A 144,179-nucleotide genomic window follows, 5' to 3' on the forward strand; every position below is an offset into this window, starting at 1 on the left:
GAATGCAATGACTTGTAATGTTTAAACTTTGAACATTTCCAATTTTAAGACTAAAGAAAATGTTAACGCATTTTAAATTCGATTGCAGCAACGTCTCAAAAAAGTTGGAATGGTGTTAACAAAGGTAATCAGAACCAAAAAGGAAACAGCTGGAAGAATATTCACAAGGTTAATTGGCAACAAGTCCCTAACATGATTGGGCTTAAAAAGAGCAAGAAAGTTTCTCAAAAGTACAGATGGGCAGACACCCATCATTCCACCGAAAATGGATCTACAAATTATGGAAAAGCTTCAGAATAATGCTCAACAAAAAAAAGTGGCGAGTTTGAACATCTCATCATCTATACGACATATCATCCAAAGATTCAGAGAATCTGGGGAAATCTCTGTGAGCAAGGAGATGCAAAATGGATCTTTGGGCCCTCGAGCCCCAGTACATAAAAACAAGCATGAGTGTGTCATGGAAATCGGTGCGTTTCAGGAAATCCTCCAGAAACTATGAGGGAAGTGGGAGGACAGGGGTAAAGACAGTTCATTGTGCCACCAAAAAAGAAGTTTCGAGCTTTACCGTGAAGAAAAAGAAGCCATATGTGAATATGATCCCACCGCTATCTTCCGTGGACTGTTCCTCATTTGAAATGGATGTGTGACAAAGTAGAAAACTGTTCTGTGGTCAGAAAAACAAAACAAAACCCCCAAACAAGCCAAAATGTCAAATTCTTACAATTCATGGATGCTGCACCTTCTTGAGTGAAGATGAGGGACGAGGGTTCTCAGCTCTTGGTCCAAGAGAGGATGGGGTGCATATATTAGTGTCTATGGAATTGGCAGCTTACACATCTTGCGAGACACAAACACTGCTGTACATTTTACAGAAACATATGCTCTCATCTAGGTGTCTTTTTCAGGGAGAGGCTTTTATACTTCATGAAGTTAATGATAAACCACATACTGCACCTTTATTACAACAGCATGACTTCACATAGAGGAGTCTGGGTATCTGCAGTCCAGACCTTTCATCAGCTGAACAAAATCTGAAACCATCATGAAACCAAATATTTGACGCAGCGACCGAGGACTGTCAGACAAGAATAGGACACCATTCCTCTCTCAAAGGTCAGCTGGTCTCCAGTTCCCAGATGTTTGCCGATCACTAAAAGAAGCTAGGATGCTACACAGTTATAAACATGTGACCTGTTGTTATTCCCATTTTAAAGAGCATTCCAGCCTTTCTGGATCGGGGTTGTAATCGACAGGTAGATGATTATGAGCATGCACCGTTTTCAGTTTCTCACTCACAGATCCAAACAGCAAAATAGCAATACTGAAAATCCTCAGCTAGAGTATTTAATAACCAGCTGATGATGTCACAATTGCCATGTCCATCTGCTGCTGAGTTTTAAAAAAAATGGTCCTACCCAGCCCTCTGTGTTGTGATGCGGTGACTAAAATGCATGAACAAGTGCAAAATCAACAAAGAACGAAGATTTAGAGTATCTCTTATTTGAGATCTTTAATTCAGTTAGACGCCAACAGTACTGACTCAAAGGTAAACCTCCACATCCCAGTTCATAATTTTATTTCTCAGGTCTGTTGGTTACACAATGATCACACAATAGTGATTTCTCCCTTGCATCATATATATTTTTAATACTCCAGGCGTACTTATATTTACTATTTTTACAATATATTGCTATTTAATTCATTCATTCATGAATCCATCCACCCTCCCCATTCACATGCACACGCACAAACACTGTACAATATCGTTAATTTGTTTTGTCCCCCCCAAGATGATGTTCTGCCCACTGTTAGATGATTTATTCTAAAAACTAAGAAGGTGGCGTGCAGATGCAATACCGGAGGCGATAACCTTTATGTGTTCAGAGGACCTTGGTCCTGTTTCTCAGCAAGAAAATACAGAGAAGCAGATTCAAAGAGAGGGGGAATGATCCACTTAAACTAAATGTAAAAAAAGAAAAACTAAACAAACAAAATAAAAAAAACAACAACAAAAAATATTCTTCCCTCCTCTTCTTGTTACAGCGTCAGCATGTTTCACCTTTTCTGTCTGAGGGTAAAGAGTCCACAGTTTGGTTTCCTTCTGTTGGTTCCTCAGTGTGGTTCATACAGGAGTGACTATACAAGTAATGAGATTTACAGTACAGTACATACAAGCTGCATCCAGCATCATAAGCCCCCAATACTGCTGCCTCATCTGTAAATACAGCCTACTGGACCTGCTGCTGCTGCTTTGGCCTCAGTCAGTCTGTGCAGTAGTTCAGGCTTGCTTGGCCTAGTAAGTAATAATAGTTTTAGGAATCCAGTGATAGGACAGAAGGACGCCACCTTTGCAGTAAAGTGGCACAAATACAGCTGCGGGAGAAAACGAGACTGAAAAGTGCAAAGAGTCCAAACTTTTTGGTCGATAGTTATGGATGTTTTCATTGTATATTTTCGGTTGGCTTTGTTGGTCTAAGATTTTGAAGATCGGAGAAATCAGCAACCAGAGAAGCCAGGTTGGTAAGAGTTCAGGATAAGCTGGCCCAGACCGGGGCAGGGCGAGGCTGGGCCGGGTTGACCCGAGGCCTGCCACACTAGGTTAGGAAGAGCTCTGCACTGGGAGAGGAAAAGAAGAAGAAAAAAAAGAGAGAGAAGCTCATCCTGTGGCATCTACCTTCCAAAAATGCTCTCATACTCTAGCAGTATAAGCTCTACAATCTGGTTCTGATACACCATGTGGACCGCCATGTTCAGCGTCTCCGTTTCAGGCCGCAGCAGCGTGGGGCCGAATACGATGGCGACGCTCTGGGTCGTCATACGGTTCTCCTCGCCGTAGTCAATCACTCTGGAAAAAATAGATAAACCCATTGTCAGTTATTTACCGTGCAAGGTAATATGGAAGCCAAAGAGTGCTCAGTACTCATTTGTTAATTAACTGAGCAGTCATCAAGTAGATCAATCTTTTTTATTTTCTTCCATTATTTAACACCTTTGAGTTTGCTCATGTTGAGAATGAAGCCCTCTTATGATTGAATATGATTTTTTTTAATATTTAACTTTTGTTTTCCTAGGAGGGGAAAAATCAATCAGGGAAAAATCAATAACATGGTGTGCTGCTCTTACTTCCTGAGGTGTTTGAAGAGAGCCTGCATGGTGTCGTGGTTGGGTTTGGGCAGCTGTCTGACCAGCTCTTTGATCGACTGAACTCGATGCTTGTGGTCAGATATTTCTGCAGAACAAAAGACAAAATCCATCAAAGTCTGGATCCATCACAAAGTTACACCAGCTCACCAGTACAAAATCCAACATATCTTTACTTTCAGTGAGACAATGATGAGAAAAAGTGCACTTCGGTTCACTGACACTCATTTTTAAAGCGTTTTCAGAGAGAGGTTTGGTGACTGCAGCTGACCCTGCCTGTCTTTACAGACCCTTACAGTAAATACAGATGAGTCCCTGGATAAAAACCCAGGAGCTGTAGTCCTTGACTGAGTTTGGGTCTTTGCTGTTTGGGTGCTGTGAACCAGCTGTTTAAAAAGTTAACAGGATTCCACTTAAGGGATACTACAGTGACACTGCATTTATTTACAGATACAGAGACACATACTGATGGCGCTGACAAAGTCGTGGAAGAGACTGTAGGTGAAGAGGGGCTCCGGCAGCTCTCTGAAGAACATCTTCAGGGCTCCTGTGGTCACGTGGATGTCCTCCCACTTCCCGTCTGACAGATTCACCTTCTCATCTGGTGACAAACACATGTGAACACCACTTAAGTATCTTATTGAGAATAAAAGAAAGGAATTCAAGTCAAAATATCTTGTATAACACTGTATGTAAAATATTATGCTCATCTATGACCTGAATGAAGCAGTTTTAGCTTTCTCTTCCTTTCTGTTTAGCTTTTGTCTGGTTGGTTTGAGCAAAAGGTCAATGGAGCTTCTAGAGAGCTGTGTGCTTAGAACATCAACACCATAAAAATCATAGGGTTGAAAAAAAATGTGAAAATGAGCTCCGTTTGGCTCATAGGGATTACCAGATTACCTGTACTCCTAATGTAGAACTTTGACAATATTTAACATGACTTTAAAGAAATATTTACATTAAAAAGTGAGAATATTTAATGCTTTGTAAAGTGTTGTGCCATAAATAGGTGATGTATCACACATCAAATTGTGTTTTTAAAATCGTGTTAAAAGCTCTTTAACTGATTATTATTACAAAAAAGTACGTTTTGAATATTTTTCGTCTTTACTTTTCATTTTTACTCCATTATTCACTTCAGTGGTATCTCTGCAATTAAAGGCAGAGGCAGTTTCAAAGGGCACTTACCGTGATTGACAGCAAAGCGGAGTTTCTGTATGACTGCCAGGTTCCCGCTAACTCTGTACAGCCCGTCTACCGACAGACCTGCAGGGATCAACACCAGGTTATCAGTATCTGTAAATTAACCTTAAAGTCTGAGTAGCAGAAAAGCACAATCAGCTAAAAGGAGACCACAGTCGCACCTTATTTCAGTAGGCAGTAAACCTCACCTTTCTTTTATGACAGGGAAGAAAACAGAGAGTAGAATGATTTTCTCTTAACAGCAAAGTTACTCACCGTTATTCTCCACATTGTCAATGCACATTTTGACAAAGTTCGGCACCGTGGTGTTCTCCCTTTGACACAAACTGGAAAGAGCACAGCCAAACACCTGATCTGGAGACAGAAAATAAAGAACGGTCATAAAACAGACCAAACACACTAGTTTGCTTTCAGATCTCAACATTAGACCTCTGGTACTTCAGTGCTTTTAGTTTTTATTAGAGTTTAAGGTACAGAAGGCGAAAATGAATCATAAATTCCTGATTTATGTGTGAAAACTGGACTCTGATGTCTTAAGCCAAAAGTCTTAAAAGTAAAATAAATAACAAGAAACACACCAAAGCTCACGTGATGCATCCAAATGTACGGCTCTAACCTTAAACGGCAAGCGGTGGTTAAAAAAAAAGCACTGATGTGTGCTTCTTTACTGCTGTCATCACATTTCCAAACCTTTGCTGCTTGTAACATCTTTTCAACTTTCCACAGAAGAAATGAAACCGAAAACATTTCGAGTGTTGCTGTTGTTTCTTTGGCACCTTTAATGTATCCCTTGTCCTTGACGGTCTGAAGGGTGGGACGGCCGGTCAGGAGCTTCTTCAGCTTGTGCCTGGTCTTCTTGTGCTCGGCGGAGTCCATGCTGGTTGAGGGCTTCATGGCTGTGGAGGAGACACGAGACAGGACGGTGTTATCCACCATTCGTCTCAGCACGCTGATCGCCATGATGTTTTGGAGGAGTGAAACTGATAAGCTATTGTTTTATAGGGTAAGGAGGGCAGATGAGGTTGCTGAGGCCTTTGACCAAATAGGCTTGTTGTTGTACTTTGTGCTTTCACTCATGTATCCCTTCTGCTCTTTGTTAGAGGAGTCATGCACGTTAGTCATTTACTGCTACTGTAAATATTTGGCATGTGATGATTTGTGGCTACTTTCAGTCATTTTTAGTCACGTTTTATTTCTCGAATCACACCCTGAATGAATGAATCCCACCATTTAACAGCATGCACACCTTTGGCTTTCTTGGAGTCTCTGCGGTCTTTCTCTTTGTCATGTTTCTCCGCACCAGGCGACTCGGGCATGTCCGCCTCTATGGGGTCATCAGACTCACTGGCCTAATACACACAGAAAAAAAAATACACGCACAAGGAAATAAGATACAACCGCTTGTAAAAGTCTCAAAAGGTGCTCTTTGGCCTCTGGAAAGAAAACAATAAACTCTCTATCTTCTCGGTTTAATTTTCATGCTACTCTGCTTTTATGTAGCTTTGAAGTGTTTATTTCCATTACAGTTGCTGGTTGTAGGTTTTCCATAAATGTGAAATTGCGTTTCATTCAGACCATAAAGCCTATTGTTGGTTAACGTTTTCCCTCAGTGGGTAAAAATGAGCAGCTGCTGTTTAGTTTGTGCTCAGAGCAAAAAGGTAACTGCGACACAGCAGTCCTCTTTGTTTCTCTTATCAGACACCCGCACAATGTCAAACCCGGACGTATTCCTTCATGCTGAACCACAAATCATCTCACTGCAGATGATTTAAAATGGACTTTATTCTGTTTGAAACAGATGGAAACTATATTGACAGAGTGAAGGTGTTGCTGCTCACATGGTTGCTGATGGTGTCCTGCAGCGCCTTGAACCAATCGTTGACGACGCTGTCGTTTTCTGACTGGATCAGCAGGTCTGTTCCCTGACGAGTCTTCAGCTGCAGAGAGGCACAAATCGTTTTTCTCATAAACATTTTGAGTTTGTGAGTGCAGCACTGACTACTGATTAAAATCACAAAACATCCGAATCCACCAGAGCGATAGTTTATTCTCTAAACATTTTACAATAACTGCTGGATGTCCTGCATATAAGAAATTGTGAGACCCACCAGAGAAGCTTAAACCAGGAAAAACCTGTTATACTTCATAACTGAGAAATATTAACATCACTCAATGCTTTCTCCACCTGAATATGAAACATTTACTTCAATCAAGCAAGCCGTCATAATCTGCAGTAACATACATGTTACTGTTTCAGTAACTGGCTGTGTTTGTTTTGTCATTTATGTATTTAGATGCTTTAGCAACTCACTGGGGACAGCAGAGGAAAATCATAAAACAAATTATAGCCAAATCTTGCACATTTACATGGCACACCCAAGCACTAATGTTAAACAACATACACAATCGCTTTTTGATACAATAAACAGAAATAAAAGCTCAGGAGTAAGTGCTGGATTTTTTTGTTTGTGATGGCTTTTTGTTCCTTTCTCATGTTTTCAACGTTTGTTCATAAAGTAAAAAATGTGTTTATTTCATCTGTAAATAACGCTACTAACTTTCTCATGTTTAAAAGAAATTACAATTTCGATTTCAACGCTGTAGCTTTTTCAATAGTTGAAGTTCTTTAAAATGTTTGCACAGATGTATAATATGACAGAGGCGAACAAGAGATTTTGGTCTACAGGTAATAGATTTTATTTTGATTCTGAATAAAAAATGATATGTAAAAACAGTGACGCCTCATAAAAAGCGATAAAAGCAAAAGACTGGATGTTATTTAAGATCTCCCTCACCTCTATAACGTGCTTCTTGCTGGACTTGTCTTTGGAAGCCCAGTCCACTGAGCCGCCCTTCAGATCCACTGTGAACTCTGGTTTCGATTGACCGCCTCCAAACTGGACAGAGACAGAAAAACAATCATATTAACAAACAGAGGGCCTGCTTATATACAGGGGTCTCCTTTTTCTTTGATTGTTGAACCATGCAACAGCTCACATCAAAGAAAATAAAAAGTCAAATGATAACGGTGCGCACGTCAGTCAAGTTTCTGCCCAACTGTAAAATTTTCTTAGCTTTTAAAGTGTGAGGAAGAAAACAGAAGAATAGTTTCAGTCGAGGCCAAACACTTAATGGTGAATATGAATGGAGAGTTGTACTACTTGTATTTTCAGCTTTTTCCTTGCAAGTGTATTAGATGTGGTCGTCCTAGTTGCCTACTCAGTGCTCTGCTGCCTAATTTACTGCTGAAAACAAAGGCTTAAATATGCACTTCCCTTCAAAGGAAGACAAGAAATAACATTTAAAATGTCCAACTGCCTTTACGATAGAGTAAAGTGCCCATCACCACCTAAATCAGTACTAGGGACTCAATGTAATTGCACACACTTTGCTTCAGTATTTCCTTTTCTTGGCACACCAGGTGTCTTCACCCTTCAGCCAATTGGCTGACGAGACTGATGACTTTTTGATAGTAGAGTTTAAAAAAAAAAAAAAAATCTAAACAATAAGAAAAACAAACAAACAAAAAAAAAAACATGCATTTGATCCAAATTCACATGCATATAAAACGTAACTCCAGTGATTGATCTGTAGTCTTCCTGTGTGCTAAACAAAAACAAAAAAAATGACAAAATCCACCTGTAGCACTCGTTTCACATCAGGAGCTCATAAACCAAAGACAGTCCAGAAAAGATTGATTTGCACAAGTACATCTAAAACTCAAGGTAATCCTGCTTGTGTGAGAAATCAATAATTGTGATGCCCTGCAGATCTCCATCCCAGTTTTCCATTTCTAACCAAACAACTCTATGATTAAATTAAATCTACATCCTGTTTGTCAACCCAGAGATTAGCAAGTAATGACAGCAATATTGTCCCTTTTTTTGAGTCATGCCAGTGAATATTAGTCAGAGCATGACAGACAGCAGGAAGATGGCATGCAGAGAAGTAGGAAGAGTTGGAAGCACGCATAAGGAAGGAGGAAGAACATACAGAGGAGGCTCGGTTGAGCCTTGAGCAGCCAAAGGAGACATCAGGTTGTTTCTTAGCTGACGGCCTCCAGTTACTCAACAGTGACAGGAGCAATTCAGGGAAGTAGCCGCTCTGATAGTATGGCTGAACAGAGGGATGGAGGGAGGAATGAAAGAAAAGGATGATGGGAGGATGAGGCCAAAGGTAAAGAGATGGAGGCATGGAAAGAAAAGGACACATACAGAAGAGAGAATATTCAACTCCCCCTCAGTGACCTAACAAACAGCCTGAAAAATGTTGTGCAAATTTTGAAGAGATGGGGTTTATATAATAACCCCAGATGCAGGGGAATAAGTACAGAATACAGAGGCATGCTTAATTAATTCAGAAGTTTAACCTGTCACCGAGTTTCTTAACCACCAGCTAACTATATCCAACAGGTAAAGGAACAGTTAGCAGCCAGGCTGCCCTTGAGACTGAGATAACAGAAACCAGATAGTCATCCAATTCAAAAGCTTAAATGCACACAGTGTTTCTTAACACTCCTACATCTGCCCTTCAGATCAAAGGAACTGACCTGCACTATAAATAAGCAGAACGACCTTTCCACTGAGACTGACCTTTTTCAGGCCTCACTGAGTTAGTGAGACTTCACCAAAAGGAGAGGTTACCTCCAAAATATTCCCTAATGTATGAAGTTATGGACTGTGTTAACAAAGCTGCAATCAAAATTGAACTGTACATAATGAAAAGGATACTGCTGGGCATACATCTAATCATGAAAGTCGGTGTTCGATACAGGCTGTGTCAGAAGCGTAAGAAAGTGAACTCAGATGAAAAAGTCCCTGAAGGAGGTCTTTCAATACAACAGAGCAGCAGAGCCACATTAGTAACTCTTTTCAATGGCCTTTAATGTTCACAAAACAGTGTGTGGCTCTGTTTTGATACAAAACGACAGCTTTTAATGGCAGCAAGTTTCTATCACTCACCCAGCTAGTTCCACCTCCCTGTCCTTTGGCAAACAGGAGCGTTGAACCTTGGAGGACGGTCCAGGAAGAAGTCCAGTTCTTCCTGTAATGGATGTAAATAATAATAATAATAATAGTAACAAAAAAAACATACTTCATGTACTTAAAACAAGTGCTGAGATTAGAGACAACTACATCATGTACATGCAAGACAGAAAAGAATTGGAGAAACATTCACGGGATCGTTTCTATTGTTAATTTACTGAGAGTACTTAACTGCCTCCTTTTTTGTTTTTCAATCTTTTTGTCCTCCACTCATCCGACAGGGTAAAAGACGGACATAGTCACTTTAACATCACCCACAAGTTTATGAAGTCTAGTTTTAAAGTCTTAAGATAAGCATCGTTGCCATCAGCATCGCCGTCTTGCTTTTGAAGCGAATGTGATGAACAAGGGGTGGGTCTAACTGTGAAGCTCTGGCCAGTGACTTGCCCATCAGAAACCAAATAGTATAACCTGGATACATCCTTTCTGACCCTTAGAATGACCAGCATGTACCAAACAGACTTCAGTATGACCTGAGAGGAGTGACTGAGGACATTAACTCATCTGGAAAATGTTTACTGAGGTGAAATGTATGAGCCGATTTCTCGTATACTTCGATAGGATCTTAAGTCTTTTTGCAGCCTTTTATTAGCTATCCTCCTTGTGGCTAATAAAAAGAATGCAAGTTCAGGTTCTTCTACATTTGCTTCACTTTTCATAGAAAGAAGCTACGTCCATTTAATTTATTTTTTTTTCTAATGGCGTCTATAGCCTGTATTTCAACTGGTGTAACAAAATAATTTCCAAAATATTGGAAAAACAGTATCGTGTGTCATGCTGCATTGTTTGGAATTTATAAAGAAAAAAGTAATGACAGCATGCATCAATCTTTAAGTTTATCATTACAAAGAAACCCTAATGTGGTAAATAAAAGAAAAAAACAAAACATCTGCATGGGCTAAACACATTACATCAGCGTCGCATAGCAGGCTGTGATACTCATACTCATATGGGAAGAAGTTCAAAAAAGCTTCTAAGATAGACTACCATGCCCTGGATGACTCAGAACCTACACAGACAGGCTGTGAAATATTTGACAGTAAAGAGATGTCCTAGCAGCAGCATGGTGTCCAGAGACTACAGAACGTCAAACATTCAATAATGATGGGCAAAATACCTCTGCTGAGCAGGTAGGTCCTTTATTCAACTTCCTCTCACAAAAAGTGAGAGCAAAGGATACCGCTGACTGACATTACAGGGTTGGTAAATACTTTCAAGGGTTACCTAGGCAACTGGAGTCTGACCAACCATCAGCCACAAAGTACTACATAAGTTAATTGTTTCCAGTGTGGACCCTCTTTGAGAAAGCAATTAATTTGGACAAATTGTGGCCTATTTTTTAACAACACAATGATTCCTGGTGCAACTTACAGGGAAATGTGCAAAAAAGCTTTTATTATTATTTTTTAAATCATGAGGGGACTAGCCTAATAAGAGAGACCCTCTGCTGTGCTGATAATAATACTGAGAGAGTATTACTCACTGGGGTTGGATTTTCTCTATAGTTCGATTGTCCTATCATCCCCCTGCGGCACTGCTGCCATGGCGGCAGAGAAGGTTAACCTTCACCTAATAAGAGTAGTGATATCCAACCTCCATAATGCACAACGTGTAAGCGACAAACAGGAGCGCCGGGTGTTATGAAACATTTACACACTGACAATGTACAATGTTGACTGATTTGGCTGACCACGATTATTTGATGTAGTGGCAGAGATATCAGCTGAAGAGCTAAAATGGTGTTAAGTCACAACATTAGCTGATTCTGTAGTTTAGTTCTACTAAATAATTCAGTTTTTTTCACTGTGTAAAATATTTCACTTGTCTCTCCTACAGTCTTCATTGCACCATTATCACACACAGCAAAGTCGTTCACCAACAAAAATAAAGAAGACGAGTTAAACGAGTACCTCTGCAAATACATTGTCGCCTGAAGCTCCATTTAAAAAGCAAATAAATAAATCCAATAGTCATAAATAGGCATCGGCTTTTTCACACACACTAAAGGACTGAAAAGTCCAGGTACGAACCTGTAAGCCCACCTGAGCTACAGGGGTGGCTGTAGCTCAGGTGGGTCAGATCAGCCACTAACCAGAAGGTCGGTGGTTTGATCCCAGGCTGCTCCTTGCCTGCATGCTAAATATCCTTGGGCAAGATACTAACCCCATGTTGCAATCCATCGGAGTGTGAATGTGTATGAATGTTACTTAGAAAGCACCTAGAAAAATGTGCTGGTGTGAATGCACAAGTTGTGTAAAGCGCTTTGAGTAGAAAAGCACTATACAAGAACCATTTGTGTCACAAATGTTGGTTATATGTGGAGACATGACCTGAAACTATGGCGAGGCAGCTTCAGTTTATTTTTAATCTCATATATTGAAATTCTTTTATGGGTAATGGAGAAATTGACTGGCAAACTCATCAATCCCTTTAACCATAATATTAATCATCATGCTACTTACTACTACTTACCGCACTTTCTTGCTATTTTCAGTGATCTTTGTCACATTCAGAATTCCACATTTTTCAGATGGCTGCAGAGGGGGAAAAAAATTAATACACAGTTTTAACATTGATTAATTTTGATAATTCCCACAAAAAGAGACAGAGAGAGATGCTGTTTAATCTTGGTTGCTACTGCTGTATAAAAACACCACCGCCACCACCAAACATCCCACCACCAGAATAATAACAGCCTTTAGCTTGTAGGCAAAAAATCCAAAAATCTACTATACCACTTTTCTGAAAGGCAGAATTGAATGAATGAAAATGTATTAGAATAAACTAACGTTAAAACTACTTGTGCAACATTCAGACAAACACGGTGATTTTTGGTGAATTAACCAACTCAGGGAAACAATTTCTGACAATATAAAAACTTCTGTGTGCTTAACCAAGGCCAAGAAATGCTTTTATAATCCACAGTGCTGCTTATTAACAGGATTTCCTACACAGGTTTAAGGTATTTGTTCAATTGGACTTTAGTTTTCCTTCAGGATGTTGAGCTTCTTTTATTTAACTGGGACAAAGACCTGTGCAGGAAACCTGCCATACAACATGTGTCACCATCCAACAATCTGAGACCACGTTAAATCCCTGCAGGAGGTGAAGAAGGTGAGGTTAGTGGTGAGTACTAACAGAGGCGGGGGGCTTGGGAGACGAAGGGCAGGAGTCAGAGTCAGGAGAGGGGGGCTTGAGACCCAAAGGAGCGTCCTAGTCAGGAGACAGGGATGAAAAAAAGAAACAATGTCAAATGGGCTAACAAAAGAAGGTTAATGAGAATATGATGCAAGGTTAAGGAGACACGGACAACTGAAAGAGGGTGATGGTAATTAGCAGTGAGATTATAATGTGTGTCTAGTACCTGTGTGTTTTCCAGGAGACACAAAAGGATTATTAATTAAGATGTGGATGCAACTACAGTTTCTATGAGGTTTCATGCAGCTATAACTACTTCATGTTCAGGCTAATCAGTACATTTTAAAGACAATCATCCAACATTGCTGCAAAAGTCCAGTTTGTGATTAATGCAAATTATTTAAATTAAAAATAAAATCAACTGAGAGTTAGAAAGGAGGTTTAATAATCACTCCGGTTGTGCGATTACGGTCATGCAGGCTGAAGGAACAGACACTGACTTGGTGTTTGTATGGATGTGGGCGTGCAGAGCCTGTTCGGAAACGCCTGGTTTTTAACAGCCGCTGCAAAGCAATCAGTCTACAACTGAAAATCTTAACTCAACAAATATCTCGGTCTATTTTTAAATCCAGGTGCAGCAGGAAACCTTAAGGATAAGTAAGGTGCATGAGGCTAATAGTACAATTTGACAATTTGTTGTATAGGGGTGTCAGACCTTGTCAGCTGGGTCCTGGACGTGGGCGCTATGTCTCCACTTGGTCAGGACGATGGGCTCCACATTTCTTCTGTCTAGACTGCGGGTCTTTGGAGCATCCCCAGAGGGTTGGGGAGGGGAGTGGTTGTACTTCATTGAAGAAACAAAGAATTGCATGACTTCAGTATACCCATAAAACCATTTTTTCATTAACAAAAAAAAAAAAGCCCTTGCAATAATATATTAAATTATTAGGTGCAGTAGAGATGTCGCAAGTATTCTCTAGTTATCGCTTGTCGCATTGAAGTATGAAGCTTTACCGCCCCATCACATGTGGTCCATCCTGTGCGGTTGTGCAGCACGTACACTGTGCTCACCTGTACGACAGGTCAGTACGCCATTAATTCTCATCGCTCGACTGTTTTAGCGTCTCACCTTCGGCAGCTCCCATTCTGACCTGGAGCCGTCTGCACTGTAGTAATAAGGTCTTCCCTGGTCATCAACGTGCTTTAACCACTGAGCAGACACACCGGAGAAAAATCATTCAGTGGTTTGAATCCTAAAAATGTATTTTATTTATATATTAATTTTCAGCCTTCTTTTATATTGTCTTGATTAAGATTTTATTAATTTATTTTCTGAGTAGATTTGACCTAATTGGGTTTCCTTTTAGTTACACATAAAAGCCATTAAAACAAATTATGACAATAAGAAAATAATAGGTAAAAGTGTGTATAGTTTGGTGTCATCATAGTTTCCTTGTTAACAGGAAACATTTGTGCTGTGCCCCCCAAGCAGAACTTTCCAGCAAATCAAATCAAAACCTGCTCCCACGTGCAGTCCCAGAAACCCCCAGCAGTAAAGACAGATTGGAGCAGAGCAGCCGGTACCTTCTCGTTAGTATAGTCACTGACGTACAGCGTGTGACCGTACTCGTCCATCTCCTCCGACCAACCACGTGGCGGTGAGCCATATTGGCTGTCTGACTGGCTAGAGTAGGTAGAGTAGGTACTGAAGCAGGTGTCCTCCGATGACAGAGGCTGCAGTCGACCAATAGAAAGCGAGAGAAAGGGGAGGAAAGACGGCGAGAGCGAGAGAGGGGTGGTCTGCCATTTGTTTAAAAAGAGAAAGAGACAGGAGAGGGCAAATTTCACCACAGCGTTGGAGAGAAAAAAAGACAGTCATGCACCCAGAAACAATAAATCATCAGTAAAACACCCAACACCAGTTTGATTCAGTATAGAGACCCAGAAACGTCAACAGAGTGCTAAAAATGTTCTTGCTTGATTTTGGCCAGTGATGAAGGCAGCTCCCGCACTGTGGCACAGAACAGATGAGGGGACAGTGCCTGCTTTGGGCCTGAAGGTGGCAGTGTGGTGCAGTCATTTAATGAAACAGAGGCTGAGTCAGTATTAGAGATGACTCAGGGGTATGTGGTAAGTCACTAGCGCGTGTGTGTATGTGTGTGAGCTGATTATAAAAATAGTCATTCACTGTTGATCAGCTGTAGTCATCTCATTTGAACTGAAATACAGCATTGTGGACTTTTACTCATAGCTTTTCGAGGACAAATCATTCTGTTGTTGCGTCAGAAAGAAAACAAGAACTTTCATTATCTCCGAGATATATTCTGTCTGATAATCCAAATCTCCCAAAACAATCTGGCGGGGCTGAAAGAGCAATTCTGCAGTTGCCTCCGTCTGTCTACGCGTATAGCAATGTGAGTGAGAAGACAGCCACAATATGTGATGAAGTACTGCCACGGCATATTTGTTTTCAGTTTAATATTTGTCTCTGACTCATGCTTTGACGCTGGGTGAGTATATATGAACAACTTCTGTGTACAAGCGGGTTTATGTAACTGTGTGCTTGTGAGAACCAGTTTGACTTTGTCAACATTTTTGCAACATCAGGTGATTAATGGCTCACCTGTTCGAAGGTTTAACAGTAACATTTCCGAGTTCATGTTGTTATAAAAATTGATGCGATAACAATTGGGACTTAATTTAGATTAAAGGATTTAATAAAATATAAACTTTGTCAGAAGAGCTGTATAAAGGCTGGCTGCACCTGCTTTATTTTAATGCTTATTTAAAAGGGACAGTACATATTAATTATGCAGTGATTGATCAGAGGCTGACATGTATGGCAAAAAAAGGAAAAGGACCAGACCCTTTATGATCTCTACTTCTCAGATTCTTACAGCTGCATTTTTACCTGACTTGTAGACTGCTGTCTACTATGTTTCTGCTGATTTTCAAGATAAAAATACCTAAAATGAAAAAAGTATTTGATTTCTGTAATGTTTGTAACAGCTATCTAAAGCATTTTTACAGTACCAATGATGTGATGGGCAGTTTCACGTCACTTTATGTGCTCTTGCTGGGTGTTAAACAATTTGAACTTGCTCCAAACATTTTGATCATCTTACAGGCTTACTCATAGTCCAAGCAGCTGCTTATATTTCTATTTGTTACTGTTTACCAAAATATCTATGGTTACCAAAGTGTCATATATTGCATTTGCAAATCAGACTGGATTCAATGAAACTGCTGCACATTTCACAGCAACACAACTCATTATTAAAATGTATTGTTATCCATCATTTCACATATTAAGCATCTAAAATGATATATCAGTCTAATGTTATGTTTTCATATTTATTCACGAGGCTATGTCACTGCTTGTTAAAACTCAAAGTAATGCATCTTGATACTAGGGCACATGGCTCAGGAAAAGGCAACCCAAAAGTGTTGCCAATGCTCGCGATACTTCACTAACCTCCACTACGGTAAATTGCGTTTACCTCTGAGCTCTCTCCGGTGCTGTGGCTCTCTCCTTGCAAGTTTCTGGTGCTATTGTCCCTGGTTCGAGGTGGCTTCCAGGTCCTCTCCTGGGTGGCGCGATTGTAGTAGAAGTGCCTACCATTCTGGTCCTTATGGGTCTCCCAGTCTCCAACCACATGGAGCGGGGAGGCTGAGGGCAGAGGGGGCTGGGTAGACTGGGTGATCTTCAGTTCCTGGAGGTTGCTGTAGACGGGTGACTCGGGGCGGCCCTGGCCAGAAGACACAGTCTAAGGAAGGGAAAAAAGAAAGAGGGAACTGTGATTCATCTGTGACCGGATGTAAGTCTGTTACATAAAAGTTCCTGGACAGTAAGTGAAGGGGCATGATGTAAAATATTCACAGCTTTCAGGCTGTAAATCACCAGCTGCACGCACAAGCTGGTAGACATTTTCATTTGAAACATTTTAGAACGGCACATACATCAAACAGCTCACCCCCACACTCCATTCCTACAGAGTTTCAAATGAAGTCAGTCATTTAATCTTCACAGTAGGTTTGAGGTTTACTCTACTCTCTCAGCTGCACTGGAGCATTGAGTAACTGACTAAAGTCAGAGAGAAATTACAAGCTCTACTTCAAGGCTTTGTGAGCCGTGGAGGAGCAGATCATTGAATGAACTTGGAGAAGGACAAGGGAAGGAAGTTGCTGCTGTTATACAACCGGGAGTGGCAATAACCCATGTCAGGTAGAAAAGAGGAAGTTAAACTAGCTCAAGATGCATCCTAAACACTGGGATGAGAGTTTGTCCAACCTCATCTGAACAACTCTGAACACAGAAAAGGACTGTTACTGGTTACTGGCAAACCCTAATGTGTTGATTGACATTTTTACTTAAAAACTAACAGGATAACTGCTAACGATAAGAATTCCTTTTTAACTTGCATTGTCCCCCCGTACACATCATTCAGAAGAAGAACTTTCTGCAGACAGTGAAAAATGATACTGGCTGGACTGAGCTATTCAAGTTCACAAGGAAAATATGAGTTACGTTTCAGATCCTGTTTTAATTTCAACATGCAGCAATCTGGTCTTGATACTTAAACACTTACAAAAATGTTCCTGTATAACAAGCTGGAAAACCTGACCAACCATGACTCAAATGTTTTTAAGTGTGAGTCTGTAACCGTCACTTTAACCAGTGGCAAACATGATTACAAGTCTAACCTCCTAAGAACGTAAAATATGGTGATATTCAAGTGCCATGTGAACAAGAGAGCTCCTGTTCAGTCAAAGAAGAACATTTCTATTGCTGTGTAGTACAGCTCTGCTCTAATGACAGAGCATCCTTTAAAACCCAGATGAACCAGTGATCCAGTCAATGGGCTTCTTGTCATGATTATTTCATGTTGGCATTACAAAGAAGGAGCGCGGCTGCAGAGCAACAGGGCAGAGAGAGGCATGAATAATGCCAGTGCCCTGAGGCCTCCCAACGTTGGCTCTGTGATGTTTTTATTGCATGGGAATCAATGGGGATGAAATATGCAGGAGCCAAGCAAACAGCTGGAGGTACCAAGGAGAACTTGATATTCCGTAGAAGTGCTAGCTGTTCAATACAGTATCACAGGACCACAATATACATACTGTATCTTATTATATAATTAAAACAGTTTCATCCCTCTATTTGTGAAAACATTTCACAGAAGTCCAAACTTTCTTTAAAAGTTTCTGACCACGCGGGTTATCAAGCAAAGCTCTAGATTTCAAAGTTACAGCCAGCATTCAGTAGAAAGCTTCTGCAATGCTGAGCAAATTTCCACCCATTAATTAAAATGCACGACAAATTACCTCCAGTGGTTGACAAATAGTAAATACGTCATCCTCTTCATGGACTGAAATGGCTCGCGAAAAACGTTTCATCAAACGGATCACTGCCATCGTCCCTGTTTAGTATTTTGAGTGATTTGATTGAAGCTGTCAGTCTGCTTTACTGCATGCAGCGTGCAACACTGGTGACTGTTCTGTGGTCTTCCTGCATAATGCTGCACAAACATGTGATTTAGTGCATGGATCTGTCAAAGGGGAAGTCCTGGTAGTCAATCGACCGTTAAAAAGCCACAGAGGTGGTCGCCCACTTCAGTTTTGGCCACGAAAAACACAGTTTCCTCAAGGCTGCTCGGAAATTTAAGCTTAAGTGGAAAAAAAGACAACTCTGCGAATTCAACAAAGCAGTGTTGTTTTGTTTTTTTCTACTAGCAGTACAGCAACAAGCCACATGCGATCCATGCATGTAATGTAGGTAAAAAAAGGCTATTTTCCTTGATACACAGCAACTATCATGTCTCAGTGCCTTAAGTGCATTTACTTTGTTTCATTTGTTTAATTGAAGCTGGATCAAACGTTAGCTTCACTGCACTTTGGCAGGCCAGAGTCTTCTTTGTTGTTATAAGCTTTTGCAATCGAACGAAGGAGGATATTTAGATGATGGTGATTTTTGTCATTTCTGATTATATGTGATATACATCCACATCCTTTTACTGCTATTACCTTCATGTAAAGACTGCGGCACCCACGGTGTGGGACGGAGAGATTTCGCAGGTCTTTCCTCCCCACTGCTGTCAGACTCCATAATAAAGACTTTAACTGATCAAGCACACACATCCATACATATGCAATAATACTAAGTGCAATAATCCTTTCTGTCATCGTTGTATTTTTACTCAGTTGTATATAGTATTTGTATTCTATTTTTATCTTATTGTATATTTATTTTATTTTATTCTACTGTATATAGTATTTTATTTTATTCTATTCTGTACAGTTGTGTACTGTATTTATTCTTATTATATTCTAATTTTTGCCTCATAACTTTTGCACTGTCCACTTCCTGCTGTGACAAAACAAATTTCCCACGTGTGGGACTAATAAAGGTTATCTTATCTTATCTTATGTAAATGACAATATGCGTGTAACACTCTACATACTCCATCAAATCTGTGCAGGACAAGTAGACACTTTGTGTATTACTGCCAGACCAAAGGGTTGTATTTTTAAAAGAGATGAGAAGTTCTAATGAAACAGAAAACAAGAGTTTGTTTTTGTATCAATTCTGTAAAAACACAAGAATAAAAATCCCCTTCATGCCTGTACCAATCTGAGCATCTCAGGAGTACAGAAAAGAACAACATGCTTATCACCAAAGCTGTATATGCTCTATCAAATAGACCCCTATTATGTAACTAAAGTCTTTACTGCCAGGTTGGCTCATTAAAAATGCACAGGGAGTCTCTTAACTCTGTTAAAGCAGCAGTATATCCCTGAGCAGCTGGTGCTGGACATCTGGTGTTATCAGACTGACCAGCTAATCAATACGGAGCTCTGAAGCCACTGAACATTAAGAGGTTGACCTCTCAGTATGAGGAAGCTGCTCTCTTTGTCAGTACACTGTGCTTTAAGTACAGGTTGCAATGGAGTCAGGTGTCAGCACCTACGCACATTTTCTGCACAGGGATTCCTGCAGTGAAATATCCGAAATAAAGCACTCGCTGTGACATTTTTATGAAGCATAAAATTAGGTATTTATGAGTAACCCTAGTGTTTAAAGTGCCATCTTATAATACAGACAATAAGAGGAGAGCTTGTATAATGCATCCGATGCAGCTCAGTGGGTGAACAGCTGATTAAGTTTGCTTTGCCACAATAAATCTGAGCCACTTGCGAGTCAATGCCAGGAACACAGAAACCCTCTACAGTTTACAAGCTGGTAAAAGTGGAAACAAGTGTGGCCTTTGTAGTTATTGCAGGTGGGCTGTGAGAAGTATTTTAGAACAAATGATAAACATTTTTAATGTTTAATTCTTTAATTCTGTCTGAAATGCCCATGAACATTTAGGATTAAATAAATTAAAGTAAAACAAAAATAAGGAATCATGGGAAATCAAGCAGGCAAATTAAATTAAGAAGAAAGAACCCATTTTAGTGTGCAGCACTAAAGTTTGGAAATGCTACACTATCAGAAACATTTAACGATGTTTTATGTTCTTCCTTGTGGAGGAAAATCAAATATTTCCCAAAACAAATATTTCCAAATATGACAGTGGTCATTTTCAGAGACGGCACGAACAGAAATCATTAAGAAACCAAACTGTGAGAAGAAAGAGGGTGATCGTGGCTCAAGAGTTGGGAGTTCGCCTTGTAATCGGAAGGTTGCTGGTTCGAGCCCCGGCTTGGACAGTCTCGGTCGTTGTGTCCACCAGTAGGCAATGGGTAAAGTGCCTACTGGTGGTGGTCAGAGGGCCCGGTGGCGCCAGTGTCCGGCAACCACAGCACCTGGTGTACAGGCCACAGTCTGAGCCTGAGGGTTCACTACACAGCAGCAGCAGCAGCCAATTAACAGTTCTGATTGCAGCTCAGCATCTTAATTTCCTATTATAGGCCAGAGCACCGCTTAATGGGTGGGGAAACGAAAGGGACTGAGTGATGCTGCCAGTTCTAAATTTACAGTCTTATCAGCACAGCCTGCAGTCTGAATAATAACCACCCGGCCCAGTGTTATTCAGCTCAGAGATAAACCGCATCAGGACCAGGAAAAACAGAAGAACCTAAGACTCCGCTTCAGGCAGTGAATCCATCAGCGCTAACACTGGAGAGAACTGGCTGCAGATGCTGTTTATATTTAGACTCGTCTGAGAGATTCAGAGCAGTGTGTTCATTTTATGCAAAGTTATCCTGGTTCTCGTAAATATGGGGTCAACTGTAAAACTGCTCAGCTGCTTTTCAAAAACAAATGTCTGGTTTCTAGTCAAATCATTTCAGCAACACTCTGAAAACAGATCAATGTGCAACATTGTGATCATGACTACAAACTGATGATTACAGAGATTATATATATATATTAGGCCTGCACAATAAATCGAAAATTTATTGTCATCGCGATATCAACCTGTGCGATGGGCCCATCGCAAAAGACGGCGTAAACTGCGATAATTGGGTACCTTAAAATGTTTACACACGTGCTTTAAAGAATTTACCAATCAAAGAGACAAAGGTTAAGGTCGCACCGTCCTTTAGGTGGCAGCCTGACAACAAAGTTAAACCTAAAGAGACGTAGCAGTATTGCAGGAGGAATAGGAGGCAGAGGTGTCTGTCCACGTTTACCTCTTCTATTTGACACAGATGAACCTGCTCTACCACATACCTGCAGGGATATGGGCCATGCAAACACAAACACACACACAGGTACTTTGATGTGAATCAAGTGTGCGCGCTTGACTAGTGTGCACACATACAAGTGTGCACATGCACAATCATGCCCACAAAAACAAAAATAGACAGGCCGGCCCTTTCCCTCTTCTACTTCCTTGTCCATTCAGTTTTTTAGTTTCACTGGAGGGGTTTTTCACTGCAGTGCTTTACATGGTCATGTTCGGTGGTTACAGTGTATTGCATAATGTAGTTGGAAGGGTTTTATAACATTTCTTTTTGCACTAATGTAGCTGACGGAAGCAGAAAAACTCCCCATTTTTCTTCACATGTGGGATACAGGTTTCATGTTACAATGGAAAGTTCATGTTTTAATCATTTTTTTGATCCAAACAAAATTACCCAATTACTTTGGGATCAGTGTAGTTACTGGTATACTGGTAAACTTTAATTCATAGCTACATGTGACAGGTGAAACCAGCTAGGAAGCATGACAACACCTGATCGAAACAGGAAGAAAGGAGGCTATGTTAGAGCCGAGCTGATTACATCACAGATACTGCAACGCAGTGAGAACTTTACAGCACGAGCAGTGAACTAAACTTGACATTTTTTCTTCTGTAGGAAGAACACAGAGGGAAAGGAAAACAATAAAAAACACAGAGGGAAGGAGCTTGCAATCAAAAATAACATTTAATGTGTCTGGAAAAGTTACAAAGACACCCGGACAAACCCCATGATTGTAAAACACATGCTCATTGCAGCTTGATGCCTATTTCAGTGTAGTCTGAGGTAATCTCACCAAATATGACCCAACTGAATAATAAAGAACAGCAAACCATGGACAAACACACAGAAAGGCCTTGAAACACAGGCCCCACCCAAGATAGTTGCGCAACCCAAGAGAAGTGACATTCAACAGGAGAAAAGAGCAGACAATGCAGGGACAAAAAGAGAACAGCCTGAGGTGGGTTCAAGACCTGGGTGAACTCAAAATGCCTTCAGTATGTGGTACAGTTACAATGTTGTTTTTAATCACATGCCAAAAAAACAAAACAAAAAGAAAGTATAAATCTGTACTTTTCCAAGCATGCTACAGGATGTTCATTAATATTATTAAAGTCACTGATTTACAGTTATAACTTCAGATACATGTTCAGTTCCTACAAATGGTCAATCTTATCCTTTTCAACAATACTATCCTACACCTTATAAATATCACATTTACAAATCCATCTTTAACTTAAAAAGGCTTCTTGGTATTTTATTGCAGATAACTGAGCCGTCATCTATATGTCACATTGGTATAAGCAAGGATTGACAAACTTTTATGTACAGTCTCCAAACTCTTCTACCTAAGCTCAGTCTCCTGTCTTTTTCTCAGTGCCACCATCTCCAAGTACACATCATGGCTGGTCTCACCATCAGCTACATTAATAATGTAGGCTTAAAAAAAATTAACAAGTGAAAAATGCTTACTGCAGATTCTTTTATCTTGAGGTAACGTCTCCAAATGACTCATTTCAATTAATTTAACATGATAATAAGAGGGGGGGAAAAAGCTAATACTCACATTTACATAACTGAAACCAGTGAACCTGTGTAGTTTTAAGCATTTTTCCCCAGTGATGTGATTAATTACTAAAACAATGTCAACATTCTGAATCAATTAATTATTTTAAATTATTTATTTATTTTTAAATATGAGTCCCCACTGGGTTAGGTGCTGGATTTAAAAAATATTACAGGGAAATAAGTGGAAAAAATACCTTGTATAATTAATCAGTCAATTAAGGAAGGCCAACTACTTAAACACAGTCCAATGGATAAGGCTGAACGTTATCCAAATATTGATGCCAATCTTTTCCATAGGGAACTAGGGAAATCTCTACAAGCTGATAAACCAGAGAAATTGTGAACATGTTATTTATTTATTTTTTTTCCATCCAATGCAGTAAAGTTCTCACACACATTAATGAGATTCATAAACAGAGGAACAAGTGAGCAGAAACAGGCTTGGTGTTACTCAGGGTCATCTATTCACTCCATGGGCTTGCAGCTGTGCCCACATTAACACATGTGTTCTTCTAATAAAGTCTAAAAATACAATGGGTAATATTTGAAGAGGTGCCTTAGGATAAAGGATGTGGATAGTGTTGTTTTTAAGACTCTGCAGATGCCGATTAATCTTCTAATTTCATGTACCTGACTGGTCACAGCTGATGATGCTAATACTCCAGCACAGCGGTTGGCTGAGAGCTGGAGGGGTCCATTAAGGACAGCTGGCATGTATAAATATTATATATAAAGGTGTGTGTGTGTGTGTGTGTGTGTGTGTGTGTGTGTGTGTGTGTGTGTGTGTGTGTGTGTGTGTGTGTGTGTTTATGTAAGAGGGTAGCAGGCAAGGGGGCAGGTGTGGTCACTGCTCAGGACACATAATACAAATGGATGTGACTTCCAAAGATGTAGATGTAGCTTTCTCCTCCAATCCGGGCTCCAGCAGAGGATTTAATGTTGTTATCTAACACACAGACATCGAGCCAACCATCCTGTTGCCAGGTAGGAAACATTAGATATTTAAAGAGGGATTTTAAGAACAGCTAAGAGAAGTAGTGTTTGTTTAGCCTGGAAAGTGCATTTGTTATCTTGGTTTTGAAAATGTATCAAAAAAAGAAATCCTTTAGACAAAAAGCATAAAAGGGAAAAACCAGATTGAAAAGATGATGTTTTCACTTTCACCACAGAAAAGCAAGCCGTGGTTGAGATTATCCTATTCTGGGCCGCTTCATTGTATCTTAAATAGATAAATGGAGGACTGCATCATAGCAGGCTATCTAAATCACAACTGACTGATGCTGACATCTTGACGCCTGTTATCTCAATCCAGCTCTGTCAATCCAGCCAACACAGATGAGGAGGATGAAGATATGAAGCAAAGATACAGAGACTCTTCCTTATCTGTGCCGTCCTACTGCTCAGCTAATCCCAGTCACAATATCATTCCACAGGCTTAGAGACCAGTTCACTGAATCTGATTCTCAGCCACAATAAACAGAGCACGTTATGAACCTGAGTAGGTTTCCTAAGAACACTAAGCTTGTCCAGAGTCTTTACAAAGTTTTGACTTTTTCCATAAGATTTTGGATTACTGCAAAAAAATAAGGTTTGAGGTAAATAAAACTTTTTGATACATGTGCTGTACTGCAAGATAATCGCACACTGACGCCACTTTTATAACATGATAACATCAGGCTATCACAACTACTAACCGCCTGTGTTTTCTGTAAAGCCAAATATGCCCAACAACATCTTTAGCCTTAGCATTTTTTTTCAAACAATATTTGAAAATCTCTAAAACTTGAATCAACTGCAAATCTTACTCATATTACCACAGTAGGCAAACTAAAAGAGCCCAGATTGAGATGTGGGAACTCAAATCCAGGTGTTCACACTCAGGTCTGCTCCACTCTATTTAAACTACCCATTTAACTTAAGACGCTACAGCACAGTGGACTGGATCTACTTTTATCAATCTGTTTTGCATTTATAAATGAACACACTCTCAGGCCTGAAGCAACAGTTTCCTACTGTTTGGTGCTTTTAAAAAAACTTTATTAGCACAGCTGGGCATTAAATGCTTTGCTTAAAGACTCATTTAAGTGGTGATGCATGGTTCACGAAAGAGAGAGAGTTTCTGGCCTATTTTCAATAATTTTTTTAACCTCATTATCTTCTGGTTACAAGACCACTACTATTCCAGCTGGCCTTAAAAAGCTTCAGCCACAGAGTTGCCTTAAAAAGCTAAAAAGCAAACAAAGCAGTTATTATGAGTCATTTTTTAAGGAAAGATTCTTAATTAATTCAACAAATTTCTGCACTGTTCTCTATTATGTATGATTTACGTGTGAAATTCTGGTGACTTTATCTCAATAAGGTGGTTTCACACAGTGTGTCCCAGTGCCAACCCTTTCCTTCGAATAGCTTGTGTGATGCACAGCAGCAGGCTGCTGCTATGCTGAACAAATCACTCATGCGCCTTTAAATTAACCAAATTTCAACCCTGACAGTGAACTGTGAAAACTGCCCATGCAGACACTCTGAATGAGTCATGTCATCAGCATATATCAGTCAACTATAAATTGCAAATTTGAGCTTGTTTTGGGAATGTGTCCTTCCATGTAGATATGTGAGGTGTGGGTTTTAACTGGTTTTCACATAGCTTGTTGTTGGCAGTCAGTGTGTTTAAATGAACTTTAAACCTGCATTCCTGTTAATTGCTGCCAGGGGCTGACTCCCGTGATTGTGAAAAGACCACAGAAGGTCAATGGGAAAATAGCCCCAGCCCAGACTTCTGTTCCTGATGAACTTATGGGCTTAGTCACTCCTTTAGGGTCATAATGAATAAAACATTTTCCAAACGTATTGTTTAGGTAATTGTTTATGTTAGAAAGGAGGTTAATCAGGGGTATTTTCATTGGCTAATGACCTGTATGACATGACCATGAAACAAAGCAAACGGAGAATGTAACATCACATTTGCAGGGGGGAGATGAAATGAAAATCAAAAGAATCTATAGTATTTTTTTTAGTTAACATAGATAAAAAAAACCAAAACAAAAAAAACAAAAACATAACATCCCCCTCCCCCCAAAAAGAAACATATACATCTGCTGTATATGCCTCGCTCACCAAATCACAACTATTCATACAAGCACTTTTTTCTACAGTTTTCTCTATCTATAATTTACATTTATTCGTACTCCAATGACCACATGAGCTACAGCCCAACCATTATTGAGGAAATAGGACATACATATACACATACAAAGGCTACGATCATTACAGTAAGATGATGTAAACACGGCTTAGCTTTACTATGGGTTTCTTACACAAGCTGTACAGAACTATTAAAGATTCTTAGTTAAGCTCATTTGGGGGAAAAGTGCAGTTTTTCCTGCAGAAAATTAAACCCCTGAAAATTCTGCCTTTGTTGGTGCTATAATGGATCGTAAGTCAAAACCTTTATAATTTATTTCAGTGGTTTTCTGCCAAGATAGACTTTTTGTGGTTAACGTAACAAATGCAGAAATGTCAGGGACAATGCAGAAATGTCAGGGACAAAGCAAGCGGAGGTGGAGACAGCTACACTGACGAAAACATTTACTCGTCAATGCCAGCAGCAGAAAATGTCAACAGAGCTGCCCATACAGCATGCCAAACATTTCCTGCTGAACTGAAAATAGGAAAATGTGGTTTAAAGGGTTAGGGAGACAGTACAAGAGGACACCTGCAGCTTTGTGCACCTGTCTGATCCTTTCTCTCAGCTTTTTAGGCCTTTTTTGTAGAACCGTTTATCACCTGTGCAATAACTCAATTTATGGACCCCTCAGTCTTTTATCAAGCAAAAACTGACAAGCACATGCAGAATCAAGCTTCACTGTGTGTGTGTGTGTGTGTGTGTGTGTGTGATTTACACCATTATAAATGAGTGTTCCGCAGACGGAGATTATCATTTTCTCGTAGTCAAGATAAACGTCTGACGTGCCATCAGGCTGTTGAAAGCAAACGAAGTCTTTAATTCACTGTCAGATACTGTTTAACCTCAGTGTGGCTGCAGCAGAACTCTGAATTGATTTGTGAGTGATGAGGCAGATGGCTGTGCATGTGTGTGTGCACTGTTGTTGTAGTAATCCCTCGGCGACAGGCAGGACACGTTCGGTTTATTTCCCATTCAGCAGCAGAACATCAGAGAACATTAACGGGACACAGCCTGTTCTTCAACTAGAGTCCACTAAAACAACAATCACAACACATCTATCACAATTTGATCACATAAAACAACCAGTATGTAAACTATATAAACATATAATTCCCTTAAAATGCTCACAGTTAACCATGAATCAGACACGTTTCCAGCCTGGTACACTGTTCTAGTCGACATGGGTAATTCTCTGCTTTATGAAACTATGTGGGGTTAACACAGCCCAAAAGCCCATCCAAGAAATGTGTGCTTAGATCTTCTCAGCAGATTAAATTCTAGCACTATTTTATTTTTATGTTAGCAGTAATCAACAGGTATCTCTGTCCATGTGATATACAAATACCATCTATGGTTGCCTTTCACAAGCCAAGTCACCTAAGCTAGCTTTGTTTATAGCATTCCACCTTCTTATGCCAACACTGTAACATCTGGCTTTGTAAAACAAAGATAGTAAATGCCACACTTTCACTTGAAAGGTAAATATACCATCTGTAAACACAGGTGAAAGGTCAGTCTGAAAAACCTTACATTTTTCATTTCCAACTAACATAAATCACTTTAACTTTTTTTTGAACACCAAAACTTATTACAACCTTAAAAAAAGCTAAAAATAAAGAGACATAAAATTTGATAAACCACTGAATACTGTACAGCCACGCTGTACACATTTTGTCTGATCTTATTATTAGACAGACACAGCTTCACTGTTGTGCACTCTGACCCAGCTGGGCACACTAAAACATTAAAAAACAAATCCAGACAGGACTGGGTATTATTTCTTCAAACACTGACTGGGGTCCTTCAAGCAGTCCAAATGTGTTGGGTGTCCATTCACTGACATTGAATGAAGCTATGCATCCATTAACCCAGACAACAGTGACAGACCACAGCCATGAAGCACTTGATTCAGCAAGAGTGAAGATAAAGAGGCTTGGAGGGGAGCTGCAATTATCTAAGTAGACTTTATTCAGTCAAAGCTAAATGGCTGACAATAAACAGAAACAATACTGAATACTTACAAAGCTAACTGAAATAAAAGAAAAACATGCATGAAACAGTTAAAATGTCAGTTAAATTTACCAACACAGGAAGCCTGAGAACGCATCAATACATACATTTCTTTGAGACTATTATACTGATCCGTCAGTCAGTGGCCTTAAGCGTTGTTTGTCTTGTAATACAGAGTTGGAGTAATTTTTTTTTTTTTTTTTTTTTTTTTTAAATACGACACTTCCATATAAATATTCACATATCCATCCATACTGTTCATCCATACTAGGCTGCCTTCATTTACCACGCACATCCAGAGACACTTCACTGAATAACTCAGTGATCGAATCCTCTGATTAGTAAATGACCCACTCTACCTCCCGAGTCAAAGTTTTCCCAGAGGGCAGGAAGTCCTTCAACAATCTCACTGGGAATTCCTTGTTTCATGGGTAATGACTGCAATCCCTGTCACACATGGACTTCAATAGTTATCTACAGTTCACCAAATACTCAGTATTACATCATATCTATTATGAACTTCTTAAATTTTGTCCCAATGAATATTAAAAAAAACTGACCGTTAAACAAAAATAACAAATAACAATTAACTTAAAAAAAAACAAAAAAACCAATATATAATCCACTCACAAATGGGGTCCCCGGTTTTCTTATATTTCACAATGTTAATACAGCCTTATACGGCTTTAGCCTTCTATAACATACGTGTGATGCTAGACACTCTATGAAACCAAAATGTACATTAATAAAACCAGGCCATCTGAGATAGAAACAACACGGAGCTTTAAAATGTATAAGATTTTTAAAAAGAATAAAAGTGAACATTAAATAGTTCTATTTAGCTGATTGCAGGAAAGAGCCAAAAGTATTTGGATCTTTTTTTTTTTTACTATTGGTTTTATCATCTGATGGCAATCTATAGACTAAATGATACATGAAAACAGTCATCATGAGAATCAGCCACAATTAAAATAACAGCCTCTCTACTAGAATACAAAGGTTGAATCAGAACAGTTCTCTCATACTAAAAATATAAAAATCCGTCATTGGTAAAGACTTCCTGGAACAACTGCAGAGGTCAGAAGAGCCTCTAGAATCACAAACACAATGCTAACACTGATATAAAAACCTTGAGGTCATTACAAACAACTGTTTTCTATCTCAGGAGTCATAAAAAACAAAAACTTTCTTCCGTTATACATCGACAACGTCTCTAAAGTCAAACATGTGGGTGAGAAATCAATTGGAGATAGGGCTGATTAAAGAGGCGGTGTTCAGACTAAAGCTACATCAAAGACTACCTACATACTGTAAGATGACTCAATATTGCCACTAAAGTCCAATATTAAAGTCACATAAAAGGACATCTATGGGCAAACATGAGATGAAAGTAATAACTAACCAGATGCAAACATTTCAGGGCTGAGACAAAAGATAGAGGACAAAATAGTAGGAGGAAGACGATGATTCACAAAGAAAAACAAACATGAAACATTAATATCTTAAATAAACTGGAGATTCAATGCATAAAAAACATTAAAGAAATCTAAAAGAGCTATAGATGTAATGGGCACTAAATGCAGTGGACCTCAATAATGAGTGGGCACCGGAAAAAGAGTGAGTCATGTCTGAGACGTGACAAATGTGGCCTTTTCACTGGCAGCACACCCCCCAGAAAACAACAAGGCAGCACACAGAAGTTTAAGGATTACTGTAAATCAGAGGAAAATACTGCAGAGGTGCGGGGGCTTATGTTATAGCAGCACCATATAATACCATTTGTTCCTTTCCTCTTCCGCACAGACTTTATTTCAGTGACACATTTGCGCAAAACAAATCTGTCATCACCACCTGATTACCAGAACGCCCGTCAGCGTGGACTAAAAATAGGTTCAGAAGCTGATAAAAATTATCTGTGATATTTTTTCAGATGTCCAGACAACAGGCACAGAGGGTAGACATTCGATAGGGCACAGTGCTCCATGACTAAAACATCTGGAACAAAACACACCAAATCAAGTATAAACCAAATCATATCAGGTCAGTTTCAACTTCACTTTCCATTTCTCAGACAGATCTGCAGTGGTTAAATGTAATAAACAGCCTGCATTTAAGAGGTCATTACATCTTTGGCCTGATTAGGTTAACTAGGTTACTGGACTGCCATGTAAATAGGACATTCTTATGGAAAAACCTAAACTGGCTTTATTTAGAAAGCCAAGAGTCACACACATCTCTCTGACTCTAACTTGGACTGAACATATAAAACAGCATCCACTCTTCGTCTACTGTTAATGTAGACACAGTAGTTCGCCACTAGCTTTTAAGTAGTGTTGACCTTTCCAGATTATGTAGCGAATCATCAAATCAATACTTGCTTAAACTTTTATTTTTTTGTTATTTTATTTATATATATGGTTTAAACGGGTGGGTTTATGTTTTCGAACCTTCAAGTTTAAATGTGCAGTGTAAACAAACTGACCTCAATTTACTTGGAAATGTCTTGCAAACAATCTGTTCCTCATACTCAACACAAAAATAAAATACATGGTCAAGAAAAAATGTCCACTCACAACACAAACATGAGGTCATGATGTCAAAGAGAGAGGATGACTATTATATATTATCATCAGGGTCAAAAAGCTTCAGCTGTTTGAGTATCTAAATCCCAGCCATGTGCTTCTCAAACCTTCGGTTTACGAGATGTAGCCAACCAGAAGAGAGCTGACTTAAAGAAAGTGGAGTGAAAAACAGAGAGAGAAAGAACTAAGGAGCTGCACCAAGGCCATTATAAGGTGAATAGAGTGAACTGTGAACCCTGCAAAGCTACTTTAGCAGAGCCTTAAATAAAACCATGAAGCTAGAAACTATGTTCAGCTTAAACTCACTGTGCTTTTAAAAGCAAATATAAATTAAGTGCATTTCCTGATATACATTTATATACATATTTATACATATACATCATTAGCCATAAATATTATAATATAGGGCAATGACCTTATTATGTTTCTGAGATGGTTTGATAGTTTGTGCCATTTACACAAAATGAAGCTGGAATGACCTGAAGTGAAGTGAAATTAATGATCTATAACTGATAGGAATTCACCATGAGACCACTCCATGCCTTTAGGTCCAGTGAGCCAGTTAAACACTGCATTATAGCTAGCGAAGGGGCCAATAATTGTGTGGCAGAAAAGTTAAGCAGCAGCATCCAACGACAAAATGACAGAGCAATTAGGAAACCTCGGTGTAATTAAGCTCAACAATGCGCCCAAATGCTCCCTCCGAAGTCTTTTTACAAGGTCAACGACAGTGCAGAGTAATTGGTGGAGAGTAATGAGAAAATAAATGTACAACTAGAGCAATCAGTCCAAGGATACAACACATACTCCCCAAATCAGATGCAGAGGCAGAAATAGAAACAACCTGATAACTGCTGGGAAGACACAATGAAACTGCAGTTTAGTTTAAATGCTGTTTTTTTTACTGAGATTGAGTCCATATAGGTTGGCCTGCCACAGTTCCTGCTGAAGCCTCACTAATCATCATCGTCATGTATCCCAGATAAGAAACCACTGAACTTTGGTGGCTGTAGCTCAGGTGGCAGAGCAGGTCAGCCACTAATCAGAAGGTCGGTGGTTCGATCCCAGGCTGCATGCCAAATATCCTTGGGCAAGATACTAACCCCGTGTTTGCCTACTGGTGGTGGTCAGAAGGCCCGGTGGCGCCAGTGTCCGGCAGCCTCGCCTCTGTCAGTGCGCCCCAGGGCAGCTGTGGCTACAATGTAGCTTGCCATCGCCAGTGTGTGAATGTGTGTGTGAATGGGTGCATGACTGAATGTAGTGTGAAGCGCTTTGGGGTCCTTAGGGACTAGAAAAGCGCTATACAAATGCAGACCATTTACCATTTTTTTCTTTGGAAAACAGGCCAACATAACAGATTTGCTCTTAAAAAGGAAACTGCAACAGTTTTTAAAAAATGTTCTCTTTTTATGTTTCCTTTACTATTAACGGGAGAAAGCTGTCGTTTTTCAGTAAAGTAATAAATCATTTTCTCATCTGATGAGGTGGTTTCACAAGTTGATGTGGTCAAGGATTTTGAATATCAGCACAAAAACATCTTCTGTTTTGTAATCCTTCCATCACTCTGTGCATTTTTCCTAGCTCATTTTTCACACTCTGTTCACCACAGAGCTGTGTATCGACCTGCTTTTACACACATTCAAGAGGTGTGGTGAAGAGCGAGAAAGGGAAAAAAATAAAAAATATATATACCCTCAGATTCTTCTCCCCTCCTCCAGGCTACAGAGATGAGGCCACGAGTCCCAGTTTCCTCACAGAATCATGCCTCAACAGCACACCTCTTTATGGAGGAGGAGGAGAGTAAAGGCCAGGTATGAAGAAGAAAGAGTCAGGAAGAAAGATCCCTCTGGCTAAGTACAATCCTGTAGTCAGCCCGTAGCATGCCAAAACTCCTTTTAAAAATTACTTTGTGGGAGAAACTTGTGGAGAAAAACGAGACAGACGGTGAATGTAGTGATTTGCTAAAGTAATTAAAACTTCTATAGAATAGTAATTAAGGTGAAATAGGCCTTCAGAATGTTATAATGTTAAAAAAAACAAAAACAAACAAAGATATCTTTGGTTTCTCTGACCGAACATGATGTAATAACAATGATCATGGAAGTAAATGAGGCTCTATCCTCAATTATCATTTATTGACACCGACTATTATACAATGATCATCTCATTATAAAAGAATACACTTTGCAAGCTTGGGTCCTTTTATGTACGTTGCTGTTAACAACCATCTAAACACTGATGCAAACAAAGCACCCTTGCCTAAAAAAGGCCGCATTAGCGGAGGACCCCACTACAGGTCAATGGCCCAACTAAACAACAGAAACTGCTCAGGAACAACTCAAGGAACATTATAAAGAGACCACACGACTGAGCTCGGCTTCAAAGTCCAGAGATCCAGTCTAAATTAACATTCAACCCATCTTGAAATTCAGAGGACTCAAAGGATCTGCTGGTTCAGGGCTAGGCTGGCTGCATGAGGGGGCCAAACGTAAACATTACTTTTAATGTTGCAGGTGACCAGTGTAGCACACATCTAGAGCATCCCCATAACAATATTTGTGCTGTTAGAAAACTAAAATATCGAGAAATCCTTTTATACATTGACCTCTTTGATTCCTAACAGGTAACTTTTTACTCACCTGTTAAAAACTAGGCTGAGCAAGGTGGCAAAACCCGGCAGTGACAGCTAACAAGCAAATAAGTCCACCAGATGCCATGTTGTGAAACTAGAGTTTGGGAATGCAAAGCAGGCTAAAGAAAAATAATATTTGATATTCAGAAAAGCTGCCCTGCTAGAATAACCGTAGGTATTATAGTGAAGTTGTGGTAGGAAATGACAAAAAAGGAGTGGAAAATTGCATTGCACAGGTGCTGTAAACCACTGTAGCTTGTCTTCAAAATCACTCCTGGCAGTTTTCCATCTACTCCGGGGAAGGGGTGAAGCAACGTGGAGAGAGAGAGGAGCAGCCTGCTGGCTGTGATTATTTCAATGACCATGCAAATTCTGCAAGGTCACTGTGATAGGCAAGCAGGGAGGCAGAGACATAAAAGGAGAGGGGGAAAAACATCTACAATTTTATAAGGAGCTTGTAGAAAACTGCACACTGGTATAAGTCAAACATGTTATAACACAACAAAAGTAAAGACGTGGTAATGAGCTAAGAAAAAAAGATTTTGTAAAGGAAAGCTATAGCAAGCTCCAAATCTATTACAAACTACCAAAGAATACTTTTTCTCCCCATATGAGAGATACTACAAATCTTAACATTTGTGGACAGTTTGTTTTGTTCTTAACATTAACAATGAATGAAATTCTAAGAACACTGCGGTGTAAGTTAGTTTTATCCATGAACAATAAACGGTGGAATATCAGCTTCCTGCAATTGTGACTTCCTTTTGACAATCTTAACTTAAAAACATCTGACTGTGTTCTAGAAATCTGGACAATAAAGCAGTCGAAAGACAAAGTTTAACAACGAACTTCTTAGGTAGATGTTCAGCAGCATTGACCCTAATGTTTTGCAAGTCATGTCAAATTTTGGTCGTTTTGACTACCCCTCATCCTTTATGATTATAATGTAAAGTTACTGATAAGCTTGGGAAATATGCAAAATTTCAACAAAGCCAGATGGGGCAAAGAACATTTACTTGCAGATACTGCGTGTGAAACCTCTATGATAGGCTCTCAGTACAATCGAAAGGTGTTTGTATACAGCTACAGTAAGCAGAAAAGGGTTAGCTAATTTACAGCTGAGAGTTTGCTTACGCTTTGCCACATCAGTAGTTCACAATTCTTTGCTTTAAGAATGCACTGACATTTAAAAGGAGCAGTGGCAACAACGACAAGAACAACAGCTTAACTTTAATGTTTATTTTAGCAATCAGGCCATTTACTTCTTTGATTTCAGCTTGGTGTGAAAGTCTTTGCAGCTTGCAGCTATTGTTCATGGCCTTACTAATTTCCTATTCCCTGCCCTGAACCTCATTGTGAGCTTACCTCCTCACATGTGTGACAGCTATGATGCAGATGAAGATGATGATAACCGAGCTGATGGCAACTTGTTGAATGACACATTTTTTTTCATGCCTGAACACAATTTTTAATCCGTCTGTTTTCTCTCGTGTGTGGTTATTTGTCTTCATGTACAGGAGATGAACAATTTCCACAAGTAGGGATGGGTATCGAAACCCGGTTCTTGTTGAGAACCGGTTCCCACCGTTTCAATTCCTTGGAATTGTTTGCCATTTTGCAAACGATTCCCTTATCGATTCCAGTCGCCCCGAATTTAAAAAGAAGAATCGATAAAGAATCGAATCGTTAAACAGAATCGAAAATGGAATCGGAATCGTGAAAATCTTATCAATTCCCATCCCCAGTCACAAGAAAGTTGGAGGCTGGAGAGGTTGATGGTGAAGAAGTTAATCATTCTGCCTTTCACACCCAAGACCCAAGTTTGAGTCATATGCATCATACAGTGGGGCAAAAAAAGTATTTAGTCAGCCACCGATTGTGCAAGTTCCCCCACCTAAAATGATGACAGAGGTCAGTAATTTGCACCAGAGGTACACTTCAACTGTGAGAGACAGAATGTGAAAAAAAAAAAAATCCATGAATCCACATGGTAGGATTTGTAAAGAATTGATTCGTAAATCAGGGTGGAAAATAAGTATTTGGTCAATAACAAAAATACAACTCAATACTTTGTAACATAACCTTTGTTGGCAATAACAGAGGTCAAACGTTTACTATAGGTCTTTACCAGGTTTGCACACACAGTAGCTGGTATTTTGGCCCATTCCTCCATGCAGATCTTCTCGAGAGCAGTGATGTTTCGGGGCTGTCGCCGAGCAACACGGACTTTCAACTCCCGCCACAGATTTTCTATGGGGTTGAGGTCTGGAGACTGGCTAGGCCACTCCAGGACTTTCAAATGCTTCTTACGGAGCCACTCCTTTGTTGCCCGGGCGGTGTGTTTTGGATCATTGTCATGTTGGAAGACCCAGCCTCGTTTCATCTTCAAAGTTCTCACTGATGGAAGGAGGTTTTGGCTCAAAATCTCACGATACATGGCCCCATTCATTCTGTCCTTAACACGGATCAGTCGTCCTGTCTCCTTGGCAGAAAAACAGCCCCATAGCATGATGTTTCCACCCCCATGCTTCACAGTAGGTATGGTGTTCTTGGGATGCAACTCAGTATTCTTCTTCCTCCAAACACGACGAGTTGAGTTTATACCAAAAAGTTCTACTTTGGTTTCATCTGACCACATGACATTCTCCCAATCCTCTGCTGTATCATCCATGTGCTCTCTGGCAAACTTCAGACGGGCCTGGACATGCACTGGCTTCAGCAGCGGAACACGTCTGGCACTGCGGGATTTGATTCCCTGCCGTTGTAGTGTGTTACTGATGGTGACCTTTGTTACTTTGGTCCCAGCTCTCTGCAGGTCATTCACCAGGTCCCCCCGTGTGGTTCTGGGATCTTTGCTCACCGTTCTCATGATCATTTTGACCCCACGGGATGAGATCTTGCGTGGAGCCCCAGATCGAGGGAGATTATCAGTGGTCTTGTATGTCTTCCATTTTCTGATGATTGCTCCCACAGTTGATTTTTTCACACCAAGCTGCTTGCCTATTGTAGATTCACTCTTCCCAGTCTGGTGCAGGTCTACAATACTTTTCCTGGTGTCCTTCGAAAGCTCTTTGGTCTTGGCCATGGCGGAGTTTGGAGTCTGACTGTTTGAGGCTGTGGACAGGTGTCTTTTATACAGATGATGAGTTCAAACAGGTGCCATTCATACAGGTAACGAGTGGGGGACAGAAAAGCTTCTTACAGAAGACGTTACAGGTCTGTGAGAGCCAGAGATTTTCCTTGTTTGAGGTGACCAAATACTTATTTTCCACCCTAATTTACGAATAAATTCTTTACAAATCCTACCATGTGGATTCATGGATTTTTTTTTCACATTCTGTCTCTCACAGTTGAAGTGTACCTCTGGTGCAAATTACTGACCTCTGTCATCATTTTAAGTGGGGGAACTTGCACAATCGGTGGCTGACTAAATACTTTTTTGCCCCACTGTATTTTCACACATAATTTACTTTTAATACATTATCATTCTAAAATATGTTACACAGTTAGTTAGTGCCTAACCCCAATCACAGACCACGTCGGGTTCTTTAAAGCTCAGTTTTCTGGATTACCATGATGAATTGTCTCCACTTTGCAACAACTATCTAGTTGTCAATGTGGTGAGTAAAAACTACCTCATAACTGAATAGCCTTTGCTATTAGCCAGCCTTCAGCTACTGGTGCACTGCTACTGCCAAGTGTCATAGTAAACATAGAACAACTAACCTGAAATTAACTGTCATGAAATCCTTATCCAGCTTTTTAAGTCAGGATTGGACTAATATCTGATGGAAATATCAGTGCGTCCTCAGTCTGAATCTCTTTCTCACATGTTTTGGGGATTTCTTCTGGGGGGGGAAAGAAATATGTCTTTGTTGTGCCCCTCAACTACAAGTCTGGGTAAAAATGAATCATATTTTTAGTAACATTTTTCTGTCTGCACACATTTTATCTCCAACCATGCAGGTAGTCAAAGCTGCAGAGATTTGCACAGTGGAAAGATTTAAGTGTCCCGCTCGACACTTCCCTGATGCACTTACTCTAATACAATGTGAAGTAGAGCAAGAACTACAAGAATCAGATTAAGCTTGCATTTTAATAACCACCTGAATACAGTGAGCCAAACCGTCGACAAAGACAAGCTTCTGTGAAGTCACAGATAAAAGGTTTGTGTATAGGAAAATCCAGTTGTCCTTGGCGAAAAACTCCTCCTCCTTATTCTACTCAGAATACCAGCACTGGTGCTGAACCTGTATTACAGGTCTTGAATGCAAATGAACAAAACTGTGGATCACGTCTCTGACTTCTCAAACAGTTAACCTGAGCAAGGCACAAAAACCTGCTGGCAAAACCAGTTTGACAAAAACAAAGGGGGTTCACTGGTTTTTCTCTGAGGGACACAACATTATACATACAATGGGTGCTTTGGTGTATTACATCTGCTTTGTACTTATTATTGAAGACAGGAAGAGCAAAAGCAGGAGGGAAGCGCATACAGGTCTCCCAGAATAATCTACTAATCTAATCTGAAATGGAATTACTGCAGGAGCCCAGTATAAACAGGAAGTTAAGGAGCTTTTATCCTGCAGGAGAAGAGCTGACAGTGTGCAGCCAGTTCCCCAGAATGACCCTAGTCATTCTGTGTGTGTTCATTTATGTTTTATTAAGCAAAATTAAACAGGACATCCCACATATAAAGCAAATTTCTTTACAAATTGTTTATTTAGAAATGTGCAAGCCGACATTCATGAAATTCAAGTTCAGAGCATATGTATAAAACTGTATACAACTTGTGTATAAACTGTGACTGCTGGAAGAGTTACCAACACACACCTAGCACAGTCATCTGAGCAGTCAGCCAGTCATGCAGTTGCCCTTCGTAGTTCTAACTTGTTCCTAGCTTCGAAGTGCAAGATAAAATCATTCAGGATTAATTAATCAATCTTTGGACTGCACTTTAATAATGAAACTTGCTGATGACAGCAGATAAGCCTGATTTCAAGAAAAGATCTCTGAATTTCAATTACTAATTCTGCAACTCTCAGACAACTATGCCTACGCTACAAGCTGCTAACTCAGCTACGCCGAGGCATTTCAGCAAATACTTGCCTAAACCTGTCATAGGTACATCAGGTAAATAAGGAGGCCTTGAGCTATGAAGAGTTGTTCGAACCTGTCGAAATTCAAGTACATGATAACCAGGAAGAGGCACAGAGTATTTTTCTTTACCGGCAGTCTGGCTATTATGATGAACTGATAAGCTAAAAGATGTCTGGCTATTATTAAGCTGCTATTCTTTAAACCACCCTTTCTTTGTCAACCTCAAACAGCCAAATTTTTAAATTTCTCCAAAAAACTATTCATCTTTTGGCAGATTTATTTTTATTTTAAGGTTTGAATGATCAGGTTTCATTTTAGTCAGACAGCATTTTTTCCATCAAACCTTCATACTGACGTGGTTAAACAGAGCATCGTCAGGCTGTGTTTCAGTTGACTGCCTAAAAAAGCATTCCCATCCTCAAGAAACATGCAGGCATGCTCTTTTTCCTTTTGCGGGGAAGAAATTATACTAGGTGCATGTCCCAACTTGTTTCATGAATTTGTCAAAGGTTTATATAACTACAAAATACAAAATAAGAACCCGATGCCACCAGCAATTTGCCATTTAAGTTCAAGCCAGGGTGACTGTAAGAAGACGGTTAACAATCAGCAGGGGCTCAACTGTGGAGCTTTGTGTAAGAGTTGAAAAAGAAACTCATTTGCCGAGAATACAGTGTCCCACTGACACATTAGAAACCCACTGTAGACTCTGAAGAGAAAGTACGTCTTTGTTGGTAAAGACTAAAGTCTGACTCCATTATCCGCATCTAAGCTTTAGCTGAAGAAACGCACTGTATATACAGCTACTGTATATGTGTGTTCTGTGAATAAGGAAATCTGGCAAAAAGTTATTATAAAAATTGCAATAAAGACATGAAATCTGGAAAAAAAAGAAGCCACAACTTCAAAAAAAACTGATAAATTGCAGAGGATGAAAAGGCCCTTAAACACATCTTATTGACAACTCCTGCACCTAGAGGCTTTCTTTCAGGGGGGTTTAAAAACAGGACAACGGCAGACGTTACCTAGTTATAGACCTGTGAATCGGCAACTAAATGCGTGTTGTTTAAGATTATAGGCAGGGATGTTGATTCTTTTGCCATTCTGGGCTATGAAATGATGCTGTGGTGAACTACAAACTCGATGTTATTAAAATAAATAAAATCATAAAACTTTATATTTCTGTATCAGTCTAATTGGTTTATCTTTAAAAAAAAAATTAACATTTCTTACAGTCACTTTATTTCTAGGACTTCTCCTAAATATAGCATGCAAGGGCTACATTTCCTCATAGACCCACGCTATATTAACCAGACTGAAGCTGGATGTATAGAACTATAAAATCATGTTCCCATGCTGCCAAGTTAATCATCTCTGACTCTGAGCTTTGCAGAGGGCAAAGTGCACACACAGGTGGTTCACTCTACTGGAAAGTCAGAAATTAATAGTGCAAGCAGTCCTCAGCCAAACAAGTACACATGGGTAGGGCCAAAAGCAAACCTTTATTTATATTGGACCAAGAGATTACATACCGTAGCGGCTCATTGTGGTTCGGTGGCTGCTCGGGTATACATGGTGGTTAGGAAATGACTGATCATCACATAAAGGAAAGGAAGTTTTAAAAGAACTGTCAAAGGTGTGTTCTGTCTTACTGTACACTTTGCTTTACTGAAGCCTCCCCTCACAGAGATAGAGAATCATTTATGTATAGTTTCAATAAATACTATTATGATGCCAACGTGAGAAGGCACGAAAGTTTAATCATCCTTTTGCTTAGTTGGGTATATCCCTAATTAGGAACTGTGCCATGTTAACATAATAATCTGATGTTGCAGTTGTGGAAGAGGTATACAGTTTCATGTGGCCAGGCAACCAGAACCCACCCACTGGCAAGTCCACTGGATAGATCTGCAGAGTGTGAAAGCTGCAGTGCAAGCTTTTAGTTTCTCATTTATTCTTCATAAAATACACTGCTATTCTAGGTGCAATGATGCCAGCATGACTACACGTGAGTGAAAACGTGAAAGTAGAAAAATAGTGTGGATCACAAATATTACTGCTTGTCAAAACTCTACATGTGAAAATGTGAATGTTAAAGATTTTTTTCTCACCTCAGGCTCTCCATCATCTTTGTTTTTTTTGTTTTTAAATGGATGTTGCATTAAATGTGAAAATTGTAAAATTTTCTGAAAGTCCATCTTTAAACCTAGTAAAGGAGACATTTTAGAGAGGTATTTATTTTCATATAGGTAAATATGTTGTAGTATTTGTGGTCTGAGAATTCATTTAATGCATGTTACAGTTACAAGGGGAAAAAATAAATAAATCTTAGCTGCTGATTGTAGCGTCTTGCATGCATGTTGTATTAAAGGTTTAGGGCAAAAAAACCAAAAACAACCCAAATCACCCACTACTCATGACAATCAATAAATGGCCAAAAATTATTATTTAAAAACATAAGATTAATAACTTTCTTACTAAGCATTGTTTGTTAAACTATCATTCTAAAATACAGCGCATCTATAATTGAATTACATGTCACAGGATACTCTGCCCTGTCTGCCACCCTCCTCCCTGTCCTCTCTGCCATCATCACTGCTGCCCCGAGCTCGTCTCACAAGCCAGCTGTCCAAACAAATGTTACGTAGCTGGCGCTTATGTAATGAAGCATACCAAGTGCTTAGTGCATCCTCTTAGCTATCCTGTCCCATGGCACCATCAGTTCCAACATCTCAGGATAAGACTGAACCTCCCCTGTGTCCCTTCCGGCTACTGAGTTTACTGGATCAGTGGGAGTAAAAAGCAGCTAGATTTTCACTAATCAATGGTATGGATTACTGTGAACACTCACACTGAGAGAATGGATAATAAACACAAATCTGCCCAAAGCTTGTGAGCTAAAGCTGCAAGATCACCTGCTTTGTGAATGGAAAGAAAAACAGAGCTGTGAATGAGAATGTATGATTATGCATATAACAGTAAGAAAATAAATCCTTGCATAAACAAGATAAAACTAAATAAATAACTAAATCACTATATACAGCAGCATGACTGATGACATTCAAAACAGGCAGCACTTCGCTTAAAGACAATTTACTCTTTGCAACAGACTCTGTAAATGCAGCAGTGCCTGCTGGCATGTGTGCTTCCTGCAACCCAAACAGCTTGATGCTTTATCAAGAGTTTCATTGCGCTAGTAATATGTGCGAGCATTAATCACTGCGCAACACATTACTTTGGTACAACAGAGTATAACACACTGCAGGCTATGCTGACTAGGCAAAAAATGTGCATGTAGTTTTACAAAAATTCTCTATTCAAGAGCATCCCCCTGCCAGTGTATGCACACATAAAGCGGCTGTCTTACCGTCTCATTCTCATCTGGGTACATACTGTCCTGTAGCTGAGTTGCCGCTGCAGAAGAATAAGTGTTGTAGCCGGCGTTGCTGATGAGAACAGTGATGGTGCAGAGAAAAGCAGCCGCCCCTGCCTATTCACCAACTCTCTGACTGACATGTCACTGTGGCAAACCAGATAATGTCACTCTGTGAGCACATACACAAACTCCAATTCACTCACACATCCTTACATAAAAAGACAGGGAGGGAGGGACAGAGAGAGAGAGAGAGCACACACACACACACACACAGCTTAGTGATGCTCGTTCTCCCTGCGCTTCCACGACACACGCCGCTTGACCTGCCCTCCCATAATGCCGCTCTGCACAACACAGGACATCGCAGCTGACATAATAACCAAACACACACAGAAACACATACATATCCAAATGAAGCTCCCAGAGGGATTAAGAAAAGCTCCATGAAGTGCGTGCACACAAACACACACACACACACACACTCTCTCTCTGTCTTCTGTTTCATCTGTCTCTCTAATCAAAGAAATACAGAGAATAGCAATGGTTTACATTGGATTATCCCTGAAAGTCAGTATCAAGGAGAGTATTTATACTTCGGGGAGAGTTGCATTTCTACAGTGTCTAACTTCAGTCATTCATTGCTCATCAGTCTACAGTATGATGTGGCAGAGAGCAGCTCTTGAACTAAGAAAAGCCTGATTTTGCATCAATGTGGAAGCTGCAAATACTCGCATCTTGGCTGTGAAATGTAACACAACTCCTACAATTTTGATCAAATTCTTGTTACACAACTTTCCTAAACTAGACATCTGACTTTGTGAGAACTGTGGATGCACCAGTCTTTAATGCTGAGGTGACATGTCACCAGTATCGACTCCGGCTATGACTCTACACAATCACAGTATCATTTTTCAATGAAAAGGGACTTATGTTATCATCCATAAAACTTTAGAATAGGTGAAGGTTTTTAGTGCATCAGATTGGATACTGATGAGGCTTAAAATTAGGAACACAGCTTCTTTGACTGATAGGGGCTAACACAGGCCAATGCAGCTAACTGCAGCCAAGTCTCTGAATAACTGAGCTGGACCTCTTATGATGCTGGTCCCTTTTGGAGCATTTTAATTAAATTCTATAACAAACACTAGAACACAATGTGCTCCAGGTTTGATGAGTGAAATTCTACTGTACTTAGCACTAATTATTAGTTATCTATGTCCTAATGATGCAACCATCAGAGTTTATGAAGGTTTATGAATGCCTTCTCCTCCAAAAAAAACAGCAAAATTCACCCTCTAAAAGTCTCATAGCCAAGTAGCTCTCTCTGAAATCACTGGCTGTTAAAGACCCTTTGCAAATTATTCTAAATTAATGAGCTTGACAGCTTTATGGCAATATTGGATTTAAGTCACAAAATTTGTGAGTAAAAAAGTAATGATTTTTCAGTCTTCTTCTAATGTGTATAGGGATTTTTATAGAAAGAAGAAAAGAAAAAAAACTTATACTGGAAATGCATTTTAAATTACTCAATGGCCTTACTGGAACCCTTTTTATGTTTCAAGTCGCAGGTTAAAGTTATTACTTTTAAATGTTTTAAATGTTAGTGAGAGGTAAGACTGCAGTGTATCAACATAAAAAGGTAAGTGGAAGCGGCCAAATCAGAGCTTTGAAGAGGCCCAGGTGAATCTGACTGAAGGCAAAGGTAACAGGATAGAAGAGTGTTAAAAAAAAACAGACAGAGACATAAATTAAGTGTGTAAAATCTGGCCTCGCCGTTGCTCTGTTACACAACAACCAAACACACTGCAAAGGGTCAGCTGCCAGACTGCCTGAAACTCTGTGGGTTTGTGTGTGTCCCAGGCTGAGAAGAGTACTATAAAGTCCTCAGGGCTGGTTCATAGCATCGGTGATGAGCATCCAAACTGACATCACAGCTATCTGCAGACTTAACCTTCTTTTTCTTCAGATGATCTGCTGTTTACTGGCTGAGAGTTTCCTGAAAGGCCACATGTGTGAAGTCATATTGAGGTTTGACTCCCATTAGAAATTAGTATCCTCAAGAAACACAGGGCAATAATTGCACCAAAGACACCTTTTTCATTAAATCATGCAAGCTAGGACTAGGACTAGTAATTTGGTGGGGAAAATGAGGTATAAGTTTCCTCTGTATGTATTTTTATGCATGCTGTATACTAAAAGCCCCTTTTTAGCTAAAAGCATGCAAGTGGCAGAGGTAGGTTTAGCCTCTCTAAACTGTGACAGGCAATGGACGATTCAATAAAACCCTCAGTTAATTGTTAATAAAAGAAGTATTATTGGTTGAAGCCATACTAAACAACCTGTCATTGAGCTACCAGTCATGTGGATGGCTGCATGGTGACCTAGATGTATGAGAAGTATGTTTCTGACAGAAGGTCAACTGTAATCCACTAACAATTTGGTAGGAAACATGATGGAGTATGATAAGGTTAAAAAAAAGAAAGGAACATACAGCAGAGGTCAGGGGAAAAACGGTGGAAAGTAGGTAAAAATAGCAAGCTCTTTTTTTTCAGGGAACCTCTCTCTCAACTTTAGTTCAGTAAAGGTAAGCAGATGCTGTAATTCAAGAGCTGTAAATCAGCAGTGAAAGTTTTTTAAAAAATATATAATTTATTATAAAAAAATTATTATTTTATTTATTATTTTAATCTGTTAATAGAAAAATATATTCTCCAGCAACTAATTCATGCTTTATTTAAAATCCTTACAAAGTAGAGCCCATTTTTTATTATGTTTCCATCTGGGGTCCTAACCCTGAAAACATTTGGGAACTGAAAGACTTTGGATCCTCCTGCCAACATTTGATATAATAAGCTTTTTTAATAAGGCAGAGAAAGAGATTTAACAGTAGTGCAGATGGCCTGGCTCCTATTAACAGATCTCTCAGACGCTGTGTGTGTGTGTGTGTGTGTGTGTGTGTGTGTGTGTGTGTGTGTGTGTGTGTGTGTGTGTGTGTGTGTACAAATTTGTCTGTTTGAATGTGTCTTTGCATAACTGAACAGAAACAGGAGTCCATGCTAATGAGAGTGCATAGACTGTGTGTGTGTGTTTCTGCTTGCGTAAGTGTGCGGAGAATGACTAAAATACTTGTTTCATGTGCTAAAGATGCACATCAATGTTCAACCACGTCATGTAGAAACAAGGTGTGACGGTGTAAAGACACACACTTGCCATCTCAACTTCCTGCCACACTAAGTAATCAAAGAAATGAGGAAGTCCTCCAATCAATCATCCTGCTGAGAGTCATTACAGGTTTTTAGTTGATTACAGCTGCCATTTAAGAACGATGGGAGTCTGCAGAGTTGAGTGGGTGTAATTGACTGTGACAATCAGAGGAGGGGGTACTGAAAGCTGGTAACTCTTAAATGTTACTTTTAAAAAGTGAGACAGCAAAAGAACAGCTGATTTACATAATTTTAAGACCTTCAGCAGAGTTTCTAGATTAAAGACACCATAAAAAGTTGCTGAAAAGTATATATATATATTTTAAAAGAGGTTCTAGTTTACATAAAGAGAAACACAAATGTTAAGAAGCACTAATGGAAACAAAACCCAGAGTTATAAATTAACTCCAAGACAATTGAACTAATTATTTGCATTTTATTAATGTTAACTGCTGGTCTTCAGATGTTACGCAGTCACCCAACCAACAGCCAGGCCTGCAGCAACACCCCTCTCTATTCTTCTGATAGAAAGTTGTAAACAAGCGAGATGGTAAGACAGACAGACGACAGCAACGCTAACCATTGTGGTTTTTCCGCTTTGATCAAGAAAATAACTGGCTGCATGTTATTGTGTAAGAATAAACTGGCAAATAATCCCTTAATTCAGACATTTCCAAAAAAATCTAACATTGACTGCTATACAAATGCCACAGATAACAGCAGCATTTAAAAATAATTCATTATCAAAGAATGTGATCAAATAACTAAAAGCTAATAACACAATAGCTAATAATAACACAGGCAATAACTGAGCTGCAATGTTTAACCACAATGTGTCAATGCGTCACAGTCTATACCACACACACTTGATGTCCACTGACACAAAACAACATTTTGACTTTCAGCACATCCCTTTTCCTGCATTACAAAACTGCTTCATTGGTGGTGTGCGATTAACTTAATTTTATTATCAGTTACAATTTTGGATTTCACTGATCGTTGAAATAATATTATCGAGATGAAACTACGATTCGATGGCATTCTATTTTGCCTTCGTTTGTTTTACTTCACTCTTAGTGCTGTACACATTTATTTAATTTGAGTTTGAAGCATTATAAATTCCTGGAAACCCATTCAGTAAATTTAAAAAAAGGTTTTCAAACTCTGCAATCATATTAAATAATCATTACTTCAATATTCAGCAAAATAACTGGAAAAATGAGTTCTGCCATAATCAAGGAGCTCTAGTAGTCACTCTTATCTACTTGAGCTGCTACAAATACAGGATACAAATTAACACCCCTCACTGTCTTTTCACTAGAGAAGATGTCAGGGTGACCAGGCTGGACTAAAAAATGCTTTTAATATAGTAGACATATAGTATGTGCTTCAGTTTTTCCCCCACATGCTGACCGACGATCAAGATCCCGACGGAAGGTGGATGATGAACGGCAACGGATGAGAGTGCAGTAAAGCAGCAAATTAAAAACACAGCAAGATCTGACAGCCATTATATTCAGTGGCAGGAGGGAAGCATCTCCTTCAGCGAATACAATGACCAATCCAGTGTTGCTAGAGGTTTTAACTGTATGCATGGAAGTACCGAGTGATATCTCAGCTGGAAACTGCGAGAAGGAATGGAATACTAATGCAGTGACAGGTCAGCGATGTTTTGCAAACATACCTGCATTGTTTCTCTTACTGCTCTAATAGTATTGCAGTACGTCACCTTTCAACTATGAGTTTCCGCTTTGGATGCAGTTGCTAGTGTAATATAAGGCAGTATGAGAATAGTTCTTTACCCTTGATTCTCTGAGATTAACTGAAAAAAGTTATTTTTTAACCAAACTAACAGTCAACCTTCTAGCCTCTGCTAACAAATGACATAAAGTGTAGGAAATGTTTATCTTGCAGTAATCAAACTGTGGCTTTGGAAAATGTTAGACACATAAAAGGCATATATGTAACTTCATCTCTCCCCCAACAAAGCATGCCTTTACTGTAAAGCACTTTAGAGAGATGTTTAATTAAAATTGGATGGTGCAACACAGCTAATAAGCTATTACAACAAAGGTCTGCACAGCCAAGGCAAATTGCTTTTGCACAACATCACACATTTATGTCATAGAAAATTTGCCTGGATTTCTTTCTCACTACTGAATTTCTCAAGCTTGCAAAATGTCGTTGTGATTCACTAGTCTTGGAGCAAACGCTCAAGTGACAGCTAGAGGAGTAAACTCTTCTTCTTGCAGATGAATGCATCTCTGAATACATCTGTACTATTTTGGACAGACAACATTCCCAAACTTCATTAAAAAAAACGTCCCTGCTGTCTGAGATAATGATGAACAGATGAAGTAATGATGAAATACTGCCAGTAGTTTAAAGGAGGACATGTGACAAAAGTAGTGACAAAGTGGGCCTTGGTGTCAGGTCGAGTACAGCAGATAAGTGTTTGGCACACTAACTACAACCTACTCAAGTAGCTTGTCAAAAGCTGGATGAACTGGGAATAAGAAACAGGACCTGGCAGCAGGACACAAACACACAGCTCTCCTTCCTGCATTCAGACTGCGGCTTTGGCTTTATATCCATTACTTCTTTCTTTATACTTTAAATTAAAGGCTGCAGGGAAGCAAAAAGGCAAATGGGCCCAGTACACTCTTCTTCAATGAGTGAACGACACTACACGCCTGCAGGCGCAAGCCATACTTTGGTGTCATTGCGGTCAGTCATGCACCTCTTGATTTTTGTAACCTTACTTTTATGCTGCCGCGGCACTGCCAGGTTCAAGATACGAGTATGTGATCGTGTTGGGTTTTACTGTAACTGTAATGGTATATCAGTGCAGAAGATCAGAGAGTCAAATTATACAGAGAAAGATAACAGTTCTGAAAACCTCCTTACCTCCTGGAAAATGACTTTAATTCAGGTTTTGACTTCTTCTCTTCCTCCTATACCTGCTGATTTAGGCCAGTTTTGATTATGGCAATGCCACTGTTTACAAGCAACAACATGAGGGCTCTGCTTGTTTTAGGAAGTCCTAACTCAACCCAGAGTTTGTGTCACCAGCACCCTGCTGCCAGGACTGAGGAAAAAACAAACAAAACAAACCCACTAACACTGGATGAGTTTCACATCACCGGATTTATGTAGGAAGCGTCCACCTTCTGGCTTTCATGAGCTTTGCAGGCCTGAAGAATAGTCAATCACTGAATCATTACTATGTTATGGGTTGATAGATCACATTGATGACACTGGTTCTGGTCCCTTATGAAAAGCCTACAATCACAGGAAGACACTACACCACAGAGCGAATCCAGATTTTCAGAGATAACACATCCTTATCAAGCAGCGGCAGTAAGTGAAGAACACCAGATCACATCTTTTCCTTCCAGTAGCGGGACGCCTCAGGCCACTTCTCTTGCCCTACATATTTTGGAAATATCGCTTTTGCATGTGCATGTGTCTTCAGAGCTTAACAGGGGAGCACATGATGAGTTAGGGGGGTCTGATCGCTACCACAGTGGTGGAAAGTTCTCAGGAGACATTCATCATGTCGTCACCTATAAAGCTGCCACTGCTGTTATGGTCACAACATACACGATACAATTTCCTCCTCGAGTGTCAGTTTCTGTTGTGCAAAGGTCTGTTCTCATAAGGAAGATATTTCAGGAATGATGCTGATGCAGTTTGCACAACAGTGGATACACTTTTTAATCTTGATTCTCACAACGAGCAAAAAGCCACCCTGAGCCTGCTTCTACTGGGAATGTTTTTCTATGAAAAGGAAGTTCTTTCTCCCTGCCAACACCAACTGCTATGAGACTGTCAATTGCAGCATAAAGTACATAGCAAGACGGCCAATGTTGTGAAAATCACTGAGACTGAGTTGTTGTATTTGCCCTAAGAAAGAGAAAAATCACAGAGTTTACTGGCACACAAAGCCAGACTGGTTGTATACATAACCAAAATCAAGCTTGACTGCTTTGACCTTTGTCCTTCCATTTAAATACACACAGACACAATAACCAAGGAAGGAGATCTATTGAGAACTGGGCTGCATTCAGAAAATACATGGACTTGTAAAAAAGGACTTTCCTTCAGATAACCTTTTTACGCACAACATACTGAAACAATGCTTACGTCAGTGCGTGATGCATCATACTGAGATCCAAACCTATGAAACTACAGTTGACAGATTAACTAGATGACCTGTTGTAAAACAAATAAGTCATTTAGAAGACGTGACGTGTCAATGACAAAAAATCCTACAATTGTCATTTTATTATCACAGGGAAGGTAAAGACAGTGTCTTTATTACTCAATACACGATCAAATGTGTTGCTCACGGGTTCAAGCCGAAACATGTCAGTTTCTTTCAGTGTTTCTATTGTACTTCTAATGATGGTGCTAATGAAGGAGCTGACTTTTGTGTATGTATAGTGCAAATAATAACTTAGAAATGGAAAATAAGAACAGGAAGAGAAGTTCAGCTGAACTCTGTTCATGGAACAGGAGATGTGTGTCTTTTAACTGGATATACCTGCAGTGCACGTTCAGCATAAAGGTGTGCGTGCGGCAAAAAAAAAAAAAAAATACTATGAGTTTCCGCTTTGGATGCAGTGGCTAGTGTAATATAAGGCAGTATGAGAATAGTTCTTTACCCTTGATTCTCTGAGATTAACTGAAAAAAGTTATTAACCAAACTAACAGTCAACCTTCTAGCCTCTGCTAACAAATGACATAAAGTGTAGGAAATGTTTATCTTGTAGTAATCAAACTGTGGCTTTGGAAAATGTTAGACACATAAAAGGCAAAAAAAAAAAAAGAGGGCAAAATTTTCTTTTGGGACTTGGTTTCGTCTTTAATTTTTGAAGCTAACAGAACACATTAAAGGTTTTGAACAAGTTTAAGTAATCCAGGACAGGTAAAGATTATTAGGTTATCCAAAATAAAGTTTAGAGGCAAAAATCAGCTGACACTGAACAAATTAATGTTAATGTTAGTCATTTGGGCATACCAACAGTTTAAAACTAAAACACTTTATGACCCATTTCTGTTTAACAGAATACTGGTCTGATTTTTTATCTGAAAACCGAATCTCTGTGCTGCACATGAATCATTTAGGCATTTAAACTTTCTGCGACCACAAGTCCACTCGGGTCAGAGTGATGTAAATTCATCACACTTTGGATAGTGACCAAGAAGGTCTGTGACAACGTCCAAGTGCCAGCCAGTTTTTTGTTATCATGTGACGTTGCACTGCAGTGCACCAATACACGTTGCTTTGTTTTTGTGCTTGAAGTGGAAAATAACAGGAATGCCTACTTAGCCATTATGTCGCCAGCTGCCCGTGTCTATGTCCACAACAGAGTATAAACGAGGGCTCAGATACTGCTCTGTAGCAGGGTGTGGCAGGTTCAGGTTCCCTTTTCAAGTTCTTCATAACACTTTATGAAGAAAGTAGGATAATTGATATACTAGCAAACCTAATAGCATCTGCTCAGAAATAGTCTGCATATATTAAACACTTGATGTGAAAAGTTTCACAAACACCTAAAATAACAAAAATAGTTGCTACATTCGTTCTAAGGCCGTAATCAAGGAACAAGAAACAAAAGTTGCTCTGGATCTGATATATCCAATATGTGAGTATTGGCTATAATTTAATAAAAGTGAAACAAAAGTCCTATTCCACAATGTCCCCCCCCCAAAATTCTTGTATACATCACCGCCAACATTAACAGTAACACACACACACACACACACACACACACACACACACGCACACACGCACAAAAAGCTTTGATGTTACCTGGAGATGTTCAGTGGAAGAGCTGCTCAGTTCGTCTCCAGACTCAGAGTCATTTGTACGTCTATCTTCACCCGCAGAGTCACAGTACTGGGTGGTGTCCACGTCCAGTGGCGCTCTGACCAGTTCTGGGGATCTGGCTCGACTGCGGGGCAGGGTGCTGGACCCACCTTTGTAAGGGGGTGGTGGGACACCACCATGGAGAGCTTCAGCGAGAGCTTTGTCATGGTCAGTGGGAAAGGTGGGGGCATGATGGTGGTTATTGTCCCTGCGCTGAATCGGGGGAGTGAATTTAGCCGTGTTTCCAGTTTGTGCTGAAGGGGAGCGCTGATAGTTGGACTCATTTCTGTGAAGGTTCTCAGCGGGATGATTGTTGAGTCCCAGATCCAGATTGTTTGGTTTTACCCAGCGTGCACCTGCACTTTGTGAAGATGGATTACCAGTAGCACTCGGAAGATGGAGGATTGGTTTAGGGGGTGGCATGAGGGCTTTGCGGACTTCTCGGACATATTGAGCAGGTACATAAAAAGCTTTAGACGCCTCCTCTTTTTTCACCTGCCACCAATCCTCATTACTTTTCTTGACTAGCATGTAGCATTCCCCCTGCTGGATCTTAATGAGCCGGTCTTTAAACTTATACTCATAGTCGTATTCTACCTCGATGTAGATCTGGCCCGGGGCAATAGGCAGATCTGCCATGATGCCTCTTACTATCCACCAGGCTGTTCACCCCAAAAGAAAAATATTTATTACCATGTCTTCATCAGTAGACCTTTGAAAAAACAAAGAGAATATATTAAATATACATTTAATTTCAGTGTGAATAACTCTGCTATTGTACTTATTATATATACACCTCGGGTGCCACAATGTTCTAATGTTCCAGTATGTATAACATCTAACTAAGTTATCACCTGTGAAGTTTTTCCATTTTTCCCCAAAGATTGAAATTAATTATTAAATAACAATGTCAATAAGGAGCATCTCTGCAAAATACTTTATAACCTTTAAATGGAGTAATATAATCATAATCTCAGTTGTCTCATTAGTGAGTTTTTTTTCCTGAAAATGTACTCTGTCCACTCTCTTGGACTGCAGCTTAACAAAGTCTATGTGGCAGCAACTAGCAGCTATAGTCCAAGGTGGTGGAGTTAGACTTAAGTCTTTCTGGAGAGGCAGCCAAACAATTTCTGGGACCACCATTACAGGGACCTGCCCGCAGAGGTGGTAGACTTTCTCACCAAATATAATGTGGCATACCTAAATATTCCTGATTGTGCCACCTAATTAAAGTGTATGTATAGAGAAACGCTCTTCTTATTACTTACTTTTTCTGTATTAGTAACCTTTGAAACAATAAAATGAATAAAAACTTTGAATGGCTTTCTAACTAAAGGTATCGTATGCATTTCTTTTTAAATTGTCATTAAAACAACATGTTTTCAACTAACAATTTTAAGGAAAAATGAAAAGTTGTGTTTTTATGTATGAGAGAAAATAACTTGAAGAAATAAGCTTAAATCAAAACTAACAATGAACATTAAAACCATTAAAAAAAAAATCTTGAGGTATAGTTAAGTCAGAAAATACTTATTCCCTTCTCCTCTCATTTAATCAAAATAAAGACAAAAATAAAAATGCCATTGAAAGCCTGACACTCACATGCTAACCCAATCAGAACAAACAAATAAGATATAAACTGAGAAGATTTAATCCTCTTCAAGGGTGAATGTACCGTCCAGCTCAGAGCTTCAAAGCCGCACGTAAGATAAGACGGAAGAAGTGGAGACAGTAACATGAGTCACGCTGCTTTCTCCCACTTACTGTGTTTTTATGTCTTACTCTATTTCTTCCTCCTTACTAAGGACAGCTTGTCCAGCAGCTATTAGGGCATCTTGGATTAGCTAAGTCACACACATAGTTTCCTGTTGAAGTCACACGCATGTGCGCACACTCTCTTACACAATGATGTGATGCTGTACGCCAATATGATTTATTTAATGGAGTCAAGGCTTATATTAAAAGAAACATCTTATCAATAGTGAACTTCGTGGCCAACCTTGAGTTAAACAATAATACACCAAAACTATTAGATTAAATAAAATTAGTGTTTCCTGGTTGGACTTTACTGCTTCAGGGTATGACTGAGCATGGCCTATTTTGATAGAAAGAGGTACCTCAGCTGTTTAGATTTTCAAATTAACAGGAAAATAAATATATTATGATCAAATAAGTTTAATAGTTCAAAGAAACTACAATCTTAGGCTACCCTCAAGTCAACTCTCACTACAAAAAGAGATTTAGTCTCAGCTCTCTCTTTCTGCCTCCGGTACATGACAAAAATGACTTCTAAAGTTCTGACTAGTCACTTTAGGAGACAAGTGTCAGCTGAATGCCTCATATGTACAATGTAAAAATGCAATAACTACAATGACAAATTGTTGCAGACTGCACAAATTTACTAGGTCACAAATATTCAACTGGGTATAATGTTTCTCAAATGTTGGCAAACTTGATAAAGCAAAGAGACATTTAGAGACCTATAAACTTTAAGCTATCCCAGCTGCCACGGGACAACGACCGGGGTACGCCCTGGGCAGTCGCCAATCTATCACTGAAAGACAGACAACCATTCACCATCAATTAGACTAACACGCAGTTCTTTTATGAGAAGAAAGACGATCTATTCTTTTTGTAATTTTCTTTATATTTTAAGCAAAAATGCCAGTCACTTACACAAAACTAACACTTGAAAGAAAAGGAATATAGATTTTATTTTTAAAACTCCAACTTTTTTTTTTTTGCTTTTGAAACTTTAGATCTGCACATAAACTAAGCCTGAGCTTGGTAACTGATGAAAAGAAACAAGATACCAATCAGTTGTATCTCTGGTAATAATTAAAATACTAAAGCCACTGGGACCTCAGTGTTTATATTTGCAGTATTAAATAAAGTATGAAAAAAAAATCATCGCAACTCATTCCTTCCTGTTTATTGAAATAGTCCAAATCAAATTAGTCTACTGTCCCAAGGCATCCAAAACCACGAGGTGGTTAAAGGACCTGTAATGTCAGCCGTGAAACAATTTCAAACAAAGTGCGATAGTCAAGCAGACTCACTTGACGACGATACAGGCTACTGCAGAATGAGCAGCAGGATATTACAATGACAGTCATAACTGCAATCCTACAAAATTATCAGTGAGTTACATCATTATCAAACCAAGAATATGCCTCCAAAGACAAAGAGTGCATTGTTGCTATTTTTTAACCCAGCAGCACTAATTTCTCTTCAGTATCAAAGTCCTATGGTCCCTGTAAGCCACTGGGGCAGTTAAGGAAATGTCGTTAAACTAACGACACCCTCCACAAACACACGCGCGCGTGCACACACACACTCACAAAAGAAAAACAAAAAGCACACATACATACCAAGAAAAAAGAAGGTGGGGAGAAATTTGCATCTCTACAATAGTAACCAACACACTTCTGTGTGTTTCCTCTCGTCTTGAGTTCATGATGAATGATGAGCATCGCTGCACAACACATGCAGATTCACTTAAGAGACACCCATGATCCATGAAACTATAGCGAGGCCACCATCTGCAGCTGGTGATATAACCCCACGAATTCTGTGAAAACATTGGAATGGGCACCAGACAAAGCGCACAACAAATAGTGGTCACTGTGAAGACTGTTGTGGTTGTACGAGTGTCCTGAGAATGCTTAATGAGCATATCCCCACACACATTAACCAGCATGAGCTACGCTATTTTAAAACCACTTGATTAATCAAAAAGTAGTTTCCACTGGGTGTCACCATTAAAGCTGCAGCTGAACATTAAATGCGCGGTTGGCAGCTATTACCTAATAATAGCATTGCGCTTCTGTTTACCTTCAGTCGTGCATTAGCTTAATAAATATCTGTGATTAGGCGAGCAGTGCTGGGATTACTGCTGATGCAGTGACTGGTGGGATAATATCGCCACAGATTAACTCGAGGGTTCAGGCTAACAAGTACTGAGGGAAATCTCACCGAATCTATCAGCTGAACAGAAAGTCCATTAGCCAAATGAAAATAAAACATTGCATCTGGTGCTAATTCACAGCTATTCACTGAATAACAGCAGAGTAGCGAGGAATAAGACTGTGTGATGGTTATAGCATGAGTAGTAGTGGCAGCTTTCCTTGTTAACATCCTCAACCCTCATGCTGAAGGCATGGAGTCGATCACTATATCACTATTTTATTTTTTATTTTTTAAATGAGAAACAGTGCTTGTAGTCAAGGAAAAATATGATGAAACCAAATGTGGTAGAACACTAATAAAAAGATAGTTTTAAAAGTATTTAATTTAAACCTATTTCTTTAATAAAGAAATCAAAAGGCAGGAAGCTTAACAGTGCTTTTGTCCATTAGTTTTTGAGAGCTTTTCCCAGCTCAAAATGGGCCTTAGTAGGTTTACAAAGTGTCTTTGTTAACATACTTATCATAAATCTATGCATTTTCCTGTAATTTGGGTCCAAAAATATGGATTTTAATAATAAAAACCCACTTAAATTAACTGCTAACAAAATATTTTTATTACAATGCTGAAGATTTTTCCTTGGGGGAAGGTCAAAAACTCTTTGGGGGAAAGTCAAGATTTGCTGGAAAAACCCAGAGTATATATAGTGTAGCTAAGAATTCCTTAATGGGCAAGACTTTGGTGATAGTGGTGAAGGGAAAAAAAAAACAAACTCAGGGTGGGCAGTCAACCTGGCACAACCAGTTATGGCTGGAGAGAGTGGAGAGGAAGAAAAAAAAAAAGAACAATAAACAGTCAACACTAAACAGGAGTCAGATAAAAAAAACAAAAAAACTCTGTAGTCTGCACAGAGTTCAGATGCACGACCGCCTTTCTGGGAATAACTGAGCAAATGGCGTGCCTAACCTGCTAATATTAAGGGGCTCTACAAGCATCGTTTGCCCAGTGAAATAATCACAGTGGCTGGAAGGTTTGGGGACTCAAGACAGTGAGATGAGATTTAATTTCCTGCCATCCCTCCACCCCTTGCAGGGTTTTGGTCTTCCCTCAAAGAAAAACCACATGGGTCATAAAAATCTAATCTCAACCAGTTTGTTTTTCCAATGTGAGGTTTAATTTACTCAAGCATGAAACACATTTTTGCTCATAATCAGCCAGAAATAACAGGAACAAATTTAGACAACAGACTCTTTGTCTTATATATGTGAACCAGTCAAATGCCTGTTTTCCACTAGTACCTACTCAGATTTTACTCTACTCGACTTGGTTTTGGTCTTATTCCATTACAACTGAGTACCACCTTAATGTGCTTGGGGTCATTGTAGCAATGTGACCAAAAGTCCCATGACGTCGTGGCAGTGGTATACCTGCTGCGCTTTCTGTGGCTTTTTGTCAGACTCAGAGACCACGGTGTTGGTTTTTGTGCAGCCATTTCCCTCGTTGCTAGGTTTTGAAAATGGCAGTTTGAGTTTTGAGAAGAAGTCGTTCTCATGACTCGGCTCACTTGGAACCTCAGCCAAGGTACCAAAAAAGTACCTCTTGCGTAGAAGACGCTATTTTGTCCGCAAAGCTTGTCAACTACTCAACAAGCAGTAGTGAAACTTGTAAAAGTGCAACACAAACCAGAAATGGAGACCATTCACCTTCAGAGTAAAAGTTTTGCCTTTTGAAACACCCTTGATGCAGCTTTAGGACACAAATTTGACTCTGAAGGCAAACCTTCTCCATTTCCAGTTTGCATCACACTTTTTCAAGTTTCACTACTGCTAGGTGGGTAGTTGAAGAGTCGCCATCTTCTGTGGAAACTAAAGATGACCTCAGCAATTCTGTAGAAACCAGAGATTGCAACAGGTTCATTAATCAGTCTCTATGCCTGTGGCACTGAGGCCTTATATGCCAAGTGACCCTTGAAAGAACAATTTTGATTCAGAAAAAACATACCTTTGAATGTTTCCTTCTCACTGTTTTTAAATTTAAGACTGATTTTAAACTAGAGTACAGCTTTTAATTACTAAGTTAGGTAAACCTCAAGTCATACAATGCTAAACATGTAAAAACCAACAAATCATTTAAAGTTTGTGGGTTCCTTTTTAACATGTAGCTTTAAAAAAAGTGATGATTAATTATGAAAAAGGTGTCAAAAATGCAATCCCTCTATGAGAGAGTCTGGCATGTTGGTTCTGAAAATACCCTTTGAATTAAAATGAGGAAGACTGCAAACAAAACAGACAATCAACTTAATGCTCCAATTCGTCATATGGAAAGGTCTTTGGAAGATTAAGTACCTGGGGGTTGTTGTCTCTTTCACTTATCCCCCACTAAGATTAAGCTACAGCTTCAGTGCTGCTATTTAGCAAACAAATCTTCTCAGAGTCCAATCAGCAAAATCAGAAGACGACCCTTAATTCAGAGTGATGGTAATAAGATTTGCAGTGGGAGACAGAGTGGATGGGTGGGTCCCATGAAAGCAGGACCTCGGCTGAAGTGTGTGGAAGTGTTGGAACTGATATGTATGTTTAAAAATCCGCTGCTGTCAGCACATGCAGGAAACACACCCTCACAGTTTCTCTTGCCTCAGCAAAACAGAAATCAGCACACTGCAAATACTCTCTCATTGTGAGCACATTAAATATTTCAACTGAAACAGGGACGAGTGAAGCAGCAGCAGCAGCGGCGAAATTCCTCTGCATCGAGTCTCACATGACTCTTGTTAGCCAAGTTCAGACTGTTGATTCAGAGCCGGGCCACTGGTGATTAGTTTAAGTTATTTTCATCAGAGAAAGCAAATTCCCATTGTGGAGGTATTTAAAGGGAACGGGGTTGGGGAGAGATGGCAATCAGCCGCGCTTTCCTCATTTAAGCACTAATACAGGCTGAGAACATGAACTTTTCAGAAACATAAGTTACTCAATTTATTCAGCATCATGGTCTAAACTTGATAATGTTTCTGCTTCCATGCCTTTAAATATGATTAGGGTGACTGTGCACCCCCCCCCCCCGTTCCCCTGATCTTTTATATTTAAACAAAAGCCAACACATTTACTTTCAATATGTTTTCTTTGGTCTTTTAGAGATGAAATCTTGCTATAAATGACTTGCCATTTAGACTATGCTGTATATATAAAAAAAAAAAAAGGTAGGTGTAATAAGCCAGAGCTTCAACCCACATCTTAAGTAATGTGTGTTCAATTCAATTTAAGTCTTTGCTGTTGGACATTTATTTTTATAGCTTTGGTCGTTTGCTTTTCTCTTATTAATGAACAAAGAAATATCATTATCCCGTCAGCCTGACAAGCATCGTGTGGCTCAAAAAGATGTGGTAATAACGGGTGTATTCTACACTATGAAAATGAACAACTTTAAGAGTTTTAACAGTCACTGGAGGAGGAAAAATGGACATGAATGAGGCCATGAAAACAAATCAGAGCTTCCATTTATCCTTAATAAATGTACTTACTGCAAGGGGAAATGTGAGAAATATACATTAAAATAAAACAATACTGATTATAACAAACCATCTTGTTTGTGGTTTTTAAGTTGGATATATAATATGGAGAGAAATATGTCTCATAAGGGTTACAAATGCATATGACATTATCCACCAGCGTACACTAAGATTAACAAATGTGTGCAGTGATTTGTGTGTAATGTTTGAGGACTCACAAGCACGTGCGTCGATGAATCAAATAAGCTGCTGCTGCATCCTGAAACGTTTTTCTGCTGGGGAAAGTCAGTGAGTGCTCAGCTGCAGATGTGGAAACACTGTGGTTGTGTTGATGTTAATTTTACCATTGTACAATAACAGCAGGCTAACATTAAGGAAGGAATACGGAGGAAGCCCAGATGATGGACACAGCTTACATTTGTGGATCTGCAAAGCTGGCAGCATGAAATTTGTCTCACAACCCCCACACGGGGGTCATTTACACTTGTATGTATCGAAAGGGTTACAAATGCGTACGAATCATCCACATTTCTGCATGATATAAAAACTGCCAATGAACTCTCAGCATCAGTTACTTGTCTCATGCAAGCATACTCTTTGCTCCACATTTAGTTTGCTGGGATGTGATCTGCCTCATCTTAATCTGTATTTTTATTACAACTGGTGGCCCCACAGTACGGAAGGTGTGAACAGCAGGTGGGTGGGATGTCAGATCACAGATATCTGCTCTCACTGACATCATTCAGAGCCAAGGAGAGAAAAAAAAACTTCAGAGTTTTTAGAGCCGTCTGAAATGCGAGCTTTTGGCTCTTAGGTAGTACAAGCTGACCTCATTATTAGAAACTTTGGTCACATCTATTAGAACTATCCAACTTTGTAACACAAAGCGCAAATCACTCTGGCCTGTGGGCGCCGATCAGATGTAACAGAACATTAGCATGAGTCTCGAAAAGCACTAATTATTTTCCACTGGGTCATTCACTGTTCAGATGTCAAGAGCACATGCGTGTGTTTGCTCTTGCTGCCAACAACAGCTAGCAAAAGAGGCTGTGATGATGGAAATAATGGGTGGACATGGAGGAAGTTGCTCAAGGTTGGATGGTCAGTCTCTTTGGCAAGACCAAGGCTAAGGGCAGTGACCGCATATCTGTGACACTGCAACCTTATAGACGTCCTGATTGCCTGTTTACAGGCACAGTTTGTTAAAATGGGGTATGGGTATTTACATTTATGTCCAGACCCACTTCACCACTAGAAGAGACACATAGCTAATACTCTTAAAAACATGGTGATAATCAGGGATGCACCACATATCAGATATTTGGATCCAATATCAGTCTGATCCCATCTCACAAAGTTAGACTGGTAACAATGAGCTTATTTAAAGAATCCATCTATTGAATTAAATTCTGTGTTGTTAGCTGCAGAACGATGGTTGCAAAATGGAGAGGTAAGTTAGCAAAGAAGAAGCTAAAAGCAAAGCTTTAGCAGTTTGGATATTTTAGAGGGATTTGGGTTCAGTTTGACCCTTGGTAAATCTTTACTGCGACCATGTTTTTTTTTTAATCATCTAAATTATCATCTAAATGATGTATGTGGTTCCTCTTAGTTGTCAAGCTCTTTGTTTAGCTTTCTGGCTCTTAAATGTCCCATTTCAAGCCACTGCAAACAGCTTAAAAAAACCCCCCTAAAACAGCAAAAAAAAAAAAAAAAAAAAAAAAAAAACAACCACAAAACACAAAAAGAAAAACAAACTCACAGACACACAAAGCAACCCAGTGGAACAAAAAGTAGTAAAAATGTTATTCGCTACAGAGCCAAACATTTCCCTCAGGAGTCGGTAGGAACCAAAAATATTGGCTTTACATTCACCAGAGGACCACAAACACATCTCCAAATGAACCATAATTCTATCAAATAAGCAATTGTTTGTGTCCAGATTTATGTGTCAATGTTATGTTTATACTGCCCATATCTATATTTTGCTTTTCACTTGTTTGGAGCAGAAAAAACACAGTTACCAGCAAACAGCTCACAAACAAAAGTCAGAATAGTTTCAGAGTGGGGGAAAAGTGAGGACATAAAATAGACCCTTTAATGTGTAAAACTAATTCTCGATGTATCTATTTGTAACAAGCAGAAGCAGTGCACTGTGCCCCGTGCACAAAGAAGCCACCAAATATAGGCCCAAGCTGCCTCAAACAGCCTGGATCCAGCACTGGCTGTCCTACTTTGACACTGGCTCTCACCATAATTTTCTTCTAGAGAAATCAAAATCAGCTCCCCACGGCATCCCCCCACCCTATCACTGTTAAAGCCACAGCCTGAACCACTTCGACCAACTACGGCCAGCTGCAGCTCCCTCAATCGAGAAAGAAAGAAATCAGAGTACACATTTTAAGCAAAACACAAATAAAGAACATGTTAAAGGCATGCTGGCCACAATAAGACCAAGAGGTTTTATAGAAAATCTCTCTTCTGTTCACCACGTGAAGCTCTGTCACCAGCAAGGTTTTCTCAAGCCCATCATTACAAAAATAAAGTAAATAAAAACAGTAAAACTGCTTTAACAGTCTCTTTAAATTGGTTGCTTTTTCACTTCATAAACAAATATTGCTTTATTTTCATAAATGGCAGATTTGGGGGAGAGTATCCAAACTCTCAAATAACTAACTACTTGCTCAACTGACACTCACTTATGCCCTTTAAAAAGTACAGGTTTAGTTTTAAGGTCAGAAAGACTTTCATTAATGGCATAGACACATCTGCTTCTAAATCACCTCAAAACTTAAGAGAATGAACATTTTTGAAACAATTAAAGGTTCTTCATTATAATTCATGATAGGACTGTGTCGTTGAGGTGATGATTATAGGCTCTACTGTGATTTAAACGGCAGCTTTCAAACCACGAGGATCAGATCAACTTTAAAAAGCCATTTATCACTATTTCATATATTTAAAAAAGTGTGAGCGGGAGGATTTCTGCTCTATGGCAGATCCATTTCACTGCTCTCAGGTAATAAGGTTAACCCTGCCAGTCAAAAAGTACTATAACACATCTGTTTAAGACACTCCTTAGAAAAGTAAACACTGATTTCTGCGCTTTCTTAACGCTAATTTAGAAGGTATTCCCAAAAGGATTCAAGTTTCTCCGATTTTTTTTTTAATATATATTAGGTCTGAAAGTAGCTTTGGGCTCTTTTGTGGGTTCAGAGCTTTAACCTTCACCTTAACGTCACGTTTTGTGGTCTTAACTCTCAGTTTCAGCTCGCAGGTCTCCTCGGTCTTGCTTTAATCTGCCCTCTAACGTTAGCTAGCTAATTAGCTTTCAGGGCTACAGCATTCCTCAGTGTCCCGCACTGAGGCACAGATACGCACCTTCACCTACCTCCTCCGCTGGCTCCCAGGGGGGAACACACCGACACGACGGTGCTCCCGGGTGTAGTTAAACTCCCAGTAAACTTCCCCGTCGACCGGCCACCGTGTGAAACTATTTCCCTACTTGTCAGGTTTGTCGGAGAGCGGCGTTCCAGTCCGTCCTGCTCTTCCCTAGCCGGTGTGTAATCTACAGCAGTGCTCGCTCCCGTGGAGTCGCTTGCCCCGAGAACTTCGCAACTACCTTCAAGCAAAGATCGTCTATGCAGACAAGACGTGCTATTCTATATATTTTCCGGAAAACACAAAAATAAAACTTTCCGGTTTAACTAATTGTAAGTTACCATAGTCACCGGTCTTGTACATGCACATTTAACAAAATAATTAAACTTAGCACTATTTTATCAGGCAATGCTGTAGTTGTAAGTGGCTAATGACTAATCACTAGCTATCGTAGTGAGACCTCTTCTCTTGTTTGTGAGTTATACACATGGTTCGAACTTTCAGGTGTTCCGGACACAAAAGGGGATTTAGCGCAACCTGGCGGTGATGACCGCGAACTGCAAATACATTGTGCGTAATTGTGTCTGCTTTTAAAACGAAAAATTTTTTTTTAGTTCATGGCACACATACAATGTGCTAATCAGCCCAATGTGCTGTCAAGTGAGTGACCAGCAAATGAACAATCAATCAACTATCATTTTACGGTTTACAAAATGCCCATTCCTTTCCCTGTGTGTTACAATTCACAGACCATCTACAAATGGGACCAAAAGCTGCACTGTTCTACATCAAAAGTTTTACACTACTTTTAACTTTGTCTTATTTTTATAAACACTATAAAGACAAACTCATCCAGTTGGCCAGTTTGAACCCTTTAGTGGGCCATTTTGGACCCCAGGCTGCATGTTTGACACCCATGGCTTGAGGCAACAACAGAAATCAAAGTCATTGATGTTTATGAGGCATATTTGGCCAAGATTTTACTTCAAATGAGCCTTTAATGAACCATCTATTTAAAAAGAAAAAAGCATCAGTATTCCCTCAGGAGTTATTACAGGTTTGTTAGTATGCATGGATCACAGCGGCTCTACAAAAGCACAAAAACTGCAAAGGTTTTGTAAAGATACAGTATCGCAGAAAGTTGATTCTGCTGATCTGGACATTGTGTTTTCAGTGGGAGAAAGGTTTCATTACTCATCACAGTGACTTCTTCAGTCTCAGCCGACTGCAGGTTTCCCCAACTTTATAAACAGTACATTTGCATAAAGACCAAACCTAGCACCACTGATTAACAATGGGGTCATGAGGTCAGTTTCATGATCATTAACATGCAGACTGTCATGACCACTGATCAATGGCCAAGAAACAATAGAATTTTACTATTTACAACTTTAACATCCTGAGTCTGGGGGAATCAGGTGTCCCACTGTGGCTGGGACATCCCCGGCATACTGAGAAAATGTCCTATATTTTCACTTGTTTTAGTTGTTGTGCTGGGCGACACACTGCACACAGGTTTGAATCCACCAGCCGACTGGCACTTTTCTGTGTTTGCAAACTTTTCAAAGATGGGTTCAGTCATCAGGACAGCAAGTATATCCCCTGTCAGTTCTTAAATATAATGGGCAGCAAGTTGCTTCTCTAAGACCACTGCTGGTCCCTCTCCTCCTTGGCCTTGTGTTTACACACACCTAAATGCTTCAGACCAGCAAACTGCCAAGACCTTTGCTTTAGTCAAGGCGCTCACACTTGCAAATGATCACATGCTACTTGTCCTCTTAATTCACGATGAAGCAGTAAGGTGTACTGCTTCTGCACTTTGGCTTCATCTTCATGCAATACGTCATGTATTTCATTCATCTGAGGTCGTATTCACCAAATTTTACGCCCTTCTTTAATTATATGTAAAACCTGAACTGACAGAGGGTGTACTTTCTTTTTGCCATGACTGTAAATTGGATTTATTGGTGATTCTAAAATGGCTGTAGGTGTGAGTTGCTGTCTTTCTGTGTTAGCTAACTGCAGCTTTCCTCACAGCAATTTTCACACTTTGTAAAACCATCTAGTGGGCTGATGCCACTCAGTGGCAAATCCCTCCACTTAAGACTGGGGAAATATTTTATATGTACCTGGATTTGCTTGAAGTGACTGTGTTAAAGCATGAAAGAAGACCCCATCTCTAATTCCAGGAGAGTTCTCAGAACAAAGCCACAAACCAAAAAAAAAAAAAAAAGTAGTCGACCAGTGTATGTACGTAAAAGAGAAACAGGCACGTGAAACCCATCTCCACATTCACAAGAGTCAAATGACAGAACACAGAGGGGGCAGTTTTTTTTCCTCATAATTATTTAATCACACATACATTTACATCATGCAGTCAATCCAAAACTGATCTCATTAACGTCCCGTCTCCGTCCGTATCAGAGCCCAGCCATTTGTGCCCCAGTTCTCCAGGAATGATCCAGTACCTTGTCCACTGATGGAGCCCCAAAACTGTCCTTTTAAAAACTGACCAACTATTACACAGTAATAAAAAAAAAGTGGCTACACTTTTAATTTAGAATTAATGCAAAATTTAATTTAGGTAAACACACGTATTTATCTTTTTGCTGTATTTATTCCCCATTTCGTGTCCAGTTTTGGTGGGAGGTCAAAGGATGAACATCTTGAGGTCCACGCGGCAATGTCTCAGCTAAATCTAGAAGGTTACACAGATGGTATAAACCGTCTCCATAAGACACCAAACACTGTCCTGTCATAGATGCAGGGAGCTACTCCTCCCTGCATCTTGCAGAGCTAAATTATTACAACTGAATACACTTCAGCGACAACAAGCAGTTGTCAAAACTTTTCTTCCCCTCCTCCACTCAAAAACAGCCACATGTGGAGTGTTTTTTATCTGAGTGCAGCTAAAGAAGTGCTGTTTTACACCCAGCTTTCCTGTATGGAGATAACAGGTTTTAGCCAAAATCATTTCCCCTCCTTTTGTTTTCCAGCTACATTCGTTCCACCAGTCTCAAAACGTATCCTTTTTCAGTAGAAGTTTCTTTGACCAATCTTCCTAAAAAGCTTCAAACTCAAAACTTTGGGTCATATGTGATTTTTTATACAATCTGTGCACTTTTGTTAACTTTCCATTACAGCAGCTGCAGTAGATTTGATATAGAATATGAGGTTTATATAAAACAACAAAACAAAAGATCTGCAACATGTCTCAGCTTTTCAGAAAGAGTGATCAAAGAAAGAGAGCACACACACCGAGGACTTGACACCAGTGAAAGTAAACGCAACACAAAAAGGAGGATTGGGCAGGTACTACCACTGCAACCACACCCTGATCACACCTGCCGGCCGACTGATATACAGTGTATTTTACAGTATATTGCACTTGCACAAGATGTTAGTGTTCTCATGCTGGGATTACAATCACAACAAGCTCTTTGCCAAATGCAGTGGGGCTTCACAGGGTTAAAATAAAGATGTGATGGGAAATTAATAACAATTTAAAAAAACCCACTAAAAAAAAACAACAAAAAACAAAAACACAAAAAATCTACACCCCTGGTTAGATTTAGTTAAATAGACCCTTCCTCCAGATGATAACAGAAGATCATTGTGCAATTATAGACCCCGCTCTCCCTGACTGGCTGATCAGCGGCGAAGGTTTAACCCATCAACTGAACGATCCCACTCCACCCGCCCATCATTACCCCCCACTTTGAAATAGAAATCTACACCATCTATGGAACAAAGAAAGAGATACAGTACATAAAACCCAGCATGACACTCTGCTAATTTATAACCGAAAGGGGGCGCATACAGTTACGGGTCTTTTAATCTATAAGGTGTGGGGAGGGAAGACGGAAGAAGCGAGGCACCCTTGAAAAAGAAAACATGACACTGTAGGGATTCAACAGTCAAACTAGTAACAAGAACCAAAAAAAAGAAGAGGTCCTGAATACACGAGTGAAAGGAGACGAGTTACCGACAGGGACCCAGCGAGGACAGGACGAGCTTCGTGTGCTATTTCCATCTATACACTTGCAATCTATGTGCTCCAATGTGCAGAGAGATATTAAACAGCTTCCATTAACACGTCATTATTAACCACTGAGAGAAGTAAAAACAGTACATTGAGCTACGTAGCATAGGCTATGCTAAAAGGTGGAAGTCTGTTGTGTTAACCGGATCCTCCTCCTCTCTTTTCCCTTCATTCTACATTCTTTGCATCCTTCTCATGAAGCCACCATTAACGAGTATAGTTTTTTTTTTAACTTAATATTAAAAACAGTTGGCCTCCACAGGTATTTAGGTAAATACACCTACGGTACACTGTTGCACGTCTTCTTGGCTTTAGTTTAATCCTTGTGTTTAGCCTCGTCTCTCCAGGGAAACGTGTGCAGTAGTGCCAATTTTACAACTGTACAACAAGATCAGACAGAACAGTAGTGCTCGACGCCATCTAGTCAATTCAAAACATTTTTTTGTACTTTTTTGTTTTTCCCTTAAAGAAGCATGTAAAATCTACCCAGAGAAAAGTGTGGTTAACAGCCAATGATAATAATAATAATTATAATAATAATAACAATGAACTGTACAGAGGTTAGCTTTATAGGGTCAAGCTGTTTCTCACTGTAGGGTCTCCTCTTCGTTTTTTTTTTTGGTCTTTTTTAGTATTAGGTGTTTATTTCTATGAATTTTTTGGATCTTTCGACCGTTACATTCAGCTTGGCACAGTGCAGAACTACTCGCACGACGACAGATGACGACAGACTGTGCAAAACGAAAAAGAAAAAAACTAAATAAAATCAACAAACCCGAAGCTACACATTCGAGTCGCGCTGCGGTTTCGCTCGCCGAGGCTTCGCTCAAGACTGCGTTTGGTTGCCTGAATAAGAATATTATCTTGGCTTTTTGTAAATTAAAACTGTTGTCTTCTTTCTTTTATTATATCCAGTAAGAGAAAAAGAGATAAGTCATGATTAGAACGTCGGGGAGAGGGGGGTGGGTAGGTGGAGGTGTGATGGTGGGGGGGCTGGAGCTGTACAAGCTGGGAATATTTATATATATATATATTTATATTTCAGAAACTCCTTCGTGGTTCCAAAGCAGCGACGAGGAGTCTGTTCGCTGTAATGGAATGACAGGCTGTCGGGGTGGGCGGGGGGTGATATTGGCTTCTTCTGTGGTGTCGTCCTTCTGTTCTGCTGCTCTTCAGCTACATAATAAAAATATATATATTAAAAAAAAAAAAATTAGTGAAGTGCATTAGTGAAGACTACTTTCATTTAACTTAAGAAGTTTTCAGTTGTACAATAAATAAAAATGATTTTTAACAGGATATCTTCAATACTCCTGGATATTAATGAAAGTCTACCATGCCTGGCTTTTGATGCGTTATTGTGTACTTTTAAGAATTGCTGTGTGAGAAAAAACAAAACAAAAACAAAACAAAAAAAAAACCTAACAACTACAAACTACTTACTTCTTGTCAGGCTTGCTGCTGCCCCCTCCTCTGATGGACACCGTCTGGCTGTTCTGGTAGAAGCCTCCTCCACTGCGGTTAATGTTGGGGTGGGTGGGGGATGCCACTGGCTGCTGCCCAGGCCTGATGGGTTTGGCTGAGCAGAAGAGGAAGACAAGTTACCTTTAGAAGACGACCGTTTGCTTTATGACAGGCAGCCAATCAGACAAAAGCTACAGTGGAGCCAAAACAGCAGGAATGCACCGAGGCCTGGTATAAGATGAATGTGGATTATTTTGAACTGTCAATCATACAAAGCTAATCTTAGAGAACTTCAGGGGGAAAAAGCAGAGACATAAGCCTAACAGGTTCCCATTAAAGTACCTTTCAACACATATAATCTAAAGAGATAGAAAAAGAAATACTCATATTTGGTATCAAATAATTGAGAAATCCAGTAGATATAAAAAAAAAATAAAAAAAATACACCAACACAAAGCTGGTGTATTTTTTTTTTTCAAAGTAAATTCAGCTTTCTATTTAAATGATATTCATATACAGGTTAGCAAAATCTTCTGCAAAACAGCAACACGATGTTCTCCTTTGATCCACCATAAAATTAAAATGTTGACTTTCTGTCGTAATTAAAAGGAAGAATGGTGAGGGGTGTTCCTCGCCCTGTTCATTCCTACTAACCAATCTGGGCTGAATGTCCCCTCCTGGCCATGTTCTTGGCTCTGACGGCCTCTTTGATGCGGTCCACTTCCTGCTGGTAGCGCTTGCGATCGCGGGCGGCGTTCTCCTTGGCTTCCTTCAAAGCAGACTCCAAGGCCTTGACCCGCTCAGCCGTAGCTCGAAGACGCTTTTCCAGTTTAGGAAGCTCACAGCGCAGGTCTGCATTATCACGCACCAGCTGTGGGACAATTTGCGTGAAAACGTGGAAATCATTTAGTCATTTTAGCTTCATACATAAGTGCCAACAAGGGAAGATGAGTTGCGCTACAACAGGCAAACAAAAATATGGCATGAACAAAAAACAAAAAAACAAAAACAAAAGGTGTGCACGTCTGTCTCGTACCTGTTTGTGAACCTTGGTGAGCTGTTCAAGATTGTTCTCAAGAAAGGAAATTTTCTGTTTCTGAGCTGCACTCCCACCTGTGTCATCTGAGTCCATCTCAGCGCTCTGCACAAAATAAAAAACATACAGATGTGACTCATGAACAGAGATTAATATACACGCCTCCCATCTGTCACCACATCCTTGTTTATTGCTGCATGTGATTTTTGGTGTGCTCTCTCTCTTTTTAAACTCAAAGTTCTTCTCTACAGACATAAATATTTCTTGGTAAGCTGCCTGTCATCCTGTGAATGCTCACCTTCTTTACTCGGGTGGCCAGGTCCTGGACAAAGAGTTTCCTCAGGTTGTGCAGAGTCTGCAGCTCTTTAGCCTGAAATAAAAACAGAAAAGTGTATTCTAAACTCATTTGCAGGAATAATGAAACAAACACAGTGTGTTTCCTACAAAGGTGAATCCCATTTTTAATGGTAGTGTGTATGTATGCAAAAGTAAGACACAAGCATGCCAAATAATGCTGTTCATAACATGCTCCTCTCAAAATATTTTAACAGCAGAGCATTTTGTGATAAATTAATCATGCAGCAATAGAATCGGCTGCCCAATGTTTCTTCTGCACCACAAGTCATCTTCAACTCCACAGTACTGGACTGCAGGCTTCTGCTCCTCAGCCTCAGAGAGACCTCAGCAAAGCACAGCTCTCCATCTGTTGTATGTTCTGATTAGAGTGGCGCACTAGCTTTCAGAGGACTTCCAGAGCTGAACAAAGACTACAGAGTGCTGCAGTCCAACACTGTGAGTTGGACTTTGGTAAAACAGAATAACAATGACGACCACTACAGCGAGCCAGCGGAAGAGGAAACGGGGACTAGACTGCTAAAGTTTCAAAATAAGATCAAGGGAGTTAAATATAAAAGCAGATGGCATCCTTCTCCTGGGATTAAAAAGAATACTAAGCTGAGTAGTCAAAGACACCTGGTCAGACTGTTCAAACCCATGTACTTTATTTATCAGACAATTTCAATGAACTCACCACTGTCTCTTCCAGACCCTTCAGGTCCTGTCTGGCCTGCTCCCTCCTGTCCTGCATCACCCTGAAGAAGAACAAAAGAACAATAATACATCACATATGAAATTCTAAAAAACTATAACAAAACTGCGCGTTGACAGAGTTGTTTTTTGTTGCATCTTGAAAGTGAAGAGAAAAACAAACAGAAAATGGCGGCCAGTGGACAGTAAACATACGTGAGCTCGTGCAGCTTGCGGCTCTTCTCCTGATCGGTGGATTTGAGCTTCTCATGCTCCACTCTGAGTCTCTCCTGCTCCAGCATGATCTTCTGATTCAGACTAGAAGAAACAAAATAAAATCATAGTAAGTATGTCTCAGTCAACATATCCAAGTCCTGAGTGCACTTTTTCTACTCTTCTCATGAACCTCCATGCAGTTTCAATTAAACTTTGCATAAATATTTGTTCGACTGTGGGTTTCCATGTCCCACTACTGCATCTATGTGCACAGACAAAGACTGACGACAAAGGCAGCCGGACATTGTAAAGCCTTACTCCTGCAGCTCGGTGATGAGCTTCTCCTTGTTGTCCAGCTCGTCTCTCAGGCTGCTGATCTGTTTCTGATGAGCTTCACGATGGGAGTGGATCTGCTTCTCCACTGCTTCCTGAACACAGACATAAACAGATAATCAGATTCAAAGGAAATTTTCACTGACTAATAAACAAGCAAAATGATAATGGGATACAAAAAATTACCAGGATGACATTTAGCATTAGCATGGGAGTGACATATTTTAGTAACAATAGTCAGCCAAAGGCCGCCACTGAGAACATTTTATGTGGCATTTTATGCACCCACAATTGATCTCACACTATTATATGGCAGGACAAAATGAGACTCAAAGGACCACTTGTTCTTAATGTCTCTTCTGGCCGTCATCAGCTGATGTGAAACAGCCAGCCCAATAAAGGTAAAAACACACACCAACACAGAAATAAGACAATAAAATTAAGAAACAGAAATTAAAAATAAAATACGTGAGTGTGTAATTTTCCTGTCAATAATAAAATACTTCCCTAAAATAAAACTGATGTTTGTTTGTTTTTTAACATCCTGTTTATTGGGAATGAGGAACACACCTTGACTTCATTGGCAGTCTGGATCTCGTTCTCTTTCTCCATAGCATGGACTTTCTCTGCATAACAGAAAACAATTCCCCATTATTCACTGACATCAAAAGGACAAAGTGCTGAATGCATTGTACAAAAGATCCTCAAAGTGAACTCATTATTTTCTGTAGGAAACCACACTGAGTTTAACCAGCCGTGAAAGCTTGTTTATTTCTGCTAGACTGCACGTCGTCTTAACCTCCTAGGACCTGGCGTCCACATATGTGGACATCACATTTTATTTAGACCAAAATACTGAATTTTGCTCTACAAGGGCCTGGTATCCACTTACAAGGACATTATACTGTCCTCATACTTGGCTCTTATTTTTCTTAAAAACAAAAATAAGGTAAAAAAAAAAAAATAAATCTGGTAATTCTTTGTTTTTACATTCATCGGGCCCCAATATGACCAAATATCAAAGAGAAATTAAAAATCCATGCCGTGGAAGAGTTCAGGTCTTAGGAGGTTAAAGCGGACTTTGAGTGAGTGCCAGTGCTTTAATTCCTGCCCTTCCCTCATAGAGTGACGTACCTTGAGCATTGAGCTTGACAAGTTCCTCATTGAGAGCATCCACATTTTCCTCCAACTGCCTCTTCTTCTGCTCCACATTTTGCAGGTACTCAGTCAAGGACTTGATTTTAGCCTCGTGCTTTGGACAGAGGAAAGAGGCACATGTAAATACATAGGTGCCAGTGAAAGCCGTGATTCACTGTGCCGTTTTCGGTTCGTTTCCACATACCTGGGAGATGCGCAGCTGGCAGGCAGCCAGTTCCTTCTCGTTCTCATCCATCTTCTTGTTGCTTTCTGCCTGGGTTCCCTCTAGCTGCTTGCAGCGTTTCACCATCGTCTTCACTTCTGACTTCATCTTGCTGATGTACAGACGGGCCACTGTAAACTCCTCATCAATCAGACCACTGCCACCGTCATGTTGCTGAAATGAAAAACCGACGTTAAGACCACATAGTGGGAAAAGAAATGAGAAAAAGAGGAACAAAAACTGGAAAAGATGGATAGAAGCTGAACCAGAAAGTGCAGAAATCAGCTCAGTACCTTAATGTCATTGCTGCCTACAGCGATGCCAATCTCAGTTAGGTCTTTAAGCAGTGATGACATCATCTCAGTCACCCTCTTCTTCTGGTGGTTGGACATCTCCTTCAGCTTCTGAAGCTCAGAGTCCAGAGATGACAGGATGGACTGCAAGAAAAGAGAAAGTATTAATACAAAGTTAACTGCTATTGAACGATTCAGCACTAACGTTGTCACTGCTCCTCCTTTTCTTCTCTTGGCTGATCCCTTTTAGGGGTCACTGCAGATAAACGACTTCCATCTCATCCTATCCCAACCCAACACCAACCATCTGCACTTCCTCCTTCACTACATCCATACATTCTGTGGTCTTCCTCTTTTCCTCCTTCCTATCTGCTCCATCTTCAATATTCCTTTGTCCAATATATTCACAACTGTCTCCAAGCTCTTCAGCCTGAGCTGTCCCTCTTGCTTCTTAACCAATATTTGAATTTAATTCAGTGCTATTCTCTATAATACAACAATACAACCGGTGTACTGGTGCATGCGTGTTCATCTTTCCCTGTCAGGCATCTCTCTATCACTGTGTTCAAGTATAGCACATGCTGGGAATATTTTATTGCACTTGCAAGTAAAACTTGTGCAATTAATATTATTTCAGCTGTATGTGAGCAGGTGAACCTATAATTAATAACAGCAACTAGTGACCTACTCACTCTCACACTGAGCTAAAATGAGAGAAGCATGTTATTTATGTTTATGTTATGATGTTATTTATTCTATGCATTTTGATCTAATTAGCATACTGATAGATATAAATTCCATAATCTTATGTTATTTTTTATATGTGTCTGTTAGATTAAAAAAAAAAAAAAAAAAAAAAAAAAGTCAGGGAAGCAATATCCAGACGGATTCTGCTGTACAGACACAAGAATGATTTCCAGTCTGCAAGTGGAAAAAACTGGATCAGTGCATGCCAATTAAAGTTTCCTCCACATTCTCTGACCCTGCACACGACAACTTATGTGGCCAAAAGGCTACTACTACTACTACAGGCATTGCTCCCTCACTCCTCTGCTGCTTTTTCAATACGTTCTTGTAAACAGGCATTGAGACTTATTTGAGGGTGTAATTACCTTTGTAAAATCATAAATTAATGTTTTTGCCTTGAGGCACGTAATAAGAATGAAGGCATTTAGTCAATCTGCCAAGTACTTCTCCACTTTATGGAACATGGTTCAGTTACTTACAGAAACAAAGGTTCTGCAGCACCAATTAATATGCACATGTTTGCCGGGTGAATGTGTCAGTTCTAGTTTTTAATCCCCGCAGGTTTTAAAGGCTTTAATTATAGCGCTGTGTCTGTGTGTTGCATATTAACATGGCCACTATAAAGGACACGTAAAAGGCACCTGAATGAAATTAAAGTATCACTGAGTCTATGAGCATGCTGATATCTGTTCCGGGCTCACCGATTTCTGGCTGAGCTCCTCGCTGATGGTCTCAAACTCCTTGGTTTTATCCTCCACCTCTTGGCTCTTCTGGTCATAATTGACAGCCAGCTCTTCCAGAGCCTGCAGCACCTCCTTCACCTCCTCCTTTGAGGCTTCGTTTTCCGCCTGGAGGCGGTTCAGCTCTGTCTGGAGGTTCTCATGATCACGGCGGGAAGAGGCTAGAAGCTGGATGAAGGAAAAGCAGCTTAACTTTGTTTTATTCTTTTAAACGTGTCATTGCAACAATAAGGAAAGCTGACTGCATTTTAAGTCCAATAAAAACATTTTTCATAGTGATGTGACAGCTTCACGTTTTTCCTCGCTCCTGTGAAGCTACAAAGATCACGAGTTCACTCTGCATCTGTGCCTCCACGCCACCTGTTAGACCTCCAGTACTCACCTCCTCCTGGTCCAGCATCTGTTGCTTCAGCTTCTCAGCCAGCTGGCTCTGCTGGTTGATTTCCTCATCCTGTAAAGGGTAAAGACAGACGGCAACATCAGCATTTACGCCAGGCCAAACACCACAAGTAGACAATTACAAGGTGAAAGACCACTGGTTAAACAAAGAATGGTCTGGATGATTAAAGGAACATTTTTCTCATTTAATAACTGAAGATTTTCAAAAGAAGACTCAGACTTCTACTTCCCAATGAAAAGGAAGCAGAATAAAGTCTGACGGGAATCAATCTTTAGTTACTGGTATAACTTAACTGTTGTCGCATTTTCACATTTACTAAGTAGTAATTGTTTAAAACCTGTCACACACAGGTTGACAAACGCACCTTATCATCCAGCTGTTTATAGAGTTTGGCCAGCTCTGCTTCACACTTGTCCTTCTCCACGTCAGTGAGCCGAACGCCGGGCACGTTGGGCGTGGAGGCCGCCTTTTCGTTTATAACATTATCCAGGGCCAGCACCTCGGCGTTGGCTTTCTCCTTATCAAACTGCTCCTCCACTGGCACGCTCTCACCTGAGGAGCAGCAGGAAAACGTGTGTTCAGTAGATGGAAGAAGAGTTGTTTCTTTCATGCGCACATAAACGGCACTGAGAAAGGATTAGACGACAGCCTCACCATTTCTCCAGCGGTTCAGCTCATTCTCCAGCCACGTGATGGTGTTCCTCAGGGTCTTGTTCTTCTCCTTCTCTCTCTCATACTTCTGCTTCCACTGCTCTGCTGTCAGCTCAATGTTCACTGTCACTGTGTTCTTGATGGTCTTTGCTCTGGATTATGAAGAAATACATTTTTGTTTTCCACCAGAGAAAAACCTCATGCATCATTATTCATTACAAGGAAAATAGCACATAAATGCACCATCTGAAACTTAACAAGTATTTTTTTTATAACTTTATATTCTGCTTTGTTGTAAATCTGATATTTATAATTACATTTTCTAATGTAGTTGCTTAATTTATATGAAAACATTTTCTGTAATGTCAAAGTGGGACGTGAAGCAGATTTGTTTTCACAAAACCAACACAGTTGAAAATTTTCCATCAGCCTACTGACCTCTGCCCGAACATTAGGGTGGTTTTGGTTTCAGCCTCATTAAAGGAGGAAGGTGAGCAGCAGATGACAATGGTGGTTCGACAGTTACCGCCCAGCGAGTCCTGCAGGATACGGGTCATCTTGCTGTCTCGGTAAGGGATGTAAGCCTTGAAATGGGCAACAAAAAACATAAAATTCAATGACAGAAAAGCACACTTGTATTCAAACACAAGTAAAACATCAGCTCTGCAATTAGTCCCATAAATATGAAATTAGGATTAATAATAACTAAATGTTTTATAGTCATCACATATAGCTCAATTCTCTGAAATAAAATTAATAAATAAAAGCTTTAGAGAAAAAGAAAAGCTTTTTTTTTTTTTAAACCACAGCACATGTGTAGTCACTGACATTAGTGACTAATATCAGTGACAGGATAAGATATGCATCAGGTTCTCAGAGAAGGTGGCATTGTCAACAGAGATACTCAACCTTTTCGACAGAGGACACTTTTGAAGGACAGGCGCAGTCAATTAATATATTTACCAGAAATTAAACAACCAATAAAAAGTGAAGAAACATTAAAAGGCCTGGAAGTCAGCTTTTTTCAATATGATTTACCTACAAATTTACAGCATATATTAACAATACTAACTAGGTAAAATTTCTTATTCTTTCGGCCCCTCTCTTATTAGGTATGGCCACAGTAGATCACCTACTTACTCAGCCTATCCTTAACACTCTCGTCTGTCACACCAAACCTCTCAGGTCTTCCTCTTTTCTTCCTGCCTGATCTCATCACACACAAAGATAGCTACCAATCCTACAAGTTTCTGGGCTCAGTCACTCAGTTTGAGTCATATTGAATAAAACATCAACCCTTTAATGTTCTGCTCAACCATTTGGTAGGGCATTTTGAGTCCTTATATTGTTCTGAAACAGCACTGACATTAACTTGACCTGCCTGAGCAACTTCTACCACTTGGTTTTGATAGGTTATTTTTAAAAGAATCCACTGGATGTCAATATGTCTTTTAATGGTTAGCAATGACAAAGCTAACCACTAAAAGACATATTGAATGCTTGAAATGTGGACAAGTTGGGTACATTTTTTTGGTCATGAGGCATGGTTTAGGTTAGAGGCATCGCTGTTGACGACAATACCCCATCAGCCTTTTACAGCTGAGGGTTAAAAACCTTTATCCGCCTATATTACAGGTCTCACAAGTTTAGAAAAAAAAACAGACATTTAAATAATAACTTGATATATGATTCACATTTATCCAAATGGCTAAGCTGAAACGGCCTCCTATACATCACACTCCTACACACAGTAACGGTAAGCAAGACATCTGTGGACAATAGCTCATTTGTTTTACACCATTGCCCGCCTCAGGTTGTTTACAAAGCCAAGAGTCTCTACATCAGACCAATCGTTGATCAAAATGAAAAGGGTGAAATCAGAATGAAAATTGCTGGGAGAAATGTTTTTGCTTTTTTTTTTTTTAAATCTGCGTAAGTGTTACTGCAGCACAAAGAACCTGTAGAAGGCTGAAAATGTTACTTTCACATCAAGACCACAGAAAAGGACTGGTTTTTCAACAAGCACACCAAGCCTGGGGTTGTGCAGCTGGTCGGTACCGACTTTGCTTCTGTTTACTACAATAACAGTAATGCCTGTCTGCTTCAAAATGCAACAGAAGCATGAGGCAAAAGAGCATAGCCTGAGGTTATAACAGATTTAATGCTTATTATGCTGAATACACCACATTATGCTGTGAAAACCAAATTATTTTTCATAATGTTTTGAACCAAAGACAGACTTCAGATATAAAACACCTTTACCAAATGGATAATTATTCATCCAAAATAAATAATAAAAATCCTAGACACGATCAAAAAATACTCATAAACAGACCTCTTAAAAAGGAGAAATTGGCACACATTTGAAGCATTCTTAAAAGCGGGGCTTTTCATAGCATTTAGGGAGCCGGTATATGATTGAGGGCCATAAGGGAACTTTTAGTAAATGCCTCAAATGCTTTGTTTTTTGGGTAGTTTTTGTAGGTTTGTAGTTCTTCAGTAATTTGTGAGGTGACTACTACATTCTTTGACATCAGCTGCATTTGCACGTGTTAGGATGGTGGGACGTTCAAGTTTAAATGGAAGAAAAAAAAAATACTCCTTTGTTTTACACTGCTGAATCACAGTAAGAGTCTAAAATCTATAACAAAGTAGTACTGACCGTTCCTTCAGCCAATGCAGAGATGACATTTCCCAGGGATGACAGGGACTTGTTGATGTTCTTGGCTTCATCTAGCACTGCTCCCTCAGCACCTGTTTTACTGACCTGAGAATCACAGAATAAATAAAGTTCAATAGTCAACAAAAAGAATGGATTGTAGCCCAAATTATTTGCCACTACATGAAAAAAAAACAAAAAACAAAGGAACAATTTATATTACAATAATTTATCACTAAGTTACTGCTAGAGCAGAATGAATACCACTGAGGCCAATATGTAACAAATGTTCCAGCTTACCTTTTCACTACCAGCCAGATCTACCAGGTACAGCTTTCCACTGAGCTTCTGCTCTGTTTGAGTATTCTCCTGTTTAACGTTGATCAGGAAGATACTGTGACTCCTGGAGCTGTGCTCGTTCATGTCTGAGGGAGAGGCGACATTGGGTCAGACATCATCAGCCTATAAAATACAAAATCTACAGTAAATAGATTCATGACAGAGGGTGGTATCTTACTTGTAACTGCTACATGTCTGTTAGCTTTTCCTTCATCAATTGTATCCATGACCTCCTCTGGGCTGCAGACAAATCTCTCAGTGCAGCCCTTTAAAAAAGGAAAACATGAGGTTAGACTCTTGGTCTTCTCTTTCCAGCAGGTTTTACCAGTTTGTTGAAATCTGATATATATGAGTAGGTCTCACCTTGACATAAGGTACTCTGTTTTTGTCTTCATGCACTGACAAATTGGTCTTTGACACTGGAAGTAAATTGGAATAAATCAGCCTTACAAACTAATTTTGAACTATAAACATTTAATTCAAAGGCATTATAAAAGACAAAGCCATGACATTAGAAAGAATCCTGAAATGAAATCTATAGACGCAACAGAAATGGCAGGGAAAAAGCCTTTAAAACCATAAAACAGCAAACAAGTGCTTTTTGTTTTGTCAATATTTGACTGGTTTCTCTGTATAAGTACATTCCAGTGACCAGTCAAATTAAATTAAATTTAGATAACATTTCAAAATTACTGTCTAAATCAGTGCCCTGTGGCATTTCACAATGCTGCCAAGTGGCGAGACTTGTAGATGTATTGAAACTTATGGACCCATTATACTCGCTGTTCCTGCACTGGCCATATAAAGGCCCTTTATCCGACCAGAAAGTTTTATTATTCATATCTTCATGTGTGTTCAGTCTTCTGCCATTTCTACATCTTCACTGTCTTGGACTTCTAAACCATTTCCTTTTAGATCGTTTACAACAAACAAAGCCAGAAAAACCCAATCAGCAAGAAATATGACGACCTGTAACTTTTTTACAATTAATAATAAAACACGTAGTTTATTAAAAAATGACGACAAAACCTTATTATGCAATGTAGGGCAATATAAGAACTGGTACTGTGAGAGATTTAAGGCACAGCACAACTGACACAACAAAACACTGAGGATCAGCTTCTGCAGCTCATTTTGATATGAATATATAGTGTGTACTTGTACTGTTAGCATAACAAGCATGCTATGCACTTGTGTAGTAGTGATTTTTGATAATACAGTGCATCTTGAATTAAAGATGGCAAGTTTCTTTCTTTACCTTTACCTGCAATTTTCACTGAGACAGTGAAGATGGCAATTCAAGATACATAAAACAAGGCCACAAACTCACATGTTAACAAGCTTGCTAGACCTCAGTAAGCATCAGTAAAATCACTTGTCCTGACTCTGCATCCTCATGCAACCAACTAAAAACTGCCCCTCCCTTTGGTCATCTTTCTATTTCTGCTATCTTGAGTCAAGATGCCAGCGACTTGGTAAAGAAAGTATACATCATCCCACTATTCATAGAGCACTTTATAAAGTTGTACTTGATAGTGTAAACATATATGACTCAAAATGTGTAAGCATGGAAATACGTGATTAAGATCAAATAAAATACAAATAAACAAAAGAAATATTTCTCTTGAAACAGCCTGCTCCTATGCTTAGTTTTTAGATGTTTTTATACATTGTTGCACTTACAAAATTACCTACATTTGCAATTCTGTACATATACAGCTAACAACTGCCACACCGTGCTTCTAACTGCTGCTCATTAATTTCCATTTCACAGACTTCTCCTTTGACATGTGTTACCAAAGTTTGGTACAATTAGAGGAGATGAGAAATGTTTGACACTTACCGTCCAAAAGGTCCCGGATCTTGTCTAAGTAGATTTCAAAATATGAAACCTGTAAACAGATAAACAATCTCATTATGCAGGGCCAAACTGAAGGAACAAACTAAACAATCCAGATGCACACTCATCGATCTGCCTTACTCTAAGAGAAAGATGTGCGAAGGTCTGAAGAGTGTAGTTTGTAATTGTTTCTTGGATCTTTTTGATTAAATGATTTAATTCATTTCTTCACACATACTTCAAATACAGCAGCAGCAGACAGTTAAAATCTGGTACTTAGTACAGTTTCACAGTAAGGGCTTTAACATAAGAGCAGAGCTCAAAGGAGGTGGGTCAAACAGGAAATATGACATTGCAGTTCAAAGCATATCACCCTTCTCCGTCTCTTATATTGTCTCAGGCATAAGAAACACAGAATAACCGCAGGCTACAAAAAAAAGAAGGAACTAAGCAGCTTGTCTCTTGCACTCATAGTCTCAGATCTTAGCTATATATCTGAAAATGTAACTTCAGTTTTAAGGAGTAAAAACTGCACTTTTTATAAAAAACTTTATCTGTTGGATCACTGTATTGTGCATCCCGTCTTCTTACTTTGATATGAAACTCTAGGTTTTCGTCCATGGAATAGATGTAGTTGAAGATGTCTTGCACTATCCTGGGGATAATTCCCATTGAATCTGTGTCATGGAGATTCCCCTGGGAACACAGAACAAATTACTGTAATGTCTCAAAGTCAAATGAAAATTTTATTGAAGACAAGACTTGGAGGCCATCCTTACCTCCATGGTGTGTGTTTTACCAGATGATGTCTGCCCATATGCAAAAATTGTCCCATTATAACCCTCGAGAACATCTACAAGAAAACCCAAAACAACTCAGAACTTAGTAAAGCAAAGATTCAACTGATCTGCTGTGTAAATGCCTGTAAACAAAGAAATATAAAATGATTACAAAAATAAAAGCGACCCCTCACCTTTTACAATCTTTTGGGCGCAGGCGTTGTACACTTGTTCTTGTGTTGTATTTGACTGAAACACTCTGTCAAACATGTAAGGTTTACCCTGCAGGGGGAAAAATAAGGAAAAAAAAGGAAGAGGAGTATTAATGACAGTAAAAAAAAGAAAAAAGAAAAAAAAGAAAGCCAATAATCTGCAATCTCTGAAAAATAAACCGACTTGCGTTTTGTAAACAGATGTGTGTACAATAGTTTCTTTCACTAACAGACACAATAGGAATTCACTACGGACCATGTTCCCACCCAGAATCGGATAGGTGTTTCCTGATGGAAGCTGACCAGCAGGCTGTAAGTTATACAAACTTAAAAAAATGTCCAGCAGCAGCAGCAGCATAGATTCATCTACAGTAACTCAAAGATAGACATGGGGACCCACTACACAATATTTACTTGGATTACTAAATAATACTTTGTTACAATAAATAACAGATGAGTAATCAGCTGCTTATGCAAACAGTTTCTTGCTACAGATGTTCTGCACTTGGTGACAGTAGTTCTTCTTCTGCAGTCTTTCACAGCACAGTGGAGCAGCCCACTAACTGCCTCTCCACCTGCTGCAAAAGTTCTGTTTTTTGTGGCCTTCTAGCTTACAACATAAGGCCTACTAGGGCTGGGCGATATGGCCTAAAATCAATATCACGATAAATTGAGCAGTTAACCTCGATAACGATAAATGGACGATAACCACCCCAAGTGCCAAAAAAAAAACAAACGTTTTTTTTTTTTTTTTCATTTGATGGAGCTGTGGCAGGCAGCATAGTTCCTCCAGTTATTTTGATAATATTATTCCCCCTAGACCTATTCATTGCAATTATATTATTACCACTTTAAAGGACTGTAAAATGTCACTGAAAATAAATGAAGACATTCAGGGCCACCGTAAGTAAGTACTTTTAGTGGTTAAGATTTATTAACTGAACAAAATAAAAAGTGTAGGATACAATATGTAACCATGCTCTCTAAAAAATGTGTATCCCTTGTAAACAAAATAGTTTAATAATAAATATGTTTCACATTGGCTATTCACAAAATAAACAATGATTGTGCAAATGTAATGCCATCATGGACAAAGGCCTATCTCTGCTAAGGCCTTGAGGTACTATAACTTGTAAACAAATAATGTCACAAACACAAATGTCAATTGAACACAGAAAAAACTATAATAAATACTAAGCACTGCCATGTGACTAGTGAAAACTATAAACTCTTAAACAAAAACTTGTGCTGCAGGTGGTGGAAGAGGTTGGTTGTGTTACCTTGACTTGACGCAACAGTCTTTTTGCAGAGTTTACATTTAACAATTTTTTGATCAATATCATCCTTGTTGAATCCAAAATGTTGCCAAACGATTGATGATGCATTTTTTTTTTGTTAACAAGCGTCTCCTCTTCCTCCTCCACCAGCTCTACCTCCGTCGCTGCTGCTTCAACATTTAAATCGTCCTCCATTTGTTCACCCGTGTCTCGTCTTGTTATGCTGGGTTTATGCTGGGCTTACACTGTGCGATTTTTGGCCCATTTTGAGCCGATTTTTGAGTCGTGCGACCGTTTTGGCGATCTGCCCGATTTTGGCCTTCATCGTGCGTCATGCATCGTATAGTATACGTGGGGTAACGAGAAGCGATTGACACCTCACGACGAGCTACCGATCATCAATCGCTTGGTCGTCGCGACCGTCGTGAGGGTGTGACCGCAGTTTGTCACACTGCGCACGCGCAAACACAAATGTCAGCGAAAAAGACTGCGCGGCACGGCAGTGCAGCGTGTGATCTGGACACAAGCGATGGACGCACAACTTGTAGAACTTTGGAAAGCTTATCCGAGCCTTTTCAATGTGGCCTCACAAAATGATCACGACCACAACAACCGTGAAAATAGTTGGATCTACACTGCTGCTCCATCACAGCTGCCTGATCAATGTTTTTCATTAGCAATTTAGCAAAGTTGATGGTGGTGGTGTGCGTGTCTGTGTGAGTGAAAGACAGAGAGGGAGAGCGAGCGACAGAATTTCTGTTATAACCTTCATTTTATGTACGCACAGTGTGAGCACTCAGGTCGCATCAGAGCATCGGGCCGTATAGTGTGAGACCCTGCATCGTGACCTATGAACTTCTAACCCCTGCGAGTCAATCGTACAGTTTGAGCAGGAGCTGACTCGCGCGACTGAAAAAAATCGCAGTGTCTGCTCAACAGGTAGTAGAGTCATGTGACTCCACCCCGTCAAGTCTGTAACGTAGCACAGCGTCTTAAAGGGACATGAACATCGCCAACCTGCACATGCCTTTTCTTTTTTTTTTTTAAATACCGAATTTACCGACATGGGCAAAATGACGTCGACGAGAGTCATAAATTTCGGTAACGATAAATTTTTGATATATCGCCCAGCCCTACCATCATAATGGTAGATGGTGATGTCAGGGTGGATCCCTGATCGTGACACAAGAGACTCGCCAGAACATGGTTCTGATCAGCCTGCCAATGGCAGAACATGACACCAGAAGGACTAGCTGGTAAGCAGTAACTGAACCTTAAAAATAAAGAGTGGCAGCATTGTTCACCAGCAAAATCATTAATGGTTGTAAAGTCTACGTGTGGGGAAACACTGTTAATTGTACTTTAGGTGTGTTTCATCAGTTGTTAAGTGTTTAAAAGCATTTTTTCCCCAAACACATTTTCCTTTTTTTTTTCTTTTTTTTTTTTAAGAGAGAAAACTGAAAGATACCAGGAAATGTATTTTAATAGGAGGGATGTCATCTGATGTTGGACAAAATAAATAAATAAATAAACCTAAACTAAAACCTTGGCGGCTTTTATACTGTTGTATTTTTTTACTCTCCACCCAATTCAGCCTTTGTCAGCTGCACTCTAGTTAACCTCTAAATGCTTGCATTTCCCATCTAATATAGCTTTTCTCATCCCACATCTCTCTCCCAGCATTTGAAATAAACTAAAGTATACCCTGAGCTTTTAGTGCTAATTTAAGAGCCATCCTGCTTCAAAAAAGCCAAGTGTATCTCACTCTGACCCACAGGCTAGTCAAAACTTCAAAGTAGACTTTCAGTCAGATAGCAATCAATAGCTGGCAAGATGACGAAGTGCAAGATGAGGAAGAAGATGATGAACTGCAGGGCGATAAAACTAATGCTACAAGCAAATCTGAAGTTCAGCTGGGATGGCATGCTATCTCTGAAGGTTTGGATCTCTCATCTTGTTTTCAGCCGTACAGGCAAGGACGTAGCTGTGATGTGTTAACAGTCTGAGCACAAGAGAGCCTCATTAGTGATAGCCCAGGTTAAAAACAGACATGGCAGCAGGTAAGTTACTGTCAGATTCAGCGTTAACACCTGTTTAGGAAGATGAAAATGACAACAAGCAACTGCTGTCACCTTGAAGGCTCCACTTACTAGCTTACTAGTTTGAGGCCAGGAATAAAAGCAAACACATTCACTACTCAAGGTGAAGTCACAGATACTTCATAGCCTGGCAGCAAACGCAACAGCCTGTTTACCGGTGTTGGAATCATTCAGACGACTGCAGCTGTGCTTAGATGTCCTCAATTTGCACACCGGCTCATAATCCCCTCCTGACAGACGGTCGCATCTAAAGCACAGCTCTGTGCAATACCTACCGGCAGCATCTTAAGACATTTGTAATTCATTCCAGTTAGCCACATCCCGGAAACTGACCCAAAACAAGAGTGCTGAGCCACTATCAGGACTGCCAGACGCTGTCAGCAAACAACAGAGCTTGACTTTAAAGTCCTCATTGTTACCTGCACTTATGTCTAATGGGATTACTGTGTGTAATTGTAACTGCAGTGAAATGTATTGTTAGAGTATTTATGAGTGCTCTGTCACACCCCTTGCTTCCTGATGGTTTTCTATCAGGCGTATTAAGTTATATCTTAGACAATAGAGCTACAATTAGATTATTCTACCAACACCCAATGCATCTTAATATTCGAAGCATGATACAGCCATGGGGTTTTTTCCCCAAATCTGGATTTTTCTTACATATGGCAGAAAAAAATAAAAGGTGTTGACTGCTTTCACTCTTCTCTGTCATCTGTTTAAGTGCTGCTGTCACAAGGACAGAAAATCTTCAAACCATTTCATATCATTTCTGTTTCAATTTGCTCCTTTTGCATATTTTTTTAACCTGATTTCGCCGTTTTGTCCAGTTTTATTTTACTTAGCTTTTTTATGTTATTTAGATTTTTTTGTTGTTATGGTTAATGTTTTGGCTGCTGGAACACAGTAAGTTCCCATGGTTTGGGATAAATACAGTATATCTGATTTATCTCATCTTATATGTTGCATAAGCACTTTTTTTATCCTGTGTTTCTCCATACTAGGGTTTTCACAATTAAATACATAAATATCAATACTCCTGTATTAAGTGATACTAAAAATTTATATCGAATTAAAATACACCTTTGCAACAGTATCGATACCAACAGTGGCCTCCTCCAGCCGATTCACAACTTCACACAACACTGCTGCAGATAGACGATGAACGTTAACTATGTGTTTATTCTTAACTTTTTCATACTGTTCTTCTTCTAAAATAATTCAATTATTTAGAGAGTAAGTATTACCGGTATTGGTGTTTGTGACCTAGGTATCAGTGCCTAGGTTCTGAAACATATTTTACCTTCATGATCTGTGATAAAATGATCCAAATACTCTGTAAAAACTTCTAAATACTTATTTTATTAACTAACTTCAAATTGGGAAAGAAAAAATTAAAATTAACAGGTTAAATTACCAAGTTTTCGAGAGATGACTTTGCCATCACTTCGGTTGTTGCAGGGTGGGGTCAAAATCTTCCCCTTTGTGAAAACAATATGGTATCAAATATTTCCCGAGGTATCAGTACCGAGTTTCAAATTCTAGTATTGTGACAACCCTACCAAACACATCAATCTTACTTGGGCAGACCATCCAACAATACTAGCGACTCATTTTAGCGTTTACATGTGTAATCAAAAAGTTCTCGTTTTAAGAGTTTAGTTGCTGCTAACCACCTAGCCGTCTAGGAGTCCTAGGACGTAGGACCTACTTCAGTGCTGCCACCTTACTCTACAGCTTGCGTCTGTCCTTGGAAATTCTATGTGAGCTGGAAGGTTCCTCTAACAGCAGGTGAAGGACCAGGTGTGGTCATGTCATGGCCACATTTCCAGAGCAGAACTATCCACCAACTGCCACCAGCAGCTCACTTGAGAAGCATCTTATTATAATGTTTAGTTATTTCCCACTGGGAAAAAAAAACAATTCCAAGAGGAGAAACTAGTGTGTAGCTCTTTATCCACCACACATGCACTCATATACATACAGTACATACAGTACATATAATTTTTTATACAACATTTCCTTTTATATCCTCTTTTGAATAATTTTCCTCCCATTTATCTTTCACGCTTTTGCAGTACTACACTTTGTAAAAGTACCTCAAAGCTGTTCTTGAGGGACATCTGAGGCTAATGTATGAAAATAGCAAACGTAAAAGCAAAGGAAGGGGGTGACGACCTGATCTTTCTGTGTACCACTGACGGAGAACGAAAGAAAGCATGAATAATTCACCTGCTGCACACTCACACTAGGATGGCAAAGCTTTCTTGGCAAATCAAGCTAGTTACGACACCCATACCACCTCATCTGGAAACTTCATCTACCTCTCGCTTTCAAGCCAAAAGACTGGGAGTACCTAAAAGTGAGCTACAGGGGAACTCTGATGTATTGCGTGAATTCCTCCGAAAAGATAAAGTGTGTTGGTAATCAGCTAATATCAAAGCTAAAAAGGAGCATTAAGCACTATCAAAATGGTCTGCACTGGTCTAGCTGCTTCTCTTTACAGCTGGAAGTGTGGGCACTGATGCTGAGGTATCAGTCCCAGCTCAGAGTCCATGCCCTGAATTGTTTCAAAAAGGACAAAGTATGAGCTAAGAGCATCTGCAAAACAAAATACATCACCATAATAATTACCCTCCCCACCCGCAGTGGTTGCCCAGCGCCCACTTGCTCTGATTGGTCCAACAGCTGGTAACCAGGAGAGAAAAACACCAGGGGATTACACAGGATCCCTGAGCTGCTGCCGGTCCTGTACTTCTCGAAGCAGATTTACCAACAGAGACGATTCGCTTCTGGCTCGCAACACTTGCGTCTCTCAAAATCTGCACTGGTATTTTGCCACTATGACTGGCACTCTGAACTGGGCAGGGCTGCATCATGCCTTAGCTGCACAGACAGTGTGCCTGCTATTAGCTGGAGGCCTGAAGTCATTGTCAGCAAAACTATTCAAGAACTCAGCACACAGCTCTAACGGTCATCTCTGTTTTTGCTTGACAGGAAATGAATGGCTGTGTTGTACTCTACAATCACCACCTAAATTAGTAGTTTTACTCGAGAAGACGTGACTCAAATTCACGACAAGTTTCTATTGCCTTGTAATCTCTCTTAAAGCTGTATTTCCATTGGTGATCATATCATATAAAGATAGCAAAGTCCACAAAGAGTGAGGCAGTTTGCCGTCAAGAAAAACTAATATTTAACCACGTTTTCTTCAAATAATATGCCACTCCCTTTCACCTGTTGAGCATACACTGTAAAATTTATATGTCAGTTCAGGTTTAGGGCTGTTTGCTTCTTAATTACAAGTAACTGTGAAATACATAAAGATCGGGTAACTTCCTTTTGTGTAGAGGCATGCAATGGCAGGGCATCAAGTTGTGTGAACAGCTCCTGCTCTAGACATGCTTTACAGGCCTGCGATGACAAAGCATCAAGTGCACATTATTTGCAAATGGTTCTCAAGTCAAGTTCTTTGTTGGTTTAGTAAAATGGAGGTAACGTGGTACTGCAAGGCATTTCCTTCTTTTGTTGTGATGGTAACTGTTCCAAAGCCTTTTATCCTTATCAAGTGCAAGGGGGGTAATTAAACTAAAGACAAAAAACTCTAGTTTAAACATCCTGAAAAGAGAACACATGGATTTTATAAGATAGCACTGCAATGTGTCCAGTCACTTTAGTCCAACAGACTACAACTGGCCTGCATGATAATGGACATTTCCACTCCCAGTTATTGTGTGTCCACGTTTCCTCTTCCTCATTCCCACCCTCATATCCAATACTCTGATAAACGTGCATGGTCTGCAGAAGGGTTGGTTCAACAGCCAGCTAGTCGGCTATCTGATGTTAGCTCTGATTAAGCTACAGTATTAATACTAGCCAGCTAGCCGAGGCCAGCTAATCTGTCAACTACCAGCTGGCCTAGCCTGCTAGCCACTACCAAATCAAAGCTGGCTTACGCTTTATGCTGACGCAAACTGTTCATAATAGAGTTATCGTTACAGATGCACACTCTATGAATAATTTATATCGTTATAAAATTGTAGTTTGTAAGGGATGGGACTGGCAGGCAAGCGCGCGGCCGCCGACGACATTTTAACCTGTCGCTGTGTTTGTGGCTTTGTTGAATGACAGCTCGCTAGCAATGACAGGGCAACCGCGAGTGGTGACATTTTTATGACAACAACTACTGGGCTTTGTTTCCGAAACGTGGAATTAAATCCTGCCGGAGTCTGTATATAAAATTAAAGCTGAAGACTTAGCACGTTATATGTGAGCCACTGAATCGAGGCGCCAGCCGAGGGCCAGCGAAACAACGCAACCGTGAGCAGGTTAGCGCCGCTAGCTACCAGGCTAAGGTGCTAACTGCCGTCAACGAAAGACAAAAATGGCGTACGGCTGCCAGTGCCGGAGGGCTCTGTCAAACAGGTAGCAACACAAATCAACTCACCCCGATAATGACGGTATCTTCCCCTTGAAACTTGGGAATGTACTTGTCGCCCCTGGTCACCTCGGAGCTGTTCAGGGGCCTAAAACGGCACATCACTTTGATCGTGCACTCCGCCGGGTCGGCCATCTTCCACGGTTCAAGAATGGAAATTCACGAGAAGAATTAAAGTATATACTGGATCTCAGGGGCGGCCGTGAGAGGCGAAAAGGGAGGCCGAGCCCCTCTGTCCCAATCTCAGGTTCTAGAAAGGGCGATGATCAGTTGGACATTAGACAAAAATCCTTGTTTTTCCACTCAGTCACTTCCCCCCGTCCTGTTAGGAAGCCATGATACCGGTGGATCAGCGGCTGGCCACCTCACCCCTCCTGCTACCGTGGATGTGGATCACAATGACGTCACCCCGGCAGGCGCTCCCCTCCTTACTGTTTTTCTGTAGTGAAATCTTCATTAATCAGCAAATACACACAAAAGCTCACAGCAGCTGCCCAAAGTATTTAAAGTATTTGTACCTTGCTGCCACTTTTCACTTGTACTTAATTTCAGATCATTTCTTGTAGTCATCACTCAATACTTTGTATTTTAAGTTAAAAACATGGCACACCTGTAATTATTTTTTAATAGATGAGAAATTAGAACAATATAGAAAGCAATCAGCATTAAAATGATGTATGAATAAAACTGGTGACACAGCGGATGCAGTTGTTAGCTCCGTCTCCTCGCAGAAAGAGGATGTTGTCAAATCCACCTGTTGGCTGAGTTCCTTTTGTGTGGTGTTTGCGTGTCCTCCCTCAACTTGCGTGTGCATCCGTTCTCTCCAGGTTATACTAGCTTTCTCACACAGTCCAAAGATATACTTGTTATTTGGGGAATGTGCACAATCATTCAACCAAACATTCAACCATTAACCTCCTTGAGCCACAGTTGCACACATCCACAATAATGTTGTGTATATATTATGATTTTACTATAAAAGATACGTCATAAATTAGTTTTGGTCCTAAGCTCAATAAATACTTACCCCTGTGTTGCCATAAAAATGGCATTTTCATACACTTATAAGATTGCCTAAAATTTACTTTATGCCTCAGAAGGGAAAAAAAATGGATGCAGAAAATGTATTTATATATCATCCATCGTGCTTTTAAACCTCTGTAAACCATGTACATAGACTATAAATGGGTCAAATTTAGCATCATAACATTAGACTTATTCTTCATTCTTAGATTTGAATGTTTCACTGAATATTTATGAGTTTCAATAAAACAGACAAAATGTATTTATGTTCCACAGTGTGGGAGTCTTGTTTATCTAATCTGCCAGGGAAATATTAGGAACAGTAGTGCTATTGTTACTTCCGAGAGAGGACAGAACTACGGCATGCTGTGAAGGTTGCAGCTGTGAGACCTCCTCATAACTAAAAATTCATCATGCCTGACCTCACTCAGCAGATGCCATATAATGGAGCAAAAGCCATGGCAAACCGCTAGCGGCTAGACACATTTTCAGGCCACTCCCTGAAACACTGAGTGATATCCTTTTAGAGTGCTTAGCTAATCCGAATACCAGTTCTACTGGCCCACTTGTGTATTCACAGAGGGATGAAAGGGTGTGGCGCTGCTGTGTGAGCTAACAGGGTAGTCTGGCTATAACTGAGCAACAAGTCCCCACAGACCACATTGTCGACTATGTCTACTATACTGGTAATAACAACAGGAAGGGCTATTCAGTCATATGAGCTCTTATTATGTCCCTCTTTATTCAGCTAAATCTGGGATGAGTCTGGCCTTTCATGGTATTTAAAAATGAATGCCTTTATGCCTAAATTTGATTGAAACATGAAAAGTCAACACTTGTCTTTTGATGCTGTTAAAAACTCTTAAATTCATCCTCATTTCAAAATGTTTACCCACTGAATATCCTTGTGTTGACTGGAGGTATGAATGGTAAAAAATCATGAAAGTTTAGTAGCTATTTCTATCACAACTAGTCACTGATTCAAAAATCTTTCTTTTATAGAATTTGATCATTTTGATTTCACATAGCATAATGGTGTGGTGGGACTGTTGCCTCACAGGAAGAAGGTTCTGAGTTTGATATACCGTCTGGCCTCTCTGTGTGGCCTCTCTTTCCATGTCTGTGTGGGTTCTCTCTAGGAACTCTGACTTTCTCCCACAGTCCAAACACATCCAGATAGTTAAGTGGTCATTCCAAATAGCCTACAGGTGTGAATGTGAGTGCAACTGGTTGCTTGTCTCTCTGGGTGTTAGCCCTGCAGCAGACTGGCAACCTGTGCAAGGTATACCCCACCTCTCGCCCTATGACAGTTTGGATAGGCTCCAGCCTTGGAAGAAAATTGATTAATGGAATTTGATTGCCATTTATTCTTATCTGTCTTATCAGGCAGATCCCAACTTTAACTCCAGGTACACAGACTACTATTACTAGATGTCATTTGATAATATATAGGTAAACACATAAAAAAAAGTTTATTCCAGCCATGTGCATCTACATATACATAAATATCATGGTGAGTTGCAGTGTGAGTTTACTGTATTAGCCTCTTTCCAGTGAAATAACTTGTTTTCACCGAGTTTTTAAGTGTTGTTTGAGACGTTTCCAGAAGTGTCCATGAGGAAGAGATGTCCTTTCACATTTCAAAATATATTTAGAATCATTTTTCAATGACCTGATGACCTTTCACATGTCACATTATCTAACCAGGAAGTGAAGCTCATGAAATCAGTCTCTTTTGTGGGTGTATCCTGAGCTTACAAAAGCCTATAGGAATTCTTTTCCCCAAAAGTGGGAGAAACCCGATCTCCTGGACACAACCCACGCAAGCATGGAGAGAACATGCACACTCCACACAGAACAGCCCTGCCTGGGTTTAAACTCAAGATCCTCCTTCATGTTGCCAAAGGTTTTTCAGAGATTTTGCTCGGTGGCACTGTAATACACATTTATTTGAGCCCCCTGCCTCTCAAATCATATGTGTACTGAAGAGCTCAGCATCCAGCTAAGCCTATTAGTTGACAGCTGTGTCTTATTTATTGTAGTCATGTAGCGTGTAGGTTTAGTTTCACTGTAAATGCCTTAGGCTTTAGGCATGAATGTGCTGATGAGTGTTTGCACAGGGGAAAACAATGACACTGTCATTCACGCAGTTACATCCAGTCATTTTATGGGAAAGACATAAATTAAAAATGGGTGATATAAAGTCTGTCATACAACTGCCTCATCATCATGTGGTGAAACTGAAAACTAGAGCAACAGTGTTTTTTCAGATCTTTAAAAAGACACTTTTACATCTAAACACATTAAACATTTTACTTAAATATATCATAATTAGTATCAAAATATATCCAGAGAAGCAAAAATAAAATACTCATTATAGGCAATGTCAAATTTCAAAATAATAGGTACTATTTCATCAGTTAATGTGGCATCTGAGTCTAATTTTGGTTAGTCTAATTTTGGTTATACTTTCTACCATGAAGTACAAAGTATAAGGTGCAAATCCCAAAAAGCTGATTCTTTTCATTTGGATGTAGCGCTTTTAGTGGGAGAAACCTTTCATCACTTATCCAAGTGACTTCACCAGACTGAAGAAGTCATACTTATCTAATCTGACCATCTTCCAGTAGCTGTTACCATAAAAATCATAAACTCATGAATTTTCTGCTGTGTTAACACTTGTTCCACCCTACAAATGAGAAAAGGACAGACAAATGCGAAAAGGTCGAACTTGACTAAGATTGTCTAAACATGTTAAAAAATCTGTACCACACAAGAAGAACACAAGGTTTTCTCAGTAAATGATTAAACATTTCATCGCAAGCCCAACCTAACTGAAAGTACCGGCTGTCAAACACATCTGTCCAGCTGCCAGCAGTGGTACCATGAACGCTGTGGATGACAGAGGTTCATAATCCATCATGGGGTGTACACCCAGTTGTGATAAATGTACCAGTCATTTATCTAGAGGTGTCTGTAATTGACAGGATGTAGGACATCTTTGAAAGTTTGCAAAACTTGAGAAATAAACCAAAACTAATAAATTAAAACGGTTCATAGCAATTAGATGAAAATGAACTGGTTAAATAAGTTGAGAGGGCAAAATGTTAAAGGTTTCTTTGTGATAGAATGTGTGACATCCTTTTGTAAAAAGTTCATTATTTTGTACAATAAATATTTTTCATACTGTAACTGGTTCCCTTGTGCAAACACTGCACACATTTCCAATACTATGCAGCCTATACCCGGTTGTACTGATCTATAAAGCCAGATGACACACATCAGTTAAACTACAGGCAAGACTTAAATGCACAATGGTCTAAATGATCCGTAACTTTCTGTTACTGCATTTAGCCCCAAAGAGGCTAGAAACACTGTCTAACCACTGTGACCATAAACTAGGATTACAATACAAAGACTTTTGAGACAACTGTTGCTGTGAACTAGCACTTTAAAAATAATGGTAAGCTTAATTAAACTATATATTTTGTAACTGTCAAGCTGATAACAAACTTACTAGTGACAGAACACTCATAGATTCAGTAATGTTACTAAATGATGGTCAGCACCGGTTGAAGGTTTAGATTTGCTATTGTTCAGTTTTTTTTGCATTACAGATATTTGATTTGGTTGTACAAAGTATAATTGAATTAAAATCAAATTAATTTCATTTATATAGACCAAAATCACAACAACTGTTGATTAAAGGCACTTACAGTTGCACCTTAAGGCAATTGTTACAAGTAAAATTCAGGCATACAAAACTATAAATTTAAATAGTATTCAAATGTGATAAAATATGAACGCTAACTTTGTTTGCCACAAATCAACTCTGTAAAGTTTTCTCTTTTCTTGGGCATTCCTCTGCCAGCTTCCTTTGCACTGGAAAACTAAAGTGTATGATCACAGGTGAAGTGAAGGATATTTTTTCCAGTGCAGGGTTTAGAGAATAATCTCTAAGGATCCAACTGTTGAAGAAAGATTATTTCTGTTTACTGTTAGGCTAAAAAGCTTCATACAGACATAACAATTTCTAGTCTAAGCTAGGAAAGAGCTTGGAAAGAAAAGCGTGTGGACATCTTTAAGTTTCTTGAAGACTTTTCACCTCTCATTCAAGAAGCTTCTTCAGTTCCAAGAGAAATTGGTGGAGAGTCCTAGATTTCTAAGCCCTATTAGGAGTGTCCCTAAGAGAGTTGTGGACCCCCTATTGAACCTTTGCCTAATCACACGAGCCAAGGTGTGAAAACGGGTATACATCTGCTGTACAAAGTATGGAATTTCGGAGTTGTCTTTCTTTTCCTTTAGTCTTGGGCCTGCCCGAAACATCTTCCCGAAACTTAAAGAAGTCCAGAAGCTTTTCTTTCTAAGCAACTTAGACTACTCTGACCCGTATGACTGAGAAGCTTCACGGACAAAACTATTTCTAATATGTCAGCAGCATCCCATAAGCATCCCACAAGGCATATAACACCCCTACGCACCAGCACTGTGCTTATATCATACTTTATTAATCACATTATATTTATATTTTCATCACATTAGCTCAATAGTGTCACAAAAATAAGCCAGGTGCTTTAAATGACTTGCTCAGCATAACATAAATCACGTTTTCAACAAAGGTTAGAGTGAAGACAAGAGCGAAAATTTGTCTGTCTACAAATGTTAATCAAACATTCTTATGTCCTACAACATGGACATAATGATAAATGGGCTGAGGTGAAAATTACCTTTCAATAATCTTACAACTGTAGTCCGTTAACTGGGAATTTAGTTCATGCTGGTCAGCTAGCTAACAGTCTTTACTTTAGCAACCCAAATCAGAGGCTAGCATTAGCGGGCTGAGGCTAAAACTGGGATTAGTGGAACTCTGTCTGAAACCCTTCAAAGTCTGCAGTAGAGGCAACTGTAAAGCAAAAGTATCATTATATAACTCATTAGAGTCTTAAAATTATTTCTTCCTGCTTATACATTAGTAGAAACATGAAGTTTTCACTTTTCCCAGTTATTTATATCACTGACTTTAGCTCATTAGCTAGCAGTCACAGCTGTGTAAAACCCAGAGAGAAGCAGACAGCTAACTATAGTATTTATGAATACTGGTCTTCATCCTGCCACTGGAGGCCAAAACTTATAGTGTCATAGCAAAAAAATAACCTTTGTATTCTCTAAAATCGAAAGCTTAAATAATATTAAACCCAAATCCCGATTATTTTTAAAATAAGTCAAGAAAATATTCCTGACTTTTCTGGTTACAGCAGACAGCAGTTAACAAACAAATATAACCACTCTTTCTAAATAAAAACATATATTCTTTTTAAATACATTATTTTAAAAGCTTTAATATTCACCACATAAACGTGAAGGCAATTTCTGCAGCTCCAGAGTACAAAATCTAGTGTAATGGCTGGCCTCGCTCTTACTTTTCCCTCCTTTTGGGGTTCTTGATCCCACAATGCATTGTAGTAGTTAAGAAATACAGGAGGATCACCTGTAGGTAACTTATATGGTAAGTTCCTTCTCATTTATACAGTACATTGTACTGTTTTCTGTGCTCGGCAACTGGGAGTTACCAGAGAAACCTTACTAACTTTAAGTTAAAAAAGAAACAGCAATTAGACAAAGGCATCTGGTCGAAAAAAGGAGAACAACAACAATTACATCAATTTATATTGTTTTATCTTTTCAAGAACAGGTCACAGTGTTCATGTAAATAATCGCACTGCCAGAGGAGGGAGACAAAAGCTTTTGCCACAGTTATGAGGCAATTCAAATCTGGTTACAACTGGAAGGAAATCCCTTCCCAAGCTAGATTTAAGCACCTGATGAGCAGTATCATGTAGGGAAAGGTGGCTGTGAAATATGCAACTTTCAAAGGAAAACATTAAGACAATATTTTAGTTTCATGTTCATTAGTCTAATCACTGCTGTGTACCACAGCTCTATTTTTTATGGATCTGGAACCTTTCCAGAGGACCTGATGCTTTTTCATAAAATGAAGCAGACATAGCCAGTACAGGTTTTATCAGGATAAATTTGTCATTAACTTTATGTAAAAATCGAAAGAGACGTGGCATTATAATGTAAATGCTATGAATTAAACTATTTTTTTAGATTTTACTATAAAGCTAATTTATTATTGTTGTTTTAAATAAACTTCATGTTTATTGATTAATGTTAAAGTACATGTGGAAGTACTCCCAGAACTCAGTAACAGCAGAGGTGGTGTTGGTGATGGTGGTTTGACAGAAATCAGAAAAGCTGTACAGCTGGCCGATTTGGAGAAGAATTTAAATAGATTTGAGAAAGACTGATAAAACTATACACTTGAGGAATTACAATTTTAGACAATAAGGAAGAGTTGTTAGCTCCACAGTCAGTGTCCCAGAAATTATAGCTTGCCCTACCATGGAGTTTCATTAGACTGCTGGTAATGGATAAACCATGACAACTTCTGGCTTTGTGCAGCTGTTCATTACCGGCAACTGTAGCCAGATCCAAAAATGTGTGCCCTTATTGCTATGCTTCTTTTACTTTACTTTGGCTATGCGTTATTTTTTTTTACACAATAAAACTGTGTACTATTAATTTGAAAACATAACTTTCTTGTACAAAGACTGAGTGTGTGAAGATGGTAAAATAACTAACTATAAGCTTAGTTATTTTACCATCTTAGAGAGTGATTCATTTAAACTAGTAAACCTTTCTGGCATTTGTGGTTGACATGTTGCTCTCCTATGAGTCAGTAAACACTTTCCGACTAAGAGTATAGGCTCAGTCACTAGTTTTCAGAATACAACATTGTTTATGTCATACATTATAGCACTTATTCATGTATAGATGGACATTAAAGCAGAGTTTGTTTCAGAGAAGGCTTTGTCACCCTATGTCAAGGGTCATAGCCAATGATTACATTTTGGAAAATGAAGAAGGAAGAATTATATATATTAAATATTACCATGCACACACCAACCAGGACCCAAGCCCCCGAGGCCCACCAGGAGCCCCTGCCTGGAGGAGAAGCACCCCTGCATCCCCAAGCCCCCAAGCCTGTCCCAGACCCAACCAGTGGCCAACAGGCTACCTGCCCAGTAACCCACGTCCACCAGCACAGACCCTTCCCAAGCTCTGCTGCCCGCAGCCACCAGGAAAACGCCACCCAAAAGCCACCCAAGCCCCCATCCAGGTCATGAATAAACCTGAGCCCTCAGCTCAGTTTAAAACCTTTGTTTTCAAAATATGATTGTTTCTATAGGTCAAACTTTCTAATGAAAGTGCATGAAAGTGTCAGCAACCTGATCCACAAAGAGGTTGGTCATTCCTAGTGTCCTGTGTGGTTTGAATAAGTTACTCTGAAAAAGATGTGACCTTAAGTTTAATGTTCACACTAAAATCATCGAAGGCCTGAGAGTGATGTGTTCAGAACAGAGTGTATTTTTTTTTCAATCATTTAAGACTACTTAGGAATTCAAATGTTTGTCTTCCAGTATAAACAGGGCATTGCACACTTTTAAAAAGAGTGCACTTCAGTCACCAACAGTAGAGGCTTGGAGAATTTCAACTTCATAACAAGCAGGTAAGAACAATGGGTATTACAAACTTCAAGAGAATACTTTATGTGCCTGTAAAACTGTTGCAACTTACAAGACTCTCAACTTTATTTTTGAATCATTTGAACACACAAATTTAGTTTGTGTGGTTGTCTAATGTTACTTAAGTTGCCTGACTGTGTGTGATTGATTTTTTACTTCGGTGTAGTTAGAAAATGGGCAAACTGAGACACTAAAGTCAGCGGAACTATCAGGTCAATCTGATAATACAAACCACATGAATGTCAATTTTCTTTAGGCGAGCCCTACTTATTATATAAGTCGATCACACATCATATTTTTTTATAACAATTTGCCAAATTATCGTGACCCAAAGAATTCTCTGAAGTCTAAATATGCAATACCTACTGCTGCTGTCTAAACACTTGGCAGAAAAACGCTTGTTGAAACATAATTCTTTTTTAAAAATTTAATTTAAGAAAATCATATTTAAAATAGGAGTGTAGAAACAAAGAGAGAGAATCTATAACCATAACTATAAAAAAGCTATGCGTGAGTATTTGGAGTATGTCTCAGTGTGTGGTGAAGACTGCAGATAGACACAGAGCACACAGAGAAATAACAGACGTGTGGATCCTACGTGGATTGTTACCTGTTTACTCGTCAATTTGACTCTTCTCCCCCCTTTCCAAAACATCTGAAAGACACCCCCCCCCCCCCCCCCATGAATTTACATTGTTGATAATGTAAGAAGATAAAGTCAAACCACTTAAAGCTCTCAACAGCACACTATCTACAGATGAAGCCCTTAATCTTGAGATGAACAAAGGAAGAGGAAAAGGAAGTGAGAACATTGTTGGAGGAGACAGGACGGTGGGCCAGCAAAACAGAAAATCAGGTCGTTGCAGGAAATGTGGTGGATCTTGGCAACATGTGGAGATTTCATTATCTCTGCTACAAGAATGGTGGAGGTGAATTAAAAGGATCATTGACTTAAGTAGCATACAAATAAAAATAAATCACATATTTGATACTACATGAAAAAGTGGTCATTTAAATATATAATATAATTTTTAATGTCATGTGTCATGGTTTGAATATTCTCAGGTGATTAAACATAATATTTAGATTTAATATTTAACATTTAGATTTAACATTTAAAATTGTGTTTTAAATATGAAAAGTTGCAAATATTTTACTAAATGTTGTAAAAAATGACTCGAGAAAACATGTTTTTGTAAGGTTTTGAGCTAAATGTGGAAAAATGTTGCCGTTAATTTCAGCATGTTTCACTTTACAAACAGCGCCGCATACCAAAACCCATGAATCACAATAATCAAAGAATATAACTAAAACACACAAAAACACTGGGTCACAGACCCAGTATAGATCCTGGGATATGTGCTTTTGTTGTTTGGATTTGATCAAAATTCTGAAGCACTTTGTGATTCTGTTTGTTTTAAAAAGTGCTATACAATCAAATTATTATTACTGTCTAAAATGGTCAGAATTCTTCATTTAAACATCATTGCCACTACTGTTGTTTAATAAGGGAATTGCAGATTTACAAATTTAAGCTTTCCATAAATGGTTCAAATTCAAAAAAGGTTCCATACTATAACTTTACATAAACCTTTGAACTTCCAACAGGTGCTGAATGCTTCTCCAACATGATTCAGGACATGGTAGGACAGAAACCATCTGCCTTCTTTAATCTATGCTGGAAATGCATCATTTCTCTGCTGACACTTGTGAGCCCAAAAAATTTAGATTTACTGACATAACCAGCTTTTCCTCATGTTTCTCAACAAGTGCAGGAAGAAATTGAGATTCTTGTCTGTGAAGGTACTCAGCTTGGAAATAAAAGCGTCTGTGCTTCTTTAGTCCAGATGTTTTTCGTTCTAAGCTCCTTAAATTGAGATTCTTATTAATCCAATTCTCAAGAGAGTGCAGTAGCAGGAATAATATTATGGTTTGATCCAGGATTTGAAGCTGCATCATGACTGCTGCGGTACATATTTCAGGATGTCAGCTCGTTTTGGCAGAGTTGGGACCACATCTGTGAAGGCAAAGAAATAATTCCAAACAGCGTGATTGACCCAGAGCAGCTTCTAGCTGTGTGTAAAATAGTAATGGTTTACTATTTCGCTACATGCCTACTTCTTGCCAGATCTAGAGGTCTGATTGGTGAGATCTCTTTATTGACATGCAAAAATAAGAAAAATCTGACTCTGAAAAAGTAAACGCCATAAATTCGTCCTGCAAAATTGCACAGTCAGTGTTAAAAATGAGTTCAAAAATTTTTTAACTCATTTTTGAACGCAGCAATGATACACTTAATTGCTGAATAACTGTGGTTGGCATAACATCCTCACCTTTTCAGAGAGCCTCCATCTTCTACCTGGTTGATTAGAAACAACTTGTACATTTACGCTGCCTAGGCGTAAGCACTATGATGGCGCAGGACTTTATCCTATGTTCTCTTGGACCGAATGAAGGCAGTTAGACAGATTTGTTTGTATAATAATTTATTTCAGATCTCTCACCGTCTAAGCTCAACGTGGTCCGTTCCTCTCGCTTCACTCCAGCCGTGTCTGTCCTTTATTACCCTGCTGAACATCTGTGGTATGATGACAGAAAATATGATGACTTCCCCCTCCCGTGTTTAATGTTACCTGTAAAGTCACATTAGCTATATCTTTCAATCAATAAACCATTAGATTATTCAGCCAAACGCTGAAAAGAATCCATCTTATGTGCGTATTTTTCTTTTTTCCTTGCTTTGCGCTTTTATTGTATGCTGCCAGATCGGATTCTTTTTTAAGCTTTCTTCCATGCCTTCATTATGTGTCTTTAAATGCTCTGTCAGAACTAATAAAAACTTTCAACACGAGAACACAGCGGCCCAGCTCTCAACTCCTCCCGAACAGATCCAGTGAGGCGGGGAACAGGGCTGAGCCCCGGGGCTTAGTGGCGGGTTGCTGCAGAACGACGACCTCGGTTCTGGCTTGATTCCGTGAAACGCTGAGTTGAGAACAATTTTGCATGAGCGGATCGAAGGAACTCACCGAAGCGCTCAAATAACTGGTGGGTTTCTCGGAGCTGCTGAACCACGGTGCCTAGGACTTTTCATGTTGCTTGAAATTGCGCATTGACGTAAATGTATTGGGCACGTGGGGTCAATGGGTTGACCAGATCGTTCTGTCATAAGCAATGCTCACGGTTACCCGGAAAGCAGACTCGGACACGTGATGAGTGTATTAAAAGGTTTATTTACAAAGTAACATAGCACGTCTGACTAAATTAGGCTTGCGGAGTGGAACTGCTGCAGGAGAGTAACTGGAGTGGTCTGCGTGAAGAGGGAGAGTTAGAGGGAAGGAATGATATGCGGGATACTGTAAGTCATGAAAAATGTTGCCTTATTTGTATTTAGAGGCAGCACAGGAAAGGGTAGACTGCGCCCACCGATTCACCTGCTGCATGAGGCAGAACAATCTCAACCTACCCAGTCCCCTAATAACTAGTTTCTAAAACCACCTTAAAAACATTTAGAAAATCAAAAACAGGAAGAAGACAGAAAAAGTACAGAAGTACATCTACAATCCACATCCACAATAGGTTATTGTTTATGTCTCTGCCTGGTTAGGTTACTCTGACAAATATGTGACCTTAAGTTTAATGTTCACACTGAAAGCAGACCTGAGGGCGACTAGTTTAAACATACATATTCAGGCAGAACTGTCTGTTAATTAATAATTTAAAACATTCTAAAGATCAAATGTTGGACTTCCAGCCCAAACACGGGCCACCAAAAGGCATTTAAAAAGAGGAGAGCCTAATTCATCAGCAGTAGACGCTTGGAGTTGAAATCAGGGTCAATACTTCGTCACTTAACGAACAGGTGAGAACTTGGATGTTACAAAGTTCAGGAAATTTAATTTTCTTTGTGTGTGTGTGTTTGTGAAAACCAACTTATGTTTAATATTCCACGTGTCTGTATTTATAATAGGTGCCTTTCCTCCCAGCAGCGAATACATCCAGAACGCTAATTAATCCTTTCAGAAAAATCTTTACAATGTTCAAAGGTCGCTTGACTGATGTTCATCTTTTTGGGTAATGATAAATAATGATAGAATTAATAATGAAAACACCTTGAAACAGTCTGAAGATATTTTGAGAGTTGTTCAGAGTGTCACTTCTAAACGCAGTGACACTAACAAAGGGAAGTGTCACTGCAAATGTTTTTGGTTCATTCACTCTTTCACAAATACCTGTGAACACTCGCGTTTTCTCCGGGTCCGCTCCTTCTTTAAAGCAGTGTTACTTTTGTTGACCAATATTAGTTTTGTCAGCGGCCTTTTTTTCCTGACGAAAACAAGACGACAACTAAATAAAAAATAGAAATGACATGGTTTGGCTCTTCAATTCAACCAGTTTCAGTTTTCACCGTCATCAAGGTCTGCAAGCATTAAAAAAACATGGTTAGCTTCCTCCTGTAAGTGTCTGTAAGTGGTCGAAAAGTCCGCAAGTCTTGAAAATAGAATCAAATCAGACTTAAAGCCAAACCTTTAATTTCAAAGGACGTAACTGTCTTTTTCGTCTTTGTTTATGTGACATTATTGTTTCAGTTATCTATGTGTATTGTTGTTTGGTTACTGAAAATGCAATTATTTTGAAAGTGCAGGACAAAAAGCTGTGATGAAATTTCACACTTTCGTCAAAGAATAAAAAGGAGATAAACATGTTCTAGATCCAATCAGATTTAATTAAGTTGTGTAGAAAGGCGAGACGAGTTTCGAACCTCCCGAACATCTCCAATCATCGGTTTGCAGGCGATCTTTGCGCAGGATGCTGAAGGATCTAACTGCAGTCTCGGCTGCTGTTTAACGGTTTCAGTTCTCGTCACTGCGAAAACTCCATAAAAAGCAACAAATTTCATGTGTGAATTTTCCACACAAGATATCTGCAAACTGGGGCGGGCTGGGACCAGAGGCGGAGCCAGACATTTGAAACACCTGGGGCTTAGCCCTAAAGGGTAGTATGCATGTGGGATTTTTTTTTTTTTGGGGGGGGGGGGGCGGTTAGAAATGACTGAAAGATTAATAGGCTCTGTTTTCAGTTTTGTTAAAAAAAGAATGGCTTCATATAGGGAAAAATATATATCACATGCAGGACACCTTAAACTAGTTTTTTAATTAAGCAGCAAGGCAGAACAAAGTCGGGGCTGTATCAAGACACGAGGACTAAACCCCAATTCAACCAGACCCAGAACTGATCCGGAATTAAAACAGGACTACAACAGTTCAAAATCAGGACTACTGAGGACTTAACCAAGACAGAACCAGAATCAGAACTAGATGATAGTAGCACTAAAAATCATCATATACCTGCACTACACTTGTTTTTTTAATTCTACCAAAGTCCACTATTTAGATTGAGAAAAGTTTATATAATTATTTAGCCTTGTTGTGCAAACAAGCCTGCATAACTTAATAAATGTAGAATTTGAAAAATAGCAAACCTAAAAAGAAACACTAGGTACGAGATGCATGAGTACCTATGATACGGTGATACTTTTGGTAAACAACCATTTGACTAACACGTGTGTCTCACCTGCTCTTGTTCCATCTCTGTTCTGTCCTCATTCTCCATCTCCCTCTCTGTTCCTCTCTCTCCCTCTTTTGTGCTGACAATCATCAAATATGATGATTGTCAGCACAAACACCTGACCGGGGTCGGGTTTTTTGTCCTAGCCTGGGACAAAAAACCCGACCGGGGTGTTCTGGTAATCCGTCCTGACAAACCATCCTACCCGTTGTTTCTGCGCAACTTTATTTTAAAACCCGATTTTAAAATAAAGTTAAGTCGCAAACCGTCCTACCTTTATGAATATGAGCTAGAAGCATACGCTGATGGGTAAAGTTAAGTGGCAAACCGTCCTAACTATTTAAATTTATGCTGGAATTGTGTGACAGCAGGAATGTGCATCAAGTACATATGGTAGGACGTTTTGCCAACGCAGGAACACATATCTGGTAACTCCGATTATGCAAAACACAGGACTGTTAATATTCCAATATTAACCCTTTCATCACACTTGGCCAAATTACTGTGACCCAAATGACTTACTAAAATCTTGTTTTTGAGATAACTACACAGATTTCGGTCATCGCGCGTAATTGGAGTGCACGCTGCGGAGACTGTTACCGGTCAACTGCCACGTGCATTCCCAAAGCCTTATAATAATTTATATTGTTCATAACTTAATGAAACTACACCAAAACACTTAAAGCTCTCTACTGCACAACAGGCGAAATCCTTCGCCTTGAGATGAACAAAGGAAGAGTAAAGCGAAGTCAGAACACTGCTGGAGACAGAGGACGGTGGGCCAACAAAACAGAATATCTTCTGGTCGTTGCAGGAAATGTGGTGGGTCTGGGCAACGTGTGGAGATTTCCTTATCTCTGCTACAAGAATGGTGGAGGTGAGTTAAAAGGATCATTGCCGAGTAGCATAAAAAAGATCACATTCGATGCTACATAATCATCTTGGTTTGAATATTCTCAGGTGCCTTTCTGGTGCCATATTGTCTCTTAGCTGTGGTGTGTGGGATACCATTGTTCCTAATGGAGACTTCATTAGGTCAGTACACTCAAGAAGGATTTATCACCTGCTGGAGGAAACTGTGTCCACTGGCACAAGGTATATTTGCTCAGTTAAAATATTAAATCAGCAGGGAAAATAAGAAATTATATTTGAAGTTTTAAATGCTCATGTTGTATTAGCTCCACAGATTACAACATTTTAACCATCATTTTTATTTCCATCATAGGAATTGGATATGGAGCTTTCATAATGAAACTTTATGACTTTAGCTACATTTTAATACAAGTCTGGGCTCTCTTCTACCTCGTGTTTTCATTCAGCTCCCAGCTGCCATGGGTCAGCTGTGAGAACACCTGGAATACAGGTAAGGCAACATTCAATCAGCAAAAAAGGCATGATATTAGCAACAGTTTTAGATTTGTAAATATATAAAAGTAAGTCGCAAGAAATGACTGTAATCACAACATAATCCCCCCCGAAATAGATGTGAACACTCATAAGAAAACAGTATAAACACAAAATCAGTCTTTCCATTTTCAGCTTTGTATATTTTTATCTATCATCTTCTTTTATCTATCAGGCTATTACTGTAGTATAGCATAGTATATTACTGTAGTATAGTATATATAGCAGTATATAACAGTTTACCTCACATTAATGGTTAAATTGATTGTTTTCCTGTTCCACCTGGAGCATCTCTTCAGGGAAACTAAACTTATTATTCATACAGACATGTATTTTAGTCATAAACAAATTATATTCTTTAACTATAAATATACATCAACTGAATAAACTGAATATATATATATATATATATATATATATATATATATATATATATATATAGATATAGATATACATATATAGATAGAAATAGATATATATATATATGTTCAGTTTATTCAGTTTAGTTTAGTTAGTTACTGTTGTTACTCTCTTGGAACAACTGTGGCCACATCTGCTTACTACACTAATATTATTCAGTCTGCTGAAGGAAATATATGTAGTTTGTTTTCCACATTCAGACAGCTTTAACACATTCTGGTGCACTCTGTAATAAATATATGGACTTTTTTTTTATACCAAATTATGAATATTCATCAACAATTGCCTTCTTCCTGCAATGCAGGGACGTGTTCTGCTTGCACCTTTTCACCTACCCGACTGTCATTTTCTTTATCCAGTTTTGAGCTTACTTCAGTATTTCAAATATCTTCCATTATTAGTAAGGTAAAGTCAATGACATGTCAACTTGATCCACTGCCTTCCAATCTTGTTAAACTTTCCTTCCCCTCTCTTGGCCCACTTATTACTAATGTTGTACACTCCGTCCTTATCTCTGGTTCTGTTCCAGCACTTTTAAAAACTGAAATACTTACTCCAGTGCTGAAAAAATGGTTCAGACACAAACAATTTAAAAATTTAGAATCTGCCTTTCCTTTCCAAAATTATTGAACAGTTGGTTTATTGGTTCATAAACGCCTTACTGGAAATAATTTAAATGAAGAGTTTCAATCTGGTTTATGTTAATTTCCAGTGTAGAAACAGCTCTTGTGAAAGTTACAAATGATCTTTTACCTGTAGGTGATTCCAGACTCATCACTATTCTCATTCTCCTTGATCTTAATGCAGCTTTCGATACAATCTCCCATCATATCCTACTCTATAGATCAGCCTCGATTGGCATCAACAATATGGCACTTGCTTGGTTTCCCTGATACCTCTCCAGTTGTTCACAGTTTGTGCAACTGCATACACAGATCACAATCCAGTTGATTAATTCAGTTTATCTCTGCCTTTCTGCAATAATTTCATTTAATTTCACTGTTATGCAGATGACACCCACCTCTATTTGTATTCCAAACCCACTGCCACTCCCCCACCCACATCTGTTTTTGAATGTTTGTTTGAAATTAATGGTAATAAATCTGAATGTTTTCTTATTGTTACAACATCTACTCTGTCTAAACCTAACAGTTTTTCATTATCTACCGATAATTCCCTTTGCATACCTTCCTGAGTCTGGATTTCATCATTGATAGTACTATCTCCTCCACAGCACCAGTGTTGGGAAGGTTACTTTTGAAATGTATTCCACTACAGATTACAGAATACATGCCCCAAAATGTATTTTGTAACGTATTCCGTTATGTTACTCAATGAGAGTAACGTATTCTGAATACTTTGGATTCAATATCACTATATCAATATCACCCAGTCGGCCTACCTTCATCTTCGCAATATTAACTGCTTTCATTTCTCACTTACTCAAACAATACTGCCATACTTGTCAATGCTCTTGTCATATCTCGGCTTGATTACTGTAAATCTCTTCTCTGTGGTTAGAATTCTAGAATTTTTTTATGCTTTAGTTTTGGGGTTTTAGTTGTGTATTTTATTCCCATTTAGTGGTGTGTGTGTGTGTTTTTAAATTTCTGTACTAATGTAAGGTGACCTTGAGGCTTTTGAAAGGTGCCTATAAATAAAATGTATTACTATTATTGTTGTTATAAGTTACTTATCTCACCCCAATCCAGCTAACTGTCTTGGTCTCTACTCATCTAACGGGACTGCAAATCTAACCAACGCCACCTCTGCTGCAGTCGAGTTCTGGGAGTGAGTTCAATTCACTTATAATTTAAAGAGCTCTCATGAGTAAAATTTGAATTCTGATGCAATCGCTGCAAGTTTCTGTATAAATCCACTAATTACTTTAATTGAACATAACAAATTATAAATTAATTAAAAACATGATTTTTGTTTTTCCTAATTTTCCCTCTCTGAGGCGTCGGATGCTGGGTATGTCTGCAGGTATCGAGGAAATGGGCGGTGTGAGGTGGGAGCTGGCTCTTTGTTTACTGGGCAGCTGGGTGTTCTGTTACTTCAGCATTTGGAAAGGTGTCAGATCTTCTGGAAAGGTCACTGGAAGTATTTTGATAACTTTAAGCTGAACTCTTTTTTTGTATCACAAGATTTTAAATAAACTTATTTTTTTTCTTTTCAGGTAGCCTATTTCACAGCCCCATTTCCCTATGTGATACTCCTAATACTGCTCATTAGAGGGCTCACTTTACCAGGAGCATGGGAAGGAATTTACTTCTACCTGTATCCAGATGTGAACCAGCTGGCTAACCTTGAGGTATATTGCTTACTTAATTTCATGTACACCATCGTGGTTGCCAGCATGACAAACTTGAATAAATACCATTAATTTAAAAATACTGATTTCTACTGTTTTCTTTTTTTGGACTCTGCTGTAGGACCTTTAATTGAGCTAACCAACATATAAATATTCCCATAAAAACCAATTTCAAATAGAATACAGCCTTTTCTGGTACATGCATCTGATATATATATTTTTCTGTTACAGGTCTGGATTGAGGCAGGCTCTCAAATATTCTTCTCCTACAGCCTGACGATGGGGACTCTAAATGTTCTGGGCAGCTACAATGATTACAACAATAACTGTTATAAGTAGGTACAAGTTACATGAATTGTCACCTTTATTGGATTTAAAAATAGGTTTAACTATTATATATCCAATTATATGACAAAATACAGACTTTATGATTGCTTTACTTTGCCCCCCAGAGACTGCTTTTGGCTGTGTCTGCTGAACAGCGGAACCAGTTTTGTTGCTGGGTTTGTCGTCTTCTCTGTACTGGGATTCATGGCAGAGAAACAGGGTGTAACTGTGGATGCTGTGGCTGAGTCAGGTATAACTTCTTGTGCATATAAAGATTCAGAGTGAAGTCAGGGTTTTAGGCTCTTTCAGCTCTGTTGATGTATTTTGAAGCAAAAGAGTTCTGAAAGCAAGTATTAATTCGAACAAGGTTTTGTATTAATGTTTTATGGTGAGTATAGACTTCGTTCTTGTTTAACTGTGATTCACAGGTCCAGGTCTGGCCTTCATTGCTTACCCTCAGGCTACAGCGATGATGCCTTTGCCACAGTTCTGGACCGTCTGCTTTTTCCTGATGCTCATTCTGCTCAGTGTCGACACACATGTAGGAATGTTGTACTGACTGTTTATTAACTAACAACTGTTCAGTTGAATATAAACCTGAAAACAGTCACTCATAATCCTGTCTCCAGTTTGTGACAGTAGAGAGTGTCATCACCTCCATCAGTGACTTGTTTCCGACGTTGTTTCGTGCTCCAGTGAGGCATGAGATCTTTGTCTTTATCTTCTGTTCAGCCTTCTTTCTCATCCATCTGACCATGGTCACCGAGGTAAAAAATAACCAAATAAATGCTTAAAATGCTGGTTGTTTTTCTAAGCTTTGTTAATTATTAAAACACTTTCTCATTCTCCGCCAGGGAGGAATTTACATATTCCAGCTTATTGATTACTACGGTTGCACCAGAGCTTGTCAGGATTGTATGGCTGTTTGTCAGTGTGTGGCTATAGCCTGGATTTTTGGTGAGTATTTGACTACATATAGAATACATTACCGTAATGAGCAGATGGTCACAGATGGTCAAATGCTGAGTGAGTAGCCAAGTAGAAAAATAGACGTAAAACCCAAATGCAGCACATAATTTATTTGATTTTCAGACAAAATGAGTAAAAGCCACACTGAGCAAAGTAGGATGACATTTTTACTCAGTGTCTTTCTTACTGTTGAATTATAAATACTGAGCTTAACTGAGACGTGTGGCTCCTGTAGAGGTTGCTCTAGGCTTTTTTGTGACCTTCCATGAGTCACCAGTGTGCTCCTGGGGTACTTTTGGTAGGCTGTCCACTCCTGGGAAGGTCCACCACTCTTTCAAGTTTTCTCCATTTCTAAAATTGTCTGCCCCCATGGTTGACTGGAAACCCAAAGCTTTTAAAATGGTGTTAACTGCTTTCCATAAATGGTGCAAAATAAGAAAAGGGTTTATACCATATCTTTACATGAACCTCTGAACTTCCAACAGGTGCTGATCGTTTTTCCAACATTATTCAGGACATGGCAGGACAGAAACCATCTGCCTTCTTTAATCTGTGCTGGAGATACATCATTCCTCTGCTGACACTTGTGAGTCCAAAACATTGATAACGGATGGATAGGTGGTGATACATTTTAACAAGTTGATCACAATTTATGTTTGTTACAGTTTCGAAATTTAACTGCATCAAAGTGAGATGGCAATTATTCACTAGTCTAATCCTCATTACTGATTTTAACGTTGCCATCATCTCTTTCAGTAATTATTGTAATTATGGGATATAACCATGTAAGAACTATGTATCTAAATTTTATTTTGTGATTCACCCAACCTTTCCAGTCTTCCTTCATCTTGTACCTCGTTGATTATCAACACCTCAAGATTAACAACTCGTACGTTTACCCAGACTGGGCGTACACACTAGGATGGGCCATGACTCTGTCGTCTGTTCTCATGGTACCACTGTTCGCAGCTGTACAGATGTATTTAACACCAGGCACCTTCAGACAGGTCAGTGCTCAGTGAAGATACTCCTGCTATTTTGCCACACACTGTTAACACCGACCTTTTTCTTCTTCGTTTAGTAGAATCAATACATAACATTTAAAAGAATAAAGCCAGCCAGCTATGGTAATTCACAGGTGTGACACTGCGTGGCTTAGTTCAAAGGCAAGTTCAACAAAACTTGTTAACCCATTAATATTGTTTAATTTTACAAAGCTGACAAATAGGCTCGTCTTTCAGTGATGGTCTTTTGTCCTATTTTTCATGGCTTGAGAATTAGAAAAATGTAAATATTTATCTTCATTATTTCATGTTATGATGGTTCGACCCTCCTCTATCACAAATTAGCACAGGTATGCACTGGGAGTTTATAAAACTGCAATATTTTGTAGAGGTAAAGATGCAGGCTTGATCTTAAAAAAGCATGGCTCTGAAAATCTGGTAACTTTTAGTTGTATGTACAGCTGTACACTATGATTATATGCTAGCAGTTTATTATAGACTTTTAGACAGTTAACTTTATTACTGTTGAACTGAATTGAATTCAGTTTTATTTATATTGTGCCAAATCACAACAACAGTCGCCTCAAGGTGCTTTATATTGTAAGGTAGACCGTACAATAATTCATACAGAGAAAAAACCCAACAATCATATGACCCCCTATGAGCAAGCACTGTGGCGACAGTGGGAAGGAAAAACTCCCTTTTAACAGGAAGAAACCTCTGGCAGAACCAGGCTCAGGGAGGGGCGGAGCCATCTGCTGCAACTGGTTCGGGTGAGAGAAGGAAGACAGGATGAAAGACATGCTGTGGAAGAGAGCCAGAAACTCATGACTCACACCTTACATAATCAATCACATAAACCTACCGCAGTCATGGCTGAATGGCTTAATATATAATCACAGCCAAGTTTTCAATGTATTAACTAATCAGTCGTCCTTTTCTGTGTTCCAGCGTTTGCCCATCCTTTGTCGTCCTGCTGAGGAGACAGTGAAGCAGACAGAAAATGAGGGAATGAAACTAAGTTGCGACAACTGTAAAGCTGAAGCCCTTTGCGGGGACCGTGTTTCCAGTTCACTTAAAACTTAAGGTTAAAAATCTTTTCAGCTCTCATGACTTTGTAGTAATCAGCAATGATTTATTAATAAATTCACAATTAAATGAAAACAAACTTTAATGGTTGTTCATTTTGGACATGTCTCAAGTCTTTTGTTTTAGCACACTGTCTATACAAAGAACCAGTTACATACTCATGTTGTTAGCATTTTATAAACTTTGTAAATTAGAAAATTACATTTAAAAGACAGTAAAAATATTGACGATAAGCAAACAGGGTTTCAGTATTGTCTGAAATAACAGCAAATGTTGATGATACCAAAAGTGTAATTAAAGTGAACTAATTAGATTTTCGACAGCAGAGTTAAAGTAGCCTTTGAGCCTCCCATTCGCCAAAGATTTACATGGGAGGCATTTAGATATCTACAGATGTCAGCTAACTAAATGGTTTTAGTTAATTAAAATAACATTGAATGAGTGCACACACAGTTGATTATATTATTAAATGGATGTTTTCAATATACTCTGCACTGTATACTGTAAATATATATGAGAATCATAGTTTTTCACATCTTTATGCAGAGTTTTTTTTTAGTTCTCACTGAGGTTCTGTTGTATGTGATACTGTTAGACAAAGTATTTAGTCAGCAGGTCAGCGATCAAAGTGCTTATCAAACAATGCAGCAGCTATGCCCGTTACTGCCTGGTGTGAGTCTGATCGTGTCACACATCCCCCAGTGTGATTTGATTGGTAAATGAATGAGCTTGCATAGCCAGCCCCTTATTGTACCAGGTGAAGTCTTTGACATCAAGATGAACAGTGGAAGAAGAACAAGGAATCAAAACAAAAGACAGAGGATGGCGGACCAGCAGAAACATATTTAATTTTTGCACAAAATGTTTGTTCTGCTGATGGGAAACAGCTTATTTTTGTACCACGTGTCTCTTTTTCACTAAAGGTGCCGTATGATCTGTTACAGTTACTATAGTTTTGTATTTTCTAATTATTATAATTTTTTATTCTTATTTTGTCTTTATTTTTAATTCGGTTTAATTTCAGTTAGTTTCCAGAGTTTTCTTGTTTAGTTTCTTGATTAAAACTGTTTATTTTTAGTTTATTTTTAGTCGTTTCAGCGATAGTTTTCATCTTTTTAATTATAAACGTGAAGGAGGGCATATGTCAGAGGCGAGATTTAGAAAAACAAAACAACAAACAGTACAGCTACAATAAAAACACAGATTGTTAAAGCAGTTGACTCACAGTCTTGTAGACATCCAGAGTCTCAATAAACCACCGATCCCTCAGGCAAATTGTATTTTTAACCAAACTAACAGAAAAATAAGGATATTTGGCAATATTATATTGTTTTGTTATTTTTATTTTAGTTAACTAAAATGTTGTTTTCACGTTTCACAGTTTCAGTTTAGTTGGCCAGTACACCAAGAAGGATTAGTTACACAATACAAGAAACTGTGTCAACTTTAAAGGTTAGTCTTACGTGACTGAAATGGAACCAAAGCTGATCATTACAATTTGGAGAAAAGATTGAAGGACCTAAACTTTGAAGTGAGGTGTTATGATAACTACAAGCTGGAGGCAGTCCTAGATGTTGTCAAATTGTCAGTAAGAGCCAAATATGGCTCACCCAGCTACTGTTCCCAAAAATCTTTAACCAACCTCCACAGACAAAGTAAGCATTTATTTTGATAATCAGGCATGCAAATCATTAAACTTCATGACTTCAGCTATAGTATAATCCAAGTCTGGGCTCTCGTCTACCTGCTGTTCTCATTCAGCTCTCAGCTGCTCTGGGCCAGCTCTGAGAACACGTGAAACATGGGTAAAATTAGATAATGGAGTTTAATTTGGGGAATAATACTGTTTCATATTAACTTCTTTCTAGGTACCTTCACCCGTTGCCTTCACAAATAACACTGTTTATTCCCCAAACCATCTGTCTGGGGCTCAGATTTACCATCATTCCTCAGCAAATTAGCAAAAACTACTGTAACACACAGAGACTCTAGGTCTGACCAGCCATTGCAGCCGTGGGCAAAAGATGACAACCAATACAATTCTAAAAGATAATTTATTAGTACAATGACCAAAAATATGAAGGGACAAAACAGTCCAGTGTCCCAAGTCAGCTTCATTTTACATGTCAACCACTTAAACAGGGATCAGTGGTTGTCCTCCAAGACCCACCACCCTGTAAGTAGAAGGCCAGTAATCACTCCGGCTTCAGCAACCCAAACTTGCCTTTAGGCTTTGCTATATAGTAGGCCCTGACAGAGAGAGAAAATATCACCCCATCTCCATGATACAATTCACAGAGCAGAAAACTGTTCACCATAAATATATTTAAATCAAGTCATCTTAGATCTGGCCATATGACACACCTGCGCAGAGAGACAAAATATCACAGCAGTGTTTGTAGTGTGGGATATAAGTAGAGTATTCGAATACAGCTGCACTAAATTAATCCACCCCCATCACAGCCATTTGCTCACAGCAAATATGACATACAAAATTGTCGAACCCCTCTACAGCCACTTATCCCTCGCTTTACCGAGCTCACTGGCTCATTTTAGCTTACATTGTCTAAACTCAGAGTCTAACTTATGACCTTGTTATGGATTTTATTGAGCACATGACCAATTATTTTCTTCAAACTTTTTCAGAAGTACATCCTTCCTGTTCTGGCACTGGTGAGTCAAAACAAGGAGCCTTTAGATCTTAAAAAATTGAAGCCAATCTAAAGTGCCCTGAATTCTATCTAATGACCAGTGAGGGTCATCTCCTCTGTGGAAAAAAGACGTATGATTGTGTCAAACTCATTTTAGTTCAAAAAAACCACAGACAGCCTAATTTATTCTCTAGTGAGTTGGACGAGTAGAGCCCAACCATCCATCCATTTGTTTTTAACTATTTATCCATTTCAGGGTCACAGGGGGGTGGAGCCTTTACCAGTAAAACTATATGTAACAGCTGGCAACTTGCCTAACTCAATATTTTTACCTTTTTTAACTTCTTTTCAATGCTTTTTCAATCCTTTGGTGTAATGCTGGCTTTGCATCACCACACCCGGAATATTTATGCAGTATATTAACAATACAATTATGTCACTTTGCAATGTTATCCAGCAGGACGAACAAGACCGAGGGCAGTTAAAAAGGGTTCTTATTTATGTTCTTATTTAGCACTTTTCTACTCTTCCCGAGCTCTCAAAGCACTTTATGCAACTTGCAACACAGAAGCATCTTTTTCTATTCTGTTTCTATGTAAGTGCTTTCTATCTAACACTCACACACATTCACACTCTGATGGATGCAACTCTTGTCCAAGGATATTTGTCATGCAGACTGGAGCAGCCAGGGATCAAACCACCAACCTGTTAATTAGTAGATGACCTGCTCTTCAGCCCCAAGTCTTCATGTTTGACACTCGTGTTATAGAAGACATAATGAGCCTTGTCCTTATTTCATCTGCAGCTTCATTAAACATTTTCCTGATGGAGCTTCAGTATTTGGCTGGTTTTCAGCAATAATTCATTCCAGTGCTGAATAACTGTGGGTAACACAACCTCCTCACCTTTTCATCTTCCCTCCATCCTCTCTGTGTTGATTAGCAGCACCTCAAGATTAATGACTTGTACATTTACCCTGAGTGGGTGTAAGCACTATGATGGATCAGGACTTTGTGCTCTGTTTTCTTGCTGCCAATGTTGGTATTTGAACAGATGCGTTTGACAGCTGGTACCTTCAGACAGGTTAGTGTTATACCGATGCTTTTCTGCTGTATCTTCCAAATAGATCAACACACTTATTTTATTCCATGATCACCCCCCAGTCGGTGATCTGCAAGATCATGATAACTTTAAGTTACTTATACTTCACCTGGGTGCCAAAATATCTAGCTAGTCATTCCAGAGTTTGTCTTTTCTTCGTCACCCCACTGAACATCTGCCCTGGCAGAGGAGACCAATGGGACAGGAGGGAACAGCTGCTGAAATGATGACTTAACCAGTGACAGCTTAATGTAACCTGTAAAATCACATTACCAATTAATCAACTGATTATTCAGCCAAATGCTACAAGGGCAGATGGCCAAGTAAAATAGATCTTGTATGCATATTTTTTCTTTTTTCTGGGTTTACAATTTTAGTCTAGATTTTATTTATTTTTATGCTTTGTTGCATATCTTCAAGAGCCTCAAAAACATTAAACTCTTCAGTTTGCACCTACTAGCATCAGCTAGCACTCCTAAACCATCACAGATATGTTTTTACTTTATTTTATTTTATATCAAATGCTTCTTTGTCTCGTATGAATTTTGTATGAATCTGATTCCTTTAAATGTTCTGTCACTGGTCCTCACTAAGCTGCCACCTTTTGATCTCGATCTTCAGTTTTGTGATCATCAGATTTAATAGCAAACATGAAACAGTCCAATAGCTGACAATTTCTAACTAGTTCTAAGGACTCCACTATTTTCATTTAATATTAGTCAAGTCTAAGATGCTTGTGATTTTTGTGGAATCTACTCAGATTATTTTCTTACTGCTGTTTCAGTTTCGTCATTGTTTCCATATTTTCTATATAACTTATGTGCACTGCTTGTGATCACAAAAGTGTAACACAGAGTCAGACAGACCAACTTCAGGGAAAACAGTCTTTCTAATTAGGAAGCATAAAACACTGCAGCACAAAGCAAAGTGCAGAAAAATGAGTCAGGAGGGATTAAACATTTCCTTCTTTTTGAGGGCTGTCTTGTTGCCTGCTGCCAGTTTCATTTGCACCAAAGCAGGTGACTGAATTTGTAACTGGACAGATTCATGTGTCTAATCTTTACTGACATTTATTTTTGGAGGTGAGGTATTTATTTAAATCTTTTATCATTTTATCCCAGGGATCCATACATTTCCTTTTTCATTGAGACAATTTTTGTATTTTTACTGTCATTTTTATGTTTGGCTTTTCATTTTTTTGGGAACCCGTTGAGGAAAATGTTAATATATTTTCTTAATGGAAACTAAAAGTGACTCCACATGCTGAATATTACATAAAATTCAAATGCAAAAACAAGACAGACCATTGTTGTTGTTGTATTTTCAAACTTTTTAATAATCATTTTTTTAATAGAAGAATATAACCCATCTAGGTTATTTTCATTGAGTCTCTGAGTCAAGAGGACAGGGGAAGCTTGCTTAAAGAGATCAAGGATGTGCAGGTGTGTAGAAGTGCTTTTACATTCAAGGGATAACAGAGGTGTGGCACAGCTGGACTAAAGAAACCAAAATTACCTTTTCAGTTTTGACTCATGTTACAGCTATTTAGAATAATCAACCTTTCTGTTTTTCATTGTTTGCACTAACTCTTGTCACACTTGTTGCACCTTAATTAGTAAGTTTTATTAAAAGTAGTGGTTTTAATAGTTTAGGATCAGTTGTGTCAAATGTCATATTAACTGACATCGGTTTAAAATGAGCCTGAAAGGTGCTCACTTTAAACAAATCCGTGATTTGACAAAATTACTGAAGCATCCATTAGGAGAGGAGCTGAGGAGTAGAATCGAGGACGTACAATGAGGGAAATAAAAAAGGTCAGTAAACTAGATCTAAGGTTCTTAACTTAAAAACGATGACAAATAATTTACTCAATAACTTTCCAAAAATCTTTTGGATACACATAGAAAATGCAGACAAATCAGGGAAAACTTGAAATAAAGATCAGTAAAGTAATATATTCTAGCTGCTAAAGACCCCCCCACCATTTCAATGTGCCTATAGCACTGTGGAAAAGTAATGAGCTGTCCCTCATTTCTTTTTATATTATTAGGAAAATGCAAAATAGGTGCAGTTATTAGGTGCACTTGTTACCAGCTGGCAAGTCTGTAGTTCATATGACCACCTTTATTCTGGAACTCTACTTTTCAATGTTTAAATTTCATCAGCTCATCAAGATTCCTCACACCATGGGCTGAACCATGACAGAGCCTCCACCCTGTTTTATAGATGGCTGTAGACACTCACTGTCGTACCGCTCTCCTGAGCTCCACTCACTAGAAACAAAAATCTCAAATTTGGAAGAATTACTCCATAAGACCTGTAGCCACTGATTTTCAGTCCAGGTCTTGTGTAATTTGCCATACATAAGCCTTTTCTTCAGATTTCTGTAAGAATGACATCCTGACAGCCACCCTTTGTTTGAGATCATTTCTGATGAGGTTTTGGTAGCTCCCTGGTTTGGTCACATGATATATTAAAAGGGAGGCATAATAATAACAACTCAATTTGCTACTGCAGCAATAGGTGAAGTCTTTGACATGAACAGAGGAAGAAAAAAACGACGGGATTGGTCCATTAAAATGTGGTGGTTTGGTTAATGTGTTCAGATTTTCAGGCTTGTGATGGTTCTACATTTCTGAAAGTGAAAACACATATTTAATTTTTTAATGTTTATTGAGTTGGACATGTATTCATAAAACAGAGAAACTAAAATGTAATTTTTAATGTCCATGTGTTGAAGTCCATTTGTCAAGTGTTCTGACTTGTTTCAGCTGATTTCAGATACGCCACAGTCTCATTACAGGAAGTCTACAGCAGTGCTCATTTGTCCTTAGTGAATGCATCCATCACCATCTGTTATTTCTTCTGGAAAAATCCCATTATGGAAGCTTGTTTAGCTCCTTTATTTGAGTTTGCTGATGCTTTCTTTTGAGTTTTCTTCTCATCCTCTTTGCTACTTGATGGTTTTGCTTTAATGGGATCTCTTGAAGCTTGTTTGGAGGGTTTAAAATCATCTTCGGATTCAGAGTAAGATTCACTCACGTAGCCTTTTTCTGTCACTGTGGATGAGAAACAACCCGGAGTTACAAATTCATACAAAACAACCAAACTAATCAATCTACTGTGGACAAGAGGACACTGCCAGATTCAGCCTAGATTGCTGCGTTTCTCTTGGTAAGACTGATGGAACAGCAGCAGCGAACATGATGCTGTCAAAGAGCAAAGACACGTTGCCGTTAAAAAGAGTTCAGGTGGAGTGAAGGACAAAAAGTGATCCTTGCGCTTGCTCTGATCTACCACCTTCAACAAAATAAAACACAGCTCTCTGTATGCAGAAATGATACTAAACTATGATCTTAGTTATCTATGATTTTAAATTGCACAGCTTGCTGCAGGTTGACAACCGTCATCTCAGTGTTGAACTGAAGCCTGCTGCATGCATTGATGAGTTAATGTAATGGATGGGGTGCACTCAAATAGATTTACCTAAAAGATTTAGTAACTTAGCTTGTAGATTTAGATTAATATTAAATATAATTAAATCATATTAAATATAATAGTTAGATTAGATTTTATTATAATAATAAAAGTCAGACCTGTAAAAATATAAAAGCAGCTATTAAATCTCTCAGAGAAAAAACATTAAGTTGAGCATTGTACACATTTCTCACAGAATATTACTGCTCTTCCCTGGATGTATAGATTCCTCATAAACAAGTATAAACAAGTGAAGCGACTGTGCGCCTGAGTATAAGCATATAAGGAATATCCTTTATATGCAGACAGGACTAACAACAGCAGCGGAAATCTCCCAGCCCTGAGCTTTTGTCTCATATCGATTACTTGTACAGACCCTGACCTCTTTATTTAAAAACAGTCACATATACTGTAGCACTATATATAAATACATTAAAAGTGTTTGATTATTATCTGCACTGGTTGGATTTTCACTGTTGTATGTTTTTCATACCCATGCATCCATCATCGTCCAGAAAGGTATGAGACTTCATGACTCGTCTTCTCTTCCTTATTTTCATTTCAGAACTGCTCGGCTGTAGAATAACAAGACGCATGCTCCGAGTTAAATACATTAAAAAAAATACATTAAAAAATGAATGAAAGACTACCAAAGTTTCCAGTTATATCAAAACTAGAGTATCAAACACTTACATGGGAATGTCTATCGGGTTCAACCTCCTTTTTAGGACTTGGTGATGATGGTTCTCTTGTCATGACTGGCTGTGGAGAGTCTGGAATAACTGGAAGGGGGAAAACAGATTATCTTATCAATTTTGAAATGTCTACTTTTATAAGTTCTTCTTTTCCCAAAGACTGAAATGAACTGAAATAAAAGTTTTGTCCTCACAAGCCGTTTGCCAATCCAATTAATTACAATGTTTGGAATTGCTTTTAGTGTGCCTACAGCAGCAAAACTAATACAAAATATACATTTATATCTTTAATCCAATTATATCACTGTTTGTTCACTTTTAAAATAAATAGGTTTTCAAAATAGAAAACATCAGAATAAGAGAATAATATAAAATAAAAGTATAACCATCTTCATCACTGCTGTCTGGCTCCGGTTTCTTAATCCTCCTCCTCTTTTTCTTCTCCATCTTCTCCTCTTCACCGTCAGAATCTTCTAGCCGCTTAGTTTTGCTATCAAAAAAAAAAAGGGAATTAAAGAATTTAAATTAGATTAAAGCCAGAAATAAACACCCTTTATAACTTTTGAAATTACATTTCTAAGTAACAATTAGAGACAGGGAAGTGGGACTTGATTGAGGAAAGCAGATTCTTTTCATGATTAGAAAACTATTTCCTCATGTACTGAAAGGAATATTTAATTCAATTTGTCACATTTCCCACATGAATACCAGCACACACCTTCTGGAGTCTTTCTTTGTGTCTATTTGTGGCTCCACTGGAGCAACGGTTTCTTGCTTTTCCTCTGGTTTTGACCTTTCATGCTGCTGCGCTGCTCTGGAAGATGACTGAGGTGCTTCCTCCTCCTTCACAGGTTTCTCTGGCTTCTCTGAAGTAGTGAAAAAGAACAATTATTCAGTAAACATATTCAAATCAAATAATTACTGCTCATCTTTCTGGGTTACTTTTGTATGTCGCAAAACAGCATGCACATCGATAAACGTGGAAACTTGATTTAAAATACAAACTCAATTACTCACAACAAAACACTGAAAACATCAGATCACTGCAGCAAAAAAAGTTGTGACGTGGCATCCATGTTTTCCAAGTAAAACTTACCGGTAACATTTTTATTTTTAACCAGAAAGGTTTCCACTTTGCCTCAGACCATTTTAAATGAGCTTTGGCGGAGAAGATGGCAGGGTTTCTGGATCGTGTTCACAAGTGGCTTCTGCTTTACAGCCTCTACATTCAAAACCTTACACTCTATGCAAGACAAAACCGTTTTTGCTGATTACAACCTGCAGCACTTTGGTACTTTTTTTAAAACTTGTTGGCTCACTCGCTGATTATTTTTCACCATGGTGAGGAACACATTCAATTATGATGCTTTTACTAGGTTTATGTGAAATAAGAACATGACAAAGACAACATTCATTTATATAATGATGTGATTTGTACAACTGCTCTGAAAGGCAGATCGTGTGTCAAATAAAGAGCAAAATAGTACTACTACTACTACTAATAATAATAAAAACAAACTATGAGCACAACAGTTTCAAGGTTAAAATAGAAACCTAAAACAAAATAACAGCAGTCTAAACGGAACATATGAATTTTAATCCCCCTTTTAATAAAGCACACCAGACACACAATACTTTACTTATTACTCACTTAATGTTTGAGTCCCAAAGAAGTTTGCCACTGGATTGGCTTTTGCGACTGGTTTGCTTTTGGGTGCTTCGATCTAAAATACAAAAAACACAATTATAAACAAACAGAGCAAAAACTCGAGTACCCTGAAGAGCAACTGACTGCAGCACAAGGACAAAGTCGTACATCCTCTTTCTTTTCAGGCTTCATCTCTTTGGTGTTATCCTGACTCTTAGGAGCAGATTTGTTAGCAAACATTCCCATGATGCCTTTTGGAGGCTTGGCGGATGATTTTAAAACTGGTCTGGTGTCTCCATTCATGCCAGCCTTTTTGTTTTCAGCCTCAGGTGTAGGAGCTTGCTGGACTTCCCTCGCCTGCTGCAGCTCCACAGAAGACATGGGCACTGCGCTGGCACAGTGGATTGCGCTGTATCTGAAAAGCAAAAGAAAAATAACTATTAAATAATATAAATAACATTATGCATTAATTATGTTTTCATTCTAATAGTGGCTAAACTAATCTTTACACAGATGGTGTAAAAATGCTGATGACTGGTCACTGCAAATCAAAAAACACCATGATTAGCATACCTGCTGCAGTTTTTAAGATTGTCTTTCACAGCGTCGTAGTCCACAGCGTAAAGTGGGCCGCTGTCTCTAAGCAACGCTCTCTGGACGCTGTAGACGTGCACGCTGACTACCAAGCTCATCTTGGCTTTGAAATCTGCAGAAGAAAACGGCAAACGTGACACACTGCTGCTTCATTTACAACAAATATGTCATTAAATAAAACAAAATACAAAGAAAATCAAGACTCACTGACATAAAAGCATACTATTTATTGATGGTGATGATTATGAACTGAGGATATTACTTTCGAAATTAGAATCAAACAACGAGCCAACCTTGCTGTTACAGAGCAACACAACCGAATGATGTCATGTGAATTAATATTTACACACCTTCCAGCTGGTCCTCTCTCACAACAGACACCTTGTGACTCTGAAAAGCAAACACAGTGTAAAAAAATCATTAAAGCTGCAGCTTTGGGCATGTAGAAAAAAAAGAAAAGAAAAGAAATCACAAAAAATGCTACAACAGGTCTCACCGTTTGACCGTTGTCCACAAATTTCCCTGACACAAGGTAGGTGGCATGCAGCTGAGCTGAACTCTCCTTCCTCTTGTGATCCAGGTAATGGTAGAGCATTCTGAACACAAGACACAACTTAAATGTATTTCCTAGGTAAATCTGTGTTTATGGCATTTATGTATTTATCAGCCAATGACAAAGTGTTAATGATCTTTTTTTTTTAAAAGAAAACACACAGCACCTTTTTTTTTTTTTGCATGCACACACATGCCAAAACATGCAAACGTGCGCATGTCTTCATCTCACTACCACAACAAAAACGGTGCAACTCAAGTGCAGAAAAACTCAAGCGACGTTCCATTGGACTGTTACTGTCAAATGTAGTGCTTCTTTGGCGCTAAATACAGTAAACCCTAATTAATGTAAATTTGCGATTGTTGCTTGGACAAACAAGACATTTTGAAGATAGTAAAAATGTATCATATATTATTTTATTAGTTCCTGGCATGTCAAAGTAACCACTTACTGTTTTGCTGTGTTGACATGAACTCCAAGAGTGAGACTCAGCCATTTATAGGTTACCTGGTGTAGAGAAAGCACACAGGACACTTGTATTTACACAGAGACTATATGACGGATAATAAATATTATCCAAATATTGTCTTTGTTCTTTAAGGTACCGATTATTGTTGCTTTCCATTAAGCTACATGAGCTGGGAAATATCTAATACTTATCAGATATAATTAAATATCGACTTCATGTCAGTGTTTGAAATGTCTTTACTACAGCAGTGTTTGTCACGCACTTGGCGGTTTCCAGCAGTAACTGAAATTGGTCAACTAAAAATAAGCTTTTCTTCAATTCAACTGCCATTTACTACATCATAGCAGAGCCGAATTAACACGAAGACCCCTGAACATCTCCAAAATTGATAAAAATGCCCCTGGATACACATAAATTATCGTGAAAACCAGACAAAGTTAAAACGGCAGTTTTTTTGAGCGGAGTTCAGCAGCCAATCATGTCGAAGCCAGAGCTCATCGCACAAAATGAAATACCGCGAATTAAGAAGGCACTTACTATTTTATTATGGTCATTGACGTATTCGTCAATATTATCCAAATAAAGCTCATCCATTTTGTTTTATTCTCCTTGAAAGCAGACGACTTGCTGTTCCAATTTAACTGCGCGGGAAAGCAGCTTATTTACTTCCTGTTGCATGTCACGTGTCCGCCCGTCCTTCCTGTGAGGTGAAAAGCTTTAGGCTGCCCTCTGCAGGCCAGACGGGGCTGTGAGTCACTCCCTGGATCAAATGAATGATAGAAGTAAAAAAAAAACCAAAAAACAAACAAACAAACAAAAAAAACCAGGAGCTTCATTCATTTATTTTTTACTATATTCCACATACATTATCACTATTAATACGGTTTTTTGTACCCCAAAACCAACACGGGACAGTTAAAAATTAGTGCAAACTCTCTGAAACAGCAAAATCCACAATGTGAATGCAGTGGAGCTGAGAGAGCATCAGTTCATTATGGGCACTATAATGCACCTATGTATGTGGAAAACAATAATGATGATGGGTCTCCAGGGGCCACTTTAATGCTATCTCTTATTATAGTAGCCCAACAATGTGCTTCAGTTTTACCTCACCGTCTATGTGGGAGGCAAAGGAACAGTTTGTAGAAAATAAAGCAACCTTCTTGCACCTCCATCATATCAAAGAGCAATAACTACAACAGCAGCAGCCTCAGATTGTTCAGTAGAGAAGTCCATTCTTTCCTCATGGGGAGTCCGCTTGATATTTCTAACTCAGGCAATAATAAACTCTTTTGAAAATGACAGAACAAAAATGGTTTGCCCAGTGTGTCTTCAGCTTTCAGGCAAGTTTCTCAGGTCACAAGAAAAAAGGTATGGTGCTCAAAACATAGGATTATATGATGTGATAACATCATATGTTAAATGACCTTAGGCTCGTTAGGAAATAAAGTAAGGAAATAATGTAACTTCTGTCGGTGCTGTGCTTTTTTGGAAATCGAATTTCCCAGAGGAACCCACCCGAGGGATTAATAAAGTTCTATCTAATCTAATCTAATCTTTCTTCCTTACTGTACATCGCCTGTATATGGCTATTCCAGTCCAACTTACTGTTGGGCTGCACACCAGGGTATCTGTGGTTGAAGACCACTTCCATCTCAGTGCTCCTTATAGTTATTGGTGTTGATTGGCTCCCTCTCCCACCCCTAGTGTACTCTACAATGGTTTTTGTGACATTATGATGAAGAGGTCCAAAACTGTTCCTCTTTTCTCTTCGTGCTCAACTGCTGTGTCGTCAAAAAGTTTCAGGAACAAAGTGTCACTGTTGTGCTGATGTCTGAAGCCTGCCGTAGACAAGGTATATGGTACACTCAGGACTGTGTTAGAGACACTTTTCTGCAGATGCACATATTGTGGTCGGCAGGAGAGATACTCCAAAAACACAAGACCATTGAAGGATTGTAGTAAAGGCACTGGAGAAATCAAAAAATATGAATCTCACAGATGCATCGACCAGATATATATGTGGCCTCTGGATCGACACAGCATTGGTGTGCTTCATTTCTGTTGTATCAAATCTGAAAGAGTAGGTTCAAAAAGTTCAAAGTTATTTATTTCCTTTAATCAGAATGAAGTTTACTGACTCTCCCATGTTGATGGGGAAAAAACGAGACTTTTTGTCTCTTATGGATCAATCAAGAAAATTAAGAAGCTGAATAAATAAATAAATAATGTACCAGAGGAACATTTCTAACCCTGAACAAATGTGCTAAACAAGTAGAAAAGTAAGAATGGTTTTAAACAAGCGAATCCATATTATTATCGGACCATTTCGATTTCAACTCTAGCACATGCAAACCTATTGGTCCAAAAAGCCTTGTTAATGAGATGTAGCTGTCAAATCTGAGTGACACGCTGTATATATGATTATCTGAGGTGTGTTCTCAGAGTCTATCTGATGTAATATTTAGATTGAAGTAGCTCTGAGTCAGCCTGCACGGTAACTTCTAATAGAAATGTCAAACAGAAGGGCAGCGACGTGCAGCAGAGGAGGGAAAAATATTCCCATAATGATGACAAAGTACAAGAATAATTGTCTCACCTTGAAGACAGAGAGCAACACTGAAATCCTCAGGTGGATCAGATTTGGTTTAAATGAAGAAACATTGTGATCCTCTTTGTCTTTCTTCTCATTGTGCTGCACACAAGCACGTTTACCTTTTTGGCTTTTTTTGTGGACTTCTTTGCAATGGTACGAGTGCAAAAACGTAAACAATATATGAAAAACTGAAATTAAAATCCCCTTAAAGATGATGGAATCTACACTTACATTTGGACAAAGACCTTTTTTGCAGTTTTGCCCATGTGCAGCACCACAGATTTTAAATCAAAGAATCAATAAGCAGTTGAAGTCCAGATTTTTAGCTTTAATTTAAGTTGAACAAAAGTATTGCAGTAGCTATTTAGGATTTTTAGCCAGTTTTATACATAGTCCTCCAGTTTCAGAGATTAATAATAGTAATTTGAAAATTGAGTCATAAAAAGTTTTATGTGAGGTCCGTTCCCTTGTTAGTCCATGATAATATTAAACAGATAAGAGACCTTCTGTTTATTCCAGGTTGACATTTTCACTGGAATTCTCAGAATTCCAAAGGCAAAAGTTCAAAGGCAACTGATGTTAACGCAACAGACCAGGCTTTTTAGTTAGTGAAGACAAAACTTAAGGCGCAAACATGCAGCAGCTGAAAATGGCTTGAGTAAAGGCCTGAGGATACAATACAGCATTCGTTAATTTCCATGAGCTTCTAGATTTCAGTCAGTTATTACCGTATTTTCATTCTTATATTTTTGTACAAACAAATTTCATCGTCTGAAGATTTTAAATAAAAATCATAGCTGGAATTATGTAGTTCCACTGCAGTGGTGTATAGAGGCAAAATTGTGTCCACAAGCATGTGGAACATGACTAGTCTATATATAATGTGCTTTTACATAAAAATCCTAATCTATGAAGGTATACACACTTGGATGTCAAATCATAAATCAATCCACTGTATTTCAAAGAAAGATGTATTTTTTTTTTTTTTTTTTAAATAGATGTTTCCATAACACCAGTCAATTTTACAAAATCAGGTCACTAAACCAGGTCGGGTTAAACAAGGTTTGTTGTTTTAATGAAAGGATTCAGATTCAGTCAGCCGATCTGATTCACTGTAAGCAAAATCAGTGAATTGATATCAAACCGCAGCCCTCCTCTTGTCACACCAGAATGTCACTTGAGTGTCCCAGTGCCCCCCTCTGGTTGGCTCAACTGCCTCTCTGCTATGAACTAATGGGTCAAAAGTAAACCTCTGTAATCCAGCCCTGCACGTGAAAGAAAATCTGGATCTCCTTTGGTTGCACCTCTAAAAGCCAATGCTCATCACAGCTGCTTTCAGAATCGGGGTAATGTTTGATACAGTGTTATTGCTCCTTTTGCTGAAGTGTTTATGATACTTTTTATATTGCATTTGTTACTGTTCACTCCCCGATTACATCAACACCGTGACTGGCTGTATTTGCGTGGATCAAGGGGTTTATTATTGGTTTTATTTTACACTTTGTTTGCAAAACAAACAAACAATATTGGACGTGTCACTCTAGATAAGAAATTCAGTCCAAAGTTTTACATTACAGATGCAATCTCTTTGGGATGCAGTGGCTGTGCCATATTTAACATGCTGGTTCACGTGGACAGAAAAATACGTTTATGCTTGTAACATCTGGAATGTTGATAAGTGTCGGCGGTACCTGCAGGTGTCTGACACTCTGTGGCTGCCTCCTGTGCTGCCAAAACATCTCTGATCCATCAGGGCGTGCACGAGGTACCGCTGAGGGTGGTCTGTGATGTCTGGCACCAGGAAGTGGATGTTGGCTTTGGGTCCTGTGGGGGCGCTTCCTTAACTGAGGTTGTTCAGGCGCGTCCTGAATGCTCAGCAGGATTCACATGTGGTAGGTTTAAAATCTGGATCAGGGCCTTTGGCCATTTTGTTAAGTTCTTTGAATGATTGCTATCAGGGATGACTTTGACGTTAGATACACTTGACCTGCAGCAGTGGCATCAGTGTAGATGCTACCCTGACATGTAGTGCTCCACATCATTGCAGAAACTCATGCAGAACATTAGATGGTATCAAATCTTTCTTGTTTCTTACACCTTTCAGTGGTTTTAATGTTGTGGCTGAACAGTTTATTTGGGCGGTGTTGTGCAATCACACAAGTTTTGTTTTGTCACTGATGTGACTGTGATCTTCATAATATTCCTCTATGACATACTACAAGCTTCTATGATTTTAACTTTTTAATGATCCTCAGAACTTTTAAATATTGAAAGAAAACAGAGAAGAACTTTTGATTGCAGCAAGAAAGAAGGATGGTAAACCAGGATGATTTCCCAGACACCGGAGGAGAAAGGATAAAATGTCAAACTAGCCTCACCATTACTGGGATGCTCTTTTTGGCCGTCTCCTCCCACAACTCTCACAGCATTTAAGTGTATGAAAAACCAAGCCCATCCTGACCTCCCTGCCATGGCCCCCAAAATGTAATTAAATTCATTTGTTTCTAGTTCCCGTGATATAATTTGATTTGCTGGTCCGCTTTTGTCACGAATCCAACTCCTGTTGGGTCCTAACAGGTGACTGAACAGCTTTCAAAATAAAAGAATGCAAATAAAAAAATAAAAAATGAGCAAATACAAAACAATAAAATGTACATCTACCAATCTACAAAGAACGACCACACCGAATAAAAGAAAGTGGAAAAACTAAAATTGCTTTCACATCATCACAGTCGTATCAGTTTGTTTATCTTAACTTTGACTGGCCTAGAGTTTATTTTGGAAAACTAAAAGTATACAGTATCTACACGATGCGTTAACACACAGAGGTCACAGTTTCTTTTTTATGTATATATATTTACATTTATGGAACACCTGAACAAGAACCTTGATCAGGATCACACCACACATACCAGATTACACATCCACAAAATCTGAATTCAAATCTGAACCACCAATGCAGTTCAGTGTATTTGCAGATCTGCACAAAATCAACAGAAAAGTTACTCTAAGATGAGTAATTTATTCATCCATTAATCAAACTGTGGGGCGGACTGTATGCGGATTGGGGAAAAGAGATTAAAACATAATTTACTGTTAATTTACTAAAGTTTGACTTGAATCCTTTTTCAGTGTTAATCATGGGAAAATTTTGTGCAAGGAGTGAAGTTTTTCTTGGCTTCTGAAATGGGGCGTGCCAGAAAACGTTTGAGAACTGGATTAATTATTCAAATGTGACCTGAAAACCCCGCAGTCGTGCCTCAACATTGTATTTTTTATTTTAATGTTTCTGGGTCTAGTTCTACTTGAAACCCCCCCCCCATAATTAAACAAATTTTGGTCTTCCCATTATCACTGTTTTTTCTTCTTTGAGTCTCTGTGAAGAAGAGAGGGAATGATCTCTCTAATAGTTTGCAGACAGATCTCTGCAGTGCTCTGCAGCGGCAACACGATCCATTAGTCTCAGCACACTCAGATACTCAAAGGGACGTGTAAAATATTTGACTTGCGTGTGTGTGCTTAAAGAGCCCATGCTTTGGTATGGTTTTTGGATCTGATCAAATCTAAAATCTAAAGACCCAGTTCAGACAAACATCAAAAGGCAGAAAACAAACACAATTTTCAAAGGAGAATTACAACAAAAAACCAAAATCAAAACACATCGTATCAAAGCACAAAGTCCTGTTTTTATGTGTGGACAGTAAAATGGCAGCTTTAGAAATCAATCTGATGAGATCTTCTCTGTCTGGCCAAGGTTAAACCTTGATAATGGATTCTTTTATTAGCAATATCCTGGTATAAGAAGGAATCTTTTATTCAGCTCTAAGAAATATCTTATATACGTTTCAAAGGATGGTAACATTTTTGATTTTTTTTCTGCCGCTGTTTTCATGCCCTCAGATAACACATTCTGACTCCTCTGTTCCTTCAGATCAACAGGGAAGATATCTGTTCTCAGAAATGCATAATGAATGTATTAGATATCTATCATGCTGCCTGCAGGCTCATTTTTGAAGCCTTTCCTCTACACGAGGTTTTAGGTTTCACTCAACACAAATCCCCGATTGGTTTTAGGATCTAAAATCGATTACTGATTGCTCAGAGGAGACGATATCTCTGCGGATGCATAGACGCCGACACCTCCTCGGAGTGTTTGACAGCGGTCACACACCCCATTGCAACTGCCAGGGAAGAAGATGTGTGTGAAACAACATGTAGAGATCAGACAGATTTCCACACATCAACAGCAAACAAGTGACACACTGTGCAGCCTCCTACGGGTGCCTGGTTCAAAAGCTTCAACTGCTTGTCATGTCAGGAACCCCACACTTATGTGTTATGTTATGTTTTCCTCACAGCCACCTACAGAGAGGATTGTAGTCATTAGATAAGATGTTAAGTCTGAATTCTAATTGTCTTCGCTGCAGGTGGGGAGGTACTGTAACAGTGGGAGTGATGACATTTATCAACAAAACATGCTTTATACATTCACCCAGCATGCTGCTCAGAAACATCACAATAATAATAGTGGACTGTAGCTTGAGAAGAAACCTCTTAAGCACATGCCACTTTAGTCATACAGTAAATGGTCCATAACAAAGGGTGGCTGCTGAAATGTAAAACACATTTTTGTTTTTGTTTAAGGCATAGCCACTTTCTTCATTACCAGTTTACAAAACTGTAAGCTGACTTAACCAAAAGCAGGTTTAGTGAGTTTTTAGCTGCTTTTTAAAAGACACCACTGAGTCCACAGTTCTCAATCTCAGTAGGGGAGAGTCTGGGAGCCACTGCTGCAAAAGCTCTGTCGCCTTTCATTTTCAGCCTTGTATCATGCACAGCCAGTAGCCCTTGATCACATGACCTCAGGGAACCCACTGGCGATGCTTGGATGTAAAAGTTCTGTGATATATGTTGGTGCTTGACCATGCAAAGCTGTACAAGTCAAAACCACAATCTTCTGAAAGTGGAGTCTGAAGTTAATGGGGTGGCACTGCAACAGAATCAGCAACGGTGTGACGTGTGAGAAGCATCGCAGCAGATCAAACTGCAGATGATCCGAGGAGGTTTTGTTTAGACAAGTGAATAATGGAGGAATGAAGGCATGACAAATAATCTTGGAACAATGTATCAGAGATTTCACATGAGCATCCAAAGTCAAAGCCAAATCACCTTAAGGCCCCAGATAAATAATTTAGCAAGATTTCAATTATATTAGGGACATATCTCATCAGAGGGCACAAGAGGGACCTGTTTATCGCACTGTTGAAAAAAGCTGACAGATATCTACCTTTTAATGGTCAAAACATCTCCGCAAGATCCTTAACTTAGAAGGATCTGAGAGCTTTAAAGTGTAAATTCTTTTACAAATGTGCTGTAAAGAGAGCAGGTATAACAGAAAAAATAAAGACGCCAAAACAGAACATTGTTGCACACTGTAGGCAAGAGAAGTGCAAGAAGACCTGACCTTTTTCAAGCAGACACAAAAAAGGAACATTCTTTATGTGGTTTGTCTACAGTCTTTTTGAAAAGCTTAGCAATAAACAGCAATAAAGGCCAAATTATCACAAATTGACTGTGAGGCAGGCAGATTGCAAAAAGTAAACTAAAAACCAGTCACAAGAATGTGAAAAGATCAAAATATTTGCAGAGCAGGAACTTAAAATATAGTCTTTTGGGGGCGGGCGCACACGCACACACACACACACTACTGAGATGGATAACATACTCAGATATACAGAGACCTCTGAAAGATATAAATGTTACAAAGGAAATAACCAACAAAAGAAGAAACAGCTCCATCTTCAACCTTTGGTCTGTCATGTTTCGGCTGTGTGGCAGGCAGGAGAAGGACCCAAACGCAAACTCACGGAGACGAAACGTAAACTCAAAAACACAGCTTTAATGCTGGCATAAAGTGAAACACAAAAAACAGTACTAAACTTAAACTGGGGAGACTAAAGCACGAGGAGCCACAGGGAAAAAATCACACAGCTATGAGGGAGACTACGACACTGACAAAGAGAAACACAGGGCTTAAATACACAGAGGGATAACGAGGGAATGAGACACAGAAGGAGGGCACAGCTGGGAGAAATCAGGACTGACGAGACAAGCAACGCTAGAAACACTCACATGAGGCATGGACCTTCAAAGTAAAACAGGAAACACACTGACTGAATTCTAAAACACGCAAACTTAACAGCAACTGGGGAGACAGAACATAGGAACCTGAAACGTGGTACAAAACATCACAGTAGACATAACATGGAACACAGGGAAGCCATATAACAAAGCCAAAGAGCTAAACCTAAGATAACCATCTAGGGAAACAAGAAACAGTACATCAAAGGACTCAAAACATAAACCATAATATAAAAGCACAGGATCTCTTCCAAATAAAATAGGAAACATAATGAGACGCAGACATGACAACCAGAACTTGACAACGTAAGACACAGACATGAAACACATGAAGAGCAGGGGAGACTTTAACATGGGTTGGAAACACGAGGGGGAACTAATAAGCAAATGAACATAGGAGATCTAATGAGCTTAACATACTATAAACATCAAAATGAACTAAAACGCAAAACACTAAGACCCAGGACTGTGACATGGTCAGTATGTCCACAATCCCTTCTCTGCACATGTCCAAACTATCTCAGCCTTGCCTCTCTAACTTTGTCTCCAAAATGCTTAACCTGAGCTTCCCTCTCATGTATTCAATTCTAATCTTGTCTTTTGTGAAGGCTTTAACATCTCCAACTCTGCCACCTCCAGCTCACCTTCCTGTCTTTTAATTAGTGCCAGGTCTCACTACCATCTTGTAAACCATTCCTCTCACTCACGCTGCTATCCTTCTGTCAGAAATCAATAAGTAATTATTATTAATAATTTTTTCTCAGTATGAAAATATAATCCTTCCAGCCAGCGTGGGTTTTCTCCTCTGGTTTCGTCACACAGCCCAAAAATATGCGAGACGTAGGTGTGGATTTGAGCGAGAGCAGTTGCCTCCCTGTATTAGTCCTGTGGCGGACTGGCATCTAGAGTGTACCGTACCTCTTTCCCAGAGTCAGTTTGCTCTGAGGCTGATGTAGACTTCAGCCTCAGAGCAAACTGAGTTAGATAAACAGTTTATAAAACCAGAAACTGGTATTTATGAGATTTTATTTCAATAAAATTAGAACTGTTTAAATGCTTCAGAATTTCTATGTGTAATACACATTAAATATATTGCACATTATCTGTGCACTACTACTAAAGACCTTACACGGATGCCCTGATTATGTTGCATATAACAATGAAAAGAGAGAGAAAACAAAAGGGAATCGACATGAGACGTGTGGTAGTGTTAAACATAGACAGGAGTTTGAAATATACACACAGAAACACAGACTTGTATTTTTTTTAATCACATCTAACTGTAGCTTATAAATGTCTAATAAGGTTGAGACTCATTTTCATGTGATACAGACAGTTTTGCATAATGAGCATTTTATTTCAAATTACTGCATAAACATGTTTGGCTAAAAAAACCCAAAATAAATACAGTATCACCAATTTGAATTTTTTTTTTTCACTGGGGATATTTCATTACTAGAGAATAGCTGGGATTTCAGCCAGATTTAGCACAAAAAGAAATGCTTACTGACTGCTACAACTATTATACTAAACAAGGTTCAAGGTTCTTTATTCGTCACATGCATAGTTATACAAGTATAACACACAGTGAAATGTAACCTGACACGAGAGGAAGAACATTATATATAATATATACGTTGCAAAGTCTAAAAAACTTCTTTGCAATGTTTTCTGCTTTCTGATTTATGTGGACAATGAAAAAAAGTAGATGAAAATGTGCTTGAAGTTCTTACAGCTGTCACTGCAGGTGCAGAAGAAAAAGAAAAACATAACACTTTAAATCCGGCAACAAACCGTGTAGGTTAATCCAGCCTTCAACAAAGTGCCTCTTACTTAGGAGCTAAAGTCTCCTGAATTCAGCCAAATTTACACTTTTTGTACATTTTTGTGGTAAAAAAAAACGCCGCTGTGACATGCGGAGACGGAAAAACATGGAAGAGAAATACAAAATAATGAGAGGGTTTTAAAGGTTATAGACTCTAATGGTCTTCGTTGAAGACAAAGATCAAAAGGTCAGGACCGACAAGACAGAAACGAGGAGCTGCATTTGTGGAGGTTTAGGCCAAAAATATCATATCATACAGAGTTCAGCTGGAGAAACAGACTGGTGCATATAAAGACCTGCCAGACACCAAAACAGTTGATGACACTTGGTGACAGGAAGTTTATCACTTTTAAAAGTTAGCAGAACAACAGTCAGTTTATCTATAAGACCAACAACATTCATATGAGAAGAACCACTATGAATGTCTTTAAGCATATATTTGGTAAGGTTGGTACATATTGTATAAAAATCAACAGGCACCATTTGTATAATGTAAAATTATGAAGTTTGAGCTATTTATAAGCACATTTGAAAACAGCAAGCACCAAAACAGTAAAAGGAATACAACAACAACATCACCATTAAAGGAGGAGTGAGCCTCGGCAAGTCTGAATAGCATCAACTGTGGTTTTTGATTATTCAGGTTCAAGAAGTTTAAAGTCATCTATGATTTTATGTTAGCGAGACAGACCAGCAACATTTTTTAAGGGAGGTGTAATATGATATTTTTTGGCAATTTTTTTAACGCTGAAAAAAAAAACCCCAGAATCATGTAATAAAATCTGTAATGCTCAGAATAATCATGCTGCCACAATTATTTATAATAGATCAGTCAGGGGAGATAGTGTGTTGGCCCCAGGTACAGGCTGGGATGAAGGGACAAGGTACAGTGCCAGCTTCATAATGTTACCATTGACAGGGTTAGCTTTGATTATTTTCTTCATCATTCAAGATAGTCATAAATGAATATAATTATTGTGTCATTGTTACCTGCTGTCTGATTTTAATCCCTTTCTGATTCATCTCCAGACCTCTATAGAAGGCCGACCCTGTGGGTTTAATCCCCTTTAAAACAGCTTCTTGAGGAAGGAGACGGTTTATTAGGGACTGAGCAGCTTTCTTTGCTTTGATGACTGACCCAGCTTTCTTGGATCAGTCAATCTTGCAAACAGTCAAACCAAGCTAATCATATAACCTCCATGGCAGGGAAAAATACGAGAAGCAACCAAAAATGAGTTCATATATTCAAAACATGCCCAAAACTTGGATATAGACATAAACACGGTGGAACATAATGGCACAACACTTACAGAAAACCCAGCCAGTTGGGAAGGATGTATTTGCAGAATATGCACAGAGGAAGCCAAGTGGGGAGGGGGGCCGCAGATAAGCTGACTGGGAGGACTGGCAACCTATCAGGTGGTTGTGTGCAAACAGGTGATTGGGAAGACTGGAGATATCTGGTGTTGATGGGGTGAAACGCAGGAAACAAAAGCAGGACTGGATGGTGGTGACAGGATAGTTAATTTAGCTTTGGAAGGTTCCTAACACAGTGACAGGACCCAGGAAAGGAAGGAAAATAAGAGCTGGTCAAATTCTCCAAATGTTAAAGAAATGCACTTTAAGAAATGATGTATCATCCTTTAAATAAGGAAAGGAAATAGTGATCACACAATTCACTGTGATGTCCACAAAAGCGTGACTGGATAGTCTAAATTATTGCTTGCATGACCATACCAAACAATAACCTGCTGATATGTTTTAAACAGTTTGCTAAACCCACAGTTGAACTCTGAATGCACCTCTATTTTATTTAGTAATTTATTTACTCTATTTAATCCTGTTATAATGTTGTTTTCTAGTTTGAGGGATTAGATGTGTGGGTTGGTCAGTCAGTCAGTTTGCATTGCTTATGCCCTTATTTGGTACATTAGGTGTTATTAGTGTTTGGTCACCAGTTCCATCCTTTGGTAATAAAGGGATATTTTTCAACAGGTTGTGCATGTTGGTTCAGCCAGCATAAAACATCACAGTAATAACAGACGGTGCAAATAATCTAGGATGAACTTTTGGTTGGTCATTTTCAGGCCAGTGTAGTTTCACTATAGTAGACCCATAGCAGCAACGTCTGATACTGTATTATTAAGGAGCCTTCTGAAAGTGATGTTTGGTTCTGTTTTCCAAAGTCCTTATGAATTCTCCTGCTCATATTTCCTTGACTTCATTGAGTTCAAGGAAAACGGATAAAACCCCCAAACAAATAGGAAGGATGTTTTCAGGTATTTGATTGCAACCTCAGAGAAAAACTGCACATATTCAAACTCACTTCAGTCCATTCAATATGAAGCAGTAGAAATAATTCATGTCTGCATCTCATAGCTCCCCCATTCAATCTGATCCAGTGACCTTGTAGTTATTAGTCTTGTTTTCCAAACAACCAGCTGCTTCAACTCTGAATTATAATTAACCATTCTGATGTCACAGATTTTATGTACCCGGGATTTTCTTGATGAGATTTTGCTGCTAACATTGAAATTACACAGTAACTGTTCCTGGCGGTTCCTCCGCAGAGAGGCTGTTGTGGCTGCGCCCCAGGCCCAGTGTCAGGCTCTGTCAACGGGGACAATCATTAGCCGCCTCCCCGAGGAGCTTTGTTTCCCCTCTCAGCATCCGCTCCACTTCACCCTCAGCCCTTTGTGGTGCCTGCTGATAAGGCCAAGCTAATATCTGCTCGGCCGCTCGCTGCATAGAAAATGATAAACGCCGGCTGAGCTGCCGTCCACAACATCAGGACAATAGACACCGGATTCTAGCCCCTAGGCTATTGTTATTCTCGCAGAGGATGGCGTATACACAGCCAAAACCCTGGCCAGGTGGTTTACACAAAACATGAGATGGTGAAAGGGTGGCAGATAGACTCAGCACTTACAATGGCTGTGTCAAAAACAAAATGTCACGATTTCAGCCCGGTGTCCACAATCTCAACAGGGCCCTGAGAATCATAGTATAGCCACATCATAACAGCATATTAAATTCTAAAGTGTGTTTTGGCTTGCCCATCAAAAAACTAAAACAAACAAACAAAAAAAAATCAGTATCAGAAATACAAACAATTTAATAAGCTCTAGGATCTGACTCCAGTACATAGGTGTATTTGATGGGCTAAGCCAAGCTATTGTTCAGATAAGTGTATTAAAAAATTGTACAGCCTTAACAAAATGTAAACAGGAGGTTTCAAAAATCAATTGATAAAATAAACCTGCATACATAAACAGGCGAACTTAGCTATAGAGAATAAAACCTTCTGTAGCAGCAAGGCACTGGAGAGTCCGTGTCAAGTGGTCATTAGAGAAAATGCAATCTGTGACTCTAAGCTACTTTTGGCTGCTTGCTCATTCACAAAGGGTCACCACAGAGGGGTAGTGCTAACATGGGGTGCTTTTGCTTGTAAGGAGAATGTGTTAATTCCTTTAGTATGAATCCCCAATTTGTGGCACTTCCACACTGATCTAATTTTTATTTAAGCCAAACATGTCATGAATCGCTGTGCGGCAGGCGGGAGTTGGACCCAAAATGCAGGACTCACAGACTCGAGGGAATGAACTCAAAACACAGCTTTATTTGCCGGTAGAACAAACATACAAACTAAACTAAACTGGGAAGCCACAAACTAAACTAAACTGGGAAGCCACAAACTAAGAACTTACAGCGAGACACAGGGAGATCCACACACAGCATGAGGGACGACGTCACGCCGAACAGAGGGAGACGCAGACAGAAATACACAGAGGGTTAACGAGGAAAGTGGGAACACACGGGGAACACAGGTGACACTGATAATCATAACGAGACAGGGCGGGGTGAACTGAACATGACATGTATGGGCGTGAGAGTCACAAAGTAAACAGGAAGTGCACAGAGGTTCAGACAGGAGGAGAGAGAGCACGGGGAAAACACAGACATAACGGGCTGGGGAAACATGAAACAACCACAAAGGGAGACGAGGGCTCATAAATACACAGGGCACACAGGGGGGGGGAGAGAGAGCACGGGGAGAACTTAGACATAATGGGCAGGGGAAACATGGAATAAAACATAAGGAGAGACGAGGGCTCACAGATACACAGAGGGGCACACAGGGGGTAAAAGCCATGAAGGGAAAACACTTAGGGAACAACACAACAGGGCAACTCAGAAAACATGGCCTAAATAAGGAACAAAATACAAACATACAAGAAAACTAAGAACACTGGGCCAACATGGCCCAGGACCATGACAGTACCCCCCCCTCAAGGGCTGGCTCCCGACAGCCCAAACCCGAGAAACAAAACAAAAACAAAAAACAACCCACCCAGGGCGGGAGGCGGGGGACCAGGACGGAGGGACCAGAACGGGAAACAAAAACAAACAACAGAAAACACAGGAGCACATGACTATAGTCCAAATAAGGTTCAGGGGGCCGACCCAGAGCCCACAGGCACAAGAGTTCACGGGTCACACGGTCGGGGGGCCGACCAGGTGGGTGGCACAGGTGACAGAGCTGGTCCGGAGGCCGGCCGTGCGCAAGGCAACGGCGGCGACGAAGGAGACGACGGAGCAGTTCAGGGGGCCGACCGCGCGGAAGGCAGCGGCGGCCCTCCAGTCTCAGGCGTGCTGGCCATGGCCTGGTGGGCACAGGACCAGTCGAGGCAGGACCAGACGAGGCAGGACCAGACGAGGCAGGACCAGACGGTGGCGATGCGGAGGCCGGACCAGGCGGAGCTGCAGAGGCTGAGGCCGGACCAGGCGGAGCTGCAGAGGCTGAGACCGGACCAGGCGGAGCTGCAGAGGCTGAGACCGGACCAGGCGTAGCAGAAGCAGAGGCTGAGACCGGACCAGGCGTAGCAGAAGCAGAGGCAGAGGCTGGCCCAGGCGTAGCAGAAGCACAGGCAGAGGCTGGACCAGGCGTAGCAGAAGCACAGGCGGATGCAGCCGGACCAGGCGATGACGAAGACTCGGATGCAGCCGGACCAGGCGACGACGAGGCGGTCGCAGGTGGCGGCTGGACAGGCTCCTCGGGCCCTCCAGCTGATGCGGCGTGAGGCTGAACGGGCCCCTCGGACCCTCCAGCGGAGACAGGAGGCTGAACGGGCCCCTCGGACCCTCCAGCTGACGAGGCGTGAGGCTGGACGGGCCCCTCGGACCCTCCAGCGGAGACAGGAGGCTGAACGGGCCCCTCGGACCCTCCCGCTGACGAGGCGTGAGGCTGAACGGGCCCCTCGGACCCTCCAGCGGAGACGGGCGGCTGAACGGGCCCCTCGGACCCTCCAGCGGAGACGAGGAGGTGCTGGCTGGGCCCACTGGAACCCCCAGCGGACGAGGTAGATGGCGGCACGGGAGCCGCGGAGTGCTGGATAAGCTCATCCGAGCTTCCAGCAGGAGCCGATGTAGAGCCAGAGAGAATTGGGACCCCGGGCTCAACGTTAAGCTGGCTAGAAAACTGCACTGCTACGGGGAACTGGGCCAAAGGTTCAGGTGCGAGCTGAGCTGCCGGACACACGGGGACCTGAGCTGCCGGACACACGGGGACCTGAGCTGCCGGACACACGGGGACCTGAGCTGCCGGACACACGGGGACCTGAGCTGCCGGACACACGGGGACCTGAGCTGCTAACGGTGGAGAAGTAAATGACTGCACAGGGGACTGAACTGATGTCTGTAGTAACGGTGGTGGTGAGAGTGGAGTAGGTGGTGGAGTTAATGACTTCACAGGGGAATGAACTAGAGGTAGTGACGGTTGTGGTGCTGGTGGTTGAGTGGGTGACTGTGCTAAAGGAGGCTGCACTGGGGACACTGGAGACTGCACTGGGGACACTGGAGACTGCACTGGGGACACTGGAGACTGCACTGGGGAAAGCAGAGCTGCAGGAGACTGCGCTAGAGACTGCAGTGATGGTTGTAGTGGAGGTGTAACGGGTGGAAGAGCGGCTGAATTGGCTGCGGGTCGGGTGGCTAATGGCTCGGCTACAGAGTGCCTTAATGGCAGGGCTATGGGTTGAATGACTGACTGAGTAGCAGCCTGAATGGCTGGGTGTAGTGACGGTTGTGGTGGAAGAGAAACAGGTGGTAGTGTGGATGATGGAGCTAAAGGCGACTGAGTGGCAGACCGAACTGATGACTGAAGCGATGGTAGAGGTGAAAATGGAGCTTGTGGTGGAGTTAATGACTGTGCTAGCGGGGACACAGGAGACACAGCTTGTAGCTGGGCAGCTAAGAGAGCTTCAGGAGGCTGGACAGCTAAGAGAGCTTCAGGAGGCTGGACAGCTAAGAGAGCTTCAGGAGGCTGGGCAGCTAAGAGAGCTTCAGGAGGCTGGGCAGCTAAGAGAGCTTCAGGAGGCTGGACAGCTAAGAGAGCTTCAGGAGGCTGGGCAGCTAAGAGAGCTTCAGGAGGCTGGGCAGCTAAGAGAGCTTCAGGAGGCTGGGCAGCTAAGAGAGCTTCAGGAGGCTGGGCAGCTAATAAACTGTTCACATTACCATCCGTAGCACAAAACACAACCCCTGAATGAATAGTCCCACGGTTCGACACAGAAAAAGAGTCCTTATTCACCACAGCCGGCGATGTAAAAGTCCGAACGTCCGGCTGTGGGGTGGCGCGCTCGCGGCGTGATCGACGCTTCTTCCCCGCAGATGGCTCCAAAGGGCCGGGCAAAACCACATCCGGCCGGTGAAACTGACGCGGCTGCTCCAGGGTGGCTGTTGTCTGTTGCTGCTGGGCCAAGTCTGATATTTCCCGAGTTCGCGCCGCCTCCCGGGCTTCATTCAAATTGGCCAATAAGTCCAAACATCCTCTGACCTGGCGGAGATGAGAATTTCCTTTGAGGATTGCTTCGATAGCATTTATCCCCACAATCTTTGCCCTTGTATTGGAAGTGTGGGTTATCCACTCGACTAGGCGTTGGACACGTATCAGATCGCTCTCCCCGGGTAAGTCTGCTGGGTCCATGTTGTGGTGACGTCGTACTGTCATGAATCGCTGTGCGGCAGGCGGGAGTTGGACCCAAAATGCAGGACTCACAGACTCGAGGGAATGAACTCAAAACACAGCTTTATTTGCCGGTAGAACAAACATACAAACTAAACTGGGAAGCCACAAACTAAGAACTTACAGCGAGACACAGGGAGATCCACACACAGCATGAGGGACAACGTCACGCCGAACAGAGGGAGACGCAGACAGAAATACACAGAGGGTTAACGAGGAAAGTGGGAACACACGGGGAACACAGGTGACACTGATAATCATATCGAGACAGGGCGGGGTGAACTGAACATGACATGTACAGGCGTGAGAGTCACAAAGTAAACAGGAAGTGCACAGAGGTTCAGACAGGAGGAGAGAGAGCACGGGGAAAACACAGACATAACGGGCTGGGGAAACATGAAACAACCACAAAGGAGAGACGAGGGCTCACAGATACACAGAGGGGCACACAGGGGGTAAAAGCCATGAAGGGAAAACACTTAGGGAACAACACAACAGGGCAACTCAGAAAACATTGCCTAAATAAGGAACAAAATACAAACATACAAGAAAACTAAGAACACTGGGCCAACATGGCCCAGGACCATGACAAAACATTGTATTTTCGTTAGTCAATATATGTCTATGTGTCTGTAGTAGCAAGCTGGATAATGGTCCAGCTTGGGTTTAAGTCCAGGTCATTCTGTGTGGATTTTGAATGTTTTCTCATTGCTTTTGTGGGTTATTTCTTGGCTAGGTTAAGCTGTGATTCTAAAGAGTGACTGGGCTCTGTCTATCTTAGCCCTGTAACATACTGGCAGTTTTTACTTTGCCCTGAGACAGCTGGGATAAGCTCTAAGTCCCAGTGATACTGAACTGGGTAAGTGGAAGAAAATGGATGTATGTAAATGTATGTACACTTGTTGTCACGGTCTGGCTGGCAGACCGTGGGGAGATGGGGAAATAGGACCCAAACGCCGGACTCTTCAGTGCAACAGTGTTTATTTACAAGGTGGTGAAGTAAACAACAATAAATCCCCCTTTTCCCAGACTCCCGTGTAGTGTCTTCTTCCAAAAGTCCCCGTGTAGTGCTCTCTGCCCCAGTGTCCCTGCACTCCCAGTGCTCACTGCTCCTTCTCGTCCCACACTCCTCCTGAGGGGAAAACAATAGAGGCAGCCGTTACACACTTGTCCCAGCAGGCATACTCTCACACTTGACTGTGCTAGAAGACTGACGTGTAGTCAAACGCAATAATCCAGCTCCATCGCTCATCTAAATAGCTCCCCCGACGAGCCCAGATGAGGAGCAGGTGTGCGGCCAGGACTTCGGGTGTGGCCACGCCCCCAGGGCTGAAGGTGCCTGTAACATGGCCACAGCAGAAAGGCAATACACACACATACCTGCCTACATACAGATGTGCACAGGGGCAGTGCAGACAACACACCAAATCATAATAATAATAATAATAATAACAACAACAACAACAACCATAGTCCCCACTGCCCACGGACCCCGAGTCCGTGACACTTGTATAGCTTCCTATTTTGTGGTAAATTTAACAAAGGGTAACTATGGACAATATCAAGATCAGAGTGTGTTCTGGCGTTCTTGTGTTAATTATTTTCCTTGTACCCCTTAAGCATTCGAAGATCCACTTATCCATCCATCAGTTTTCTTACAGTCATGTAGTTCAGGGTCACTGGAACCTATCCCAACTTCCATAGGGCAATAGGCTGGGTATATCCTGGATGGGTTGCCAGTTTGTTAAGGCTAACACAGAGACATAGACAACCATTCACACTCATATTCACACCTACATGACACATGAGCAGTTTAGAACCACCAGTTAACTTAGCCCACTAACTGTATGTTTTTAGACTGAGAGAGGAAGCTGGAGTATCTTTAGAGAACCCGCGTAGAAAGGCTCCGGCCAGATGGTGAATTCAAGCACAGGGACACAGTGCTAACCACCTCACCACTGTACTTCCTGATCAGCTTGAAAACAAACTTAAAAAATATCCCCAAAATATGAGTAACTCTTTAGTCTCCTGGTATGTGTTTTAACCTCCCAACATATCTCTAAATGATGACTTCATTGCTCTTTTGAAGTGGAACACTTATATTGGTGGTTTCAGACTGTAGGAAGTAAAAAACTGATATGATCATGTGATTAGAAGACTTGCTACCGTTAAATCTCCCACATAAAGACGGCTTTATGATTTGGGGGATTTTTACCCCTTGCCCTGCCTGTGATGTCCTTTTGCTATTATCGATGCAAAAATTGCAACAAAAGGAACAATAACCATAACTCGACACCGATGACCTCAGTTTTATCCTGATAAAATCAGAGGGAAAAAATCACTTGGAAAATAATCCTGATCAAATATTCCTGGCTAAGAAAGGGATTTAGGGTGAGGGGGTGCTGAGGAAGGAAGAGGCAGAATAGGATACAAGGATTTGTTGTTGTTGTTGCATTGTTGCATTCATCAGTGCAGGAGTTCTGAAATTGCTTTTCATATTTGTACAAACAACTCATTACCATTTTAGCAAGAATGGTGCAATTTCCAAACAAGATGGTGCATATCATTCAGAAAAATCATTTGTGTGAGCTCTGATAAGACAGTTTTGCCTCTTTGCAAAGAATTTAAAAACCTTGTGCATTATTTCCTCACTCTCATTTAGCAAACACCAAAAATAAAGTCTTGTTTTGTCATTTTAATTATTTGGATGTGAATGTAAGTGATTCCTTGTCTCTCCAAATTCTTGGAACAGTGGTGGCCTACAGACATGCCTCCAACGCAATGCCTCGTCTATTATTACATATACAGCTTGATGAAGTCCTTTTACATCTAGCATAAATCTTGCACCGCATTTAATTAAAAGGATATCTTACCAACAGTCAAACATGGTGGTGGTAGTGTGATGGTCTGGGACTCCTTTGCTGCTTCAGGACCTGGACGACTTGCCATAATTGATGGAACTGTGAAGTCTGCTTCTGGCCATCAGTTCACACCCTGAAACTTAGTGTTTCTAAGTGTTTCCTGTAACCGAAGTCTGGATTAAAATCCATCTGAGATGCTGTGGCATGAACTTATACAGGCTGTTCATGCTTGAATGGCCTCCAGTGTGACTGAAGTAAAACAACACTACAAAGAAGATTGACAAGAGTAAGCGAAAGAGAAGTAAGAGAAGAGTAACACAACCAATTATAAGGTTTAGAGGGCAGTGACTGTTTCACACAGGGTCAGGTAGGTCTGGATAGCATTGTGCCTTTAATAAATGAAATCATCATTTAAAAAACTGCATGTTATCTTTGCATAATATTCTAATTTGTTTGAAACATATAAGCATAACAAATAGAAAATTCAAGACAGGGCCAAATACTTTTTCCACATCACTGTAAAAACACAAATTGGTGGAAGATATGTAGTATGTATTTATGAACAGAAACAGAAGTAAACAGAAATAAATCTCACATTAGTAAATAATTTACTTACTGAAATTAAAAAATAACAAACAAAACAATATTGTTATTGTAGGACTAAATCCCTTAAAATCAGTGTTACAATTAGAAGCTAATTTTTGAACTGACATGTAAGTTTCTGTTGAGTAGGTTTTAAATTTTAAGGATTCCAGTGACACGTGTTTAAATTTAGTGTTTGAATTTCAATGTTTGAAGAGTCTGCAGCTCACAGGAAATAATTACATTGGCCAACCTTATTATTTGGAGCACCAGCCATGTCTACAATGAGCTTTCAGCACTTTTGACAGCATATGACATAAAAAAAAGAAAAACACACATACTATAGGTCAACTTTAAACTACATTTAAGGGATGAAAAACCCTGCAGTGTGAATAACACATGTTTCTTTGTCCCACTAGTTGCACTTTGAAATTAAATGAAGAAAAAATAAAATTTTGGAATCACACACTTGATTAGATTTAAATATTTGTGAGAAATTAAAGAGTCCCCCAACGATTTGTTTACAGCTAAAAAGGGTCATAATTGGTAGATCTCTAGCAGATATTTCCTTCATGTCATTACCTCTGATTCCTCCAACCATGAAGGTTCAGTCTCCAGCTCCACTGACTCGCACAAAGTCATTATTAACATCTCCTCTTCTATGAATGCTAATAGTTTCTTCTAATGAAGTTGGCCGTCTGTCAGTCTGCTCAACTTTAATAGAAATATTTCCGCATTTGTTTGGTTTTCATTAAGCGGCTGCGTGCAGAAATCTTCAAACAGAGGAGCGCTCATATAATTTTAATAGTGGACAGGAAACACAGACTTCTCAGGGCTGTGGATATGTTCTCACCCACTCAGGAGCTGCCCCACAGCCACACGACCTCTTCTCTGACTCTGGTTACTAGGTCTGCATGGTAATCACACACTCTTAGAGCCCAACAGGCTTCTTTGCGGATTTCTGCAGCCAGATCTGCATGACGATTATCCTCCTCAGAGTGAGCTGCATATCAACTCTCTGCATGTCGTCGTGTGGCTCACTCATCCAGAAACCACATCAAATGAAAAACTGAGAATCTGATGCTTAGATCTGTCTGCACAGGGCACAGGGTGGCTTTAACTACTTCCACTGCACTGTGGGGGGTGGGAGGAGGCTGCGCAGCATAAATCTGTCATGTGTGCTCTTTTCTGTGTTTATGGAGCTCTTTTGTGGCATTTACATCTGTGAGGTAAGCTAATGATGAATAAGATCTCAGAGTTAAAACTTCATATGTTAATGCCAGCCAGCAACTTCAAATGTCTGCATGTATAAGTGGTAATTATAATTTTTAATTACCAACAAAGATATTCTGAACACTAAGAAAAAAACACTAAGAAAAACAAAACAAAACAAAACAGTTGAGCTAACCTCAAAAAGGCCACTGGAATTATGTATATATAATCCCAACCCTATCTATCTATCTATCTATCTATCTATCTATCTCTCTCTCTATCTATGTATATATATATATATATATATATATATATATATATATATATATATATATATATATAGTTAAAGAACAAAGTGACCTTCCCAAAAAAATGTGGATGGGGTGAGCTGACCTAATGTGTTGGGATAGCTCTTTTCTAAGTTTAAAAAGATGTTGCTAAATTTCAATAAGCTCCCTGCTGTCTGACATGTTGAGCTGATTGCTTTCAGTCCCTCCCATTTAACAACTTACAGTTTTTCTCAGTCGCTTTGGTGCGTTCCTCAGAACACCATTAACATTTGCACAGCAGTTAGTGCATTTCCCAAAACAATTAGTGCAAACTGCAAAACCTAGTGGATAGCCTGCAAAAGCACGTCACATGCACAGAATTGATTATCCATACCTCAAAAGCAAGTATCCATGTCAACGAAACTGTCAGTGCCATCAAAATGAAAAGTCTTGACACCATCTTTATGAACAAGATAGTCAAATGGCATTGTCATGTTTCCACTATGACAGTTTATAATTTCAGTGTTTCCCATTGCAAAAACAATTGGTGACACCTGAAAATGCTGACAACAGCACTATGGCCTACCTGTACAGCCATCTGAAATGTGCAGTAAAGTCACTGTAGATGTTATGGGAGTCTTGGGAGTAACTGAGACACTGAATACGTACGTTTCACATTTCCATTGTGTAGAAGTGTTTGTAATCCTACAGAATTGTGCAAAAGAAAAATATGCTACAGTCACTTGTTCACTGTAGAATACATGTAAACATAAAATCACCCATTTGGTAGAGCCTCCTCATGAGTGACAGCTGTAATTCACCTGAGATCAATTGTTCAATTTCGGAGACATTTCCAGGAACAATGATACAGAAAGGTATAGGATTTGCTGGACAGATGGCCAATATTTGGCATGTGATAACTAGTTCAACAATTTTGTGTGTGATGACTTAAGCAATGGATGTATGACTATTAGTTTTATTGGGAATGACTATTCAGCATCCATAGGTATGATTACTTTTGACTGACATGACATAAGCAAATGGAAATGTCAGAAAGCAGCAGGGAAATGTATGGAAGCAACTGATTCATGTCCAAAATCATTTGCAGTTTGTTCAGAGAGAGGAGAAATTGCTACTATGATGTGCACAAATGACTGAGTGTTGTGGAGGTTGAACTAATAGTTATGAGAATTTCAATTCTGATCTGAGAAACGCACCAAAGCGACTGAGAAAAACTGTAATACATGGCCACAAGCTATTCAGAAATTACCTAGATTTTGTGAACTGGTGCTGTAAA

At 39.6% G+C, this 144,179-nt stretch overlaps 4 protein-coding genes and 1 long non-coding RNA gene across 11 annotated transcripts; 1 reads left to right on the top strand and 4 right to left on the bottom strand.

Moving 5' to 3' along the window:
- Positions 1 to 1,498: 1,498 nt before the first annotated feature.
- LOC309693459 (rho GTPase-activating protein 12-like) lies at positions 1,499 to 61,971 on the bottom strand. 6 transcript variants are annotated; one of them, XM_082512670.1, is made up of 19 exons: positions 61,546 to 61,971; positions 50,690 to 51,458; positions 16,031 to 16,297; positions 14,115 to 14,330; positions 13,660 to 13,740; positions 13,246 to 13,374; positions 13,031 to 13,093; positions 12,531 to 12,605; positions 11,865 to 11,926; positions 9,309 to 9,390; positions 7,143 to 7,244; positions 6,186 to 6,284; positions 5,594 to 5,696; positions 5,124 to 5,243; positions 4,603 to 4,701; positions 4,333 to 4,410; positions 3,611 to 3,745; positions 3,127 to 3,232; positions 1,499 to 2,848 (listed from the first exon to the last, which is right to left on the bottom strand). In XM_082512670.1, exons 2-19 carry the CDS (start codon positions 51,383 to 51,385, stop codon positions 2,674 to 2,676), a joined length of 2,688 nt encoding a protein of 895 aa, XP_082368796.1. In that variant the 5' UTR covers positions 51,386 to 51,458; positions 61,546 to 61,971; the 3' UTR covers positions 1,499 to 2,673. The 6 variants fall into 6 exon arrangements, with proteins under 6 accessions (XP_082368796.1, XP_082368795.1, XP_082368799.1 ...); XM_082512669.1 differs by having other exon boundaries at positions 61,536 to 61,971; XM_082512673.1 differs by lacking the exon at positions 14,115 to 14,330 and having other exon boundaries at positions 61,536 to 61,967.
- Positions 61,972 to 63,858: 1,887 nt separating this feature from the next.
- On the bottom strand, positions 63,859 to 87,897 carry LOC309693747 (kinesin-1 heavy chain). The gene is made up of 26 exons (XM_082513255.1): positions 87,493 to 87,897; positions 79,655 to 79,742; positions 79,461 to 79,534; positions 79,273 to 79,377; positions 78,685 to 78,733; positions 77,205 to 77,260; positions 77,020 to 77,107; positions 76,803 to 76,927; positions 76,506 to 76,610; positions 74,282 to 74,427; positions 73,847 to 73,995; positions 73,557 to 73,744; positions 73,175 to 73,243; positions 72,754 to 72,960; positions 71,306 to 71,449; positions 70,995 to 71,186; positions 70,787 to 70,904; positions 70,223 to 70,278; positions 69,638 to 69,747; positions 69,320 to 69,421; positions 69,108 to 69,168; positions 68,376 to 68,447; positions 68,078 to 68,182; positions 67,696 to 67,912; positions 67,021 to 67,156; positions 63,859 to 66,753 (listed from the first exon to the last, which is right to left on the bottom strand). Exons 1-26 carry the CDS (start codon positions 87,616 to 87,618, stop codon positions 66,750 to 66,752), a joined length of 2,892 nt encoding a protein of 963 aa, XP_082369381.1. The 5' UTR covers positions 87,619 to 87,897; the 3' UTR covers positions 63,859 to 66,749.
- Positions 87,898 to 100,863: 12,966 nt separating this feature from the next.
- Positions 100,864 to 109,287, top strand: LOC309693748 (sodium- and chloride-dependent GABA transporter 3-like). 2 transcript variants are annotated; one of them, XM_082513256.1, is made up of 15 exons: positions 100,864 to 101,088; positions 102,364 to 102,537; positions 102,621 to 102,755; positions 102,886 to 103,023; positions 105,197 to 105,275; positions 105,445 to 105,577; positions 105,664 to 105,798; positions 106,030 to 106,133; positions 106,251 to 106,375; positions 106,554 to 106,666; positions 106,755 to 106,892; positions 106,980 to 107,082; positions 107,580 to 107,680; positions 107,931 to 108,101; positions 109,050 to 109,287. In XM_082513256.1, exons 2-15 carry the CDS (start codon positions 102,384 to 102,386, stop codon positions 109,182 to 109,184), a joined length of 1,764 nt encoding a protein of 587 aa, XP_082369382.1. In that variant the 5' UTR covers positions 100,864 to 101,088; positions 102,364 to 102,383; the 3' UTR covers positions 109,185 to 109,287. The 2 variants fall into 2 exon arrangements, with proteins under 2 accessions (XP_082369382.1, XP_082369383.1); XM_082513257.1 differs by having other exon boundaries at positions 100,864 to 100,877.
- Positions 101,122 to 102,381, bottom strand: LOC309693749. Its single transcript, XR_014272699.1, has 2 exons — positions 101,822 to 102,381; positions 101,122 to 101,778 (listed from the first exon to the last, which is right to left on the bottom strand). It is a non-coding gene; the product is annotated as an uncharacterized lncRNA (long non-coding RNA).
- A 6,306-nt stretch (positions 109,288 to 115,593) lies between the features above and the next one.
- On the bottom strand, positions 115,594 to 121,092 carry pold3 (polymerase (DNA-directed), delta 3, accessory subunit). The gene is made up of 12 exons (XM_082514813.1): positions 120,913 to 121,092; positions 120,358 to 120,413; positions 119,850 to 119,949; positions 119,704 to 119,743; positions 119,333 to 119,465; positions 118,928 to 119,174; positions 118,763 to 118,835; positions 117,830 to 117,977; positions 117,498 to 117,601; positions 117,110 to 117,198; positions 116,910 to 116,991; positions 115,594 to 115,998 (listed from the first exon to the last, which is right to left on the bottom strand). Exons 1-12 carry the CDS (start codon positions 120,967 to 120,969, stop codon positions 115,796 to 115,798), a joined length of 1,332 nt encoding a protein of 443 aa, XP_082370939.1. The 5' UTR covers positions 120,970 to 121,092; the 3' UTR covers positions 115,594 to 115,795.
- Between the last annotated feature and the right edge of the window lie 23,087 nt (positions 121,093 to 144,179).

Source organism: Aulonocara stuartgranti, assembly GCF_965226115.1.
Source record: "Aulonocara stuartgranti genome assembly, chromosome: 18".
In the NCBI taxonomy this organism is placed as follows: Eukaryota; Metazoa; Chordata; class Actinopteri; order Cichliformes; family Cichlidae; genus Aulonocara; species Aulonocara stuartgranti.

Coding starts and splice junctions, on each gene's coding strand:
- LOC309693459 (XM_082512670.1), bottom strand. CDS start 51,385: ATGGCAGATCTGCCTATTGCCCCGGGCCAGATCTACATCGAGGTAGAA. Junction 13,741..14,114: donor GTGACTATACTAACGAGAAG/GTACCGGCTGCT, acceptor GTGTCTGCTCAG/TGGTTAAAGCACGTTGATGA. Junction 12,606..13,030: donor CACATCCATACAAACACCAA/GTCAGTGTCTGT, acceptor TCTCCTGACTAG/GACGCTCCTTTGGGTCTCAA.
- LOC309693747 (XM_082513255.1), bottom strand. CDS start 87,618: ATGGCCGACCCGGCGGAGTGCACGATCAAAGTGATGTGCCGTTTTAGG. Junction 72,961..73,174: donor AGATGCTGGACCAGGAGGAG/GTGAGTACTGGA, acceptor TCCTTCATCCAG/CTTCTAGCCTCTTCCCGCCG. Junction 70,905..70,994: donor GCCAGCTGCGCATCTCCCAG/GTATGTGGAAAC, acceptor CTCTGTCCAAAG/CACGAGGCTAAAATCAAGTC.
- LOC309693748 (XM_082513256.1), top strand. CDS start 102,384: ATGAACAAAGGAAGAGTAAAGCGAAGTCAGAACACTGCTGGAGACAGA. Junction 102,756..102,885: donor ACTGTGTCCACTGGCACAAG/GTATATTTGCTC, acceptor TTTCCATCATAG/GAATTGGATATGGAGCTTTC. Junction 106,667..106,754: donor TGCTCAGTGTCGACACACAT/GTAGGAATGTTG, acceptor TCCTGTCTCCAG/TTTGTGACAGTAGAGAGTGT.
- pold3 (XM_082514813.1), bottom strand. CDS start 120,969: ATGGATGAGCTTTATTTGGATAATATTGACGAATACGTCAATGACCAT. Junction 119,744..119,849: donor TTGTGGACAACGGTCAAACG/GTGAGACCTGTT, acceptor TTTGCTTTTCAG/AGTCACAAGGTGTCTGTTGT. Junction 118,836..118,927: donor AGCCTGAAAAGAAAGAGGAT/GTACGACTTTGT, acceptor TTTGTATTTTAG/ATCGAAGCACCCAAAAGCAA.